Here is a 110,550-nt window from a genome sequence, read left to right on the forward strand (position 1 = left end):
GAGAAAGGGCACCCAATAATAAGATTTCAAAGAGAGGCGAAAGATACCAAAGGGACATTCAAACTCATAAGTCAATAATAAACTGACAACACCATGTCTAAGAAAGAAAAAGACCAACAGACAAACAACAGTACACAAAACAACATAGAAAACTAAAGACTGAGCAACATGAACCTCACCAAAAACTGGGGGTGATCCCAGGTGCTCCGGAAGGGTAATGACATCCGTCGTGTTGTTCATGTTATTACAAACCCGGTAACAAGTCAAAGGAGCATAGAAATCAAAACTAACAAAATTAGGAACCGGTAAGAAAAGCCGGTTTGTCATAATTTTTGGTATGAAGCAAGTTTGTCATACACTTTAGTATGAAGGTTGTCGTAGGCAATTCTATTGCCTAGAACTAGGTCTTTATAAAGACAGCAATAACGTTTAACATTCTAAATGCCAGTAATTTGTATTACTAATATAAATATCGTCTCAATATCTGTAGTGGATTTTGATTTTAGCCGAGAAGTTTGATTTCTTAAAATATAAAATATACAGCTTTAAAAGCTACAAAATAGGCACATTTTATCGTCTTTTAAATACCATGTAATTTTTTTGGTTTATTATTTCCTTGTTAAAGTTTATTTGTCATCCAGTTGGAAGCTGCATTGTACAGGTTCGAACATAACAGTTATCAGGCAAAAAAACCCTGAATCATTGGAATATAAATGTATGCTTTATATAGGTATATGTAATTTCGACAATCTTTGATTGATTAATCATCGAATGATTGTTGGTGTTTAACGCCACTTTCAGACTTCTTGGCTATATCGTTGTGGTCAGTTTTTATTGGTTGAGTAAGTAGTGATACAGTAGATGAACTACTCATACCACTCGGTCTCCTCTTTGGAGCAAAGCGGAAATGAATAGCGCTGATTAATGTACACAGCAATATGGAATTTTTTGTTCTTGAGGTATATATTACCATATTGTCTTATCTAAAATATGTCATTATTCGGGACTGCTTTACCAAATTATAAGCCTGGTACCTTTGATAACTATTTACATCACTGGGTCGATGCCACTGCTGGTGGACGTTTCGTCCCTGAGGGTATCACCAGCCCAGTAGTTATCACTTCGGTGTCGACATGAATATTATTGTTTATATGGTCATTTTTATAAATTTACTGTTTGCAAAAGTGGGAATTATTCGAAATACTAAGGCATAGATCACCTTAGCCGTATATGGCACAACTTTTGGGAATTTTGGGTCCTCAATGCTCTTCAACTTTGTACTTGTTTGGCTTTCTAAGTATTTTGATCTGAGCGTCACTGATGAGTCTTATGTAGACGAAACGCGCGTCTGGCGTATCAAATTATAAGCCTGGTACCTTTGATAACTATTTTCAACTCGTATCAATATTTTTTTTCATTAAGGAGGTTGACATGCTTTTTTGGGATGTGGCATATAAGGGATGAAAAAGTGGTAATGTGGGATATAGGGGGTAAAAAAGTGGGATATGGGGAAAAAGTGGGAGTAGTAAAAATAAAGTGGATTTATCATTAAACTCTTTGAAAAATGTCTTTTTCAATAGTCTTAAGTTATAATATTTTGTAACAAGAAAATATACCTTACCTTCACGAATAAATACTATCCTGACATAGAACGACCTATGTAAGCTAAAAGGATGTTTATCACTAATTATTAGTTCTGCCGTCCACGGGCTGTGTAACTTATCCTTGATACTGCCTATCACAGTTATTGATACAATATTCTGGTCGCATTCTGGCTTTCGGTGATTGCAGCAGAACAACTATTGATTCGTATGCAGAATTTCCTGCAAGGAAAGCAAATGTGAATTCAAATATAGACATCTTTTTTTTGAAAATTGTATTAAATAATAATGTTGACAAATTCCTATTTTATTTAAAGATTGAACTAATACTAAAATCATAAGCCCGCAAAATCGACCCTTTCCGTTTTGAATAACACCCGACGAATGCGAATATGCACCGTTGTTGGCACATGGATGGAAATTTTGCATTTTTGTTTTTCTTTCTTCAATTATTGATCGAATAAGTCTTTTGATTGTTTTTTAAATGCATATTATCTAAATATCTCAATGTCTCATGATAAATATAATAATTAGAAGATGTGGTTTAATTGCCAATGAGATAACTCTCTACCAAATGATATAGAAGTTTACAACTATAGGTCACCGTACAGCATTCAACAATGAGCAAAACTTATACCGCATAGTACAGTGGATTCATTATTATTCGTTGGATACCAATTTTCGTGGATTTCGTGGTTATAGGTTAACCACGAAATTAAATGTTCAACGAATGGCAAATTTACTATAGGCTTGTATACAGACATTGTCAAAAACCACGAAATTAAATATCCACGAACATGTAAGTTTTCCTTAATCCCCGAAAATTGGTACCCACGAAAATAAATGAATCCACTGTAAGCTATAAAAGGCCCCGACATGACATATATAAAACAATTCTAAAACTAACGGCCTGATTCTTATACAAAACAATAAACGAAAAACAAATATGATATACAGCAACAAACGACAATCACTGGTTTACAGGCTCCTGACTTGGGACAGGCAAAATACATAATTCTATGCGACTGTCATACAATTGAGAGGTTTGACAAGCTGTTAAACCCGGTTTAATCCACCATTTTCTACATAAGGAAATGCCTGTACCCAGTCAGGAATATGACAGCTGTTTTCCATTCGTTTGATGTATTTGAGCTTTTTTGATTTTGCTATTTGATAAAGGACTTTTTGAATTTCCCTTGGAGTTCGGTATTTTTTTTTTTTTTTTTTACTTTATACAGAATATGGCGGTGTTAAACATGTTTTCTGGCGCCTAACTCTCCCTCTAACTTGGTGCATTTTCCCATTTTTTATACCGTTTATTTCGACATTTGAAAACAAAATCCGTCTTCTTTTTTTCCTTTTCCAAACCTTTAAGACGTTTTTAATATGACTATTAAACTGGTAGTACAAAAGACATAATTTCGCAACATTCGCGAGAAGAAACATAACACCAATAATAATCATCGCAAATATGTCAAACGTGATCTTCCCTTATTTAAAATACATCAAGTAAATTTGGAAAGCAAATGTGTAAGGAAAATTAGATTGCCGCAAAATGGGCTAGAAAGGGCTAAACGCGTAATAAAGTATCCGCGAAAATGAGTTAGTTTACAGTAATACATAGATGGCATAAGCAATTTTCAGGTCTAATATTGAAGCAGTAGTGATTTGGGAATAAAATTTTAAGAGATACACCTTGATGACTATGATATATCATGAACCGTCCGTCAAAAGAATGGTATATGCTGTATCATAAATTTCAAAATGCATTTAAAATAAAACGTTAGTATATGGCGTATAATATTTATTTTGGCCATGTCTATCAAACGCTCATTAATGTAATACTTGTAAATAAACTCATCATAGATACCAGGATTAAAGTTTTGTACGCCAGAAGCGTTTTTCGTCTTCAAAAGACTCACCAGTGAAGCTCGAATTAAAAAATGTAAAAAAGGCCAAATAAAGAACGATGTTGAAGAGCATTGAGGACCCCAAATTCCGAAAGATTTTGCCAAATACAGCTAAGAAAATCTATTCTGGGATAGAAAATCCTCAGTATTTTGAAAAATTCATAGTATTTTGAAAAATTCAATTTCTTATTAACAGTTAATTTATTATTAGGACCATATCAATGATAACTCATCTCAACACATAAGTGCCGACGGCTGGGCTGGTGATACACTTAAGAAAGAAACCACCACCATCAGTGACATCGACCCTGTAGCTTATATCTTAACTGGTTGATGAAAAGGGATGATGTTTGCTATTGATACTTATTGAAAAAATTATAGAAACAATTTTAACAAAAGATCATGTCACAAACAATAAAAATCTTACATTGAACCGCTACATCTTTCCATTTAGACTTAAAACTTAGAACAGAACTCCGGGCAATTCAAATATTCTAAAATTGAAGATTATAAAATTTGAAATACATACCGACTTCCTTGCACGTTCTCCAGGCATACAGCAGTGCGTGATCGTGTCCGTCAGGTTTTAAAGACGGTTGTACGACATTATTGTTTCAAACAATTCTGTTTGAAATTTCAAAAATCTTGACAATTACAATATAGTTCATTTTTTCGACAAAATTAATCATGTCCAAAAGCTTTTGGTCGGCGGGTCTCTCATAAAATAATGGTCAGAGTCAAGACAAACAACACCATCCGAGACAATCCGAAAACTACTGTAAAGAAAAGTTTTCTTCAGAAATAAAGTTTCAATCAAAAAGTATCTTTTTATAATGGGTTTGCCAGAGCGTTAAGTTACAACTTCTAAATGGATGATACAATTTATCTTTAGTAGTGCATTGGAGTCGACAAATGCTTGCAATCAAAATTTTCTTTCTATTGTGGGCATGAGGCCATATGTTTCAATGTTAATTTAAAAGAATCACTTGTGGCAAAAAATGAAGTTCTTTTAAACGGATCATTAAAGAACAGTCGAAGCTTACTAATTCAAATGTATAAGATCATACCTATGAGGGTCTGGGTGGTGTTTACAGAATAGAGAATAATGGACCAAAACTGCAGAAAAATTGGCTACAAAAATTTAGAATTGAGAAAAATAGGCAAAAAAAAAAAGGATAGAAAATAATTGGGTGCTAAAATATAAAGAATAGAGAATAATGGACAAAAATGTAAAGAATAGAGAAAAATGACCTAAAAAAATATAGAATACAGAAATGAACGACTCACCACACAGATCCCTACCTGTGGTTATTAAAGTTAGCATAGAAAGAGAAGATAAATGGATAAGAAAGTAACTATTATGTCCGTTCCAGTGAAACAAAAATCGATAATTTCACATGTGAAATAAATCTGATAATTTCACACCTCTAACGTCATATAACAATGTGTGTTATCTAGACGTTGTCGATGACGTTGCATTAAAATGAATTGAGAATGCTTTGAGAAAGGTATAGTTCCTTGTATTTTATACTTTATTCCCATTAAAAGCGCATGGTAAATAAATGCATATGACTATGTGAATTAATGTGTTGTTCGGTCATCCGTTGAAAAATTTTCTATATTTGAATAGTAGTCTATGAATAGTACATTTTTTTTAAATGATCGTGTTTTGAAATTAAAAAAAATGCAGATTTTTTTACGTGACACCCGTTGGCTCTTGGTCTATATAATAATACATTTGATGTAAAAAGAATGTCTTGTAATACTAGTAATCGGATGTTATGGTACTGCTAGTGTTATTTGTTTCTGTTACTTCTAGGAAAGAAATCCTCCGTTTTATTATTATTATTTTTTTTAATTTCATTTAACAATATATTTCGTTCTATTCAGAAACGTAAGTTCTTTGTATTTTGTTTATGTGATCGTTACTCCCAAATCATAAGGTCAAATTCAGTAAGAAAATCTTTTTCAATATCAAATTTAGGCTCACAGTTTTAAAAAAAACAAACATCTTGCCCTCAATTTGCTCATCTGAATCAAGATACAACCTTTTAAGATTAAAGATGCACTTTAAAAAAAATGATAAATAACGATGACGATATTTTATAAATTTTCAACAGTTCATAATAAATTAAATTGATAACATCTTTAAAAGCGGCGGATGCATATTTGCACATAATTTGCGACATGGGTGTCAACTGAAAAAGTAATAAACTCTCATTACCGGATACAAAAATGTGTTTTAAGCATTTCTAACCGATTTATCAATTCTAGTTGAAAAAGGTAATATAAAAGAAATAAAAAAAAATCATTTGCGTAGTTGTAATTCATTAATGTTATATTTTGTAAATTTATTCGATAAGTATGTGCATCTAATCAAACCGTTACAAGTTAGAACACATAACAAAATCAGTCTTTCACTAAGTATTAAATGTCCTTTTCACTATTTTTATATCCGTTACTTTTGAATAGTTCACCTACATTATTACACTTCAAATGATATTATTTTACTAACAGTTTACAGTTTACTAAAAATATTAGCAAACACAATTTTTTTTAAATGTAAATATATTTTTTTTAATAATTCATTTACATAATTATATTTCAACAGTTAGCATGAAGCGGTTTATCTAAGAATTAGCAAACAAAACTGTTTAATGTGAACAGTGTTGAACTAAAGGGGCTGTGACACAAAAGGTTAACGATTATGGTTTGCCACAAGTGGTTTTCGGCATTGTATGCTTGTTTTGGCTTCAAAATTTTAGTGTTGATCATGTCTAAGAAAAATGGTGTACACTAAAGTATCAAAATAACTTATCAATTCAGATTGTAGCTCCCTCTCGTCAAATTGACCGGGAACATTGCTGTCATTTCCTCTCGGTGATCATGCTCGATTTATCGACAACTTTTGTTCTTGATTGTACATGCTAGGTTATTCCAGAAGGAATGGATTTTAAAGGCTTTGGTTTGACCCGGCCGAGGTTTCAAACACACGATCTTACGCACTAGAGACAAACACGCTACTACCTTACCACCGAGGCGTTATATATTCCGAAGGGAGTTTTGATCGAACATAAGTCGATATCGTACATTTGTATGATATAAGTTTTCATTGCAATTGCAAATTTGTCGGTATTTTAATAGAACTTGACATCTTAAAACCGTATAAACGTATGATACCAGCGCCCTTAAAATGTGTTTTAGATTGAAATCACCATCATAAGGTAAACGCAGGTAAAATTAATTGAAAATCAATAATTAAATAAGATCCTCAAGACATAACAGTCCTAAACAGATCAGCTAAAGTAGTCTTTGGTCCTCATTAAAGAATTACAACTGTTTTCTATTTACTTGATTTTTCTGTTGCGTTGTCGTTATTTTTTTAGCGAAATGAAAAACGGGGATTTCAAAAAGCCTTTTCAATTTAAAGTGAAAAATAAGTGTAAATTGAAATCTTTCAAAAGCAATTTGTGCATTTATGGATATTATTTGCAACTTTTGGGCGCCAAGTGCACATGAAGCCTCGACCATAATTCCCGAATACAAAACATTTTCAGTTTCTGCATTTATGATATGATTTGAAACTTTTGGGCGCCAAGTGCACATGAAGCCTCGACCATCATTTCCGAATACAAAACATTTTCAGTTTCTGCATTTGTGATATGATTTGCAACTTTTGGGCGGCAAGTGGACATGAAGCCTCGACCATCATTCCCGAATACAAAACATTTTCAGTTTCTGCATTTGTGATATGATTTGCAACTGTTGGGTGTTAAGTGGACATGAAGCCTCGACCATCATTCCCGAATACAAAACATTTTCAGTTTCTGCATTTGTGATATGATTTGCAACTTTTGGGCGGCAAGTGGACATGAAGCCTCGACCATCATTCCCGAATACAAAACATTTTCAGTTTCTGCATTTGTGATATGATTTGCAACTTTTGGGCGGCAAGTGGACATGAAGCCTCGACCATCATTCCCGAATACAAAACATTTTCAGTTTCTGCATTTGTGATATGATTTGCAACTTTTGGGCGGCAAGTGGACATGAAGCCTCGACCATCATTCCCGAATACAAAACATTTTCAGTTTCTGCATTTGTGATATGATTTGCAACTTTTGGGCGGCAAGTGGACATGAAGCCTCGACCATCATTCCCGAATACAAAACATTTTCAGTTTCTGCATTTGTGATATGATTTGCAACTGTTGGGTGGCAAGTGGACATGAAGCCTCGACCATCATTCCCGAATACAAAACATTTTCAGTTTCTGCATTTGTGATATGATTTGCAACTTTTGGGCGGCAAGTGGACATGAAGCCTCGACCATCATTCCCGAATACAAAACATTTTCAGTTTCTGCATTTGTGATATGATTTGCAACTTTTGGGCGGCAAGTGGACATGAAGCCTCGACCATCATTCCCGAATACAAAACATTTTCAGTTTCTGCATTTGTGATATGATTTGCAACTTTTGGGCGGCAAGTGGACATGAAGCCTCGACCATCATTCCCGAATACAAAACATTTTCAGTTTCTGCATTTGTGATATGATTTGCAACTTTTGGGCGGCAAGTGGACATGAAGCCTCGATCATCATTCCCGAATACAAAACATTTTCAGTTTGTGCATTTATGATATGATTTGCAACTTTTGGGCGCCAAGTGGACATGAAGCCTCGACCATCATTCCCGAATACAAAACATTTTCAGTTTCTGCATTTATGATATGATTTGCAACTTTTGGGCGCCAAGTGCGCATGAAGCCTCGACCATCATTCCCGAATACAAAACATTTTCAGTTTCTGCATTTTTAATATACTTCTCATTTCCATTTTAAAGTTGATCGAAAATAAAAAAAAAGGTTATAGATACTATTGTGTCTGTTTGTTTTGTTCACACATCGTTGTCAATATAATGGAATTTGATCCGACTGTCATACAAGTGAGAGGTTTAGCTAGCTATAAAACCAGGTTTAATCCACCATTTTCTACATAAGAAAATGCCTGTACCAAGTCAGGAATATGACAGTTGTTATCCATTCGTTTGATGTGTTTGTTTTTTTTTATTTTGCCATTTCATTGGGGACTTTCTTTTTTGAATTTTCCTCGGAGTTCAGTATTTTTGTAATTTTACTTTTTATATTGCGGTGACGTAATTTAATAAAGTTGTCAAACCCTAGGACTACGGCGACATGTTTCGGTGTTTTTCTATTCGATAAACGTCTTGCTTCAAGTTAGAACTGATTTGTTTTGCACTTTGTTTTAAATGTTCACTACAAACTAATTATTGATTTTATATTTTTAACGCTTAAATAGATCTCCTACCGTATTACATTTCGACAGCGAGTAAAGGATTCATTATAATATTAGCAATCAAAAATATCTAATGTGAACGTTTCTGATCTAAAGGAGTTGGAGCATAGATAATAAACATTTGCGACTTGTATATGTAACCATTAGTTTTCAGTAGTGAATGCTTTTTTGGATTTCTGTATTGATGTTTCAAACTTTTATTAGTTGTGCACTAGTGTATCAAAATTACGTATAGTCTGAAACTCCCTCTTGCCAAGTTGGTCATGGACATTTCTGTCATTTTCGATCGGTTGTGATGCTACCTATCATTGAGAAAATTTTCTTCCAAAGCTTTTGTCCTTGATCATACCTGCTACCGGTAATTACGGGAGCACGTGTCAATTCCGCTAAAATTAGTATCATATGTTTGATTTTGTAAAATTTCATTCCTATTGCTAATTTTCAGTTTATAAATCAAACGTGCCATCTTAAACCCTGATAAGCGAGTGATACCCGTGTGCTTCAAATGTGTTTCTAGATTAGAAGGTGAAGCAGGTTAGGTTAAGGAAAAACAATACAAAAATTGAAAAGGAAAAGGGATCATCATGACCAAACAGTCATAAAGTGCACAGCCAAAATAGTCATTGATCACCATTGCTGAAGAGAGATACAACTAGCTCATATTCTTTTATTTATTCATTATATTTTTGCGTTGTGGGTTTTTAAAACGGAAATGAAAAATGGTGATAAAGAAAGGCCTTTTTCATTTTAAAATGTTGAAATATGAGAGCAAAATTTAAAAATCTAAAAACTGTGTGTGCATGTCTTCACATAATTTGCAACAGGGGGCGACAAGTGTAAACCAAACAATCATTGCCGGATACAAACAAAAATATTTTATGCATTTTTAAACTATTTCTCATTTCCACTTAAAGTTAATAAAAGGAAAGCTTAATAAATGTATTCATTTGCGGTTAAGTAACCGGTAATTTTGTCTAACCTTAGATCTATTGCAACATGATTATGGATGTATTTTATTTCGATAAACCTCTTGCTACAAGTCAGAACAGTCAACTGATAAAAACGGATTTAATTAAAATGATATTATCAAACAAAATTAGTCACTGCTTAAGAAGTCGGAGCATAGATGATATGCAGCTACTGCTTGCAACACGTAGTTTCCTGTATTATGTGCTAGTTTTTGCTTTCGGTTTTGAGGTTTTAAATATTTTATTTGTTTGGTTTTACAAAAAAAAAGTGACGTTAAGCTACCAAAATCTTTCGTTTCGATCATATCTAATAAATGGTGTTTACGCAGATAGATGTGCAATGAATTATAAGAACTATTAAGTTAGAAACCGCCTCTGACCATATTGTTGTCCATGTATATTTCCGTTATTTCCCCTTGGTTATCATATTTCCTAACATTTAAAAATTTTACTTCAAAACCCTTTGGTTTTGATCACACATATACCTGCTCTTATTTCAGAAGGACGTATCGATCGCACTGAGTTTTTTTTATCATACGTAATAGAGTAGTTTTCAAAGTTGTAGTCAATTTCCCCTGAATTTATTGGTCCTTAACAGAACATCAAAACAGCCGTTTGTCATACTTACTGAAGAGAGGTACAACCGACTTGTGTTTACTTCATACTTTGGTTGTGTTGCATGTGTTTTTGTGTTACTTTTTACTCGAACTGACTTCACAACATAATACAAATATTTTGAATGAGTGTCTTTAAAAATTTTTAAATAAATGCATGTTCCCTCCAAAATCTAAATTTATATAAATATTTGTTGAACAAATGACTTAATGATAATAAAATTGATAGTTCAAATTTTGGTAAAGAGTCATGCATGAGTCTGTTTCATTTTGGTTTGAATTTTCCAATATAGTCGTTAAACTCTATTTGGATATAGGGTGGCTAAACCTAATCAGACGATTTCTTCTATTTATCACAATGAAATTGTACACACATCAATGTATATGTACTTTTTGTTTTTTGTACTAGTATAAAGGCACATTAAACGAACACATAAACAAATAAAATGTAAGGATGCTAAGAAGATTTGAACTTTTTGTTATATAATTTGTCCTTTAAAAATTATTTCAGTTATACCTATATAAAAATAAGAAGACTTACTTCTTACGTTTCCTCTTAATCTCGAATTTGATATATTTGATTTGATTTTGATTTTTTTGTGTTTTAACGCCACTTTTAAGCACCGCTTTTGGGCTATTTCGTAGCGGCCAGTTTTTATTGGTGGAGGAAGCCGGAGTGCCCGGAGAAAACCACTGACCTTCGATAGGAAAACTGACAGTCCTAGTCAATTAAGATTGGAGTCGAGTGCACCCGCACGAGCGAGGTTCGAACTCACAACCTCAGTGTTGACTGGCTAGTGATTACAGTAGTAACTACTTAGACCACTCGGCCACCGAGGCCCCCGAATTGGATATAAGGCTACCACAAGCGTCTTCTTTTCTTTTCGGCTACTCACCAAATGCTGCATTTGTCTCCAGGCATAGTCAATTTATTGCAAGTTGGTTGCAACAGTCCTCTGCTGATAAGAGATCGGTCTGATTTTCCCTTTCCAAATGGTATCCTGTTGAGAGCTACTTTCTGCGTTATGCCAACTACCATTATCAGAACGTTATTGCTTTCTCTCATCTGTGATGTTCTTACTTTCAATTCTTCCCACTTGATTTTTATGACCTGTCTACGATAGAGGGTATTATGTTTTCTGGTCTGTTCTTTCCGGTAGTTTTACTGTGCGTCAGTTATTCCGTCCGTATTGGTTTAAGGTAGACTAGTTTACCATGAAGTTGTAATCTCCTCAACTTGAAACTTACTACATAAGCTCATTATGAGGTGAAGTTTCTACAATAGGGATTTATATTTTACGGTTGTCTGACCCGGTTAAAGTCTTTGTTTATGGTAGTTTATCATGAACTTGTAGTCACGTGAACTTGAAACTTAGTACACAAATTCATTATAATGTGAACATTTTGAAATATATGCCAAGTTAGAGTTTGAACCCATATTCCGTGGTTCACTTATAAATTCGATAGTGCAAACCGAGCATGATGTTCTATGATAAGATATTAATACTATTGTTGATCTTATTTTGCAAACACATTTTGTGAATTTGAATTATATTCAGTGCTGTACAAATCTTCACATTTAAAATTAAAAAGTAGAGTGGATAAACATGACATCTTTTAGATTTAATCATACTTTAGGGAAGCAGAGGGAAGATAAATTAAATTCATTTTACCTCCTAGAATTTAAAAAAAAATAAAAATAAACATTTACATATCATGTAAAGAATTTAGAAATTGAATAGATATAAGAAGATGTGGTATGAGTGCCAATGAGACAACTCTCCATCCAAGTCACAATTTGTAAAAGTAAACCATTATAGGTCAAAGTACGGCCTTCAACACGGAGCCTTGGTTCACACCAAACAGCAAGCTATAAAGGGTCCCAAAAAATGACTAGTGTAAAACCATTCACACAGGAAAACCAACGGTCTAATCTATATAAAAAACGAGAAACGAGACACACTTATGCACCACATCAACAAACGACAACCACTGAACATCAGGTTCCTGACTTAGGACAGGTGCAAACAAATGCAGCGGGTTTAAACGTTTTAATAGGCGCCAACCTTCACCCTACCTGAAACAATAGTGTAACATCACAAATGAATGATACAACGTCAGAACGTCGGTATCATTTTACCTTTAAGATTCATTTAATTAGACAATATTCACAGTTATATCTGACAAAACACAACGAGTTCGCCCTTTCAAAACTGCACGGAAGGTAAAATCTATAGGCAATAGATTTTAAAACAATAATCAAGAACAACACAGACATATCATCCTCATCTAAGCCTTTTCTTTCTTATCTGTTTTTGTTCATTGTATTGCTGTTTCAATTTTCTGCATTAGTTCTACTTAAGATCACTTAAATGTGTTTATGGACTAATATAAGAGTAATTGTCTTAGTCTGTTTGTTGACACATGTGGAGCAGGATCTGCTTACACTTTCGAGCAAATGGAATCACTTCCAATTGTTTGATGGGTTCATGTTACTCAGTCTAGTTTTTCTTTGATGTGTTTTGTAGGATTGTTCGTCTTAATGTGTTTTATTTATTTTTCGTCGTGGGATCTCAGTTTGTCTTCAATTAAAAAAGTGGATTATCCCTTCCACCACTCTATTGTAATGTTTGGAATATGTTGCAGAAATAGTTTTCAACGTTTCCCTTTTGTTGTATTTATAAGAATGTGATTAATCCTGTATTGAGTTTTCTGCCTTCACTGTTGTTTTATTGATTAGTAGAACAAATTGTATCAGTAACTATACGTTTCAGAAGAAGTTGAAATTTGTTTTTCCAGTCTTGTTGTTTCGACAGAGCTAGAGTTATACTCTTCTGGTAACACGTTGTAAAAACGTTTTATTACATTTGTATTGTTTGGACTACATTCATACTCTTTGGAAATAGTTTGATTATGTCCTTTGAATATTCTCTCGGACATGGCGGATGATGAACGCATGGCAGGAGACGCTTACCTTGTTTCGCTCCTTTTAGATTTCATGCGATTCCATCAGGTGTTTTTTATACTCTTGATATGTCTCTTTCTAATCGATTTATGAGATTTAATCATTGGTAAACTACTGTACCCTTAAACCTGATAATGTGTAAGGTTATGCTTAATTTAGAATCTGTCTTCAAAAGCTTGACGTATTGGTGTGAATAACCTGATAATGTGCAAGGTTATGCTTAATTTAGAATCTGTCTTCAAAAGCTTGACGTTTTGGTGTGATAAACCTGATAATGTGCAAGGTTATGCTTAATTTAGAATCCGTCTTCAAAAGCTTGACGTATTGGTGTGATAAACCTGATAATGTGCAAGGTTATGCTTAATTTAGAATCTGTCTTCAAAAGCTTGACGTATTGGTGTGATAAACCTGATAATGTGCAAGGTTATGCTTAATTTAGAATCTGTCTTCAAAAGCTTGATGTATTGGTGTGATAAACCTGATAATGTGCAAGGTTATGCTTAATTTAGAATCTGTCTTCAAAAGCTTGACGTATTGGTGTGATAAACCTGATAATGTGCAAGGTTATGCTTAATTTAGAATCTGTCTTCAAAAGCTTGATGCATTGGTGTGATAAACCTGATAATGTGCAAGGTTATGCTTAATTTAGAATCTGTCTTCAAATCTTGGCGTATTGGTGTGATAAACCTGATAATGTGCAAGGTTATGCTTAATTTAGAATCTGTCTTCAAAAGCTTGACGTATTGGTGTGATAAACCTGATAATGTGCAAGGTTATGCTTAATTTAGAATCTGTCTTCAAAAGCTTGACGTATTGGTGTGAATAACCTGATAATGTGCAAGGTTATGCTTAATTTAGAATCTGTCTTCAAAAGCTTGACGTATTGGTGTGATAAACCTGATAATGTGCAAGGTTATGCTTAATTTAGAATCTGTCTTCAAAAGCTTGATGTATTGGTGTGATAAACCTGATAATGTGCAAGGTTATGCTTAATTTAGAATCTGTCTTCAAATCTTGGCGTATTGGTGTGATAAACAGAAACCAATTACAAAACAATGGTAAAATTGCCAAAATCGTCAATCTTACCAAATACGTATCAAAGATACCAGCCTAAAGAAACGGGCAGACACCTGACTCAAAAACTTTTTCTATAAACTAACTAGAGGCTCTAAAGAGCCTGTGTCGCTCACCTTGGTCTATGTGCATATTAAACAAAGGACATAGATGGATTCATGACAAAATTGTGTTTTGGTGATGGTGATGTGTTTGTAGATCTTCCTTTACTGAACATTCTTGCTGCTTACAATTATCTCTATCTATAATGAACTTGGCCCAGTAGTTATAGTGGAAAATATTTTGTAAAAATTTACAAAAATTTACAAAATTTATGAAAATTGTAAAAAATTGAATATAAAGGGCAATAACTCCTTAAGGGGTCAATTGACAATTTTCGTCATGTTGACTCATTTGTAGATCTTACTTAGCTGTACATTATTGCTGTTTACAGTTTATCTCTATCTATAATAATATTCAAGATAATAACCAAAAGCTGCAAAATTTTCTTAAAATTACCAATTCAGGGGCAGCAACCCAACAACGTGTTGCCTGATTGGTATGAAAATTTCAGGGCAGATAGATCTTGACCTAATGATCAATTTTATCCCCGTCAGATTTGCTCTAAATGCTTTGGTTTCAGAGATATGAGCCAAAAACTGCATTTTACCCTATGTACTATTTTTTAGCCATGTCGGCCATCTTGGTTCGCGGGCGGGGTCATCGGACACATTTTTTAAACTAGATACCGTAATGATGATTGTGGACAAGTTTGGTTAGATTTGTTTTAGTAGTTTCAGAGGAGAAGATTTTTGTAAAAGATTACAAAAATTTACGAAAAATGGTTAAAAATTGACAATAAAGGGCAATAACTCCTTAAGGGGTCAACTGACCATTTTGGTCAATTGACTTATTTGTAGATCTTACTTTGCTGAACATTATTGCTGTTTACAGTTTATCTCTATCTATAATAATATTCAAGATAATAACCAAAAACAGCAAAATTTCCTTTAAATTCGAATTCAAGGGCAGCAACCCAACAACGCGTTGTCCGATTCATCTGAAAATTTCAGGGCAGATAGATCTTGACCTGATAAACAATTTTAATCACGTCAGATTTGCTCTAAATGCTTTGGTTTCAGAGATATAAGCCAAAATCTACATTTTACCCCTATGTTCTATTTTTAGCCATGGCGGCCATCTTGGTTGGTTGGCTGGGTCATCGGACACATTTTTTAAACTAGATACCCTAATGATGATTGTGGCCAAGTTTGGTTAGATTTGGCCAAGTAGTTTCAGAGGAGAAGATTTTTGTAAAAGATTACAAAAATTTATGAAAAATGGTTAAAAATTGACTATAAAGGGCAATAACTCCTTAAGGGGTCAACTGACCATTTTGGTCAAGTTGACTTATTTGTAGATCTTACTTTGCTGAACATTATTGCTGTTTACAGTTTATCTCTATCTATAATAATATTTAAGATAATAACCAAAAACGGCAAAATTTCCATTAAATTACCAATTCAGGGGCAGCAACCCAACAAAGGGTTGTCCGATTCATCTGAAAATTTCAGGGCAGATAGATCTCGACCTGATGAACAATTTTACCCCTGTCAGATTTGCTCTAAATGCTTTGGTTTCAGAGATATAAGCCAAAATCTACATTTTACCCCTATGGTCTATTTTTAGCCATGGCGGCCATCTTGGTTGGTTGGCTGGGTCATCGGACACATTTTTTAAACTAGATACCCCAATGATGATTGTGGCCAAGTTTGGTTAGATTTGGCCAAGTAGTTTCAGAGGAGAAGATTTTTGTAAAAGATTACAAAAAATTATGAAAAATGGTTAAAAATTGACTATAAAGGGCAATAACTCCTTAAGGGGTCAACTGACCATTTTGGTCAAGTTGACTTATTTGTAGATCTTACTTTGCTGAACATTATTGCTGTTTACAGTTTATCTCTATCTATAATAATATTCAAGATAATAACCAAAAACGGCAAAATTTCCATTAAAATACCAATTCAGGGGCAGCAACCCAACAAAGGGTTGTCCGATTCATCTGAAAATTTCAGGGCAGATAGATCTTGACCTGATAAACAATTTTACCCCATGTCAGATTTGCTCTAAATGCTTTGGTTTCAGAGATATAAGCCAAAATCTACATTTTACCCCTATGTTCTATTTTTAGCCATGGCGGCCATCTTGGTTGGTTGGCCGGGTCACCGGACATATTTTTTAAACTAGATACCCCAATAATGATTGTGGCCAAGTTTGGTTAAATTTGGCCAAGTAGTTTCAGAGGAGAAGATTTTTGTAAAAGTTTACGGACGACGGACGACGGACGCAGGACGACGGACGCAGGACGACGGACGACGGACGCAAAGTGATGAGAAAAGCTCACTTGACCTTTCAGGTCAGGTGAGCTAAAAAGGAAAAATCATAAAACATACTCCAATTTGTAATGAACAGAACACTTATTGTCTTTTTCAGGCTTTACAAGAGAGGCCAAATATACCAAGGGGACATTCAAACTCATAAATCGAAAAAAAACTGACAACGCCATGACAAAAAAAAAAACAACGACCAAAGACAAACAACAGTACACAAAACACAACATAGAAAACTAAAGACAGAGCAACTCGAACCCAACCAAAAACCGGGGATGATCTCAGGTGATCGGGAAGGGTAAGGAGATCCTACTCAACATGTGGCACCCTTCGTGTTCCTCGCGTAAGTGCAATGCCAGTGATAAGTCTTGTCATTTAGTTTTATAAACCATTGTCATTTAGTTTTATAAAACATTAGGTGTAAAATTTTGGTTAAGAAAATTTTGGCTCTTTTTTGGAGTCCTTTTTCAACTTATGCTCTAAATATTTCATTTTCATCACATAATCAAAATCTCTGAAAATGAACATAACTGATAAATGATAAAAAAAAACCTTATGGCAACTCTAAGGTATCCACCAGTGTAACAGACTCAAGACTCCCTCCAGCAAACCTGATTTTATTATTTACACACTCATTTAACATTATCTGTCAATTGACCTTTTATTAAATGTTGAATTATTCAAATTACTCAGGTTTTTCTACATATGCATAGATGGCCTAGATATATATTTGACAGAACTTTTTTGAAGATTTGGTTTTTCAAAATAGTATTTGATTTGATCTGCCAACTGTTTCAATTTGATTGCCACTGATTTCCCACATACCAAATAATAAGTCTAATCATTATGATCTGTTTTTGTTTGTCATTGTGAGCTCCTCTTTCTTTTTCTTTTGTAGGTTTCTAATTTTAATGACAAACGGCGTCACTCCCATTCCAATTAAAGTTTGAAACAAGGAAAATTTGAAAACTAATTTTCTGAAGATGATTTTTCTGACTTAATAACTTTTTTCATAAAGCTAAAATGGCAAAATCATACAAAAATACTCCAATTTGTACCAAACAGAACACTTACTGTCTTATTCAGGCTTTACAAGAGAGGCCAAATATACCAAAGGGGACATTCAAACGCATAAGTCGAAGATAAACTAGCAATGCCATGGCAAAAAAAGGAAAAACAACAGTATACATAACACAACATACAATACAAAAGACTGAGCAACATGAACCACACCAAAAACTGGCGGTGATCTCAGGTGCTCCGGAAGGGAAAGCAGATCCTGCTCTACATGTTGCATCCGATGTGTTGCCCATGTAAGTACAAACCGAGTGATAAGTCTTGTCATTTAGTTTTATAAAACTTTTTAGGTGTAAAATCTGGTTTAAGAACATGTTTGCTCTTTGTCCGAGTCCCTTTTTTCAACTTATGCTCTAAATATTTCATTTTCATCAAATAATCAAAATCTCTGAAAATGAACATAACTGATAAAAGTGAAAACAAAAAACTTATTCAAATGTTTTGTGTTATGTATATGTGATTTTTATTTACTAACATTAGTCTAATAAATGGAGAATGGATGATGCCAAGGCTTGCATATTATGTTATAAAGGTGATTAACAGTAAAAGTGATGCCACCTTAATTCGAACTTGATCTGTGTTTTGTGGTAATAAGCATTGTGTAAAAGTTTCATAACATTTGGTTGCGGCAAACAAAAGTGAGAGAACAGAAATCAATTTCGGGACGTACGTACAGATGGACGGATGGACAAGGGTAACACTTAATGCCCCCTCTGATAAAAACCACTTATGGCATCTCAAAAAGGGTAAGCAGATCCTGCTCCACATGTGGTATCTGTTGTATAAGTCGAGTACTAAATTTTGTGGTCAAAGGTGAACTAGGAATTAAATTAACAAAAATTTTCCTATTGTCTGGAGAATCTGTCAAATCAATATTATTTTTCAATAAAAATACAATTTTTCCTCAATCAGCAAAGTTTGATTACAACGAAAATATAAACCACAGTAACAGACAACTACAAAGAATAATATTGCTACACAATTAAACCACTGTTGGAAAAAACTATTTTGGTTAAAGGAGAGGCGAAGGATACAAAAGGGACATTCACACTCATAAGTCGAAAATAAACTGACAACGCCATAGCTAAAAAAGATAAAAGAAGAATGTGTCTGAGGACACGAATGCCCCACTCAAGCTTTAAATAAACAAAAATTGGACAGATGGAAAGACAGAAGGACGGAAAGTCAACTATGACGGGGGCATAAAAAAAGATAAACAGACAAACAACAGTACACAAAACACAACACAGAAAACCAAAGACAGAGCTACACGAACCCCACCAAAAACTGGGGCTGATCACAGGTGCTGCAGAAGAGTAAACAGATCCTGCTCCACATGTCATAAAAATAATATATATATTGACAGATGATACAATAAAACCACAATATTTTGTAAACAGTAGTTGTGTTTGTTATATTTGTTTTGAGATTAATCATATAAATTAAAATTCAAATATAAGCTATCCTTTATAAAAAAATTCACAATGAACATAATTTAATACAGCTATTTGAGCATTAAATTAAAAAAAAATTTCATGTGAACCATGAAATTTTTTTTTGGTTTTCATAGATAAATGGTCTTGAAATTATCATTTTCTTACAGCAGTTTAATAGAATGTACAATGTAATAAAACCATCTTAACTGATCCACTTTTTTATAAAGGCAAAATTTACAAACTTTGAATTTACAATTTAACATTTAGCATGTTTGCTTCCCTATTTAAAATAACAAGCTTTTTAAAAGACTGTTATAAATTGTTCACACATCGTTGTAAATATAACGGAATTTGATAAGACTGTCGTACAAGTGAGAGGTTTAGCGCTATAAAACCAGGTTCAATCCACCATTTTCTACATTTGAAAATGTCTGTACCAAGACAGGAATATGACAGTTGTTGTCCATTCGTTTGATGTGTTTTGTCATTTGATTTTGCCATGTGATTAGGGACTTTCCGATTGAATTTTCCTCGGAGTTCAGTATTTTTGTGATTTTACTTTTTGATAGTCTATAAAAAAAAAAAGTATGATGGGTCAGTGTCATTCTTTTTGTGATATAATCAATTGAAAATTTGGCGGGAAATGATTCTCTCTAGATATTTCATACATTTTACATTTGGCACCATTTTTTTCAAAAACTATGAAATAATAACAAGGATTTTATAATATTTTCAAAAATGGCTTTTTAAACTGTATGTAATAAAATTATGATAAGAAATGTATGCGGTTAGCAGTCAAAATGTTTATTGGCACTACATGGATAAAACTAGAAGATTCCGAATATGTGACAGAAAGTCAAAAACAAGAGTAGCGAGAAAAAACACTCAACATGGATAAAACTAGAGGATACCGAAAATATGACAGAAAGTCAAAAACAAGAGTAGGGAACATATGCGAACAAAAAATTTACCCCATCTTATTTTTAATGATGATTACCCTGTCAACAAAATGTGGTCTCACTGTGTTTTGACTTCATGTCATTCCAACTGGTACACTCTCTTGTTTGTCTGTTTACACCTACACTTATGAATCAGACCTGGCCTTTCAGTTATAAAGTTTGTTTACTCAGTACCAGTAGTACAGAAATTTGGCTCCAAATACCAAATCCAGTATTTTGATTGGTTGATTTCTGAGTCTAATCATCCCAGAAAGTTTTATGACTGCAAGCCCAGGACATATAACATTAGATCTGGATTCATGATATCAAACATGATTTTGGATTTGCCATATATATATCTCAAATGTATTTCAGTTAAAAAAATCTATTTAATGGCATTTTGTAATTATATTTGAAACACGAAATGCAAACGTAACAACCATCATCATTATCATTACCTCATATACAGATAGCACAAAACAACTAATCATACGAATTAAAAAATCAGCAAGCAGAATGCATTAACATTCAGAGTTAAAATATATACCCTTTCTTTTTTGTGACCATACTAAGAAGCATATCAGGAAAACATGTAAGTCTATACTGTTTAAAGAAAGACAACTTTTAAATATATAATATCAACATAAAAAATTTGCTTTTGCTTGTTGTTCCACAGTAATTTATCTTATGGACCTCTACTCCACAATTTTTGCATTATAATATTACAATATGTGAGACTATAACTATTAATCTTCACAAAGATCACATATTCCTTTCAGATTAAAACTTCATATTGGAGGCATTTTCTAAATTTATGTATCTTTGAAAAAAGCCAGAATTCTTAGGAATTTATAAAAGCCTAAAAACTTCATGAAAAATTTCCTTTTTTGCCACAGATTTAAAAAAAATTTGCAGTAGAAAAATGTTGTCACAGTTACTGACCAACAACAAAATAAAAGTTACAAAAATCATGATATTTTCTATATACATTTGTACTACAACATATGCAGATGATTCACACATTAGGTAACAGTCTAAAAAATATATGCATGAAAATTATTCAAAAAATAAACAAGCTCGTGATCTCTATAAATCATGTGATCTTAACAATGACATATGAAATTATTTTTTCTTAAAAAAAAACTTTTTCACATTTTTATGCAAATATGTTGATGAATTATTTCCAATTACAATTCAGATATGGGAACTTATCATATAATTTTTGTCATATTTTGGGCAAAATATAAATGTCCTATCCCATATGAATTGTCCTTTAACATAATATTGTAGATTTTATAATGTAAAAAAAGTAATAAAAACCTTTACATTTTGGTCAAATTTTTTTTTATAAATTTATTTTATTGTCAAAATAACAAATATAAAAAGAATCAAGCACAATATATAACTTAAAATTGTTGTCTTCTTACAAATATAACATGAACATTTTTTATGGTAATGAAAAGCTAACAAATAAACAGTAACATACAATTAATCTGAAACTGGCCTCTATAACAGAACACTCAAAAAAGCACAACTACAAATCTTCAGCAGACAGCACCAGGAAGAAAGAAGGGAAAAATTTGGAAAAATCAATTCTTAAATTAGTAATGCATTTTTGAAAACAAACAATTTCTTTAACTTAGATTGTATTTGAAGAGGTTTTAAACTGTCTGATAAATTTTTGATAACTTATATGTTGATGAAACTGCAGTGTTTCTTTTAAAAAAATTATGCTTTGAGTTTTTTAATTGTCCCATTAAAACATTTTTTTTACCATTTTACTGCATTTATCATGAAATGCATCCTATAATAAAGATTGAATTCTAAAATTTATTCTTCAAGATGGTATCCTTAATACAACCCATTTGGATCATGAATTAAAGTAAATAAAATCATAAAAACTGCTAGGCTTATAAATGTGGGTATACATTATTGAGACAACAACCAGAATGGCACATTAAATTCCTAAAAATATATTTTCACATTCAGTGTTCTGACAAAGCGACCTCATCACAAAAACTAAACATTCGTCATGGAACAATGAAAATGTCATTCAAGTTAAATGAGTCCTTTCAGATGGACATTTACACCTTACAATGCTTCCATAAACGAAAAATAGTAGACCTGGTACATATACTATAGTGACAAACTAACCTTAGCACAAAAACTTAACATTGGTCATGGAACAACAAAGAGGTGATAAAGGTCATATTTTCCATTCGTTTGATGTGTTTGAGCTTTTGATTTTGCCATTTGATAACAAGTTTCAATGAACCTATTATAGAAGTCCTGCTACATACAGTAATAAACAAACTGACCTTTAATAGCACAAAAACTGAACATATGAAAATGAGGTAGAGATAAATGGACGTGTACACATTATAATAATTAATTCTAAAGCACATATGACATATAGTTACTGCAAACCCTTGAGTATAAAGCATCAAAACTTAACACTGGTTACTGTACTATGAAACGAGTGTTATTTTATAAAACTAAATTATCTGAACTAGCATTCCTTATAGTGTTAAATTTTTCTTAATCAAATCAATTGAAAATATTGTTTATATTAAGACAATTATTACCATTACCATATCAAAGATGAAATCACATAAATTTCTTAATTTTAAAAAAGAGGCCAAATATAAATTGCATTTCTGCTTCCAAATTTGCAAATTTCAATAAAAAATCCCAGACTGATCATTTGCAATCATTTGTGATCCAAGTTAATTCTCCCATACTACCTTAATATGGAAAAGAGACAGAAATTGTGCCAAAAAAAATCATCTCCAATGAAAGATGTCAAACAAATTAGCGAAAATTCACATTTAAATATATTTTTCTTATTTTCAATCTAATTTTCTGACAATGCATATCACACATCCATGCTCCTTAAAATGAAAAATATCATGATTTAAAATGGCAATTATTTTAAGTACTAAAGAAATTAAATATTGAGATCAAAACAATTATATTTATACAAAACTAATTTTCTAGTGGAGAAAATATATATATCACTATAAACCATCCAGAAAGCAACACATGTTCTACATAAGACATATCTTACCTAAGAACTAGACTAACCAGACATTCTTCTCATGTATTTGTACTACTGTAGATTTATTATTCATTATTTGTGGGATATCATTTTTTGTGGATTTCATAGGTATAGGTGAACCATGAATTTAAATGTTCAACGAAGAACAAATTTTTTATAGGTTTGCATGCAGACTCTGGCATGAAACCATGAAATCAAATATCCATGAAATGCAATGTTTCCTCTTTCCATGAAAATTGGTCCCAAAAGAAAATAAAAAAATCCACAGTAGGCCATGGAACATGGTCCACATTTGGAGTTGTCTCCCATTTAGCAGAAAAAACTTGAACTACAAAATATTTTCAATCCCCCATTATCATTGCAATATAAGCAAGCCTGATTAAGTTTGATTCTCAAGTAAAATTTTACTTATGTTGTTTTACTAGATGTCTCTAGTAGACATTGTTGCATAGAAACTACTGACACTATATTTCAATAAAATGCTCTGCTGGGCGCAGCTTGATACGACCGCAGAGGTCGAACCCTGAACAGTTGGGGCAAGTATGGACACAACATTCAAGCTTGATACAGCACTGAATTTGGATTGTGATTAAATATTTGACACAGAATGAATGTGGTCTAAGAATTTAAAAAATTTTAATTTACCTATTCAAACCATATCATTATTATTTGCTTTTATATATAAATCAGAAAAAACCAATTTAAAATGGAAAATTTTAAAGAAAAAAAAAGGAAAAAAAGGAAAAAAAAATCCCTCCCCTTAAGTTTTTGAACCCCCTTAGGATTCATCACCCCCAAACTCAATCCCAGCATTCCCTTTGTGGTATGGTACCTTGCAGTACAATTTCAGAGAGATCCATACACTTGAACACAAGTTATTGTCTGGAAACTAGAAAAATGCTTATTTTTGGCCCCTTTTTGGCCCCTTATTCCTAAACATTTTGGGCAATTACCCCAAACTCAATTCCAGCTTTCCCTTTGTGATATGGAACCTTGTAGTACAATTTCAGAAAGATCCATACACTTACACACAAGTTATTGTCATGAAACTAGAAAAATGATGGTTTTTTGCCCCTTTTTTGGCCCCTAATTCCTAAAATTTTGAGGCAATTACCCCCAAAATCAGTCCCAGCATTCCCTTTGTGATATGGAACCTTGTGGTACGGTGTCAGAGAGATCCATAAACTAACACATAAGTTATGTCTGGAAGTTACAAAAATGCTTATTTTTGGCCCCTTTTTGGCCCCTAATTCCTTAACTGTTGGTACCATAACCCCCAAAATCAATCCCAACCTTCCTTTTGTGTTATTGAACCTTATGGTAAAATTTCATAGAGATCCATTCACTTCAACTAAAGTTAGAGTGCGAAAACCAATGTGTCTTCAGACGACGACAACGAAGCCAACATCATACTAATATACGACCGCAAAATTTTTTTGCGGTCGTATAAAAACCATAAAAAAAAATTGCATTCACATATGATATATTGCACAGCTACAAAGTATTTCTCTATCTTACATATAACAAATATTTCAAGATATAGAAAACTTTTTTAAAATCAAGAATAAAAAACTCACAAATTTTTTGACCATTTCTTTAAATGTAATGAATATTATTTCTAAAAATTAAAAAAAAAAATTTGGTGAAAAAGATGTGGCCAAAATTTAATTTCCATTTTATATCGAATGAATTCATATTTCTCTCAAGCCCCAACAACTTTAAAACATAAAAAAATTAAAAAAGACAAACAAGTGATAATATTGACAATTTAATATACTAGTACTGTGGAGTGTGGATTCATTACAATTTTTGTTGTTTTCATAGGCAAAGGTCGACCACAAATTTAAATGTTCCATGATGTCAACATTTTCTAAAGGCTTGTATGCTGACTTTGGAAAAACCAGCAAGAAAATACAATTTAACCTCGATCCATGAAAAACTTTATCAATGAAAATCAATGAATCCACAGTTTGTACATATAACTTGTAAAACTAAAAGGTTATAGTTTGAAAAGATGAAGTGTTTGTGAGATTTCACAAAAACTAACTCTTTTCAACAATCTTTTAATTTTGTGAAAAATTCATACAAAATAGAAATCCTGTTTACATTTTTCCACTTAATTACATGTAAAATGACTACCTTACCCTCACTGTAACCACTAAGACTAGGTTAAATATAAATGGCAAATATTTCCATTCATTTTATGAACGTTGGACCATTTTGTAAAAGTTCAACCTGAAGGAATGTATACAAATTTATGGCACCAATGGAGAATAACTTAAATGTTTGATACAACAATAAGAAATTTGTAAAGAGTTCTGCAGAACCCTGTGTCTCAACAGTCATTGTTGCTGTGAATGATTGAAATATATGGCACAAAAGAGTAAGATTGATAAGGCTTCAAAATGGCCCCTCTATTTTTGCTAAAATTTCAATTTCTTTTTTAATGGCTAATTATCACAATGAAATATAGTTTAAACAATGACTAGATAGAAAATGTGATTATTTTTTCTTATTTATGTATCATTGTTCTTTTTTCAAGGTCACAATTAGCCTCACTTCCACAATTCAAATGAAAACGGGGCCAATTTCCATTGGTTTTTAGGACTGGAAACATGTAGCACATGTGCAAAAAAATCTTGTTACATTGTTTTTTTTTGAAATAAATAACATATCTGACTTGAATAATAAGTGTGTCAAACCATGCACTCTATCTTTCCTAGGCCTAAATTTAGATGAAATCCTGGAGATTTTGTCAAATTTTTACTAATTCTCTATTATTGGCCTATTTGGGTTGTAAATGCAAACTTTTATTTAAAAAGTTCAACCGGAATCATTCAAATTTCACCTTCTCAAATGTTTATTCCTCTTAAAATAGGAAGCAAAAAAAGGCCCTTACCGAACCTACCCCTTTTTAAACTGATTTGGATGTCTAATTGCCTAAAATTCATGTCCAGCAAAACTTTTGAATTTTTGGTCATAACTATTAAATATAAGGACTTCAAAACTGATACCTATCACAGTATTAAAACACATTATTATGTCACTCTGTCATAAGTTATAAGATATTCTGGATAACATTGTTCACTTCTGTAAACTATAAATTCTCTGAACAACCATTTTCCATCAGCCACTACTGAATCAAATGGAGTATGATGGCTTTTTACACAGTCTGGTTTCAGACAATTTGCACATGGTGGTGTTACGAACTTCTCAGGCTTACCTGTGACATACATATCTCCAAGCAAAAGTCTCATCAGTAACATTTTTCTATCTTTAGATTGCCTGTTTGAAGGATTATCTGAAAAAAAAACATAAAGAATAAACAAGAGATCAAATAAAAAAGTCTTTCTTGTATAATTAATTACTAGTCTTCCCTGAGCCACTGTTGCTATGCTCACCACTTAAAAAAAATTAATGTGAGGACTTAATTAGTGATGTGTCTCCAAATGTATTGGACCTTGCCTTAATAAATATGACCGAGATCTTCTTTTGGTTGGCTGGTAAAACAAAAAAAGCTGTTGTTTCTATCATGAAACTAACAAATAAAACCTACATACATCAGTTATCAATTATTAAATTGGCTGCAATGAAATACCATGATTTCAGAATCAAATAAAAACTGATAATTTCAAAAGTGAAAGAAATCGTGTAATTTACCCCCTCTGACATCATACAACAATGGGTGTTGTAAAGGCGTAATATGTTGTTGCCAAACAAAGTGAGAACACATACAAAAATATCTTATCAGTTTTATAAAAATTCTCATTAGACTATTTTTATATTACCGACTTTTGACTCCGGATTTAAAAAAATTTCGACAGGTTACCTACTCTGTGGTAGGACACTGGTATTCTGTCAGGTGAGAGCAACCAAACGAAGTAAAATCAAACATATAATTGGTGCAATTTAGGGAGAAAGTTAGCTGTATTCCGATGATTTTGTCGTGCTCAGAAAACATGTACTAGTTAATTTTCCCCCCATATTGTAATTATAATGATTGTAAGCTTGATTTTACTTCTTTAAGTTACTCTTACTTGATCGAAGACCAGAATGTCCTACTGCAGAGTAGATAACCTGTCGAAAAAATATTAAACTCCGGAGTCAAAAGTCGGTGATATGAAAATAGTCTATTGAAAATGATGACAAAGTCTTAACTGAAAAAGATAGGAAACTTGAAAAACAGGTCCTTTAACTTATACTCTGGGTTACATAGTGAGGCCAGAAGGTAGCTGAATAACAGATAGTGATTTGGCAATGTGTAACCTCCAAAAATAAGAGTCATTTGACAGATAAACATGACGCAATAATTCTTTTTGGATATGGGAAACCCTTCGAAATTAATTATTCATGTATCAACAGATAAACTAGATAGTTCAATACTATATACAGTGTCTTTGTAAGACAATTGTCAAGTGGCACTGACTTCTGCTTGGTAGTTAAAGAGGAGAAGATTAAAAAAAACATGAGACAAAAACAATTATGATGCAAGGTGATAGATTGTTATGATAAGAGATTCCTTATTTTACACCCTGCTAAGCAGGCAACAACAAAAATGACATATTTATAAAATATGCTTCAAGTCAAATAAATAAAGTATGTGTACTTTGATTTTACTGTAATCAAAAGAAAGATTTACCTGCATACTGATCAGCCTTAGTTGATGATTCAGCAGCATAAATTCCACGTCCAAACATAGCTTTATCTCCTCCTAGTCTGTCATCCAGTCCTTTGTTTATAATATTGTCAACAACCTTATCAGAAGTTCCATGGAAAAAATAACATTCATTTGCATGAGAAGCTAAGTCTAGATCAGATGTCATGGAACGATGAGCTGTTTTAATTGGTCCGTTAGATAATTGTTTCCCTCCATGAGATACATGTTCAAGAGAAGTAAATTTCTTTCCATGAGCAAGTTGTCTATAAAATTTCTTTTTTGTTGTAAGATATTTGTCAAACAGTCCATAGTTTTCAATTCTTTCAATCTTTGTAACTTTGATACTAGAATGATTTAGATTTTTAGCATCAGCCCCATGTCCAGCTTTAGTTGCATCCCAGGTCTTCATAACAAGTTGAACAATGTTCTTAAACATGTGATCTTCACTTCCTAGAGAGACTTTTTTTGCTTTGTCACCTGTAAAAAAACCCTTAACATTTTCCGCAGCTTGTCGTAGATTACCTTGGAAATTTTTCCAATATGGGGGTACGTTAGCATCATCGCATTTTGAATACCAATAATCATGAGGTCCTCCTGCCTTATGATCATTTTGATGATTACTGTTTCTTCCTGAAGGACTGTCTGTTTTATCATCCAGCAAAATTTGCAATATTTCAGTTTTGGTTCCACTTACACCATCCTTCTCACCTTTAATTGTAAGTCTGTCACGGTCTAAAATGAAAATTACAATTGGTTTAAGGTATGAGAACTATATTAGTAATATTGAACAAATGATAAATAGCACTGAGGGCTATAACACATTTTTTGGGCTGAGTGATCATCTTACAAAAAGTATTGGATCATTGTAATAAAATAAAAGAAAATGCTCCGCCGGACACAGCTTGATACAACCGCAGAAGTCCAACCCTGAACAGTTGGGGCAAGTATGGACACTACATTCAAACTTGTAACAGCTCTGAATTTGGATTGTGATTAAATAATTGACACATCATAGGTTTCTGACACAGAAAAAATGTGGTCAAAGAACATAAAATTTTGAAATTGGACTTATACCTATTATGGTCCAATATCTAAAATCTAAATCCAGGGTTAGACTCAGCATATCATATAACCCCAAGTATTTAAATTTTTGATGAAATCAAACAAGTTTAATTTCTGGCCTTTTGGACCTCAATGTAGACCAATTTGATAACAGGGCCCAAAATCCAAAATCTAAATACACGGTTAGATTTGGGATATCAAAGAACCCCATATGTTCAATTTTTGAAGATATGTCGTCCGAAGACATTTGAAATCAAACAAAATTTAATTTTGGACCCTGATTTGGACCAACTTGAAGGATGGGCCCAAAATCAAAAATCTAAATACAATATTAGATTCAAAGAACCTCATGTATTCAAGTTTGATTAAAATCAAACAAAGTTAATTTTGGACCCCAATTTGGACTAAATTGAAAACTGGGCCCAAAATCAAAAATCTTAACACATGTTTAGATGTTTAGATTCAGTATATCAAAGAACCCCTTGAATTCAGTTTTTGTTGAAATCAAGCAAAGTTTAATTTTGGACCCGAATTTGGACAAAATTGGAAACTGGGCCCAAAATCAAAATTCTTAATACATGTTTAGATTCAGCATATGAAAGAACCCCTTGAATTCAATTTTTGTTAAAATCAAACAAAGTTTTATTTTGGACCCTTTAGACCTTTTAAAATATGGACCAATTCAAAAACAGGTCCCAAAATCCAAAATTCTAAATATATGGTTAGATTCAGTATATTAAAGAACCCCAAGAATTTAAAACTTTGAATATAAAACACCATTGAAATTGGTCAAGAAATACTCAATTTATACAAAGTATTACAAAAGTATTGTTTTTCAACCCCTTTTACCTAAATTGTTAGGGTCATAACCCCCAAAATTAATCCCAACCTTCCTTTTATGGTATGGAACCTTGAGGTACAATTTCATAGTGATCAATAGACTTATACTCAAGTTATTGTCCAGAAACTAGAAAATCATAGTTTTTTGGCCCCTTTTCTGCCCCTTATTCTTAAATGGTTTGGGCCATGACCCCCGAAATCAAGCCCAACATTCCTTTTGAGGTAAAGAACCTTGTGGTAAAATTTCATAGAGATCCATACACTTATACACAAGAAATTGTCCTGAAACAAGACTAGAGGCTCTCAAGAGCCTGTGTCGCTCACCTGTATTTACTGATGCTTTGGAAATCATGTAAAATAAGGTTAAAACCATAATTACAGCCGATTTCAATGAGTGTGTAGCTAAAGGTAATATCTTTGGTTAGCTTGCTTGCTAGCTGAACCGTGAAGTCATTGTTAGGTTAGGTAAACTACCCTCCTATAAGAGTAGACTACTCCGACAGATAACCAACCTATCTGTCTGTAGGACTAGACTACTTCAAACGGAGGGTAGTATACCTTACCTAACAATGACTTCATGGTTCAGCGAGCACGCAAGCTAACCAAAGATATTACCTTTAGTTACACACTCATTGAAAACTGCTGTAATAGTATTAGATATTCGATATTGTAATGATATCTAAGATAATAACAAAAAACTGCAAAATTTTTGTAAAATTACTAACTCAGGGGCAGCAACCCAACAACGGGTTGTCGGATTAGTCTGAAAATTTCAGGGCAGATAAATCTAAATCTGATGAACATTTTTGTCACCTGTCAGATTTGCTCTAAATGCTTTAGTTTCAGAGATATAAACCAATAAAATGCTTCGCTGGGCGCAGCTTGATACGACCGCAGAGGTCGAACCCTGAACAGTTGGGGCAAGTATGGACACAACATTCAAGCTTGATACAGCTCTGAATTTGGATTGTGATTAAATATTTGACACAGCATAGGTTTCTGACACAGAAAGAATGTGGTCTAAGAACTTCAATTTTTTTAATTTACCTATTATGGTCCAATGTCCAAAATCAAAATACATGGTTAGATTCAGCATATCAAAGAACCCCATATATTCAATTTTTGTTGAAATCAAACAAAGTTTAATTTTGGACCCCAACTTGGACAAACTTGAAAACTGGTCCCATAATCAAAAATCTAAACACATGTTTAGATTCAGCATATCAAAGTACCCGAAGAATTCAATTTTTGTTAAAATCAAACTAAGTTTAATTTTGGACCCTTTGGACCTTAATGTAGACAAATTTAAAAAACGGGACCCAAAATTAAAAATCTAAAAACACGGTTAGATTTGGCATATCAAAGAACCCCAATAATTCAATTTTTGATGAAATCAAACAAAGTTTAATTTTGGACCCTTTTGACCTCAATATGAACCAATTTGATAGCGGGCCCACAAATAAAAAATCTAAATACATGGTAAGATTCAGCATATCAAAGAACCCCATATATTCAATTTTTGTTGAAATCAAACAAAGTTTAATTTTGGACCCCAACTTGGACCAACTTGAAAACTGGTCCCATAATCAAAAATCTAAACACATGTTTAGATTCAGCATATCAAAGAACCCCATATATTCAATTTTTGTTGAAATCAAACAAAGTTTAATTTTGGACCCCAACTTGGACCAACTTGAAAACTGGTCCCATAATCAAAAATCTAAACACATGTTTAGATTCAGCATATCAAAGAACCCCAAAAATTCAATTTTTGTTAAAATCAAACTAAGTTTAATTTTGGACCCTTTGGACCTTAATGTAGACCAATTTAAAAAAACAGGACCCAAAATTAAAAATCTAAATACACGGTTAGATTTGGCATATCAAAGAACCCCAATAATTCAATTTTTGATGAAATCAAACAAAGTTTAATTGTGGACCCTTTTGACCTCAATATGAACCAATTTGATAGCGGGCCCACAAATAAAAAATCTAAATACATGGTAAGATTCAGCATATCAAAGAACCCCATATATTCATTTTTTGTTGAAATCAAACAAAGTTTAATTTTGGACCCCAATTTGGACCAACTTGAAAACTGGGCCAAAAATCTAAAATCTAAATACATATTTAGATTCAGCATATCAAAGAACCCCATATATTCAATTTTTGTTGAAATCAAACAAAGTTTAATTTTGGACCCCAACTTGGACCAACCTGAAAACTGGGCCCATAATCAAAAATCTAAACACATGTTTAGATTCAGCATATCAAAGAACCCTAAGAATTCAATTTTTGTTAAAATCAAACTAAGTTTAATTTTGGACCCTTTGGACCTTAATGTAGACCAATTTAAAAAACGGGACCCAAAATTAAAAATCTAAATACACGGTTAGATTCGGCATATCAAAGAACCCCAATAATTCAATTTTTGATGAAATCAAACAAAGTTAAATTTTGGACCCTTTGGACCTCAATGTGGACCAATTTAAAAACGGGGCCCAAAATCCAAAAACTTAATACATGGTTAGATTCAGCATATTAAAGAACCCCAAGAATTCAAGAATAAAACCCCATTGAAATTGATCAAGAAATAAGCAATTTATACGAAGTATCTTCTTTTGCACAATACTGTGCAATTGAATATTTATTGCTATTGCGCAATACTGTACAATTGACAATTTCTTGCTATTGCGCAATATTGTGCTATTGGATATTTCTTGCTATTGCGCAATACTGTTAAATTGAAGATTTCTTGCTATTGCGCAATACTGTGCAATTGAAGATTTCTTGCTATTGTGCAATACTGTGCAATTGAAAATTTCTTGCTATTGCACAATACTTATTATATAATAATTTACACATCCTGTTTGGTGTGTATCTCCTACCATATCATTATTATTTGCTTTTAAATATAAATCAGAAATAACCAACTTAAAATGGAAAATTTTAAAAGAAAAAAAAAAGGAATAAAAAGAAAAAAAAAAAAAAAAAAAATCCCCCCCCCAATTTTTTGAACCCCCTTATGATTCATCACCCCCAAACTCAATCCCAGCCTTCCCTTTGTGGTATGGTACCTTGCAGTACAATTTCAGAGAGATCCATACACTTGAACACAAGTTATTGTCTGGAAACTAGAAAAATGCTTATTTTTGGCCCCTTTTTGGCCCCCAATTCCTAAACGTTTCGGGCAATTACCCCCAAACTCAATTCCAGCTTTCCCTTTGTGATATGAAACCTTGTAGTACAATTTCAGAAATATCCAAACACTTACACACAAGTTATTGTCATGAAACTAGAAAAATGCTTGTTTTTTGCCCCTTTTTTGGCCCCTAATTCCTAAAATTTTGAGGCAAATACCCCCAAAATCAATTACAGCCTTCCCTTTGTGATATGGAACCTTGTGGTACAATGTCAGAGAGATCCATACACTTACACACAAGTTATTGTCTGAAAGTTACAAAAATGCTTATTTTTGGCCCCTTTTTGGCCCCTAATTCCTTAACTGTTGGTACCATAACCCCCAAAATCAATCCCAACCTTCCTTTCGTGGTATTGAACCTTATGGTGAAATTTCATGGAGATCCATTCACTTAAACTAAAGTTAGAGTGCGAAAATCAATGTGTCTTCGGACAACGCTGGACGACGACGACGACGACGCCAACGTCATACCAATATACGACCAAAAAATTTTTAATTTTTGCGGTCGTATAAAAACTGCATTTTACCCCTATGTTCTATTTTTAACCAAGTCGGCAATGATGGTTGGAAGGCGGGGTCATCAGACACATTTTTTAAACTAGATACCCTAATAATGATTATGGCCAAGTATGGTTAAATTTGTCTCAGTAGTTTTAGAGAAAAAGATATTTGTAAAAGATTACAAAAACTTACGAAAAATTGTTAAAAATTGACTATTAAGGGCAATAACTCCTAAAGGGGTCGACTGACAATTTTGGTCATTTGACTTATTTGTAGATCTTACTTTGCTGAACATTATTGCTGTTTACAGTTTATCTCTATCTATAATAATATTCAAGATAATAACCAAAAATTTAAAAATTTCCTTAAAATAACCAATTCAGGGGCAGCAACCCAACAACAGGTTGTCAGATTTGTCTGAAAATTTCAGAGCAGATAGATCTTGACTTGATAATCAGTTTTACCTGTGTCAGATTTACTCTAAATGCTTTGGTTTCAGAGATCTAAGCCAAAATCTACATTTTACCCCTATGTTCTATTTTTAGCCATGGCGGCCATCTTGGTTGGTTGGCGGGGTCATTGGACACATTTTTTAAACTAGATACCCTAATGCTGATTGTGGCAAAGTTTGGTTAAATTTGGCCCAGTGGTTTCAGAGGAGAAGATTTTTGTAAAAAGCTAACAACGACGACAACAGACGACGGACGACGGACGACGGACCCCAAGTGATGAGAAAAGCTCACTTGGCCCTTCTAAAAAATGCTTGTTTTTGGCCCCTTTTTAGCCCCTAATTTCTAAACAGCTAGAACAATAACACTCAAAATCAATCCCAACCTTGCTATTGTGGTATGGTACCTTGTGCTACAATTTCAAAGAGATCCTTACACTTAAACTCAAGTTATTGTCTGGAAACCAAAATGTCTTCAAAAGAAGTTAGCAATATCCTTTAAAACTTTACTTTCCGCTATATAGATGATGTTCTCTCACTAAATAATTCAAAATTTGGTGACTATGTTGAACGCATCTATCCCATCGAACTAGAGATAAAGGATACAACAGATACAGTTAAGTCTGCCTCATATCTTGACTTACATCTAGAAATTGACAATGAGGGTCGGTTGAAAACAAAACTTTACGACAAAAGAGATGATTTCAGCTTCCCAATTGTGAACTTTCCATTTCTATGTAGCAACATTCCAGCAGCGCCTGCATACGGAGTATATGTCTCCCAATTGATATGATATTCCCGGGCTTGTGTTTCCTATCATGATTTCCGTGATAGAGGGTTGCTGCTCACAAGGAAGCTATTAAACCAAGAGTTCCAAATGGTGAATTTGAAATCATCCCTTCGTAAATTTTACGGACGCCATCACGAGTTGGTTGACAGTTATGGAATAACCATTTCACAGATGATATCGGATATGTTCCTTATGTCGTAATTACAATCCACTTCCTTTTTCACCACGAATATGACCTACCGAATTAGACTATTTACCGTATTTGTAATAACATGAGCAACACGACGGGGCCACATGTGGAGCAAGATCTGCTTACCCTTCCGGAGCACCTGAGATCACCCCCAGTTTTTGGTGGGGTTCGTGTTGCTTAGTCTTTAGTTTTCTATGCCATGGTGTTGTCAGTTTATTTTCGATCTATGAGTTTGACTGTCCCTCTAGTTTCTTTTGCCCCTCTTTCAGACGACAAATGTCTTCGGACAATGACGCAGACAATGCCATAACATGATACAAACACAAAAATTTTGCGATCGTATAAAAACTATTTGGGTTGTATCGATTCTTATTGTGAATCAGAACTTATTTATACCACAAACATTGGTTTCAACTCTCTCGATCTTGGCGGGAGACTCCCCATATTTTTACAAATTTCTGGATTCTCCCTCTGTGTGTTTGTCTCCCTTGCAAAAGTTAAAATTGTCCACTAGCATAAAAAGTCACCCACTCATTTTGAACTATAATTTAACTTTCATTAAGCTGTTAACAAAATTAAGAAAATGTGCTTATTTTCAATATTTTTACTTATTTCCTAGAACTTAATATGGTTGGATTCCAGGAAATTTTGTCAAATTTCACCAATATCTACTTTTGACCTATTTGGGTTGTAAATTTTAACTCTTTATAAGAACCCCTTGACAAAAAAAGTTCTACTTTTCTTTTTCTTACATGTCTTTTCATCAACTTGTTACAATTATTATCTTCAAACAATGGACTTAATATTCGGGGCCAAATATGGCCCTTATCAAACTGATTTTTATAGTTTTTTCTTATGTTGTACTGTAACACCACTGTCCCAGGTTGAGTGCTCTAAAACATGTTTAACCCCACCATATTCTTTATGTGCCTGTCCCAAGTCAGGAGTCTTTAGTTCAATGATTGTCGTTGGTTCACGTCTGTCATATTTGTTTTTCATTAATTGTTTTGTTATAAATTAGGCCGTTTGTTTTCTCAATTGAATTGCTTCATATTTTTCATGTCTGGGCCTTTTATAGCCGACTATTAGGTATGGGTTTTTCTCATTGTTGAAGGCCGCAAGGTTGCTTATAATTGCTTACATCCACTTCATTTGAACTTTGTTGGATAGTTGTCTTATTGGCAATCATACCACATCTTCATATTTTTATATTACTCCTAAAACAAAAAATGTGACGTTATGTTTATTTTGATGTACAAACAATGTAATTATTCATAATCCTTTAGATTCTGAAATAATGAATTGTTGCTGCAGTCACCTACCTTTTTCAATCCAGACATGGTCTTTCTTAGCAGCTGAAATCATTTTTTTCCATGTATTGCTGGACAATGACTTTATCTTATCATTCTTAACACTATCCTCATACAAGAATGTATCTTTTATTTCTGTAGATAGAGTTTTGCGTATCTTTTCTCCCTCTACTTTTGAAACAGCATACAACTCAACTGAAATGGCTTGTACAGTCACTTTGTGTTTATCTGCTCCATCTTTAGATTCAAAAGCTAAAAATATTTGAAAAGTTTACACTAACATTTAATAGTGCTTTTTTAATGCAAAATAATTTAAACAATTCAAACGAAAAGGCCAGATTAATGTACAAAACAATAAACCAAAAACAAATATGATATACAGCAACAAACAACATTAGCCCCTTTTTTCTCTCAAAAACTATGAAAAAATAACAAGGTTTTTATAAGATTTTCAAAAATGGCTTTTTAAACAATATGTAATGAAATTATGAAAAGAAAAGTAGGGGCAAGTGAGCAAAATTTTTAACGGCACTACATGGATAAAACTAGAGGATTCCGAATATCTGACAAAAAGACAAAAACAAGAGTAGCTTGATCTTAAAGTACTACTTACCCTCTTTACCATCTGATGGTGAGCTGTCATGTCTATGTCGATCATATATAACAGTTCCTGACATACTTTCTAACCTTTTTTTGAATTCACCAACAGTTGCAGAATCAAAAATTACAAACTTAATTTTCTGAAAATATAAGCAATAAAATCTATCATTTCTCTGAAGATATATTTTTTTCTACTGTTTTTGTTTCAGGTGTGCAGTGAAAGATAATTGAAGTTAATATAAATATCACTTTTTCATGATAAGAAAATTGCTGTGTTTTTAAGCCATAGAAAAGCCCCAATCTCTTGAAACAGATCTATAATGAAGTATATTTAGCATTCTTAATTGAAGCTCAAATTCTGCCCTTTATGACTTTTATAACTTGTCTTAAGGATGTTCGCTCTTCTTTTTCAAAATAACAAGCTTTTAAAAAGGCTGTTATAAATTAAAAGTATACAAATAAAGGAACTTAAAAAGCAGAAAAAATTGAAGGGTCCGTGTGCTTGTTTTCCAGATATAAGCCATTGAAAATTTGGCGAGAAGTGATTCTCTCTAGATTTTTCATATATTTAACATTGGCCCCTTTTTTGTTCAAAAACTATGAAAAAATAACAAGGATTTTATAAGATTTTCAAAAATGGCTTTTTAAACTATATATAATAAAATTATGAAAAGAAAAGTAGGAGTTTGTGGGCAAAATTTTCAATGCTACTACATGGATAAAACCAGAGGATTCCGAATATCTGGCAAAATTTCAAAAACAAGAGGAGCAAACATCCTAAATTGTAGATCTCAGATTAGGAAACTTTTTGGAAAATTTTTTAATTGTTATTTTTTTGGAAAATTTAACAATATTTTATTTTGAGAAAAGTTGTATATAAACAAACCAATTTTTTTTACCTGAAGCAATACACTATTTATAGCACTGCTAATTATGTCATAAGCAAATATCACTAGGAATAGGTAACTTTAAGTAGTAAAACTGAAACATTACTTAAGGAGAGTAACAGATAAGTTTGGCTCTTGAAATCAAGAACATCATAAAACTACCAAATAGTATTCTTCAGATGTTCACAAGACATTAATTTGCCATACAAATATCTTCAATCAAAATCGAAATTGTTATAGAAAGATGCAAATGGCTAAATTACGGAAAAAAACCAAACCCAAAATTATATGATTTCGAATATCTTTACACACAAACAATATTTCTGGAATTACTTTCATCAAGTACCCTAGTTAAAGGGGTTGGAAATAGGAGGTGGTGTCATTCCGAATTCCTGGAAAATAAGTGCTGAATCCAAAATCCCTAAAAAATATAGCATTCTTTCCGGGATCCCCAAAAATCTTCAATTCCAGAGTCCCGATAAGTGTAAATCCTAAACTCCCACAATGAATAAAGGCCCAATCCCTAAATCTCAAAAAAAAGTCCTTCTGCCCGTCTAGTTACCATAAGTTTGGAAAAGCCAAATTTATAAAACTTGAGAGCATAAAAACTAAAATGGCCTAAATTGATCAGTGGTCACTTTTGCCATTGCAAATATAATTTTAGCATAATTACAACTTGTATTAGGGTCAATATAAAACATTTGCTAACCTACTTCTTTAACACATCAGTTTAATTGCAAGATATAAGTAAATATTTGTGTAAATCAAAATTACGTTTTTCATCTGTGTGTGTGTTAAAATGAGAGGTTAGATAGAGTAAAGCATGCTTTCCATTATTTTCACCCCAAAACATCTGTACTAAATCAGGAACATGTCTTTCTTTTCTTTCATCTGCTCCTTCTGTTCTGGTGAAATGGTATCTGGGTTTAAATTAAGTTAAATGTATAAAAAAAAATATTTAAATAATTTTTACCTCTTAAAAATACAGATGTTGAAAAAATGTCTGAAACTTACCTTAATACATTTTGATCTCTGAGCTGTGACCTTGGCCTCAGAAACAAGACAATTTACAACTTCATGAACAGGATATTTAAGAAGCTGTCCAGTTCCTACAGCAGAAAAGGCAACACAATCGTGGTTTCTAATGCTACACTGCCTCAAACAATCTCTTACTGCTTTATGCAAAATCTGTAAAATTCAGAAGAGATAATTATAAGGAGGTACACCAATTCATAGGTCTAGAAGTAAACAGACCAACAAAGAAGTAACAAGAGTGCACACACTGAAATGTCTTGCCTGCATTACTGACCATTGGTTTTATGTTGAAAGTCTTAAAGATAAAGGTTTTACTAAAAGTATCACATAAACTTAACATTTTTAAATATCCATGAAATTGAGGTCAAGGTCAGATTATATCTACCAGACAGACATGTTCATCTTGCAATCATTCCATACACCAAATATAGTTGACCAACTGCTTATAGTATTTAAATAAATAATGCCCCCATTTGCATATAACTTTATACAGGGACATTATTAAACTCAAGAACAGTAAAAGTGGCGCAGCCCAAATTCAAACTTGATTTCTGTTTTGTGGTAATAAGCATTGTGTGTAAGTTTCATAACATTTGGTTGAGGCACACTAAAGTTAGAGAACAAAAACTAAATTTGGGATGTACGGACAGGCAAGGGTAACACTAAATGCCCCCTCCACTGCAGTGGGGGTATAAAAACAGAACAAAACACAAAATCTTAATTTGACCAATGAACAATGAAAATGAGGTCAAGGTAAGATAATACTTGCCAGACAGACATGTACACTTTACAGTCATTCCATACACCAAATATAGTTGATCTATTGCTTATAGTTCTTGAAAAATAGACCAAAACACAAAAACTTAACATTGAACAATAAACCATGAAAATGAGGTCAAGGTCAGATGAAACTTGCCAGACTGATATGTACCACTAACAATTCCATACACCACATATAGTTGACCTACTGTTTTTAGTATTTGAGAAACGGACCTAATCATGTAACTTTAACATTGATCACTGATCTATGAAATGAGGTTGAGGTCAGGTGAACTCTGTCTGATGGACATGTAGACCTTGCAAGGAACCCATAAACCAAATATAGTTATCCTTTTACTCATACTAAAAGAGAAATTCACATGGCCAAAATAATTTTTGTTCAAGCAGTCGCTGAACCATGAAAATGAGGTCAAGGGCAATGGACATATGACAGACAGAAACTTTGTAAAATAAGGTATCTGCGTACAAGGTATGAAGCATCCAGGTCTTCTACCTTCTGAAATATAAAGCTTTATACAAAAAGTTTACTCAGCCACCGACACCGCCAGATACTAATCGCAGGCGAGACAAAAACAGTCTGAATGGCATTGAAAGAGTAACACATAGTGCTTCAACAGAGAAAATAACTCCTATTATTGTGGTTTCATTTATTTTCCTGGATACCAATTTTCATGGATTAAGGAATTAAATTTGTATTTTCATAGATACTTTATGTCATGGTTTCAAACGAAGTCTGCATACAAGAATATAGATAATCTGTACTTCAGTGAACATTCAAATTCGTGGTTTACTCTACTGGCAAAATCTACGAAAAATTGATATCCCATGAATAATAATGAAATCAAAGTATGCCTGAAAATCTCGACATGATTCAAAAGTTATATGCAGTCACAAATATTATGGTCTGTTAGAAACATGAAATAAAATGCTCCCTGGGGCGCAGCTTAATACGACCGCAGAGGTCGAACCCTGAACAGTTGGGGCAAGTATGGACACAACATTCAAGCTTGATACAGCACTGAATTTGGATTGTAATTAAATATTTGACACGGCATAGGTTTCTGACACAGAATGAATGTGGTCTAAGAACTTAAATTTTTTTAATTTACCTATTCAAACCATATCATTATTATTTGCTTTTATATATAAATCAGAAATAACCAATTTAAATTGGAAAATTTTAAAGAAAAAAAAAGGAAAAAAAAATCCCCCCCCCCAAATTTTTTGAACCCCCTTATGATTCATCACCCCCAAACTCAATCCCAGCCTTCCCTTTGTGGTATGGTACCTTGCATTACAATTTCAGAGAGATCCATACACTTGAACACAAGTTATTGTCTGGAAACTTGAAAAATGCTTGTTTTTTGGCCCCAAATTCCTAAACATTAAGGGCAATTACCCCCAAACTCAAAAACAGCTTTCCCTTTGTGATATGGAACCTTGTAGTACAATTTCATAAAGATCCATACACTTACACACAAGTTATTGTCCTGAAACTAGAAAAATGCTTGTTTTTTGCCCCTTTTTGGCCCCTAATTCCTAAAATTTTGAGGCAATTACCCACAAAATCAAACCCAGCCTTCCTTTTGTGGTATGGTACCTTGCAGTACAATTTCAGAGAGATCCATACACTTGAACACAAGTTATTGTCTGGAAACTAGAAAAATGCTTATTTTTGGCCCCTTATTCCTAAACTTTTTGGGCAATTACCCCCAAACTCAATTCCAGCTTTCCCTTTGTGATATGGAACCTTGTAGTACAATTTCACAAAGATCCATATACTTACACACAAGTTATTGTCATGAAACTAGAAAAATGCTTGTTTTTTGCCCCTTTTTGGCCCTTAATTCCGAAAATTTGGAGGCAATTACCCCCAAAATCAATCCCAGCATTCCCTTTGTGATATGGAACCTTGTGGTACAATGTCAGAGAGATCCATACACTTACACACAAGTTATTGTCATGAAACTAGAAAAATGCTTGTTTTTTGCCCCTTTTTGGCCCTAATTCTTAAAATTCTGAGGCAATTACCCCCAAAATCAATCCCAGCATTCCCTTTGTGATATGGAACCTTGTGGTACAATGTCAGAGAGATCCATACACTAACACACAAGTTATGTCTGAAAGTTACAAAAATGCTTATTTTTGGCCCCTTTTTGGCCCCTAATTCCTTAACTGTTGGTACCATAACCCCCAAAATCAATCCCAACCTTCCTTTTGTGGTATTGAACCTTATGGTAAAATTTCATAGAGATCCATTCACTTAAACTAAAGTTAGAGTGCGAAAACCAATGTGTCATCTGACAACGAAGACGACGACGACGCCAACGTCATACCAATATACGACCGCAAAATTTTTTTGCGGTCATAGAAAAATCATGTGATAATGTCAGAATAAAGACTGCAGAAATTAGGGAGCAGTGAAAGAATACAAATGTCTCGAGCAAATTGAAACACCTTCCATTTCTTTGTAATGGCAACCATAAAACTTAAAAAGTAAAACTTTTAATTTCTTTCTTCTCATACCCATGTACTTGAAGCTTATGAGTTAAAAGTGAATTTTCATTTGTAAATACACCATATATAAGAGCAACTCTAGCAAATAGTATCAACTTATATAATTTATTGCCATAAGCATAAGTTATGATAATTTATTACACATCATTTTTCATAATAGTAACAATATGAGATGAAAAGATAAGATGGTGTTCATACAGAAACACTTACATCCAAACTCCTACCTGGACCAAGAACACAGTTATTTGGTAGTGCATTTATCTTAAACAATAAATGCAAATTTAAACAAGAATTAGTCCATAGTACACAGTTGCCCCACTCCCACTATCATTTTCTATGTTCAGTGAACCGTGAAATTGGGGTCAAAACTCTAATTTGGCATTAAAATTAGAAAGATCATATCATAGGGAACATGTGTACTAAGTTTCAAGTTGATTGGACTTCAACTTCATCAAAAACTTTAACCTGAAGCGGGGCAGACGGATGAACGGACGAACGGACACAGATACCGAAAAAACATAAAGCCCCTAGGTGGGGCATAAAAAAGTGCACCTGCTCCATCTCAATGAGATTTTTACAGTGTAGTGTTCTACTTTAGGAGCAAATTAAATCAAAATTATAAAAAAAAGTCTATCAGATCTTACTCAAAATATGGACAATTTTATGATAAGGGGGTCTATAATTCAGTACGAACGCTTCAGACATACTTATTTTTGAACTTTTTCAACTGGACAAATCACTACATTACCTAAAAATTCATGACCCGAATTTTCTTTATATGTAATTTCATCCACCCTTCTTACTATTTTATACACTGTCCATACTAGGAACTATATATATAAATTCAAAGGATGATAACTGTATACCCAAGTACCACCTTCTGAAGTAGAGGATATTATAATTACTACAAGTTAACGATCAATCGTTTGTTGTTTGCTGTCAAATATTTCATGCATTTTTAGGACGAGCAGAATAAAGATGGATAACAGTGTATTATTACCGATTTGTCACCAGTCCATTTTGGTATTTCAAGATGGCAGACTTCTCTGCAAGCTAGACCACCTGACTTTTGAGTGAATGTAATACTACTGGTATCAGTGGTTTCTTGTCCATTTCTTGCTTGAATATATTTCTACAATGAAATAATTACATAACATGTACTTTTCATTAGAATCTGTACTTTTCATTGGCTGAAAGCATTCGCTAGGGTTTTAATATCAATTTCTATTTCTCAATAAAATCAACATTCATGACAGTACGTGCTTCAAAGTCACAACACTGCAAAGGAAAACAAAATGGAAAACTTGGAATAATGTCTAGTAATTTCATGGTTGTAGCATAAAAATGTAACTATAAGAATTGAATGCTTCTTTTTGTAATTCTATAGGGTTGTAAAAACGTTGGTAGTGTGCACATTTTTAGTATGAAGTGCTTCCGCTATAATAATATCTATAACTTCTTTTAACCCTGTAAAATAAACTATGTTGCAAGCTATCTGCCATATTTTTTTTCATTGTTTCTTATACCGTATTTGGTCGTGTATAATCCACACTTTTAACCCAAAATATGTAGTTGGTACAGGGGGTGTGGATTATACACAACTATAGACGGTTTTCGATTTTTATAAAAAAAAAATTTTCATAATATCGTTTTTTCTTCATTATCATTTATGGGAGATTTTTGACTTCATTTTATTTATTTATTCTTATTTTTTTAATAATTTTTTTCTTCATTAAAGAACCTTAGTGAGCGCGCTCACATACCCCACGTCCCCACATTGTCATTGGAGAAATAAAATATGTGTAAGAAAAAAAAATTGTATAAGAAAATAAAATTGAATCATAATTTCCTGTCAATATGCCCATCTACATAGTATGTCCTTATTATCTGAAAAGGTTTCATGAAATTCTGTTGTGTGGTATCAGAGGAGTTGTGATGACAAACTGTTGCAGTAGTACATTGAAGCAAATAAGTTCAAAGGGGCGTAACTCCAAGAAAAAAAATTGAACCATAATTTCCTGTCGATATGCACATCTACATAGTATGTCCTTATTATCTAAATAGGTTTCATGAAATTCTGTTGTGTGGTATCAGAGGAGTTGCGATGACAAACTGTTGCAGTAGTACATTAAAGTAAATAAGTTCAAAGGGGCGTAACTCCTAGAAAAAAAATTGAATCGCAATTTCCTGTCGATATGCACAACTACATAGTATGTCCTTATTATCTAATAAGGTTTCGTGAAATTCTGTTGTGTGGTTTGAGAGGAGTTGCGATGACAAGAAACAGGACTGATGGCATGACGGACTGACGGACTGACGGACGGACAGACGGATGGGTCAAAAACATTATACCCTCCGCAACTCGTTGCGTGGGGTATAATAATTGAATATTCAAAGTAAAGGTGTGACATCCTGCCTGAGTAATTTAAAGGGGGTAATTAAGGATTAAGTATGGGTGTGTAGCAACTGAATAACAATCATGTCAACTTTTGACAGGTGTTCAATATTATAATCCCAAGCTCAAAATCAACATGATCAATGAAAAGATTATATAGGATTAAAGAGTTTTAAATTTTTAATTACTGCTAATTAATTAAGATAATAAATGTTTGATCTCTATTTTCTTTTGTTCCATAATATTCCAATTATTTCTTTTATATTATTTGAACAGTGCATCAGCTTGGTCATGCTTACACAAATGTTGATATTAGGAGGCATCTTTGATGAATAACTTTACTTTTATAAAATAATAAATGTTAATTACATGATGAAAGCTCTACCATTTCATTTTTTATGACTTTATAACTTATTTAATTAAACAAAAAATATTACACAAAAAAAAAAATTGATTGAACAAACAATTTTCTGAATTATTTGTATCTTATATAAATAGACTTAAAAAAAGATTAAATGCATGGATTAAAAGATCCTAATCAAAGGATTTTTACAGTGAACTAGAATTTTTAATTTTATTAATCTTTTCTTTTGAACTTTTTTTTCAACTTGTTTTCACGATTTTGGGGGTATGAAAAGGGGGTGCGGACTATACATAACTGCGTACTATACACAGCCGAATACGGTAGTATAAATCAGGTACTTTTCTGATTGTTAGCAGTTGTACATTGACCTGTCATTGTTCATAGAGGGGCGTAAAGGTGGGGTATCTGCACGGAAGAACGCGAAATAAAATTGCCATTTCATGATGAACGAACAATTAAAAATTTCTTGCACCTTGATCTTTTTACCGATTTCACGAAACACGGTGAATAACGAACCTTTTTCACTGCTGCACGTGAAATAAAAATGGCAAAACACGTTGCACGAAAATAACCCTTTACCACCCTCTTCATAATTTTGTTTTTTGTACTTAATGGATAGTTGTCTCATTGGTAATCCTTCATATTTCCTTTTTTCTAATGTAGTCAAGTGTTTAAATATGAATCATGATGACTGTACTCAGACTTGAGGTTCAGTTTTAATTGTTCCATGAGCTATTTCTAAAACTTTTGATTACTTAAATGTTTAATTACCTGTTCAAACTCTGGACCACATTTTTTCATAAAACTCTGTGTTATTCTACTCTTATTAAAATTATTGTATCCTGCTGCCACAACATTCACAAGAACACTAGACTAATAAATAAAAAATAAATATAGAAGTATCTAAAAATTGTGATCAACAAATATCCTACTGTGGATTCGTTATTATTCGTGGAATACCAATACTTGTGGATTTCGTGGATAAAGGTGAAAGATAAATTTAAATGTTCAACAAAGTTGAAATTTTCTATATAAGTTTGTATGCAAAACCAAGAAATCAAATATCAACAAAAGTACTATTTTTCTGCAATCCATGAAAATTGGTACTCATAAAAATTGGTACCCAACAAAAATGAATGAATCCACAGTATTTGGAGAATAAAGTTATGATTGGTTAATGATTTTTTGCTCGCTCAATATCCATTTGCAAAAAAAAACAAGTATATTTGGGACAAGAAAGAACAAGTTGAACTAGAAAACTGACATATCAGCAATCCCCCTCCCCCTTTGCACATTTTTGTGTGGGCACAGAGACTGATGAATTTTGACACTAGCAATTAATTCAGGATGTGTATATAAGTTTTATTATAATCCACGCATTATGTATTTTGGTGGGGATTTTTGTAAATGGAAGACAACCAATAATTTTTTACATAGAGAATAATTTTTTGAAAAACAAATAATACCTACATCTTGATTTTCAATGAAAGAAGTAGGGGCAATAAGGCCCTTATTTTGCCCAATTTAACGAGTTACCATGGCAACAACCCAAGATGAGATTTGTATATTGTGTAAAATTTCTTGATTTTCCTTTGATTTTCCTTGTTTTTCATCAAATTTTAAGTATATTTTAGATTGACAAACTATTTGCACACCCAAGAAACAACTTTATATTTAGTGAGATTATGTCAAAACTTATGATAAAGCATCTCTTTAACTATGTAGTTGTTTCTTGGCTGGGCACGACGTATCCATAAATTGAAATAACGATGGAAAAATGCATTAATTCTGTATTTTTCATTGTTTTCATGAAAACAGTACATATTATGACGTAATAGTGACGTCATCAGATAAAAAATCTTATGTTTTCATTTATATTTCTTGACTCTATGCCTTTCCAACCATTTTGTGCCAATTTGAAATAGTTTTCCAACTTTCTATTTTCATGGGCCAAAACCAGGCAATACTCCCTTAAGTAAAAAAAAATGTTTCTCCAGAATGTTGATTATTTTCTTTAATAATGGAGGTATGGTTTGTTCCTCTCATTGGTCAAAATTCAATTAGAATGCACATTTCATTGCTTTATCTCTGCTCTTGCTATTAATTTGTGACCTCATGAAAAAACGTAACCATTTCTGATGAGGTTGCACAGAAAAATCATTCTGCAGATCAAAGAAAAAGGATTTCAAAGATAAAATTTTGTTACTTATAAAAACAAAAAAAAAAGAAACAGATTCCTCCATACCATATTTCTCCACTCGGGCAAGTCTTGTCTTTAAAATTTTGATGACTCAACTCTCCAAAGAAGAAATATTGTGACAGTGGTAAAACTTATATAAATTGATAACTGTTAACTCACTCTTTCATGAACAATATTTCCTTCTTTGAGAATTATTTCCAGCTGATCCATGTGATAACTACTAAAGTTGCCATGACCACCTTGCTGTGGAGAATATTGTTTAGGTCTTGCACCACGTCCAAAATCTGGAGAAGTGTTTCTTCTATGTAATTCAGGTTTCTCAGCTCTTTTGTGAATAAGAAAAAAATAGAAAATTACATTAATGAACATACTGATTAGTAGTTATATAATAAGACCAAAAATACATGTACGACTTCTCTGAATTTTACTTTATTGTTCTGGAGAAAAAAAATTTACTGCAAAGATTATTTCCGCCAAACTCATCGGTGGCTCTTCTATCAAAAAATCAAACAATTAAAACTGGTTGTTAGCATTACTTAAATGTTCATGACTTGGTATTTTTACCGTTCGATTTTTTATAGGCATTTCATGATTGTGTCTTGCAATTTTGTGTTTTAAACAAACTATGATTATATCCATTGATCATTTAAGCAGCTAAAAGTAACCATACAGCCTTCAACAAGAGCATAAAAATCAGCTACAGAAGGCTCTTTGGTCGTAAAAAAAAATTAAAACAAAATAAAAATAAAATGCTCCGCTGGGCGCAGCTTGATATGACCGCAGAGGTCGAACCTTGAACAGTTGGGGAAAGTATGGACACAACATTCAAGCTTGATACAGCACTGAATTTGGATTGTGATTAAATATTTGACACAGCATAGGTTTCTGACACACAATGAATGTGGTCTAAGAACTTAAAAAATTTTAATTTACCTATTCAAACCATATCATTATTATTTGCTTTTATATATAAATCAGAAATAACCAATTTAAAAAGGAAAATTTTAAAGAAAAAAAAAGGAAAAAAAGGGAAAAAAAATTCCTTCTCCAAATTTTTTGAGCCCCTTATGATTCATCACCCCCAAACTCAATCCCAGCCTTCCCTTTGTGGTATGGTACCTTGCAGTAAACTCAATCCCAGCCTTCCCTTTGTGGTATGGTATCTTGCAGTACAATTTCAGAGAGATTCATACACTTGAACACAAGTTATTGTCTGGAAACTAGAAAAATGCTTGTTTTTAGGCCCCTTTTTGGCCCCAAATTCCTAAACATTTAGGGCAATTACCCCCAAACTCAAACCCAACTTTCTCTTTGTGATATGGAACCTTGTAGTACAATTTCATAAAGATCCATACACTTACACACAAGTTATTGTCCTGAAACTAGAAAAATGCTTGGTTTTTTTGCCCCTTTTTGGCCCCTAATTCCTCAAATTTTGAGGAATTACCCCAAAAAATCAATCCCAGCCTTCCCTTTGTGGTATGGTACCTTGCAGTACAATTTCAGAGTGATACATACACTTGAACACAAGTTATTGTCTGGAAACTAGAAAAATGCTTATTTTAAGCCCCTTTTTTGCCCCTAATTCCTAAACGTTTTGGGCAATTACCCCCAAACTCAATTCCAGCTTTCCCTTTGTGATATGGAACCTTGTAGTACAATTTCAGAAAGATCCATACACTTACACACAAGTTATTGTCATGAAACTAGAAAAATGCTTGTTTTTGGCCCCTTTTTTGGCCCCTAATTCCTAAAATTTTGAGGCAATTACCCCCAAAATCAATCCCAGCATTCCCTTTGTGATATGGAACCTTGTGGTACAATGTCAGAGAGATCCATACACTAACACACAAGTTATGTCTGGAAGTTACAAAAATGCTTATTTTTGTCCCCTTTTTGGCCCCTAATTCCTTAACTGTTGGTACCATAACCCCCAAAATCAATCCAAACCTTCCTTTTGTGGTATTAAACCTTATGGTAAAATTTCATAGAGATCCATTCACTTAAACTAAAGTTAGAGTGCGAAAACCAATGTGTCTTCGGACGACGACGACGACGACACCAACGTCATACCAATATACGACCGCAATATTTTTTTGCGGTTGTATAACAAGAGTGAATACGCTGAAATGTCTCGCCTGCTTTACTGATCATTGATTTTATGTTTAAAGTCCTTAATATAAAGCAAACTATCACATAAACTTAACATGATCCAGGAATGAGGTCAAGGTCAGGTAAACCAAACCGAAAATACCTTAGTCATTCCATACACCAAATATAGTTGACCTTTTGCTTATAGTTTCTAAGAAACAAACTTAACCAGGACAATTTAACATTAACCAATGAACCATGAAAATGAGGTCAAGGTCAGATGAAGCATGCCAGACAGACATGTGCACCTTACAATCAATCTATGCATTAAATTTAGATGACCTATTGCTTATAGTATTTAAGAAACAAACTTAACTATGAAAATTTAACATTCACTCATGAACTATGAAAATGAGGTCAAGGTCAGATGATACATGCCAGACGTCCATTAACCAGGACACCCTTGTTTTTTCTCACTTTTTTGCCCCTAATTCCTCAACGGTTTGAGCCATAACCCCTCAAAACCAATCCTAACCATCCCTTTGTGGTATGGAAACTTGTGGTATAATTTCAGAGAGATCCATACACTGTTCCACAAGTTATTGTCATGAAACTAGAAAAATGCTTATTTGGGCCCCTTTTTTGCCCCTAATTCCTAAACTGTTGGGACCATAACGCCCAAAATCTATCCCAACCTTCCTTTTGTGGTTATAAACCTTATGTTTAAATTTCATAGATTTCTATTTACTAATACTAAAGTTATTGTCTGGAAACAAAATGTCTTTGGACGACTACGACGACGTGATACCATTATACGACCGCAAAATATAAAAACTTAACGCTGAGTAATGAACCGTGGAAATGAGGTCAAGGTCAAATAAAATCTGCCAGACTTTGCAGTGTTGTAAAAGCACAACATTGTTAAACAAGAGTGCACACGCTGAAATGTCTCGCCTGTTTTACTGACCATTGATTTCATGTTGAAAATCTTAAAGATAAAGGTTTTACTACAAATATCACATAAACTTAACATTTTTAAAGATCCATGACAATGAGGTCAAGGTCAGATAAAAACTGTCACACAAAAGTTGACTCATTGCTTATGGTAATTGAAAAACAGACCAAAACACATAAACTTAATGTAAACCAATGAACCATGGAAATGAGGTGAAGGTCAGACATGTACACCTTACAATCATTCCATACACCAATTATAGTTGACCTATTGCTATTAGTATTTGAAAAACAGACCAAAACACAAAAACTTAAACTTGACCTATGAACCATGAACATGAGGTCAAGGTCAGATGACAACAGTTAGACAGACATGTACACCTTACAATCATTCCATAAACCAAATAAAGTTGACCTATTGCTTATAGTTCTTGAAAAACAGACCGAAACACAAAAACATAACATTGACCAATGAACAATGAAAATGAGGTCAAGGTTAGATGAAACCTGCCAGTCTGACATGTACCCCTTACAATCATTCCATACACCACATATAGTTGACCTGCTGCTTGTAGTATCTGAGAAACGGACCTAATCACATAACTTTAACCTTAATCACTGATCCATGAATTGAGGTCAAGGTCAGGTTAACCCTGTCTGATGGACATGTAGACATTGCAAGGAACCCATATACCAAATATAGTTATCCTATTACTCATAATAAGTGAGAAATTCACATGACAAAAAAACTGTAATTTTTTTTCAAGCAGTCACTGAACCATGAAAACGAGGTCAAGGACAATGGGCATATGACAGACAGAAACTTCGCAACATAAGGTATCTGCATACAAGGTATGAAGCATCCAGGTCTTCTACCATCTGAAATACAAAGCTTTATACAAAAAGTTGACGCTGCCGCCGCCGGTTAGTAATACCTATGTCTCGCATACTGTGACTTTCGTCAAAGGCGAGACAAAAACAAACTGTTAAAATAAGCTGGAAATGGCTTGACCCATCTGATTGGAACTAAGCACAACAAAATAACTTACATAACGACAAAAGACACAAACTAGTCTGATCCTAAGGTGTGTTTACACTGTACAATTTTCCATCTGATCCCAGGTAAATTGTACAGCAATCTGTTCACACAATACAATTTTCCATTTGATTAATCAAAGGAGATCCGATTTAAGTGTTCACACGGTTCCTTTTTTTGTAAAGACATCACAGGTAAAAAATCAGATGGAAAATTGTACCAAATGTAAACTCACCTGAAGAGTACTTGATCTTTAGTTTATTATTACCTATACTTTCTTGTCTTTGCTATGAACTTACTTGTGATCTGCTGGCAAAGATTTAACGGGATGTAAATCATGTGTTTCTTTCTTCCTCTCTATTTCAAATCCACATTTGTGTTTCTCTTCAAAAGTTGACAAAAATTTTCTCCCACTACCCGAGTCCAAAGATCTGGTCATTACGGCAACATCATTGTCTGAAAAGTAACATAAATCATAAAATAAATATTTAAACAAAGAGTCAAAAAATTGTTTATGTTATCTCACAACTTCTAGTTGTCGGCTCTCTGAACTTTCACAAAGTCCTGCGTCTAATAGTTGAATACTGAATTTATGAGCTTCGGTCCTTGCTTCATTTGAAATCTGGCCTCAAAAATCACCTTTATGTCTAAAAATAAAACATATATTCCATCCAAATTAATTCTTACCTTTGTTACTTATCTTTTGAAGATCAACTGGACCTTGCCAAATTGAAGTTACCAACTGTGAAATCTCTGCTTTTTTATCTTCCACAATAGCAGAATCTCCCTTCAGTTCAATAACTGTTGTCCGCTTGCGATTATCATGCTTGTACTGAAGACTACCATTTCTTTTACTGTAAAGACATGCATGTTATGTTATTTCAGAATTTTTCTACATACTGTAGATATATATATATTCAAGGGAATTCAGTTTTTCTAGATAATTTATTTCCTGGTTTTGACAAATTTTGTCTTTAAGCCTATAAAAGAGATGTGAAAGATACCAAAGGGACATTCAAACTCGTAAGTCGAAAATAAACTGCAACGCCATGGCTAAACTAGAGGCTCTCAAGAGCCTGTGTCGCTCACCTAATTCTACTTTGATTTTTGAAATCATGTAAAAATAGATTAAAATCATAACATTGTTTATGATACCCTAATAATGAGTGAGGCCAAATTTGGTTTAATATTGGTCCTGTAATATAATAAAAAAATCCTGGTGGCCATCTTTAACAAGTAAATCGGCAACAAAGTAGCAACACTTCATCAGCACCTCATAAGAAACATTTATGCCATGTTTGGTTTCATTCCATTCAGTGCACCTCTAGAAGAAGCATTTGTATGTATTTCCCATAGGGTCTTATGTTAAAGGAAATCCCCCCGCTGGCGGCCATCGTGGATGAAAGATCAGCTTCAAAGTAACAACACTTAGTCAGCACCTCATAAGGAACATTCATGCCATGTTTGGGTTCAATATATTCAGTACGTGGCTCTCTAAAAGAAGACATTTGTATGTATTGTCCATAGGGTCCTTTGTTAAACATTGTCCCCCACTGGCGGCCATCTTGGATGATGGATTGGCTTCAAAGTAACAACACTTGGTCAGCACTTCAAAAGAAACATTCATGCCATGTTTGGTTTCATTCCATTCAGTGGTTCTCTAAAAGAAGACATTTATATGTATTTCCCTTAGGGTCCTATGTTAAACTAAGTCCCCTGCTGGCGACCATCTTGGATGATGGATCGGCTTCAAAGTAACAACACTTGGTCAGCACCTCATAAGGAACATTCATGCCATGTTTGGTTTCATTTCATTCAGTGGTTCTCTAAAAGAAGACATTTGTATGTATTTCCCGTACGGTCCTATGTTAAACTAAGTCCCCCGCTGGCGGCCATCTTGGATGATGGATCAGCTTCAAAGTAACAACACTTGGTCAGCACCTCATAAGGAACATTCATGTCATGTTTGGTTTCATTCCATTTAGTGGTTCTCTAAAAGAAGACATTTGTAAATATTTCCCATAGGGTCCTATGTTAAACTAAGTCCTCCACTGGCGGCCATCTTGGATGATAGATCGGCTTCAAAGTAACAACACTTGGTCAGCACCTCATAAGGAACATTCATGCAATGTTTGGTTTCATTCCATTCAGTGGTTCTCTAAAAGAAGACATTTGTATGTATTTCCCGTAGGGTCCTATGTTAAACTAAGTCCCCCGCTGGCGGCCATCTTGGATGATCGATCGGCTTCAAAGTAACAACACTTGGTCAGCACCTCATAAGGAACATTCATGTCATGTTTGGTTTCATTCCATTTAGTGGTTCTCTAAAAGAAGACATTTGTAAATATTTCCCATAGGGTCCTATGTTAAACTAAGTCCTCCACTGGCGGCCATCTTGGATGATAGATCGGCTTCAAAGTAACAACACTTGGTCAGCACCTCATAAGGAACATTCATGCAATGTTTGGTTTCATTCCATTCAGTGGTTCTCTAAAAGAAGACATTTGTATGTATTTCCCGTAGGGTCCTATGTTAAACTAAGTCCCCCGCTGGCGGCCATCTTGGATGATCGATCGGCTTCAAAGTAACAACACTTGGTCAGCACCTCATAAGGAACATTCATGCCATGTTTGGTTTCATTCCATTCAGTGGTTCTCTAAAAGAAGACATTTGTATGTATTTCCCATAGGGTCCTATGTTAAACTAAGTCCCCTGCTGGCGGCCATCTTGGATGATGGATCGGCTTCAAAGTAACAACACTTGGTCAGCACCTCATAAGGAACATCCATGCCATGTTTAGTTTCATTCCATTCAGTGGTTCTCTAAAAGAAGACATTTGTATGTATTTCCCATAGGGTCCTATGTTAAACTAAGTCCCCCTCGCTGGTGGCCATCTTGGATGATGGATCGGCTTCAAAGTAACAACACTTGGTCACCACCTCATAAGGAACATTCATGCCATGTTTGGTTTCATTCCATTCAGTGGTTCTCTAGAAGAAGTTCAAAATGTAAAAAGTTAACGACGACGACGGACGACGACGGACGACGGATGACCGACGCCAACTGATGAGAAAAGCTCACTTGGCCCATCGGGCCAGGTGAGCTAAAAAGAAAAAGACCAACAGAAAAACAACAGTACACAAAACACAACATAGAAAACTAAAGACTGCGCAACACAAACCCTAACAAAAACTGAGGGTGATCTCAGGTACTCCGGAAGGGTAAGCAGATCCTGCTCCATATGTGGCACCGGTCGTGTTGCAACTTTTGTATGAACCTGGTAATAAGTCCAATTCTGTAGGCCAGATATACAAAACAAACATTTCAGTTATGATTAAAGGTTAATATTGGAGTCACACATCAGTGAGACAACAACCCAAAGACACAATAAACAAGGCCATCGGTAGAGGACAAATCCATAAACTAAGGTGCAGTCTCAAAAATATGGATACATTCTACTGTATCCACACAGAACTAGTCCATCTGTGTAATAAATTTTGTTTGATTGGATTCATCATTTTCTTTATAAACGTATGTTTTTATACCTGTCAATTTTATCATTTGTTTATTTACATTTTTTATTTTTTCCATAAATATTTAGGAAATTTCTGCCCTTTAATCATAACTGAAAAGTTTGTTTTATATATCTGGTCATGTAGTGTTCAAGAAAAAAAGATGTAATTTTATATAGGGCTTGATAAAACATATGAAATACTGTGGATTCATTTATTTTCTTGTATTGATGAAAAATTGTATTTTTGTGGTTATTCAATTTCGTGGTTTTGCGAACATTTTCATACAAGTCTATAAGAAACAAATTTAGCAATCTCACCTTATATCAGACTTTATTTTTTCTAATTTGTCCTTCATTCCATGATCAAAACACACAGATTTACTTCCCTTTATTTCAATCTTCTCTGATTTGGCTTCTGTATGTTTATTCAATTCTTTTTTTATCAAATCTTTAGCAGGCTGAAAATCACTTTTTTTGCCAGTGACTACAATAAGTTTCTTATCCTTAATCATTTCAACTTCAACTTTATAATGATTTTTAACTTTTGTAACTAAATCATTCCACTCTTTTGAGTTCACATATTTAAAATGTCCCTCATTGTAAGGAAGTTCAACCTTTTCTAAGTTTGACATGATTGTCTTAATCCCTTTCTCTGCCAAAGGTTTAGAAAATGCTTGACAGCAGAGCAAGTTGCCATCCTTTAAAGTACAGTAAGCATGAATTTTCTCTTTCTTTAGTGTGTCTTTTATCCAAGATGATTTTTCCTTTAAAATGGCAGCAAAACCTTTTGAAACATATTTTGTCTCTTCAACAGCTTCCTCTAAACATTCATACATGAATAATTTTGCAGCCATCACTGTGTCTTGTGAACCAATAAAAGTAATTTCATCATCAACAGAATTCAAGTCTATTTTGCATGCCGGGCATTCTTTGCTAAATCCTCTGATTTTTAACAATATTATTTTGCCCTTGTCCATATTTATTTTTTCTTTGTATTCATTTGCATTCTCGGACCTTTTTACCGATGGTCGAGGGGTTGCTGGAACAGGAGGCAAATTATCATCACTTATTTCTGAATAGATATGCTCTGATCGTGTAGTTTCTGTGAACTTTTTTTGTTTCAGTTTTTCAAAATATTTCCTTTCATCACCTCCTCCAGAGGCCACTGGAATTTGATAACCTTCACCATCTTCATAGTCTGTCATGTCTGCTGACAAAATTCTTATGGAACTGTTACTTGTTCTAATTCCTACATTATCCTTCCTTTTTTCAACTTTTTCTTCATCTTTTCTGACAGACTCATTTTCATATTTTCTGTCTATCATAGTCAAATACAGACCATTTGATTCCATTTCCTTCAGTGCCTCTATTACTTCTCTGTGAAATTCATGGTAGTATGGTTCAACTGTCAAAACTGTGCCTCTTATTTTGTGTGGACTTTTGAATACGTTTTGAAGAGCTACAATGAAAATAAATACATGTATTGAAATGCACACCGAAGACGATTTTTGTTGAAAATAGATGTTCAGATAAAATTTAAAGTATCTATTACTACACAGGAACTAACACTCATTTAAATTTCCATGTTGATTATTGAAAAAACATTGATTAGTAAAAATTTCCTTCTTCTGTCTTCTGTTATAAGTTATTGCTTCCTAGTGAAACTTTATATGGTACTTTAGTTAAATATATATATAAATTTGATCAAGACATTCCCTTTATGAATTGCCCATAGGATGATAGAGGAATTTAAATTATTAAGTAATTTTTTTTCAGTATTAACAATTAGTTTTCAATTAAAAATTTTAATGGAGATCTTGACTTCTTTTGAGGAACAAACTGTATTCACCAAATGTCTCTTTCTCCTATGAAGGAGGGTCTGGATGGGGTCTTCATTTCTTTAATATTTAATTTTTTATACCATTTTTCTGTATTCTTTATATGTTTTGCCTATTAACCTCTATTCGATATATTTTAGCACCCCATTTATCTCTTTTCTTTATTTTTGGCCTATTTTTCCCTATTTTAGTCCATTTTGATGTAGTCAAGGTCAATTCGAACATAAATTAACCCATACAAATCATCAAAAGACATTTCATATACTTTATATTCACCTGTGATAAGAAAATTTACTCAAAAAACAAGCATTCTGAGAGTATTGCATAGCAATACATAGTCCCCTACCGGTTAAGAATTCATTGTCCTGGAACAAAAGCTAACTTGATTTATAACTTGTCATGGTGTAAAATATATAACAAATATAAAGTCAATATCTTCAAACATGACAAAAAAAGTGTGGAAAACTGATTATTTGAGTGAATTTCCTAAGTTCAAGGACCATTACTATGCACAAAATCATCAGACCAGAACAAAATCGAACTTGATCTGTAACGTGCCATGATAAAACTATATACAAATTATCAAATCAATATCTTCATGCATGTCGAAAAAAAGAAGTGTGGAAAACTGATTATTTGAGTGAATTTTCTAAGTCCAAGGACCATAACTCTGCACAAAATCATCAGACCGAAACAAAATTTGAACTTGATCTGTAACTTGTCATGATGAAACTATATACCAAATATCATATCAATATCAACTGATTTGCCGGACTGATGGTTGGACAGAGAGACAGACAGACGGAGTACAAACCTTAAGTCCCCTTCGACTTCGTCGGCAGGGGACTAATAAGTTTGGTTGCATATATCCTTTGTTAGAAAATTCATCAACATCAAGAAAAATTCTTGGATATCCAGGATACCAATCAGGAACAAACCAGCACTGTCTGAGGGGATGGTTATATAAACCTGGAAGTGTTAGGTTTTTATTCATATAGAAGTACCTCTTAGGAATAAAGATTGATTTGAAAATTAACTTTTGTGAATACTTTGTGGGTTAAGAGTAGAGAATTAGTTTTTTCTGCCATTCATCACATATTCATAAAATCAGCATATTTGTTCATCTTTTTAACTTTTCAAAGTTAGAACTTTTTTTGTTTAAAGTACATTTTTTGAAAGACAGGCAGAAAAAAAGGAAACAACTAATATCTACATCCTCCTCTGTTTTCCCATTATTCAAACAGTTTCTAATATAGGAATAACTTAATCTGTCTGTCTGCGCTGTCATGGTCATTATGAACTAAAATGCCACAAAGGATAGTAATCACTCTTTGAAATTTGCTCAAAATAAGTGCAATTCAAATTTGATCTGATGAATCTGTTCTTCGTATTTTATTTCTTTTGCAAGCTTAATATCATCCTTTATTTCCCAGTAAATTTAGGCCAGGAATTTGACATATGAAAATTGGTTGATTGAATGGTTGCTTAACATCCAATGACAATGTAACACTTAGGTGATCGAGTGACCATAGATACCCCACATAACTTTTGTAAAAAAATGTCCACTCTGTCAAAATCAAACTTGTATATAATATAGTCAATGATATTTTTTTTATATTTAAAAAGATTTTGTCGAGTGGAACATTCACTTTTATCCAGACAGTATGATAAGACCAAATTTTGGCCCCTTAAAAAATCAAAAATCAAAAAGCGTTAAAAATCTATCAAATGACATCTTTCAGATGTTCATAAAACATAAGTTAGTTTGTTGTACAACAGCATTTACATTTTTCAATTTGTCCTACATGTAGGCATTAGGGCTTCAAACATCATATATTTAGTGCAAAACAGTCAACACTGCCAAAATAGCCTCATTTTGAGATGTTGTCATACTGATATTTACATATGTCAAGCAACAGCTTTATCGAAAAAGATGCAAAATACATTTACAAAAGATGTTAATAAATCCGAACTATAAAAAGACAACAACATCCTAGTTACAGCAAGGAAATTATTTATTGTGTCAACATATTTCACTACTTAGAATGGCCTCTTCAGAACACTACAAATATAGGAAACAAACACTGATTACATTTAATGTGGGTCATGTGGGATGATTAATTTCATTATTTCCAAGCAGCTGTCTTTTTATATTTTGGATTTAAAAGGTTTTCAGACAACTGCAACATACTGTGGATTCATTATTATTCGTTGGATACCACTTTTCGTGAGTTTCGTGGGTACAGGTGAACCATGAATTCAAATGTTCAACTAATTACAAATTTTCTATAGGCTTTGTATTTATTGATTGTCGAAATCACAAAATGAAATATCCACCAAAATGCGAGATTTTTTCAATCAACGAAAATTGATACCCATGAGTCAACAAAAAGTACTTTGGTATCTATCCTGATTACTCTACCAGCTTGTATCGCCAGATTTAAAGATGTTAATAAGTGTGAAATATCTTTTTGGGGTAAAGCTGTTTGCTCATATATATTTTGACCAAAACAAATCCAACAAATGGCTTTTTTAGGTCAAAAACCTTATGATGTCAAAGTGTATCCAAAACTGTAACCTTTCTGCACTGAAGTGTCCAGATCATATCAACCTGTTCATTATTTTGAAAGGCTTGAAAAGGTGTACTATTTTAACAATTTCAGGGGAAAAATAACGGGTCTTATCATACCTCCTTCTTTGTTTTAAAGAAAATTAAGGCGCATAAATCTTAATCAGTGAATGTCAAGTGGTACCTTAGTTATCATCCTGAAACCAAATAAATCCCTATGTTTAAGATAATTGAATGTAAAATATCACCTTTATTTTATGGACCATGATGTTGTGTTCAAAATGTTCAAATTTAAAAAGATTCTATCAAATTGTGCTTAAGTTATCATGTTAAAACAAAAACAAAAACTCAATTTTTGAAAATAATTCAGGGGCATTACTTGTCAAGATTGAACTTGACCTTTTTTTTTATTGCTTAAATTAAAAATAAAGGATGATATTAAACTTGCTGAAGAAATAAAAAATATGAAGAACAGTATATCAGTACAAATTTTTAAAAATTTTGAGAACTGTTACTTTGATAATGATCAACCAGAAACAACAACAAAATTAAAAAAAATGGATTACAATGAAACTATACATGTGAAATACATTTTCCTTAAACTTTTAATGCATCTCTTTCCAATAATATATCATTATAAAACTGTTTTTATTTTCCCTGAATTAATGTCTTAAATAAGGAAAAGAGTGTATACATTGTTGAAATACAGTCAGAAATATTGCTACAGATCTAGAGGTAAATACAAGTTTTCAGAGACAATTCAAATCAAATCAAATCATTTTATTTCCCAATTAAAGGGACCTTATGTTCCTATCAATTACAAATAAATGGAGTATGTGTCCATGAGACACTGATTATGCCCCTGCTTGCATATAACGTTATAAAGGGACATTATTCAAGAACAGTAAAGGTGACCCTACCCAAAGTTGAACTTGATCTGAGTTTTGTGGTAATAAGCATTGTATATAAGTTTCATAACATATGGTTGAGGCACTTCAATACTTAATTGATAAGGGGTGTTGCTGGGGTTCTGTTACCCCACCCTTTTCATATAATTTAGATTTTAAAAATGTATTCATTTTCATATATTGTATAGGTCAAAATGTAATCTTTTCCCATATTTTAATTATGAGTCCAGGAGCGGATGATAATCACATTCTGGCATAATAGAGAAAAATATCACCTTTGCTCAGAGCTTGGATCTGAGGCTCAGACTCCTTATGTGATGTTTACTTACGGCCAGACTTTCAGCTGTGAAAAAATTACAGAGCTTTTCATATAACAAGTAATGGGAACTTTATTGACCTTATCATATATTTCAGATAGTTTTTCCTACCTATTCAAATATTTTCAAGCTGGAAAACATGACCTATTCCAGCAGCATGTTATATCAACTTGTATATAGGAAGTAGACCCCCCTAGTATTTAATAAATAGACTATCAAATAAAACTTTTCTTGATGCAGCATATAAAGGACATTCCAATACAAAATGGAGCTCGTCCTCAATCACGTTCAAATTACAATATTTACAAAGTCTTTCACATCTTGAAATATATTCCAGTTTACTTGAAGAGTTCAACCTGCATTCATGACAACCAGTTTCAATTCTTAATTTAAGATTACTCAATCTCAATTTTGTTAGAATTTTACAATCATCAGTATGTGTATAGGATAAATAGTTCTCTCTAACAAAGGAGAATTTGAATTTAAAATATGTACTTAATTTGCCTTCATCATGTGAATAAGAAGACCTTACTTCCTTCCAGGTCTCAAGGAAGCTGTTTCTGAGGCAAATTTAAACTTAAATTTATGTTTTCTCCAGTTTTTACAATAGGTCAGATGAATGTTTAAATTTTCACCATAAAAGAATAGGTTCGTGAAACAAGCGTTATGACCTTTGTTTATGCTGTGCAAATGACTATAATCCTTGTATGCATTTTTTGAGTAAGTTTAATGGTGAATTTTGTAGTCTATGCCAATACATGAAGATTTGTTTTAACATTTCTAAGTAAAGAGGATGTCTTCAGAGTTCTGTTATAACTCCAATGTTTGTCCAAGTATGTATTTGCAAAACTTGAAATGGAGTTTTTCAGTCTCCCAGTCTTTGAATATATTAATATAAGAGTTAATGATTTTCTCTTTGGAATAATATTTATTACTACCCAATTCTCACAAAGTTGAAATTCTGGATAACTCGAACAGGGTGTTTGGACCCTAAACAGTAATAAGTATACATATTTACTCCTTATATCTCAAATTTTCGCTTGATTCAAACTGATTTCTCTGGTCCCAAGCAATTTGACATAACAAGAGTAGACTGTAGTTGCTTTCTAGCCTCATTAAATTTCCCAGTATTCTCAATAATAAGGCCCAAGTATGTATATTGCTTTACATAATTTACCTGAATCCAAAGACTTATAAAATAACACTGCTATCTGCACTTTCTCGTGCCTTGTACAGCGTACTACTTCTGCCCCCAAACCAGCAACTTGAGGACGCTCAAAATATAGCTCTAACTCATCCTGAGTAGCCTCCCTTGGTATATCAAATACAATAATACCACTAGGATTATTCAGTAACTCTATATGGACCACTTGTTTTTCTAGTGATTTCTTGGTGGTGTTCTCTTGAACAGGTCTGATATCTGAAAAAGGTGAAGTTCATTGAGAGATAAAACTCAGATAACAAATTACATGAAGTTGGATTTCTATTATTATTATCATATATTCATTCAAATACGTTATATCTTTTGTCTGATACACTTTTGTAGACCAAATGGTCTGAGATATTTTTAACAATGTCATGAAGCATAAAATTTCAGACATTCAGGGTAGTCAGGGATACCAGAAGAAATGAGGATGTAAACTTGTGTGAAAATAAGATAGAAAGAAAGAGGAAATGGAAGCAAGAACTGCATGAAGAACTAACTCATGTAACCTAATCCTAAAAGAGGTATGTTATATATAAATGGATCAACTGAAAGTGCTTACAACAAGGAATTGTATATGTTTAAAAGGAATGGAAACGCGGCTTGAGATCAATCGGGACTCAAGTGGATCTATAATCCATGTCTGACTCGGTCGGAAGTATGATGAATAATATAAAGGATCATGACGGAGGTTCATTCCCTGTCATATATGTCGGTCATCTAACTTCACTGGGTCGTCTTGCTTGAGAAGATATAAAGGAGAGAAAAAACCCAAGTCAAGTATAAACTACTATTACATGTAAAAGCTAAGGCCTTAGGTATCCTTTTGATCACTTTTTGGACATACGTTTGCAATGAATTCTTATGAAAAGTATTATTAAAATAGACCTTGGTTTTGAAATTTGTGAGAGTTTCATCCCGATTACAAAACAAAAAATACAGTGTTTTGATTTTTTTCTAAAGGCTCTACAACCATGAAAGGCAAAACAAAATAGTTGATATCATTATGAAGCTGAAACTTTATTCTAGAACTTTGGCTATTTTTTATGTTTCTGGTAAAATTTCTAAATTTTCTACCATTTTCCAAAACTTTAGTTTGGAATTTCATTATTCTGTCAAAACGTGTCTTTCAATCTGGCAGCGTAATACGATTGTTTTTCAAATGTTGAAAAGTAGAAAGAACAAAGTGACAACATGAAATACCATTTTAAAGAAGAAACATTTTCCTACAATTTGGTCTAAATTACGAATGCTAAATGTTATTTGTGTATTGTAAATGATTTTATTTCGAAACATACTGAAAATTTTAAGTAGTGCATCAAAAAAATACACCAACACACTATATTCTGGTAAGGGTTAAATAACTCCCTGAAATAGACATGGCAATGAAATACAATTCAAAAGCTTAACCTTTTTTCTATAACATGGTGTTGGTTTTATGAAAATGGTCTAGAAACAAATTTTCTATGATTTTTCAAAATCCCTTGTTTATAGTTTACATTGACGCCATTTTGTTCAGTCAAGTTCCAGACCGAACAAAGTCTGAAAATACAGACAAAAAATGTATAGACTTCCACTTTGAAATCGACTGTGTCGTTTTCTACACGATTTAATTCATTTATTTTTTTTCAAATACAACTTTATATTTGATATTGCAGTTTGCCATAACTGAGCGTTGTCGCAAATTACCATTAAACAGCATAACAGTTCTTTCCTTTTTTCTCACAGAGCAGTATAGTCTAGAGGTCGCAAAATATGCTTAAGTGTTAAAAATACCAACAAATATATGGATGTTGGAAAGTTTTAACTGTTTCCATTTGAAAATTTAATTGCACTGCGGCATCATTTGGCATTAATTAACAGGTGTGCTCGGCGTGAATCGTTGTTGACATCTTAAATATATATGACAAAAAAGAGCGTATCATGATACATAATAGATTACTAGTATACCTGCAAATAGGATATCCCATACCGGTGTATATTATAACACCTTTAATCTAAGTTCTTGTATCTATATAAAATACTACATCTGTTCACATACTTCTTCCTTTATACTTTTCTACACCAGTCATATTCCAAAATTGAAAAGTTATTTTTTCACTTTTTGCATTACTTTTCTTTTTAAAAACTCGTATAATGTCGGATTTCATCTAATTGTTGCATACCTTCATGAAAAATCAAGACCAGGAACAAGAATAAAAATGTTTTTCAGAAGTAACTTTGTATAAGGTTGTATTGTTATATTGTTGTATTTTTTTTTAGTTATTTCATTTAAGGAATTGTATATTTAAATATACAATTCCTTGTTTCATTTCATGATTAAATGACCAAGTTCGATAACTACTGCCAGATAAATAATGAGCCAGTTAGGGCGATGGGATGTAATTAACGCACCGCCCAAGACAGAGATGTATCATAAAATTTTCTTTGAAGTCAGGAGCGTTTCCATTCCTTATAAATATACAATTCCTGGTTTACAATGAAACTTTTATAAAATATAAATTTCAAAGAGGAATAACTCCTACACAGATAATTGCTCTGCGCTGATTTCAAACATATCCCAGACATTCCTGATATAAACCTTTGATATAAATTTCATAAAAATCTAGCATAAATTGTAATTTCAAAATGCTTACGATGCAATTATCCAAAGAATTTTATTTTGGAGGGGCATTTATTAAGCCCTTTCTCATTTTGTTGAAAAACAAGTGTTTCCAAAAGGCCTGTCTCCCCTCACCTGGTATCTATACATATTGGCTAGTGTTACTGCAAGATGATGAAAAGAGTGTGGTGCATTGGCAGTTAAAAGCGCCATTAAAAAATGTAAAATAGCTCCTTTAAAACTTTGTTACTAAGTAATTGTTCTATAATCAAAGCACAAGCCGGGTTGAATCAGAATATCTTATATAATTAGTAGTAACACTGAAAATATTGAAATCTTACATAAATAAAAAACCTATTTTCATATAAATGAAAGTTTTTTAAAAGTGCATTTAACTTTTTCTAATACCGTCTCTTAAGAATATATATTTTGTAAATTAAGAAATTATTGTGTTCATCTATAGCTATCAATACCAGTGTTGAATCACAGACAGGTTTTTCTCATTGTTGAAGGCTGTACGGTTGCCTATAATTGCTTACATCCACTTCATTTGAATATTTGGTGGATAGCTGTCTCATTAGCAATCATACCACATCTTATCTTTATATAAATGTGAAATAAAATTGAGAATGGAAACGGGGAATTTGTCAAAGAGACAACAACTCAACCAAAGAGCAGAAAACAGGCCATATGCCACCAATGGGTCTTCAACACAGTGAGAAAATCCCACACCCAGAGGCGGTCTTCAGCTGGCCCCTAAACAATAATGTATACTAGTTCAGTGAAAATGGACATAACACTTAACTCTGAAACATATTAATGAACCAAAATTAAAAAAAACATACAAGACTAACAAAGGCCAGAGGTTCCTGACTTGGGACAGACGCAAAAATGCGGCGGGGTTAAACATGTTTATATAAAAAATATGAAATCCATTAATGTGATTTCAGAATTTACAGCATGCAACTAATACTTACAGAATTTGAAATATGAGGTCTAATAATTGCTATATAAAAATAAGGAGTTAAAGTATGATTGCCAATGAGACAACTATCCATTAGATGCCAAAGGACGAGGATGTAATCAACTATAGGTCACTGTTTGATCTTCAACAACGAGCAAAACCCATATTGTATAGTAAGCCCTGGGATGACAAATGGTCCTATCTCATCAATTTTTTTATATTTACAAAAACATTACAAATCTAAAGTAGCCCAATTTAATCCTATTTCAGACACTCACACAAAGAACAAAAGGTAAAACTCCTTTGTAAATTCAAATATCAAAGCAAGATGATATTTAGACTCTAAAGTTCTGTAAATAAATTAATGAAAGCAAGCCATGGTAAAAAAGGTCTTACAAGATGCTTCTGTTATCACTTTACAAAACTATTCATCTTTAGTTCATAACCAATTAACAATTTAAAACTGCTTTTGTGACCGTCAAATCCCTAATTGACTGTGGTTACACTTCAAAAGATACTGTTAATCCTGCTCAAATGCAATACAAGTCAAATTTTCAGAACGTTAAATTTGAAATATCCTGGCTAGTTAAAGGTTCAAAATTAATCTTTTGAATTTTTGAAATATCCGTGGAGAACATATAGAACACGATTCACAATGTTGTTGATAATGACTGACTTTCAGTCAACCTTGGATTTGATGGAAGACACCATTCAATCAAATGCATTGTTACAAATTATATTGCATAAGAATATATTTTTAAAAATTCAAATGGCATAAAAATGGCAGAAATTGTGCAAAAAAAAACCTGATGATGAAGCCCTAAAATATAGGAATACAAACCTGTGATCTTTTCTTTAAGGTACATAAGAGCCACTTGTCGGACTTTTTCGCCATTTGTTGGCAAATGGAAATAAAGATGATCAACATCCACTTTGGAAATTACTTCTATGTAATTGCGTAGCGTTTCATCAGTAACTTTCAGAGGGATGTCCTGAAAAATATAAAAAAATGAACTCTTAGAAATTTAAGTTTACAATTAACAAAGAGTTTTGAATCTCCACTGTCTTGTAACAAATATTACAGTATTTGTTCCAAACAGAATAAAGGGTATAGAATATTTGTTCCAACAGAAACACATATTATGGCACTGTTTATAACAAAGTTTCCAGGGGAACTTCTTTTAGACATTACAAATATTTGACAGATTCATTATAAAGGCATTACACTTGACACATATACTGTACTTGGTTTAAGTAATACAAATTTTAGCCTTATAAAATATAAAAATAATGGAATCCAAAGCAACATGATATATCATTTGTTTTTGTTTTACATGTTTTAAGGACAATTCAGTGAACAGGCCTAAATGTAAACGGTGTATTGTTCTCTTTACCAAACGTTTATTACTCTTTTGTGTAGTTTCTACAAAATACTGTTGTAAGGGGCAAGGATGCAAACTAATGCTTTAAACAGTTCATTTGTTTATCTTTCTAATTTTTTTTTTATTCAAAATTATGAATATGCATCTTCAAGTTCCAAAATAATTTGCACCTACCAAATTAGTTGTTCAGTGATTATTTGACTTTAATTAAAATGATGCATTTTATCTTTTAGCTCCATACTATAATTTGTGTATAAATAATTATATAAAATAAATAAATGGAGAATGTGTCCATGGGACACAGATGATGTCCCCGCTTGCATATAACGTTATAAAGGGACATAATTCAAGAATGATAAAAGTGACGCTACCAACTGCAAATTCGTACTTGATCTAAGTTTTGTGGTAATAAGAATTGTGTATAAATTTCATAATATTTGGTTGAGGCTAACTTAAGTTAAAGAACTGAAACTAAAATTCAGCAATTTTTCCATATGTAAAAGGGCATATCTCTAGAAAGGTAAAAGGGAGTTCACCCAAATTCAAACTTGATCTGTGTTCTTGTGGTAATAAGCATTATGTATAAGAGTCATAACATTTGGTTGTAGACAAATTTAAGTAAGAGAACTGAAATGAATAATAAAGGGGCATAACTCTAGAAAGGAAAAAGTGACGCCACCCAAATTGAAACTTGATCTGTGTTTCATAGTAATAAGCATTTTGTATAAGATTCATAACATTTAGTTGAGGCAAACTTAAGTAAGAGAACAGAAACGAAATTCAGCAATTTTTCCATTTGTAAAGGGGCATAACTCTAGAACATAAAAGTGACACCACAAAAATTCAAACTTGATCTGTGTTTTATAGTAATAAGCATTGTGTATAAGAGTCATAACATCTGGTGGAGGCAAACTTAAGTTAGAGAACAGAAACGAAAAATTCAGCAATTTTTCCATTTGTAAAGGGACCTAACTCTAGAACGGTAAAAGAAATGCTGCCAAAATTCAAACGTAATCTGTGTTTTGTGGTTATAAGCATTGTGTATAAGTTTCATAACATTTGGTTCAGGCAAACTAAAGTAAGAGAACGGAAACCAATTACGGGACGTACGGACATACAGACTGACAAGGGTAAAACTTAATGACCCTCTGCCATGGCAACGGCATACAAAATTTGTAAATTATACAGTTGCATTAAACTTTTAATTGCCATTGGAGCAGATGAATAAACATTCCAAATATGCAAAATTTATCATTTTTTTATCTTCTTTAATAAAGAGTTCCATTTGTTTTTTTTTTTAATTTCAACTGGATATCTGCCTGTGTGGTCATATAAAAAACTGTTACCCTAATAATGAAACTGCCTTTTTTTAAATTACCTTAATGACCAAAATATACTTTTCTCTGTGAGACAACCATAGCTTTGTTAGTTCTTGATCTTCCATCTGTCAATTCAAGTATCTACAAAAATGGATAACAACATATAATAAGTAATACTAGGTTTAATCTGATTTATAATAAATAAATGGAGAATGTGTCCCCATCATGGGGACAAGATGATGCCCCTGCTTGCATACAACATTATAAAGGGACATAACTCAAGAACGATAAAAGTGGCGCTACCCAAATTTGTACTTGATCTGAGTTTTAAGGTAATAAGTATTGTGTATTGGTTTCAAAATGTTTGGTTGGGGGAAACTTAAGTTACAGAACGGAAACTAAACATTTTGTAATTTTTCCATTTATAAAGGGGCATAACTCGATGATTAAAGTGACGCTACCAAAATTCAACTTGATCTGTGTTTTGCGGTAAAAAGCATTATGTATAAGTATCATAACATTTGGTTGAGGCAACTTAAGTTAGAGAACGGAAACTAAAAATTTTGCATTTTTTCCATTTATGAAGGGGCATAACTCTAGAACAGTTAGAATGACTCTACCAAAATTCAATCTTGATCTGTATTTTGTGGTAATAAGCATTGTGTATAAGTTTCATAACATTTGGTTGAGGCAAACTTAAGTTGGAGAACAGAAACTAAAAATTTTGCAATTTTTCCATTTATAAAGGGGCATAACTCTAGAACGGTTAAAGTGACGCCACCAAAATTCAAACTTGATCTGTGTTTTGTTTTAATAAGCATTGTTTATATGTTTCAAATACATTTGGTTGAGGCAAACTTAAGTAAGAGAACGGAAACTAAACATTTTGTAATTTTTCCATTTATAAAGGGCATAACTCTAGAACAGTTAGAGTGACGTCACCAAAATTCAACTTGATCTGTGTTTTGCGGTAAAAAGCATTGTGTATAAGTTTCATAACATTTGGTTGAGGCAAACTTAAGTTAGAGAACGGAAACTAAAAATTTTGAAATTTTTCCATTTGTAAAGGGGCATAACTCTAGAATTTGAACTAATTGAGGTATGATGCATTGATCAATATGACCTGCATGGCGAACAGCAAGAAACCATGCAACAAAGTATTGCTAAATATTTTAGAAAGGGCACTCCATTAACTTTGTCTGTTACTAGGGACTATATTTGACACCCACTTTGCATTAAGTAGCAAACACTGAACTTGTAAAGCATACTCAGGCTAGCAGGTCTATTTTGCTGGGCTAACAATTATTCCAACAAACAGAACAAGAGGCTGTCAGAGTGACAGCAAACCGGATTTTCCTGCAAAAGTCAAACCCTGAACAGTTGAGCAAGTATGGACACTTCATTTAAGCTTAAAACTGATCTGAATTTGGATTGTGGTTGAATATTTGACACAGCATAGGTTTGTGACACAAAATGAATGTGGTCAAAGAACTGAAATATTTGAAATTGGACATTTATTTAATTACCTACTATGGTCCAATATCCAAAATCTAAGTACATTGTCAGAATCAGCATATCAAAGAACTCCAAAAATTCATTTTTCAATGAAATCAAACAAAAGTTTAATTTAGGACCCTTTGGACCACAATGTAGACCAATTTGATAAAGGAGCTCACAATCCAAAATCTCTCAATACATGGTAAGATTCAGCATTTCAAGGAACCACATAAATTCAATTTTTGTGAATCAAACAAAGTTTAATTTTGGACCCTGATTTGGACCAACTTGAAAACTTGGCCCAAAAATCTAATACTTATATACAGGTTTAGATTCAGCATTTGAAAGAACCCTATATATATTTAATTTAAGTTGAAAACTTGAAATGAAACACAATTTAATTTTATCCATATATATATCAACAACCAGTGATGACTAAGTTCTCTTAAATTAGATATGATTTAACACTCAAACATTGTTAAAATCAGCATATCAAAGAACCCAAGAATTCAATTGTTGATTAAACAAAAGTTTACTTTAGGACCCTTAGTACCTCGATGTGGTATTAACTAACTAATAATGAAAATAAATACAGGTTTAGATTCAGCATTTCAAAGAATCCTATATATATTCAATTTATGTTGAAATCAAACACAGTTTAATTTTGGACCCTAATTTGGACCAACTTGAAAACTGGGCCAAAAATCAGAAATCTAAATATATGTTTATTAATAGACAATCAAAGCTAAGTTTTAAAAGGAGTTCACCTAATCCAAAAAATATATATAGCATTCAGAAAATTAGTTTTTACAGAATAACAAACAATTTACAATTTACCAAAGTAAAGAAAAAAAATTAAAAAATTTATTTATCATTAATACAATGTCTTTTAAAAATCTATAAAACTTATCTGTAATTATCTTCAAAATGTCTAATAATGAACTATATAGCTTTTAATCATCAACACTCAGAAAACAGAAAATTTTCAAATAAATCTGTCACTCAAGATAAGACATTAACCATATGTTTAGTAAACTGATTACAGGACTTATAAACAGGTGAAAATTATCTATAAAGGCTTAGTGTAATCAAACTTAATATATATAATTAACAATTTCTGTTCAAAGGAAAATAACTCAATCACAAAAAAGACCCCAGGGGACTCGACTTTTATTTCATTTGATTTGTTTTATTGTAATATACAAGAAGAAAAATGGTTTCAGGGTGGGGATCTTGACTGTTTACAAGTTTTCCAAAAAAAGGGGGTGGTGGTTACCCCAGGGGACTCACCTTTTATTTCATTTGATTTGATTTATTGTCCCATAAAGGATTATATATGGTTTAGGGGTGGGGATCTCAACCGTTTACAAGTTTTCAAAAAGAAGGGGGTGGGGTTTACCCCAATGGACTTCCCCTAAATTTCATTTGATTTGTTTAATTGTCCCATACAAGAATATATATGGTTTAGGGGAGGGGATCTCAACCGTTTACAATTTCTCAAGCAGAAGGGGGTGGGGGTTACCTCAATGGACTTCCCCTAAATTTCATTTGATTTGTTTAATTGTCCCATACAAGAATATATATGGTTTAGGGGAGGGAACTCAACCGTTTACAATTTCTCAAGCAGAGGGGGGTGGGGGTTACCTCAATGAACTTCCCCTATATTTCATTTGATTTGTTTTATTGTCCCATTCAAGAATATATATGGTTTAGGGGTGGGGATCTCAACCGTTTACAAGTTTTCAAAAAGAAGGGGGTGGGGTTTACCCTTGTGGACTTCCCCTAAATTTCATTTGATTTGTTTAATTGTACCATACAAGAATATATATGGTTTAGGGAAGGGGATCTCAACCGTTTACAATTTCTCAAGCAGAAGGGGGTGGGGGTTACCCCAATGGACTTCCCCTAAATTTCATTTGATTTGTTTAATTGTCCCATACAAGAATATATATGGTTTAGGGGAGGGGATCTCAACCGTTTACAATTTCTCAAGCAGAAGGGGGTGGGGGTTACCTCAATGGACTTCCCCTATATTTCATTTGATTTGTTTTATTGTCCCATTCAAGAATATATATGGTTTAGGGGAGGGGATCTAGACCGTTTACAAGTTACCAAAAAGAAGGGGGGTGGGGGTGACCCCTATGGACTTCCCCTATATTTCATTTGATTTGTTTTATTGCATACAAGAATATATATGGTTTAGGGGTGGGGATCTCGACCGTTTACAAGTTCTCAAACAGGAGGGGTGGGGATGAGCCCAGGGGACTTGCCTTTTATTTTTGATTTGATTTGTTTTATTGTCCCATACAAGAATATATATAGTTTCAGGGTGTGGATCTTGACTGTTTACAAGTTTTCAAAAAGAAAGGGGGTGGGGGTGACCCCCATGGACTTCCCCTATATTTCATTTGATTTGTGTTATTGTCCCATAAAAGATTATATATGGTTTAGGGGTGGGGATCTCTACCGTTTACAAGCTTTCAAAAAGAAGGGGGTAGGGTTTACCCTTGTGGACTTCCCCTAAATTTTATTTGATTTGTTTAATTGTCCCATACAAGAATATATATGGTTTAGGGGAGGGGATATCAACCGTTTACAATTTCTCAAGCAAAAGGGGGTGGGGGTTACCCCAATGGACTTCCCCTATATTTTATTTGATTTGTTTTATTGTCCCATTCAAGAATATATATGGTTTAGGGGAGGGGATCTAGACCATTTACAAGTTATCAAAAAGAAGGGGGGTGGGGGTGACCCCCATGGACTTCCCCTATATTTCATTTGATTTGTGTTATTGTCCCGTACAAGAATATATATGGTTTAGGGGTGGGGATCTCGACCGTTTACAAGTTCTCAAACAGGAGGGGATGGGGGTGACCCCAGGGGACTCACCTCTTATTTCATTTGATTTGTTTTATTGTCCCATACAAGAATATATATGGTTTAGGGGTTGGGATCTTGACTGTTTACAAGTTCTTTAACAGGAGGATGTGGGCCCGGTGGGGGTGACCCCAGGGGACTCGCCTTGTATTTCATTTGATTTGTTTTATTGTCCCATACAAGAATATAAATGGTGTCAGGGTGGAGATTTTGACCGTTTACAAGTTTTCCAAAAAACAGGGGGTGGGGGTGACCCCAGGGGACTCCCCCTATATATCATTTGATTTGTTTTATTGTCCGATTCAAGAATATATATGGTTTAGGGGTGGGGATCTCAACGGTTTACAAGTTCTTAAACAGGATGGGGTGGGGTGACCCCAGGGGACTCGCCTTTTATTTCATTAGATTTGTTTTATTGTCCCATACAACAATATATATGGTTTCGGGGTGGGGATCTTGACAGTTTACAAGTTTTCAAAAAGATAGGGGGTGGGGGTGACCCATGGACTTCCCCTATATTTCATCTGATTTGTGTTATTGTCCCGTACAAGAATATATATGGTTTAGGGGTGAGGATCTCGACTGTTTACAAGTTCTCAAACAGGAGGGGGTGGGGGTGACCCCAGGGGACTTGCCTTTTATTTAATTTGATTTGTTTTGTTGTCACATAGAAGAATATATATGGTTTCAGGGTTGGGATCTTGACTGTTTTCAAGTTATCAAAAAAAAGGGGGTGGTATTTACCCCAATGGACTTCCCCTATATTTCATTTGATTTGTTTTATTGTCCCATAGAGAACGAAAACCAATTTTGGGACATACAGCATACGTACTTACAGACAGACAAGTGTAAAACTTAATGCCCCTCAACTACAGCACAGGCATAAAAGTGTGGCAAACTGATTTGCCAAACTGAAGGACAAACAGACAGAGAGACAGACAGACAGACATACAGACACACAGCCTACCAAAAAAATTTCAAACAATTTACCAATGATATTTCGCCAATAACTCAAATTTATTTCCATGAACCAGTAACAAAACACCAAAATAATTCTCTAAAATTAGATATGACTTAACCACTCATAAATCTCTAAAATTAGATATGATTTTATATCTATCAATTAAACACATCACTTTTCAAAACAAATAACTCAAACTTATTTCCATACACCAGTAAAAAACAAGCAAAACACTTCATTAAAATCAGATATGATGTTATATCTATTTCCATATTATAATCAAATTTAATTAATAGTTGCTAATATTGTTTCTTTCATGTGTCAAAAAATAATACAGATCTGCAACTTATCTATCAATGTCAAAAACTTTATCTCATAATAAAAATAGATTTTTATATAATTAAAAACAAGTTTAGATTCAGCACTTAAAGAACCCTATATATATTTAATTTATGTTCAAATATAACACACACAAACTGATTAATTTTCCCAGGGGACCTGCCCTTTATTTCATATGATTTGTTTTTTTGTCCCATACAAGGATATATATGGTTTAGGGGCGGGGATCTCAACCATTTACAAGTTCTTAAACAGGAAGAAGGTGGGAATGACCCCAAGGAACTCACCTTTTATTTCATTTCATTTGTTTTATTGTAACATACAAGAATATATATGGTTTCGCCGTGGGGATCTTGACCATTTACAAGTTTTCAAAAAAAGGAGAGTAGGGGTTACCCCAGGGGACTTCCCCTAAATTTAATTTTCTTTAATTTATTGTCCCATACAAGTACATATATGGTTTAGGGGTAGGGATCTCAACCGTTTACAAGTTTTCAAAAGGAGGGGGTAGGGTTTACCCCCGTGGACTTCCCCTATATTTCATTTGATTTGATATATTGTCCCATACAAGAATATGTATGGTTTCTGGGTGGGAATCTTGACCGTTTACAAGTAATCAAAAAAAAGGGGGGTAGGGGTTACCCCAATGGACTTCCCCTATATTTCAATCAGAAAACAGTAAATTTTCAAATAAATCTGTCACTCCAATGATTATCATATGCTAAAATATTTCAAAGATCTAATTAATAATGAAAATAAATCATTATCATATGCTGAAATATTTATAATATCTAATTGAACAGAACTATGGTTGTTTAACATAGTACTCTAACATAATTAATAATGTAATAATCTTCAAAATGTCTAATGATATAGCTTATAATCATTACCACTTAGATAATTTTCAAATAAATCTGTCACTCCAATTTTTATTCTGAGATAAGACAAATCATAAAAAGATAACAACAGTAAAATATTTTAAAATTCTACTTTTGGATATTAAAAATGGCAATAACTCACAAAGGAGATATACTAAAATCTTGAAAATTAATAGAGACCTTCATTAAGTCCCATGAAACAACATAATTAAATTTGAAAAAAATTTGTTTAAGCGTTTTCATGTTATTGTGCGGACTATGTTTGGCAGCCGCCAGAGCCGCCCAGCTGCCCGCCGTATATAACCATTTTTATAACCGATATTTCCTTCGAAAATCCGGTTAAAAATCCTGCTAGGCTAGTGAGCTGTAACAAAAATGTTTAAACCCTGAAACTTGTAGGATGTGGGATGTGGGATATAGGGAGTAAAAAAAAGTAATTTGAGAAAATGAAGGAAAAAAGTCATTGAAAGTTGGTGGGAAAAAATTACAAATAAATGGGGAATGTGTCCATGGGACATACTAATTTGCTTTACACTTATCTAAAATTGTGAAGATTTATATTAATTATTTATCAAGTAAATTATTTCTTAAGCTAGTGCTAAATATCTTTAACTATACTGAAATATAACAATTCTTAGAATTTTACATATTAACTTCAATATTAGAACTAATAATGCTAGCTTCTCAAGAAGCTGCTAGCAGTTGTTCCATGACATAAATATTTTTTACATCTAACTTTAATTTCAGAACTAATTAAAACCTTATTAAAACTTATTAATAATGGCTAATATTTGAAAAACAAAATATACATTTTTCTTGTTAAAAAAATCAAATCAAATTAACTAAGGTCTTTAGTAATGATCCCCTGGGAAATTTGATAACCTAATTGCCATACAAGGGCTCTATCATTGACCCATTGGCAGCTTTAAGTGGCTCCCAAACCCAGGACTTTTATTCCTTGGTAATGGACAAGTTTAAGAAGAAAAATAATTTCTAGGGAAATAAGTTCAAAGTTAGAAAATATGTCTGGCAGGTCTATTAATTCCAAAATAGCCTCTTGAAGTCATAATTATTTGGACTAGCAGTTTGATGTGCAACTGAGCCTCCATTATGCATGCTACTTTGAAAACTTTTGAATTAAAGTTCTGTGATTTTAAAGTAAGACACTAAAGAAACCCTAATGATTTATTTTTTTATAACAGCTAGTAGCATAAAATAATAGGGGGAAATCCAGCATATTTAAAAGTATGTTATGAGCTTCACCCCTTAATCATAACAATATAAAACATAAATAGCTGTATTATAATGCAATGTTCTGTTGTTTCAAAAAAGGTATTTGACACATTTAGCTTCATTATATGTCAGTTAATCAGTTTAGCAAAAGAGTACCTGCATGTCTAACTGGATCAAGAGATGTCTGTGTCTTTTGGAAATTTCCAATGATATACAATGTCAATGGCTTATTTTTAGACACAATTAAGTGTTTCACTTTTGTTTCAAAGAACAAAGGTCAGGTGAGTTAGTTTAATCCAATTGAATATTCTATTTCGAAGAATATATATGAACAACTTCCTCTAAACTTGCTTAAAAAAAGTGACTTTCACATTGATTTTTCACTAATGGTGACGTTCCATACATTAAAAAAATCTGAAAGACTTCCTGAAAATCACTTTCTCTATTTGACCTATATATTAATCTTGAAATGGTCTGTTTGGTAAAATAAATACAATTTTTTTTAATTCTACTGTTTAATTTTAACATCATAACTGAAAAAGTAAAAATAATACAAACTTGATATGAAAGTGACTGCCATGATGCGACTTGCTTTCCAGTTGATCTGAACTTCTGTGTTTCCTACTTTCGTTTTCGTTTCCGATATGCGGAATTACATATTACCACGGCTTCGACTTGCGTTTAGTTTCTTTGTTTACAGGAAGTTGTCTTGTCAGCAATGCTATCCTAAATTGTCATTTTAGACCTCGATTTTATCAGTGTATTGTACTTCCTAATGTAGATTAATATTTCAGGTAAATATATGCAGGTTCAAGTAATGTTTAGTCTTCAAATAGTTCATGACAATTCAGGCAGTGGGAGTTTACACAGGAATTGCCCGTGAGCTTGCAAATAGTATTATAAAATGTGTCCATGTACATGTATGTTAGTGGTTTTGAAGAATTCCCCCCTCCCGCTATTATCAGGGACTGATGAATGATGACAAGAACACTGTTTTCAAGCATTAATTTGTGAACTTGTTTCTAATTTACTCAAAGCAAGCCTAATAAACTAAATAAAGGAATATAGTAGAACAGATTAGAATTTCGCTATAGCACATGTTTCATCAAAATCAATTATGGTCTTAAACAGCTTGTGCAATATAATTGTGTAGCGAATTTGACTACTTTTTCATGTTATCAGATTGTGTAGCGAATTTGACTACTTTTTCATGTTATCAGAAGCAGGTTTTACCTGTGAAAGAGGACAAAGTATTGGTATATAATTTGCACAGTTGTTTTCGCTGCAGGAAATTCAGGAATTCCAGAAAAATCTTTGTCACATGTTGTAAATGTCTTGTGTAACTCTGGTAATTTCAAGTCGTCTGTGGTATTTTCAAGAAAAACATTTTCTATCATCAAGTGGAAGTTGAAAAAATGTGTTAATGTTTTGAGAATTCTTCACAAGTCTTTGAATATAAAGCCAATATCAGAATTAAAAACAGTTGGAAAAGTTGTTTGTCATTCACATGAAAAAGAAAGAGAGCTTGTAAATCACAAGCAGTTAAGAGTTTGTGGAAATTCCTTAAAAGATATTGCAAAAAGAATACAACTTTGAAAGTTAAACATTGTCGTCCTTTCGTGAAATACTGTTTTATTTATTTATCACATTTATGTTTGAAACACATGCAGCAGTATGAAACACCAAATCTGAACAAATAACTGATTATGTTTTGTGGTTAATACATTGTTAGGCAAAGCTCAATCTGCAATTCTCAGGTGAATCCGTTACTCTCCTTTGATAGAGGAATGGAATTGAACAAGTTTACACAAGTAATGCAATGCTAGGAAAAGAAACAAGAAATTAGTAATAAAACATTTAATTTTGATATTTACATGTATCAGTAAATGTTGAATTTTAAATTAAAATTGTATATAAATATTGATTAGGTAAATTATTAGAGTATTTGAAAGAAACAGGTGTGCAATCTACGTACATGTACAGTTTGAAGAACAAACAAGGCGGAACGTAAACAAACACTGAGATATCAAGGTTTTCTCTTATTTTCTGCTTATAATACTCTATAGCTATAAACTGCACCCCTGTCTGGCAATTTTGATTTAGGAGTAAAAGACCGTGGGCAATACACGACCAATTTCGATAATGTATTATTACAATTCAAACTATCTAGAATCTACACTTAAAAGTACATGTATCACTTCATGTTATTATATTTTATTACACTTAAAAAATGCTGACTTAGATTTGGAAGTGAGAAAATTTCTGTCATTTGATGAGGTTCTTATCTTCCTAACTGTAAGGACAGTTCTAACTTGTATTTGCTTAATTTTAGTTATGCTGAATGTAGATGTATTGAGGTGATTGTGTATTTTAAAGTGTACAATGGTGAGTTACAATTCAAGTTGGTAGAACAATGTACCTTTTTGGATTACATACTTTTCCCAAGTCTGGAGCCTGAAGTTCAGTGGTTCTCATTGGTTCATGTCTGTCATATTTGTTTTTCGTAAATTATATTGTTATAAATTAGGTCGTTAGTTTTCTCTATTGAATTGTTTCATATTTTTCATGTCAGGGTCTTTTACAGCCGTCCATATAGTATGGGTTTTTCTCATTGTTGAAGGCGGTATGGTTGCCTAAAATTGCTTACATCCTCTTCATTTGAACTTTGGTGGATAGTTGTCTCATTGGCAATCATACCACATCTCCTTATTTTTATATTATTTTCATGGAGTTAAGGTCCTAACAATTCTTTGTTGGAACATATTTCATGAAAATTGTACTTGTCTGGTCTTATCCTTTGCCTGTCCTTTCACATAAATTGCAAGGAATTTGGTATGCTCAAAATTTAAAATAGCAAAGGCACTTATATATATCTTTAGACATATTAATAATTTTTGTAATATATATTTACAGTATGTAGAAGTTATAGATAGCCATGAATGAATTATTTGCACAAGTTTTACAAAAGAGGGACTTGTCAAAGGCTGGTGAATTGTTTTCACTTGCTGATGATGAAATCAAAGATGACCTCATTCCTGTGTTAGAAGCCATAAGTAAGATTCTGGATTGTACAGACTATCTACAGAATGATAATGATCAAAGTGTTGTGGAAATCTGTATCACCAGAGTCACCACAGCAATCAGGTAGGGCAAATAAAATTGTACATGTACAAATGTAGGATTGCCATTTGAAAAAAATAAATGCAATATATAGGTTTTGATTGACAGTATTTGAACAAGAGTTACTTCCCTCTTGACCATGTTGGAGGTCTATGTGCACAAATTCCTTCATAAATCAGCCATATTAAAATTTTTAAACTAAACATTAGAAAAAGATGTTTTCTGAACAATGATTTCTTTAAGCCTTGCTTTGATTTATCGCCACTATCAGTATGAATCTTTTCTAAGACTTGTTTGTACCGTGTGTTGCAATTTGGTAAGTCAAATAACAAAGTCAACCATTTACCCGCCCAAAATGACGGCCAAGGGGTATAACTCAAACTCAAATTAGGTCATATCAAAACCTATCTATATAGGTATTAGAAGATGTGGTATGAGTGCCAATGAGACAACTCTCCATCCTAGTCACAATTTATAAAAGTAAACCATTATAGGTCAAAGTAGGGTCTTCAACACAGAGCCTTGGATCACACCGCATAGCAAGCTATAAAGGGCCCCAAAAATTACTAGTGTAAAACCATTCAAACGGGAAAACCAACGGTCTAAATTATATAAAAAACGAGAAACACTTATGAACCACATCAACAATCGACAACTACTGAACATCAGATTCCTGACTTACATTGTAGGACAGGTGCAAACAATAGCAGCTGGTTTAAACGTTTTAATGGTACCAAACCTTCACCCTTATCTGAAACAATATATAGGGTATGTTTTACAGTTTATAGCATATTCAACTCCTTCAAGCGTATGTCAAAATAACACCAGTTTTACAGATTTTGTCATCTTTAAAATAGTTTGCACATTGTACATCTTCATTAATTGGTAAAAACAATAACGTATTATAATGAAACATACATCTAATGTAATTATTGTATCTGATTTGTAATGTTATATGCTAAGGTTTCACACCTAGTCCCAGCAGCTTGGAAACTAGCTGCCTATAAACTTTAAGATCCTTAAAAACCAAACTCTGTGTTTTGAGAGCTATACAAACCATTTAAGATTACATTTTTTTGTAGACCTAAGGGAGGGAAAAGTTGGACATAAGTTTTAGCAAAAAATTGTATACATATTATTGTCAGAGATTATTTTGATGTGATAAAATTAAATATAAAAATTTGATCAATGCATGAAAATTTTGTTTTATAGGGAGACAGGTTCCATTGAAGCACATTCCAAGTGTTTGGTATCGCTGCTGGAGGTTTGTCAGAAATATGACCTGAATCCTGCTGCCCCAGAGAAGGACCCGCCCCATGCTAAAATAGCCTCTGATATAATGAGCTGCCTTTTTATGGTAAGTTTTACTCTGCCTCTCTCCGACTTCTCATCTATTGAAAAAGTATCTTATCGGACATATCTGATTCATATCTGTGTTCCCAGGTTAGGGGAAGGTTGGCGCCTTCAAACTAGTTTAACCCCGCCACATTCTGTATGTGCCTGTCCCAAGTCAGGAGCCTGTAAATCAGTGGTTGTCGTTTGTTGTTGTACTACATATTTGTTTTTCGTTCATTATTTTGTACAAAAAACTGTTAGTTTTCTTGTTTGAATTGTTTTACATTTGTCATTTCGGAGCCTTTTATATGCTGACTATGCTATATGGGCTTTGCTCATTGTTGAAGGCTGTACGGTGACCTATAGTTGTAAATTTCTGTGTCATTTGGTCTCTTGTAGAGAGTTGTCTCATTGGCAATCATACAATGTACCACATCTTCTTTTTTATATTGATTGCAGAATGTAAATTGTGTTCACATCAGTGTTTTTGTATGCACTATATCTTACAGCTTATGGTTCCAATTGTATGTTATTGTGGGCAAAATTAAAAAATGTTTTTGTTGGCAATTGTTTAGAAAGCAAACTTATTTTCAATAAAATAATTTATTAATGGAAATTTTATTATAAATTCCTTTCCTCAGGATTCATATTTGACCCCTATTATACCCTCATTCTAGGAGTGGAGGCTATATCACATTAACATTGTTCTTGTGTTCAAAACAAATAATTTCGTCACATTATTCTCAGGTATGATTGAACAGAACCCCCTGATATTTGGTCAGCAGCTTGGCAGTTGAAATGTGTAAGAACTTTTGGGATCTGTCAGACGCCTTCTTCCTTCAACCCAGCTTTAAATTTTTCAATTTATTGAATGAACTTAAAACTTTAAATCACATTTTTCTCAAGCTGCTGTATAGAACAACCTCATATTTAGTCAGCACCTTAGTTGTAAGATGTAAGTGCTTTTTTGGATCTGCCAGACACCTACTTCCTGTTTTCCAATACTTTGAATTAAGAGTGGGGGTATGCTTAGCATGACAACAAATGCATTCTTGTTCTAAATAGCTAGCTCTAAAAGTTTATATGCATCAAGTGTATATTGTTGCCTTCCTAAGCTTTCTAAGTGAACAATGTATACAGAAAGAATACTTGAGAAGGTTGAGTTATACCAACACTAGATTGCTTGTAAAATCACAGAAACAAATTAGTCCTTCATTTTAAATGATTTGAATTTTTGTCAAATTTTTTTACAGCATTACAGCAAACCAAAAGTGATGTCTTTAGCCATTCCAGTTGTTGTGAATTTTCTACGTTGTAATAATAAAGAATTAACAAGAAATGTCTCCAGTTATTTGTCCTTGGCTGCCCTTGACAATGCAGACACTTTAGCAAAATATGTTGATCTGATAATCAGTACAATCCTTAGAGGTAGGTTTTACTTTAATTCCATACTTCCTTTCCTTTGTTCAAATAGCACAGTATTTATTCATGTATGGGTGACTCATGATTAATTCATGTACATGTGCCTCATAATTTATTCATGTACATATGCCTCATGATTTACTCATGTACATGTGACTCATGATTTATTCATGTACATATGACTCATGATTTATTCGTGTACATATGCCTCATGATTTATTCATGTACAAAAGTTATACATTTATACAGGTGACTAACATGCGTACCAATACAACCATTTATAAATGTGGAAATAAAGGTAATAGCTGGCTGGATGAAGAGTCCATTTTAATGTGATATGGTGTTTCTCTGTAAAATCTATCCTTCACTTAGCAGTGGTTGGTCAGATTGATTTATGAACAAGATGTTTTGATTAAAGTCATTTATGATTTTTTATGATTTTTAAAATTTCCAAATAATTTTGTACAAATTAAAGTAAAGGAGTTATTATTTTCCATATGAAAAAAGGACAGTAAGCCAACATTATTTATTGTAAGCAAACTATTTTTAAATGGAAATCTCTTAGAACTTTACCATTTTACTTAATATATCATTTGAGAAAGACTAGGTAGATGCATAGAAAATCTGTATCCAAAATAATTTTTTCAGGCAATTACTTTTTGAGTACAGTGTTACCTCAGATTTACTCGCAGAACAAACAACCAATCATAAATAGTATTGACAAGCTTACCGATATCATTAATGTATGTGACGTGTCTGAACGGGCAAGTCTGTTCCAAGTGTTTGGAATGATATCTAAACACGATCCAAACGTAAGTTACTTTACTGGTAATCCATAAGAAGTTTTTCATACGTTAACCCAAATAATTCAATCTTCAAATTCTGCTGCTTAACAATGCCTATATTAATGCCTGAAAGCATAGTCAATGAGAAATCTTCAATTAATCTTTCAGAATTTTATCGTATAAAGAATTCAGGACCTCGTGTTAGTCATACTTTTGTTTACTGAATACCAGATAATGTTATGAGTCGGTCATAGTGGAAGTTGACAATGACCTACATATAACAATCATGACCTCACTAAATGAATTATAGCTAATTAACAGAAAAATGTTAATAAAATGTGACACTAAATTCCATCAATAGTGAATACATTTAAACATGAAGAATGTGCATAACCAATCTAGAAGTGTTTGATAAATTAAGGATGTTCGCTCCTCTTGTTTTTGAAATTTTGCCAGATTTTCGGAATCCTCTGGTTTTATCCATGTTTTGCCATTAAATAATTTTGTCCACTAACCCCTACTTTTCTTTTCATAATTTTATTGCATATAGTTTTAAAAGCCATATTTGAAAATCTTATAAAATACTTATTATTTTTTCATAGTATTTAAAAGAGAAAAGCGGAAAATGTTAAAAGTATGAAAAATTTAAAGAGAATCATTTCTCGCCAAATTTTCAATGGCTTATATCTCAAAAGCAAGCACACAGACCCTTCATTTTTTTATGCTTTTTTGGTTTCCTTTATTTATATACTATAAATTTAGAACAGTCTTTTAAAAAGCTTGTTATTTTAAAAAAGAGTTGCGAACATCCTTAGATAAACAAACAAGAAGAATATACTTGTAGATTGTGGCACTAAACTCCATCAAATAAATAATCAGATAGAACTAAAATGTAATAGAAAATGATGTTAGACCAAATGAATTGAACAAGCAAACATAAATCATCAGGGCTGTTCCAGATTTAAACGCATGGGGGATCGGAGGCACTTTTTAGACTCCAAACACCCTTGAGGATGTAGGTTAAGGAATTTTTATACGACCGCAAAAAAATTTTTGTGGTCGTATATTGGTATGACGTTGGCGTAGTCGTCGTCCGGCATCGTCGTCCGAAGACGCATTAGTTTTCGCACTCTAACTTTAGTTTAAGTGAATGGATCTCTATGAAATTTTACCATAAGGTTCAATACCACAAAAGGAAGGTGGGGATTGATTTTGGGGGTTATGGTACCAACAGTTAAGGAATTAGGGGCCAAAAAGGGGCCAAAAATAAGCATTTTCTAGTTTCCAGACAATAACTGTGGAACGGTGTATGGATCTCTCTGAAATTATACTACAAGTTTCCATACCACAAAAGGATGGTTAGGATTTGCTTTGGGGGGTTATTGCTCAAACCGTTTAAGAATTAGGGGCAAAAAAGGGGAAAAAAAAAGGTTGTCCTCATTAATGGACAAATACTTTAGTACAAAACATAATTTAAAGCAGTGTAAGGGAGATAAATCAAATACATCATTGAAATTATCTCCCTTACACTGCTTTTAAATTATGTATAAAGTAATGGTTAATAAACAATTAAGATAATTTAAAACAGTGTAAGGGAGGTAATCCAAATACAACGTTTTGGTTACTTCCCTTACACTGCTTTTAAATTATGTTTAAAGAAATGCATATTTACAAAGGAAGACCAGAATGGCGCATTAGTAAAATCTTTGACCACATTTATTTATTTGTTATGCCGAATCTAACTGTGTATTTAGATTTTTAATTTCGGGTCCAGTTTTCAAATTGGTCTACATTAAGGTCCAAAGGGTCCAAAATTAAACTTTGTTTGATTTTAACAAAAATTGAATATACGGGGTTCTTTGATATGCTGAATCTAAACATGTATTTAGATTTTTGATTTCTGGCCCAGTTTTCAAGTTGGTCCAAATTGGGGTCCAAAATTAAACTTTGTTTGATTTCAACAAAAATTGTATATATGGGGTTCTTTGATATGCTGAATCTAACCATGTATTGAGATTTTTTATTTGTGGACCCCGCTGTCAAATTGGTTCATATTGAGGTCAAAAGGGTCCAAAATTAAACTTTGTTTGATTTCATCAAAAATTGAATTATTGGGGTTCTTTGATATGCCAAATCTAACCGTGTATTTAGATTTTTAATTTTGGGTCCCGTTTTTTAAATTGGTCTACATTAAGGTCCAAAGGGTCCAAAATTAAACTTAGTTTGATTTTAACAAAAGTTGAATTTTTGGGGTTCTTTGATATGCTGAATCTAAACATGTGTTTAGATTTTTGATTATGGGCCCAGTTTTCAAGTTGGTCCAAGTTGGGGTCCAAAATTAAACTTTGTTTGATTTCAACAAAAATTGAATATATGGGGTTCTTTGATATGCTGAATCTAAACATGTATCAAAATTTTAGATTTTTGGCCCAGTTTTCAAGTTGGTCCAAATTGGGGTCCAAAATTAAACTTTGTTTGATTTCAACAAAAATTGAATATATGGGGTTCTTTGATATGCTGAATCTTACCATGTATTTAGATTTTTTATTTGTGGGCCCGCTATCAAATTGGTTCATATTGAGGTCAAAAGGGTCCAAAATTAAACTTTGTTTGATTTCATCAAAAATTGAATTATTGGGGTTCTTTGATATGCCAAATCTAACCCTGTTTTTAGATTTTTAATTTTGGGTCCCGTTTTCAAGTTTGTCCAAGTTGGGGTCCAAAATTAAACTTTGTTTGATTTCAACAAAAATTGAATATATGGGGTTCTTTGATATGCTGAATCTAACCATGTATTTTGATTTTGGACATTGGACCATAATAGGTAAATTAAAAAAATTGAAGTTCTTAGACCACATTTTTTCTGTGTCAGAAACCTATGCTGTGTCAAATATTTAATCACAATCCAAATTCAGAGCTGTATCAAGCTTGAATGTTGTGTCCATACTTGCCCCAACTGTTCAGGGTTTGACCTCTGCGGTCGTATCAAGCTGCGCCCAGCGAAGCATTTTATTGTCAGATGTTCGGACTCCTTGGGTTTTTGCCTAACATACAGGGTAAAATATTTTCCCCTATATCACCCACTTTTCTTTTAATAGAAGACTTCAATAGCTCATAAAAAGGTCATTACCAAAATTTAAGCAGATTCTATATTTTTTTCTTACGATTTGAGACTCAAATAATGCCAATGTTAAATATAAGGTAAAAGTCTGAGTCAGCCTTTTCTCCCATTTGAAAAAAAATCAAATATCTTTAAAAGGGGTTCGATAACCTATCAATATTTTTAGCTTATTTTGTTCCTTAACTTATGCTCTTCTGACTTGTAGTATCAATTTTAAATTCTGGATTTTTTAAATCCTTAATATAGAATTTTCATATTACTTATAATTCTTATAAAATTCTAAAGAAAATGCAACCATCCATAATTTATTAATTTGAGTGCCTCCCATTTCTCCCATGGGTTTAGATCTGGAACAGCCCTCAGCAGAAAAAATATTAAAATCACATCAAACTAATCGAATAAACTTTTAAAATTACTTTGTCAATTTTTCCTTGTCTCTAGCATTTACAAAATTATATCGGTGCCTGTATTAATTTTGAGTTAAAGGAAATGTGGGGTAAACATCAACAAGACAGCAACCCAACAACAAAAACAAAAAAAGACTTTAAGAGGGCAACGTACAGTCTTTATCAATATAGACAGGTGTCTATATAATATGTCAAGCTCTTAATTGTACTGAGTCTATATAAGTTGTGAATAAATTTAACAGAAACAGGCAAAGATCACCCACAAAAATACCAAGTTCTCCAAATAACGTAATCATTTAAGGTATGACATACATTGTGCAACAACTACTAATGAGGTTCCTGATTTGGAGCAGGCACATGAAATAGTGGCAGGTTTAAACTAGTTCTTTGTAATCTTTATTCACCCCCTTTTTCAATCTCAATCAGTAGATTAACAGAATATAGATGAAAGAACATTAGATAAAAACCAGCACAGTAAAAGCACTTAAATCTAAAAAGATGGTATAATAGATAACACAAAATAAATAACAAATTGTATTGGGTTTAATCTATAATATAAAATAAAGTTTTTAAGCCAAGAAATATTGTTATGGATTTTTTACTACATTTTATTTTCTTTCATGGAAGCTAGTGTCCATGAAGTAAATCTTAAATTTGGCTTTGAATAATATCTTTTTCCAATAATCTTTTTGATTTTCATATTTCAGTTGTGGGAAGAAATCACTTGGAACAAAACAACAATTTTGTCTATAATTTTTTTTTTAAGTAATAAGGTTTTATACTGTATAATTATGTAATCACTTTTTTTATGAAAGCTTGTTTTTTTTTACAGATTTTAGAACCACACATAGATGAATTCTGCAAATATCTGTCCTCAAGTACTTTGGCAGCTTTGGTTCTCATGATGTTTGTTGACATGGCAACAGCCAATCCTAAAGCATTTGTGGATTATCTCCCTTCATTGAAGGATTTAGCAGAACAACAGCCAATGTATTTTATACAAGTTATACAAATTATTGGTGCAATAGGCAATATAGATCAGGTTTGTAGCTTATGAGAGTTTAATGGACTTGTTTCAAAACAATATATAAAAAAATGCAAGGATATATACATTTTAATGGTTGATGGTTGGAATATGTGTCATCTTTTTTCTATGAATCATCCATTGTAATAGTTTAGTACAATTTTTTTAAAAAGTGCATCATTATGTACAAATGTGAAAATTCTAAGCAAGACAGAGCTTACATTGTAAAAAAAGGAAATAAAAAGTGATTAAAAAAAAACATAATGCATATGATCAATAAAATGAAGAAAATAAGATAAAAAAAGACAATTTTCAAAATGACTTTTATCTTTCACTTTCATTGTAACCTTAACAGTACTTCAGTACTGGCATGAAAATACGGATATGGTTTGATGTAAATTTGCTGTTATAAAATTTTTGAAATCATTTTGAATTAAGATATATATTTTCCTTGGGGAAAGCTCTAATTCCGTGTCCAGATTTTGCTATCCTTCATGTCCTTTTTTGGTTTGATCAGCTCTTCAACATTTATATAAGTTTGGGTTTTTATACGACCGCAAAAAAATTTTTGTGGTCGTATATTGGTATGACGTCGTCGTCCGGCGTCGTCCGGCGTCGTCCGAAGACACATTGGTTTTCGCACTTTAACTTTAGTTTAAGTGAATGGATCTTTAGGAAATTTTACCACAAGGTTCAATACCACAAAAGGAAGGTTGGGATTGATTTTGGGGGTTATGGTAATAACAGTAAAGGAATTAGGGGCCAAAAAGGGGCCAAAAATAAGCATTTTTGTAACTTCCAGACATAACTTGTGTGTTAGTGTATGGATCTCTCTGACATTGTACCACAAGGTTCCATATCACTAAAGGAATGCTGGGATTGATTTTGGGGGTAATTGCCTCCAAATTTTAGGAATTAGGGGCCAAAAAAGGGGCAAAAAACAAGCATTTTTCTAGTTTCATGACAATAACTTGTGTGTAAGTGTATGGATCTTTCTGAAATTGTACTACAAGGTTCCATATCACAAAGGGAAAGCTGGGTTTGAGTTTGGGGGTAATTGCCCTAAACGTTTAGGAATTTGGGGCCAAAAAGGGGCCAAAAAACACATTTTTTTCTAGTTTCCAGACAATAACTTGTGTTCAAGTGTATGGATCTCTCTGAAATTGTACTGCAAGGTACCATACCACAAAGGGAAGGCTGGGATTGAGTTTGGGGGTGATGAATCATAATGGGGGTTCAAAAAATTTTGGGGGGGGGATTTATTTTTTTTTCCTTTTTTTTCTTTTTTTCCTTTTTTGTTTCTTTTAAAATTTTCCATTTTAAGTTGGTTATTTCTGATTTATATTTAAAATCAAATAATAATGATATGGTAGGAGATACACACCAAACAGGATGTGTAAATTATTATATAATAAGTATTGTGCAATAGCAAGAAATTTTCAATTGCACAGTATTGCACAATAGCAAGAAATCTTCAATTGCACAGTATTGCGCAATAGCAAGAAATCTTCAATTGCACAGTATTGCGCAATAGCAAGAAATATCCAATAGCACAATATTGCGCAATAGCAAGAAATTGTCAATTGTACAGTATTGCGCAATAGCAAGAAATATTTAATAGCACAGGATTGTGCAAAAGAAGATACTTCCTATAAATTGCTTATTTCTTGACCAATTTCAATAGGGTTTTATTCTTGATTTCATGGGGTTCTTTAATATGCTGAATCTAACCGTGTATTTAGTTTTTGGATTTTGGGCCCCGTTTTTAAATTGGTCCACATTGAGGTCCAAAGGGTCCAAAATTAAACTTTGTTTGATTTCATCAAAAATTGAATTATTGGGGTTCTTTGATATGCCGAATCTAACTGTGTATTTAGATTCTTAAATTTTGGTTCCGTTTTCAAATTGGTCTACATTAAGGTCCAAAGGGTCCAAAATTAAACTTAGTTTGATTTTAACAAAAATTGAATTCTTAGGGTTCTTTGATATGCTGAATCTAAACATGTATTTAGATTTTTGATTATGGGCCCAGTTTTCAAGTTGGTCCAAATCGAGGTCCAAAATTAAACTTTGTTTGATTTCAACAAAAATTGAATATATGGGGTTCTTTGATATGCTGAATCTAACCATGTATTTAGATTTTTGATTTTTGGGCCCCGTTATCAACTTTGTCCACATTGAGGTCAAAAGGGTCCAAAATTAAACTTTGTTTGATTTCATCAAAAATTGAATTATTGGGGTTCTTTGATATGCCGAATCTAACCGTGTATTTAGATTCTTAATTTTTGGTTCCGTTTTCAAATTGGTCTACATTAAGGTCCAAAGGGTCCAAAATTAAACTTAGTTTGATTTTAACAAAAATTGAATTCTTAGGGTTCTTTGATATGCTGAATCTAAACATGTATTTAGATTTTTGATTATGGGCCCAGTTTTCAAGTTGGTCCAAATCGAGGTCCAAAATTAAACTTTGTTTGATTTCAACAAAAATTGAATATATGGGGTTCTTTGATATGCTGAATCTAACCATGTATTTAGATTTTTGATTTTTGGGCCCCGTTATCAACTTTGTCCACATTGAGGTCAAAAGGGTCCAAAATTAAACTTTGTTTGATTTCATCAAAAATTGAATTATTGGGGTTCTTTGATATGCCGAATCTAACCGTGTATTTAGATTCTTAATTTTTGGTTCCGTTTTCAAATTGGTCTACATTAAGGTCCAAAGGGTCCAAAATTAAACTTAGTTTGATTTTAACAAAAATTGAATTCTTAGGGTTCTTTGATATGCTGAATCTAAACATGTATTTAGATTTTTGATTATGGGCCCAGTTTTCAAGTTGGTCCAAATCGAGGTCCAAAATTAAACTTTGTTTGATTTCAACAAAAATTGAATATATGGGGTTCTTTGATATGCTGAATCTAACCATGTATTTAGATTTTTGATTTTTGGGCCCCGTTATCAACTTTGTCCACATTGAGGTCAAAAGGGTCCAAAATTAAACTTTGTTTGATTTCATCAAAAATTGAATTATTGGGGTTCTTTGATATGCCGAATCTAACCGTGTATTTAGATTCTTAATTTTTGGTTCCGTTTTCAAATTGGTCTACATTAAGGTCCAAAAGGTCCAAAATTAAACTTAGTTTGATTTTAACAAAAATTGAAATCTTAGGGTTCTTTGATATGCTGAATCTAAACATGTATTTAGATTTTTGATTATGGGCCCAGTTTTCAAGTTGGTCCAAATCGGGGTCCAAAATTAAACTTTGTTTGATTTCAACAAAAATTGAATATATGGGGTTCTTTGATATGCTGAATCTAACCATGTATTTAGATTATTGATTTTTGGGCCCCGTTATCAACTTTGTCCACATTGAGGTCAAAAGGGTTCAAAATTAAACTTTGTTTGATTTCATCAAAAATTGAATTCTTGGGGTTCTTTGATATGCTGAATCTAACCATGTATTTAGATTTTGGATATTGGACCATAATAGGTGAATGTCCAATTTAAATTTTTTAAGTTCTTAGACCACATTCAATCTGTGTTAGAAACCTATGCTGTGTCAAATATTTAATCACAATCCAAATCCAAAGCTGTATCAAGCTTGAATGTTGTGTCCATACTTCCCCCAACTGTTCAGGGTTCGACCTCTGCGGTCGTATCAAGCTGCGCCCTGCGGAGCATTTTATTCCAATATTTCAGACTCAGGCATCACTTAAGAGACATTTCTCATCGAAATGTACATATGTTGCAGTAAAATTGGTAGCATTAATGTTATAACCAATATAAAATTATAGATTTCATATTATGTATTTCTTTTCAGGAAAATGCTAGAAGAAGTATGGTTTACTTTGTATCATGCTTAGGCATGAAGGACCAAACTGCCCTAGCGGTCATTTTACAAGAAATTAAAGCACTGAGTATCAACAATCACTCGTTACTGGAAGAAAACATTATAGAAATTAGTAAACTATCTCAGAGTGGATCTAGTGCTGTGAGACTGCTGGTTCAACAATTAAAAGACGACCTGAAAAAATAGTAAGAGACTGTTGTTCAAACTATATTCACAAGAAAATAAGATGTATTAGAGTTCCATCAATTAGGTGTTCCTTTTGAAATATTTTGCAATGTTTTATAGATTAGTTGTTGGGAGGAGGGTATTCATGTACATGTAGGTTTGATTTCACAATTTTGATTTATTGTTAATTGTTTGGCACTGGATTAAGAATATATAAGATATCGTCAAAATTATGCATTTTTTTCACTATTTTCACTGAGTGCTATTTTGATATAATTTAATTTTGGATGAAGCATGCTTCTGATTGGCTGAAAGTTTTTTGTCTATCAGCTCATAGACATGATTTTGTCGTGTGACCATGGCATCATCAACGTTTTTTCATGATTTACTCCTTAAAAATGGAATTTAGAATTTAATTATAGGGAACGACTGTAAAAAAAATTCTGTCGATTCTCAAAAATTTGGTGCACACTTTTAAATAACCCACTGTTCTGGTTATTCAGTGTGCACCACTTTTTCATGTTATTTCTTTACAGACAGAAAAAATATACTTATTCCTTAAAGAGAGAAAAAAAATCCATGAATAGTTTAAAACATTGTAAAGACACTTGTCTATTGTTGAGGTATTTATGTTTCCTTTGTTTTGGGTTCAAATAGTTGAAGTTTCAATGATAATATACTACGAAATTATTGTTTTCATTAGTGCAAATAATTTGTCTTGGTGAGTATTTCAATTATAAGAACTTGCATTATGATATCTAATACATATATTTATATGCAGCTTTTACTGAAATTGCAATAATTTATCTTATATTTTTGTCAATTCTTTAACAATGGCAATAATAAATGTACACAATAATTTCTTAATTTATAGAACGTAATTATGCAAAATGTTAACAGCACGATAAAAAATCATCACATTACAAAACATAATGCCACACTCTAATTTTGAAAAAAAGAAAAAAGAAGCGGTTTCCATTTTTTTCCCTTTCTGTTTAAGACATTTGTTTTTTAAAGACTGGTTGAAATGTATTACATGTTTTCACGGAACAGTCTCTTTTTGGGGGGAAACAAATGGAGCTGTAGCAGTATTAAAAGACATAAAATATATTGATAAATTTTGATACATTTACAATATTTTACTATTTTTTTAATTTATATTGTAATCAATTTAATATTTATTGTTTATGCTTTTTTTAAATTTTTATAGTATTTACTAGTCTTTTTTATGTGTTTTTTTTTGTCTCGCCTGCGACAATAGTCGCAGAAAGCGAGACATAGGGATTGCTTTTGCGACGGCGTCAACAATTGTTAAGTTTTCTGCTTAAGTTACTTTGATAGAAACTACTTGTCATAGTCATTGATATTTGATATCAAGTTGTATAACAATCAGTACATATCAGTTTGACGACTATTCAGAGGCCCTGCCCCCTAGGACATGGTCCAGTGACTTTGAATTAATTAGCAAATTTCAATGTTAATTTTTCTGTTTAAGTTAGTTTGATAGGATCTACTTCTACTTGTGATAGATCATTGATATTTTGTATGAAGCCGCATTATTATCAGTACATATCATTTTGACAACTATTTTGAGGCCCTGCCCTCTAGGACATGGTCCAGTAACTTTAAATTAATTAGCATTTTTTCAATGTTAAGTTTACTGCTTAAGTTAGTTTGATAGGATCTACTTGTGATAGTTCAATGCATTTTGTATGAAGTTGCATTACTACAGTACATATCAGTTTGACGACTATACTGAGGCCCTGCCCCCTAGGACATGGTCCAGTTACTTTGAATTAATTAGCAATTTTCAATGTTAACTTTTCTGCTTAAGTTAATTTGATAGGATCTACTTTTACTTGTGATAGATCATTGATATTTTGTATGAAGTCGCACTACTCAGTACATATCAGTTTGACGAATATTTTGAGGCCCTGCCCTCTAGGACATGGTCCAATGACTTTGAATTAATTAGCAATTTTCAATGTTAAGTTTTCTGCTTAAGTTAGTTTGATAGGATCTACTTGTGATAGATCAATGATATTTTGTATAACGTTGCATTACTATCAGTTTGACAACTATTTTGAGGCCCTGCCCTCTAGGACATGGTCCATTGACTGAATTAATAAGCGATGTTGCTTTTCGTCAGATTGTCTTGATCTGAATTTTAGGCTGACAGGCGAGACATATCTCTGTGTCAACAGTTTATTATTACATTATAATAGCTATAGGGGTAGAAATTCATTGCATACATATTTTTAACTGTATTCAATGACAGTTTAGATAGTGTCTTAATCTGAAGGATGTTTGTGATAGTACATGTACAAATTAAAAATAAGAGAAAAATAATTATGAACTGTATTGAATAGTGGGTTAATCTGAAGACTGTTTGTGATCATGTTGATTAAAACTAACTGATTTAAGGAGAAGTAAAATATTTATGAACAGTTGTGAATAACAGTTTAAATAGTGATTAAATCTGAAAGATCTGTAGTATTCACATTTTTAACTTATATTTTAAAACTAATTATTTTTCTTTGGCAGTGCATAAACAAAACTTTTCCCCAACAACACAACTATATTTTTATGTAAATTAAAAAAAACCAGACATTTTGAATACACTTTTCACAAAATATTTCAAATTCTTGTTATTGCTAGTACATGTTTCTTCTAGTACAATTAAAACAATTAATTTCAAATTTTACGAAAAATGCAGAAACATCCTTTTTGCAGGAAAATTCTAGTTTTAAATACTTCTATGTCAAAAACAAGCACACTGTCTAATATATATTTCCCATTAATTTACATTTTATGCACTTTCTAATGAAATATGCATCATTTATGTAATTGCTTTTTTGAATTATAGCAGCAGAAATCTTTAATTTAATTTATGTTGTTTTATTAGGAAGAAAAGTGTGATAATGTGTTTTGTTTGTTGAAAAGGTTGATTTGGTTAATTTTTATTATTTGTAATAACTAAGCATTCTTTTTATATTTTGATTTATTTTTTTCTAAATAAAAGACAATAATTTAATTCAAAGAGTTTATTTATATTTACTTAAAATGTTTTATACATACACTGCATTATAGGATTTGCCAAATGACCAAATCCTTTCTAGTATATGCAGTGAGATTTATTACACTTTTCTTCTCTTTTGCTTGCATTATACACATACTACACAATTATTTATGATCAGACTTTCTTCTGCAGCCACATATTTAGAGAGGTCATCTCCAACATGTTAATAAGATGATGTTAAATTTAAAGAGTGGGTAAAGCGCCGTGTGTTGAAATTTTTCAAGTATCAATATCATAGTAATGAGTAAAGAAAGATACACAGCTACCAAAATAATTGTCTGTATATTTACCTATAAAATGACACTTACCCATTCAACACACTGTCTTGCTCCATTCTGAGTACATGAGATTCCTCAGGTGTCTACAAAAGTCGCAGAATGCAAGACATAAGGATTACTATCGGTGGCGGCATAAACTTTTTGTATAAAGCTTTAAATTTCAAGAAGTAAGAGACCTGGATTTCAAAACTTGTATACAGATGGGTTACATTAACAAGTTTTAGACATTGACCTCATTTCATGGATCAGTGATGAGGTTAAGTTTTTATGGTCAAGTCTATATCTCATATGCAATAAGCCTTAGGTCTACTATATTTGGTGTACATAAAGATTGTAAGATGTACATGTCTGTTTGGAAGGTTTCATTTAACCTTGACCTCATTTTCATGTATCATTGGTTAATGTTATGTTTTCATGGTTAATTTTGTGTCTCAGATACTATTTGCAATAGGTTAACTATATTTGGTGTTTGGAATGATTGGAAGGTGAACATGTCTGTCTGGCAGAGATCATCAGACCTTGACCTCATTTTCATGGTTAATTGGTCAAAGTTTAGTTTTCTTGGTTAGGTCTGTTTCTCAGATACTAAAGGTAACATGTTCGTCTGACGGTGTTAATCTGACCTCTACTTCATGTTTGTCATGGATAAATAAACCATAACCCTTCTTTTTTAATTAAATACATATAAGGTTACAAAATATATTCTCTCCCTTAGCTCATCTCCTCCACAAGAGAAGGAAACCAGATCAGTATCCAGTCAAACAGAAGGTCAGGTGACTGTGATTACTGTTGGTAATCCCCACAATGCAGCATATCCTAGTGGTGCAGTATCTGTCAGACATACGGCTATGTCACAAAGTACAATCTCAAGTCAACAGAGCATTCCTAAATCTCTCAGGTATTTATTTATTTATTTATTTATTTACCATCTAAAAATGATTTAATGGCACTTGTATTTGACATTGTCTTAGAAATAAAGACTATATAATTTTGTTTTCTCATGGAAATTAAATGGCTGAAACAGCCTTTTTCTTGTTATCTTTGCAGTCAGTGGTGTAGTTTTCAGAGTTCTCTATTCCTGTAGTACATTTTTTTATCAACTTATAATCCTTTTAATCCATGATATTTTACACTACAAAACTATTGAAGCATGGCTTGAAAGATTCATGCAAAATTCTAGAAATAGCAATCCAACAACTTAATGTTTGGTTTACATCAATGAGAAATCAGCTCCTTTATTGACATATTATATGTTATTCATGTATAATTCAATGCAGTGTAATTTATCTTTTTATTTTACAGAAATAGTAGCTCTAATACCAGACATGAGAGACCAGTGAGTCCGGCATCAACAATTTTGTCAGACAGACTGTCACTTGGGAGCCTTCTGACTGTTGGTAGTACACAGACTGGGCCTCCTTTGCTAGTAAGTATTGTGGCTGTAGGTATTAAAAAGACTTGGCCTCCTCTCCCAGTAAGTGGTTTGGCTGTTGGTAAAGAAAAAAGGTTTTGATATTCAGTGAGTTTCATCTGCTGTTAAGTATTGAATTGGATTCTAGAGCCTACTTATTATTTGAAACAAAGAGATCTGCCATCTTTCCCAATAAATGGGTAATTTACCCATCAAGATTTGTTGAGTGTTGACCTGACTCTTGAAAACCTCAGAACAGGCACTCAAAGGAGTTAAAATAACAAAGAATAAATGGGGAATGTGTCCATGGGACACAGATGATGCCCCCACTTGCATATCATATAAAGTTATAAAGGTACATAACTGAAGATCGGTAAAAGTGACACTACCCAAATTTGTACTTGCTCTGAGTTTTGTGGTAATAAGTATTGTATATAAGTTTCATAACATTTGGTTGAGGCAAACTAAAGTAAGAGAACGGACACCAACTTTGGGATGTACAGGCGGACAAGGGTAAAACTTAATGCCCCCTCCGCTACGGCGGGGGCATAATTACATATTTACTCATTCAAAACCATAGTTTATTTTATTAAAAACACTAGTGACATGAGTGAGAGAGAGATGCATTAGGTCCATTTATGCTTAAAACATCCCATGGAGATGTTGAGAAGTTGAAAGGTATAAAAGAATCATACTAAGGGTGGAGTGTTTATTACACAGATTCATACTCTCAAAGTGTTGGTTTGTACACTAAACCATTGTTTAAACTTTGTTTCAGGCTGAGCCAATCAGAGATGGGATACAACATTTCTGTGAGAAACACATGACATCCATTAGGAATTTCATCTGTCAGTTTTCTGCCAGGATTCCTATACCAGCCAAGTGTGGGATTATAAGTATGTGTCATTGATTTGTATACTGTACTCATTAATTTTCATTGAAACCTTAATTATACCCTCTTTTTAGGATGCAGTCATATTTTGTCTGGTGAGTCTTACAATGAAATAAAATTACCGTTACTTCCTGTTTGACAAAAGTTTGAAATTTTACTTTAACCACTGAACATGAATTTTTTTAAATTGTTCTTAGCCTATATGAATAAGGATATATTTCCGTCTGTCTATGATTTTCGTAGAGAAATATTAGACTAAAGATATTATTTTCACCAAAATAACCAATATGTGTATTGAAGATGATTATCATATAAGAATAATGAGATGTTGTATTGTATGGCTGCCTATTAGACAACTATCCAACAAAGACTAGTAATGAAAAGGATGTACCTAAGATAAACAACTACAGGTCACTGTATGACCTTCAACAATGAGCAAAAACCATATAGCTATCAAATGTCCCAGATAACAAATTGTGAAACAATCCAACAGATTAAACTAATGGCCTGATTTATGCTAATACATGTAAAATAAAACAAATAATTATAACAATTATGACAGATGCTAACCAGGGCTTCCAAAATTATTTTTAGCCAGCCGGACATTTTATATATTATCCCGATTTTAATCCCTTAAGACTAAATAAACAAAAGGCAATTATGGTAATCAGTTGCCAAATTGGCCATCCCAATGATTGACATTAAAAAAAACGATATTAAACTTTCTTTGATTCAAATTCGAAGTTCTGACGTAAACTGTTAAATTGGCAGTGCATCATTCGAAGTGTGCAACATCAGCATACTTATATCTGCCTTAGACTCTTTATTTGTGCAAAATATTGTCAAAAATTTTACTTTCGTTTTTATACCGGATGTTATCTTGACAATGGTAAAACATGGACCAGAGACGGATACGTAAATTCTGTGTACGTTTGCAAAGCGTGAATGAGTGGAAGTAGCTCTTTCTACGTTATATCTTCAAGAAAATATTTGAAATAAACGTGAGATAAAGGTATCAATGACAATTTAAGCATTTTTTGAAGAAATTAGGATGCATTATTAAATTTCACACCTGCGCACATGCGCACACGTGTACTAGTTCAAACAACGGTTATGACGATTTTTCATTTTCACCTTTTTTAATTTTTTTATCAAATCTTATTTGTAAACGTATTTCTAATAATTTAAATCTTTTTGACTAAATTAATTAGATGCAAACTGCTGAAATGTAAGAAAATAACTTTGAATAGACCGATCAATGTCCGGTTCAAAATTGTTTACCTGTCACCTGAACAGGTAAATTTCAGCTGTTTGACAACTAATTAGCCTTGATTAAAATGAGAAGGTATTAAAGTAGGGGTTGTTTTGATAGTACTTAATGATCATGTCACTTTTATGACCGGAAATGTGTGGCTGTTAAAGCCAAAACGTTGGGTCAAAAAGATCGCGAATTATGTTAAAATGACCGTCTCTTAAAGCCTTGAAAACTAAAAAGTAGATGACCGTTTCATGCTTTGCTCAGCCGGACTTTTACCGGACATTATACAAATGTCCGGCATATATGACCGTTTTGGAAGCCTTGATGCTAACATCATATGTTCATATTACTCCTAATGGAAGAGGGTGTAGATGGGGGTTTACAGAATAGAAAATAATGGGCAAAAAACATACAGAATAAAGAAAAATGGCCAAAAAAATCAAGAATAGAGAATAATGGGCAAAAAGTATAAAGAATAGAGAAAAATTACCTAAAAAATTAAAGAATACAGAAATGAAGGACCCCCATCCAGACCCTCATGGAATATAAGTGACTATGTTTCTCTTATTTTAATATCTTGCAAATCAAAACAATATTTTTGTTTTGTAGATGGGAGACACAGGCAGTATATCCGTTTATTTTTCCTGTGTGGAGATCAGAAAGAAAGATGTATATATGGCAACAGTTATTTTACTTTGGATACCAAAGTTCCTAAAACTTGGATTCATCTCATGTTTTTAGCAATACAGGTAAAATGTATTTTCTTAATCTTAGCCAATTTATACTTTAGCAAAGGCCAGGTGAGCTTTTCTCATCACTTGGCAACTGTTGTCCGTTGTCGTTGTCCATTGTTAACTTTTACAAAAATCTTCTCCTCTAAAACTACTGGACTAATTTAACCAAACTTGGCCACAATCATCATTAGGGTATCTAGTTTAAAGAAATTTGTCTGATGACCCCGCCTGCCTACCAACATGGCAAAAAAATAGAACATAGGGTAAAATGCAAGTTTTGTCTATTATCTTGAAAACCACTATGAATAGAGAAAATCTAACAGGGTCAAAAATTTTCAGAATGATGAGATCTACATATTGACTATTTACTTCAAACTGTCAAAAGACTTCTTATATGAGTTATTGACCTTAAATGACAAATTTTACTGATTTTTGTCTTGCCTTGACGGAGTCAAAGAGCGAGCCTTAGATATGCTGTTTCCAGAGGCGGCGGCGTCAACAATGTATTAGTTTGTGATTAGGTCTAGTTTATGGTGAACCACTAGTGATAGGTCAATGATATTTGGTATGCAGTTGTATTAGCATTAACACATTTCCATGGAGATTATTTGGCCCTGCCCCCTCAGTCCTGGTCTATTGACTTTGAAAATTTTGCTTAGTTTTCATGTATTAGTTTGTGATTAGGTCAGTTTATGGGGAACCACTAGTGGTAGGTCAACAATATTTGTTATGCAGTTGTATAAGCATTGGCATATCTCATTTCCATGGAGATTATTTGGCTCTGCCCCCTTAGTCATGGTCTATTGACTTTGAAAATTTTGCTTAGTTTACATGTATTAGTTTGTGATTAGGTCAGTTCAAGGGGAACCATTAGTGGTAGGCCAATGTTAATTGGTATTCAGTTGTATAAGCATTAGCACATCTCATTTCCATGGAGAATATTTGCCCCCCCCCCCCCCCCCCCCCCCCCCCCTCAGTCATGGTCTATTGACTCTGAAACTTTTGCTTAGTTTACATGTATTAGTTTGTTATTAGATCAGTTTAGATGAACTGCTAATGTTAAGTCAATGATATTTAATTTATATGCAAATTTATTGGCATTTGCAAGTATCGTTTCCATGGATATTTTATAGCCCCACCCCCTCATCATGGTTCATTGACTTTGAAACTTTTACATAGTTTACAAGTTAATGTTTGTGGTTATGTTTAGTATAAAAAAGAAGATGTGGTATGATTGCCAATGAGACAACTCTCCACAAGAGACCAAATGACCAGGTTGTTTAAAGGGAACGACTTATAATAAGTCAATGGTATTTGGTATGCAGTTGTACTAGCATTGGCACATCTTATTTTCATGGATATTTTTTAGCCATGTACCTTCAGTCATGGTTCATCGACTTTGAATATTTGCATAACTTACATGTTAAAGTATTGCTATTTTAATTTCAACATTTGCATTATCAAAATTACAAAAAAGCGAGACATATCTCTATGATAATAGTTTATTTTCATGTTTGCCTTATATCTGAAAAACTATAATAGATGGGAGAAACTTTATATACGAAGAATGATCAACAAGACAAGATCTACAAATAAGTCCACATGGTCGAAATCATCAGACGACTCCTTATTGGAGTTATTGCCCTTTAAAGACGATTTTTAGCAATTTTTTGCGTTTTTGCCTAATATTTGAAAAACTATTATAGATAGAAAGATAGAAACTTAAATAAGTAAAAGTGATCAGCAAGACAAGATCTACAAATAAGTTAATAGTCTTGAAATCGACTGACTACCCCTAATTGGAGTTATTGCCCTTTGATAATGATTTTTCCATTTATTTGCATTTTTACCTAATATTTGAAAAACTATTAGATAGATTGAAACATAATTAAGTAAAAATGATCTGCAAGACTTGATCTACAAAAAAGTCAAATAGTGGAAATCATCAGTGGACCACTTGTAGGAGTACTTGCTCTTTAGTGACTAATTTTACCAATAGTTTACGTTTTTGCCTACTATCTTGAAAACTATGAAAGATAGATAGATACTTTAAATAGCAAAAATGATCAGCAAGACAAGATCTACAAATAAGTAAAATTTTGCCCAAAATTGTTGGTTTACTCTTTATAGGAGTGATTGCTTTAGGTGATAATTTTTTTACCTTTTTTTTGTGTTTTGGGCAAAAACTAAAGAAAATAGAGAGAAACTGTCAACAGAAAAAATTATCAGCAATACAAGATTAACAAAAAGAAAAGATTTTTTTCATGAATTCTATTCGAGTCCAAAATGTTGGAGAGTCCTTTATTGACGATGCTCATAGACCTAGGTGAGCGACATAGGCTCTTTAGAGCCTCTAGTTTTTTATAACCAACAAGAAAATTTGCGAAAGTTAAATGCTTGAAATAATTTGATGGTTTACAGTATTACTGACTACATGTATGCTAGATACTCACTAGATCTTTATGAGTAACTTACTGGATTTTACTAGCTATTGACCTGATTTAACTTGTAAGATTCAACATTTTTTCAGGCACAGTCAACCTCAGCATTAAGTCAGAATGATCCCAGTATTAGTTCATTAAAGACATGTTTAGAAGCAATCTCAGAGAAAGGACAGAATATATTCCTCACCATTGTAACATCATCATTTCCATCAGCCAAGGTAACGTCAACCTCTTTAAAATTGATGGTAGAAAAATCAACAAAATCATTTTCTTGCTTTTTGGTGATTTTCGGTTATTTTACACTTTCATTTTTATATGCCCGTTTACAGGACGTATTATGGTAAACTGTTGTTAGTCCGTCCATCCGTCGTCAACATGTCGGACAATAACTCAAAAATGCTTTAACCAAATTTTATGAAACTTTGGTGAATTGTTTATTTCTATTGACGTAAGCTCTCTTTCGATTTTTATAAATTTTTGAATCTACATTTCTAAGTTATGGGATTTTATTCATCAAAAAGGGGGGATTTGTCAGTTTTCGGACAATTCATTTTTTTTTCTAGACTCTTATCTTCCATCAATATCAAATTTATGTGCAGAAATGTTTTTGTGATTTAATGTTTTTTGGGTAATTAGTGAAAAATTAAACACTTTGGAAAATATTTCCAGTTTACAGTATTTTTTATGGCAGAGGAACATTGGTAGCATTTGTGAGAAGCCAGTGTATGCTTTAAATATTTTTTTCATTAGATGAAAGAGTAATTTCTATATCCAAGAAGGAAAAGTTCCTAAAGTCTTAAATTCTGAATATACTGTGTAGTAAATTAGTTTACAGTAACTTGATTGTAAGTGTTGGTCTCCACCTATTGCAGTTCATTCAAAATTCTGACCAATTTGCAATTTGTTTCATCAAACCAAACTGTTCAACTGATCAGGATTTTTATCCAGCTGCCGTAGAAGGACCATAGTCAAGTCATCAAAGTGCAAAGTGATAAATTAAAGCGTTCTCAACCAATAAATTATATAATCCCTCAAGCAGAGCTCCCGAGATTATATTGGTATCTAGGTATGATACAGATGTGATATTGAAAAAGCCATAAAATATTCTCTTTACTGTTTACAGGATCAAGATTTGTTGATACAAGAACTTAACAGAATCAGATTCTTTGATGTGTTTGAGTTTAATGCAGCAAAGAAACATTGGGCTTGTTTTGTGTGCAATCATCCAGAAAAAGTGGGAGATCTTTTACAGAATGGTGTCCCTGTTATAGCTGTAAGTATAGTTTTAGACAGTGTCTTAGTTGGTTAGTCTTTCAAAGGTGAAGGTAGGATAAGGCCCCCTGAATTTTGAAATAAATAATATTATAAATCTTCCAAATATACTTCAGCTGTTCCTAAGACATAAGACTGTCAATAATCAGTATTTGTATTTTTTAATTTTGTATTCTGGCTTCCAACTCTTTTTATATGGTGTATACTGCAGAAATGGTCAAAATAGCCCCACTGTTATATCTTATCAATGATATTTAGATATGAACCAAGGCTTCACCCAAAAAGATATTTTGCCACAAGATGTATTTTACAAAGATGTATTTATTTTGCCACAAGATGTATTTTACAAAGATGTATTTATTTTGCCACAAGATGTATTTTACAAAGATGTATTACCAATGTTATTTCAACTGATCGGGTGGAGCTTACATTTCAATTTGCATAAGGACAGTCTATTTGAAGATGTGTGCAATAAGGATGATTGCCGTTATATAAACAAGTACTGAGTGTATGATATGGGACGAATAGAGTTTAAAACTTATAGCATAAAAACATGGTTTAGAACGGAAGTTATTCTGATAATTCTCGTGGTGATTTATTTGCATTTGTTACTTAAACCCTTTAATTTCTTTTTGTTACATTTAATATGCATCAAGTAAAATCTTAAAGGAAAATCTTTAAAAGAAAATTCTTGTTGTTGTTCAATATAGGAAATCAATAAGGTCGAAAAACCATTTGCAACTTATGCCCCTGCCCTCTCCCCACCCTAACAGAAAAAAAATTATTCCGTATAAAAGGAAGAAATAAACTATATCAAAACGTTATTGAATTACAACATATGCATATTTTGCAATTGCCATCGTCATAGTTATACGTTCATATCCACAATTTCCAAAATGTGACAATTATTACATGTTTTTAAACTCCGTTTTACAAGAAAGTCAACGGCTGTGTCTCACTATTTACTTTGCGAATACACACATAGTGTTTACATATTCTATCCAGGTCAATGACGATAACTGGACACTTCATTGATGAGTTTATCACAAAACACCTATAGATGGACTGGTCTATGATAAGCACATTATTATGAACAAGTTGGAAAATTTTAAGACTTAATGACCCATCAAAAAATTTACCCAACAAAACATTCATATGTTCAACATAGAATAAAGAAAAAACTGACTTGATTGATGTTGATTTGGATGTTTCTTTCCACATTGATAAAATGCTTTTCTGTGTCATGACATTAAACCTCTTACCTGAGTGACATTTTGATTGGTACCTTTATTTTATAATTTGTTTACATATTGCTACGGCTAACTATCATTTTCAGGGTCAGTTAAAAGAAAAGAAAGGAAAATGGAAATTTCTGAAAAGATGGAAAACAAGATATTTCACATTGTCCGGAGCTCACATGACCTATAACAAAAGTGACCATGTAAGTTTGTATATTTTGTATCAATTTGTAGTGATTGCCAATGAGACAACTTTCCATCAGAGACCAAATGGCGTAAAATTAGCAACTAAAGGTCATCCTTATGGCCTTCAACAATCAGTTTGATTTACTAACATAAAATTACCAATATAATGCATCAAAAATAATATTTAAAAAATATCTATACACAAGTGAAAAATATAACCGCACCTACCACACCTACCACTAACAACTTATTCCTCAGAAAAAAAAATTAAAAAGACAAACAACAACAAAGAAGACAGGGACCACCCTGACTTAGTACAGGCACAAATATTACAGTAGCAAATATTTTTTTGCAGTTACAGCATTGTCTAATAATAAAAAAAGTTATTTTATCATTTTTGTAATCAAGTTATACCATATTCCTTAAATTGAATACTGTAAATTCAGAAATTATTTTATAACATTTTATTAATGTGAATAATGCGACTTGGTGATTATTGCAATAATAAGAACTCACATTCTTATATCTTATACACATATCTGTCTGCAGATTTTCTTTAAATCGCAATAACAAATCTATCATTTTTGTCCATTCTTCGAAAAATCGCAAAAATAAGTGCACGCAATAATTTCTGAATTTATAGTACTAGGTTTTATTATCTCAGCTTGTAAAATTTTGTGTAGTACAAATATGCTGATTTGCAGCATTAAATCTTGTAATTTGCATGTTGTAATTTATGAATTACTCTTTATAAACAAAGTGTGTAATTAGATCTTCCATATATTATTGCATAATTTGTAGAGAAAAGAGACTTTGCCTGTCAGCAAAATACAAAGTGTAAAAGCAGTAAGGAAAGGTATACGTGACATTCCGAAAGCATTTGAAATTTTTACTGGTGATGAGACATACACCTTCAAAGCTAAAGGCCAACAGAACATTGAACAATGGGTCCAATGTCTACACATTGCTGTAGCCCAGGTCCAGAACAAAGATGATGAGAAAAAGAGCACAAAGATGGTACCGATGCCCAGTCATGTGAATCCACTAAATCAAGAAAATGTTGTGATTGAACGACCTAGATCTGTAATGGATACAAAATTATAGCAATGAAATATAGTTCCATATAAATATCATCTGAATTAAGTTTTCAAAACCTTTCTTCTATGCCTCAACACATGAATGGGATAATTCAAAGGTTCTGGAATGAATCTGTACAAAAAATATTTTGTTCCATCAGTTGTAAAATCTTCCTGCAGGTATTTCCGCCATATGTCACAATGCTGTACAAATCACTGTTGTATCAGTTTTGAAAAACAATTTTTTTATTCATTTTTCCATAGAAGTCATCATTACACTTGTACTCTGACAGCAGCAATAGAAAATTAGACACATGGTTCTGTGGAACCCTTTACAAGTTTTTTGGGACTAATATTTGGGTGTAGAAAAATATTTCAATATTTTATCCACGAGATCTGCCTATTATTAGCAGCATTGTAAAGCAAGGGATTATGTTTTGAGGCATTATTATTTACTCTTTGCTACTGAATTAATATGCCCTTGAACTGTGTGTAGCAAAATCTTAAAGCATTGTTAAATGAATATACATTATAACAACTATTCACAATTTGATTTTGGACATTGAGGTTGATATTTGATTTTTATATGGAACTATGGTTTTTAAGATGACAATGTTTTGCTTTTTATAATCTGTAAATTCAAAAATTATTGCGTGCATTTATTATTGTGGTTTTGTCATTTTAGACCAAAATGTGATTATTATTTTTGCCATACTGAGAAAAATCCTGCTTCATTCGTATAAAAATATCCAAAATGAGAGTTTAAATTATTGAGATTACAACCCTGTCACATTTTTCGCAATAATTTCCGAATTTACAGTAAATGTATCAGTTGTTTCAACATTCCATATCTTTCTTCTAATGATATACTGTAAATTGTAAAAAGTATGCAATGTTTTTATTATTGGGAAAATTTAGAAAAATCAAAACTTACTTTTTAAATTTTGAAAGCATTATTGGTATATGGTATTTCTTAAAATAGCATTAACTACTCTCACATTTTTGTCCAATGTTCAACCATCTCAATAATAAAGACTAAAATTTCTGAATTTACAGTTATCAGTATTCTAATACTAATTGCATTATCAGCATTATAATATCATCATGTATTTTATTTAATCATAATATCATATAAATTAAGATACATATCTGAAATGTTGTAGTTACATAATTGATGTGTTAACCTATTTACAGCATAAATCATTTATGTGTTAACCTGTTTACTGCATAAATCATTGATGCGTTAACCTGGTTACAGTATAAATCATTGATGTGTTAACCTGTTTACAGCATAAAATATTGATGTGTTTACCTGTTTACAGCATAAATCATTGATGTGTTAACCTGTTTACAGCATAAATCATTGATGTGTTTACCTGTTTTTAGCATAAATCATTGATGTGTTAATCTATTTTCATGCAAGTGATCAATTTTATATCAGTATGTAATAGTCTAAATCTGACAACTTGCAGGCAAATAGATTGATACATGAATGTTTTATGCTGTACAGTGGTTTCATATTTTACATATCTAATATAAAAAAAGGAGATGTGGTATGTTTGCTTTTGAATAAAAGATAGGTCTTAGAAAATGTTATTTTGATAGAGCTCTACAAATTCCTGTATAAAGACATTTTTTCTGTTCGTAAAAGGTTAAACTTTTTCTACTTGAATATAATCACCCTCAGGGTAAACAATGTTCTAAAACTGATTCTCTTATTAAACTTTTTGTTGTTTTATAATACCAAACTAACATTGCAGACACTTTTTAGAGCTAATTTCCTTAATTAGAATTGACATCTGCAAACAATATAAAATAGGCAGAGTTAAACCTGTATACAATATACTTAAATTTGAATAGATGTTATCCTGGAGGTTAGGAACACCAAATTGTACATGTAAACTTTACAAGACAATATTAGTAAGGTTTAACTCCACCCAATTTTTATTGTATGCAGATGTCAATCTTAATTACAATGCTTGAGCAGACATTTTTTACAAACAGAGCAAGCAAGCCAACCAAAATCTTAATCTACAAGCATAAGAAATTAGCTCTAAAGAAGCGCATGCCTTACTGTAGTAACAGATTGTCAAAACACTTGTGTCAGAAAACTATTTTGTGTTAAAGAAACCCTTAATTGTACAAGGGTCGACTCTTTCTGTAAAAATTTGATGGCCCTGAAAGGGCTGTGTGTGAAGGCTATCCTTTGCACTAGATGAAATTCCAAATCCTGTTTCTTCGTCACTCACTGGACTTCTTACGTGGTGGTTCCATTAGTAGTGTCTTTTTGTTGGGAGACAATTCATGTACAAATTAAGAGGCTCAAAATGTTATTCACCGGTGAATAATAGTATTATCATTGCATATTGTTACTTTTGCTTTTCCTTGCATTTAAACAAAAACTAACCCAATTATTTCATGTCACAAGATAATGTTTTACCTAATAAAACTGTGTAATGTAGATGTAAGATGGGATAATATGAGAGGTTTGACCTTCTTAGAGCTTGTTATAACAGTTTTGAAATTACTATTTTCTTGATATTTTGTGTTTTAATGAATGAAAATTAAAATTTATGAATAAGAAATTAATGTTGGATTGTGCAAAAAAAATGTGCTTTTAATATTATTTGTACATAGTTTTTCACGTATACAGAAATATATATATATATAATTTTGTGCCAATTAATATCATTCTACAATTTTTACTCTTTTGCCTTTTTACATGCATTCCTGTTATTTTGTCTTGTTTAACTGTTTAAAAAATCTGTGACTCATTTCACAAAAAAAATCTTACGAGTAAAACTACTCCTAAGTCATGAACATTTCAGTATAACTTACGATCAATTTTAGTCACAAGATTTTTTGTGAAAAGAGCCCCTGCTGTATTGTTGGAAAAAATTGTACATTTTTATGAAGGTTATAAAATGTTCCTTGAGGGGCTGTAACAAAACATTTATCGGTTGTATATTTACATATTTTTTAACAGTTTTATCGCAATATATATCACTATACCTGCATTTGTACATACTGCTTAGGTATATTTCTGGTAAACATTTTAAAATATTTTATTTTTTAACAAAAATTTAAAAGTAAAAGAAATTCAAATACTTATTTAATCATTGACTGGTTAATTTGTATCTTTATATCAAGTACTGTTGTTTGGAAGGTTGTATATGTGTATATCATATTGATAGTTTTGTTTTTTGAAAATTTGTTCAGATAGAATTTGAAAATCAATACACCTTATCGCTATTTGTCTGCCATTACTGGACACCACAGAAGCTCCCGTAAAATTTTCGTCACAAGAGAAAATGTCTGACGCCACAAAGGAAAAGTGATTGTAGTATGACGTCAATAGTTCAAGCGTCGCAAATTCTTGGATCAAGTGGCACAGAACCCCAAAAAGGGATAAGGTCAATTGTAAAGTTTCCTGAATCAAGCTGCTTTACCATGACAATATTGATTTGAATTCCAGTAAATTTTGTGCTCCCAGAATTTTATTTTAAGCGAAACATAAATGTTACAGTTGTTACTATATCTGCCTACAATTCAACAGAAACACAGATTCTGGCTGAGAATTTAAATTTTATTTAAGAGTTTTTTCATCCTTGCAACTTATTATCTTCCATGAAATGAGGGTCAAATAGAAAATTCATTATTGCCGTAAGTACAGCTCTAGAGTAGAGTTATGCCCCTTGAATTGTCTAGAAAGGGTACAATTGATGGTTTCATTAAATCAAATTTGCAATTATATAATATCTGACTGTAAAGTGGATCAAGTGGCTTATTTTCCCTTATTTCGCCATTTTAGTTAAATTGTGAAAATATGCCTTTGCCTGAATATGTTCGTCAGAGATCAGTATCAAGGACAAGAACAACATGATATTAAAATGTTGCAAGCATGTTTCGTTCTAAGAAAATAAAACATTTTACAGTATATAAAAATAAGAAGATGTGGTATGAATGCCAATGAGACAGCTCTCCACCAGAGACCAAATGACATAGAAGTTAACAACTATAGGTCACCATACGCCCTTCAACAATGAGCAAAACCCATACCACATAGTCAGCTATTAAAGGCCCCGAAATGACAAATGTAAAACAATTCAAAAGAGAAAAATAACGGCCTTATTTATGTGATATATGATATACAGCAACAAATGACAACAACAGAAATACAGTCTCCTGACCTGGGATAGGCGCATACAGAATGTGGCAGTGTTAAACTAGTATAGGTTTAAATCTGTTAGTTTTTCTGTAAGTTTGTGGCTTGGGGGCATCTGCTCTGTCAACATTAAACTTGTTAAATCTCTCTTTACAAATTTAATTGAAACTGACCAATTGCTGGGGTATTGGTTAACATGTGTTGTGTACCGTATGTTGTAATTCATGTTAACCTATTCAACATCTATTCTTTTAAATTAAAGTCTTTCATGTTATAATATGCACAAATATTTTATTGCTTGTTAGCTATAAAAGGTAAAGGTTTAACCAGAGATATTATTTATATATATCAAATTTATGTATATGATATTAATATGTTTTTATATATTATGAATGTTGTCTACAAATATTTTTTGTTTGTTTTTATAGCCTTTATAGGCTTAAATATATATTGATCTGAAAGGTCTGTATCAAATAAAGCTGCAAGGAAAGAAAAACATCAGATTTGAGTTGATTAATACATTGTTTTGATAAGAACAACCAAAATCATTCAACTGTGAACAAGTTTTTTTGCAAGTTTTTTTTTTTATCGCTATTTTACGAAATTTCCCTTTGTTCCTACTGTCTGATAATTTTCTTTCTCAGCGGAGTCGAGTGATATGAAAATTATCGCTAGAAACTAAGGCAGCATGTGCCGTTGTCAATGAAATTAACATCAAATTTACAACGTCGTCATAGGTAAAATAGCAATAAACAGATTATCATTGGTCATCTCAACTCGATTGCTTTTCTCGCTTTCGCCGTACCGGCTATAAATCTATAAATATCAGATTTCACAAGTGTTTTATAAACACTAACATCCAAAGGATGCAAACATCAGTCATAAGGTGGTACCTATAAAAGCCCTCAAACACTTTGCAGAAAATTAAGGTGGTACCAAACACCTTGACTAAAATTAATTTGGCTCGTTTAATTTTCATAAAATTTTGACAAAATATTTACTTTGACCCCGTTGACAAAAATAAAAAAAAATAAAAAAACTTGAACCACACACTTATTGGAAAAATTTCATTGGATATATAGCAGTTTGGCAAACATTATTTTGATCATTGAGAAGCTTAATATTTCCTTAACAATAGAACGTGATTAAAACGTTCAGCTGATTTTTACCGAGTTATATCCCTGTAGTGTTATGTACCACCTTAATCAAACTGTCATCTTTGTATAACTGTTTGTAAGAAATCCAGCTCAGCTTATAATATGATTGATGCCCACTTGATGTCCGGCCATCAACATTTTGGTTTTTCCAGATTATGCATTACTGAATCAAGTGGTTCACTTAATAATTTGGTATAAAGCAATATAAGAAATTCAATAAAAGCATCTGCAATAAATAAAGTTGACGACTTGACTAATAAAATTTGGTTAACACATGAATGTTTGCTTTCCTGTAAGTGAATTTTAACTTATCAATTGAATTCAGCTCACAGTCTACAGACACATTTGCATTCCTCAGTATTTATGTGAAAAATCAAAATAAACCCTATAACTTCATGTTCTTTTATAATAGTTTTATGTGAGGGCTATTCCATTATTAAGTATGTGGAAGGGTAGGAGGTTTTATTTTTGGACATGGGTTGTTGGTCATTTTCAGTTGTATATTGCACAATTACCCAAAGAAAGTATGTTGGTTGTAGACTCAG

At 32.6% G+C, this 110,550-nt stretch overlaps 2 protein-coding genes across 4 annotated transcripts; one reads left to right on the top strand and one right to left on the bottom strand.

Annotated features, from left to right (window-relative positions):
* Positions 1-20,637: 20,637 nt before the first annotated feature.
* Positions 20,638-76,223, bottom strand: LOC127720101 (uncharacterized). Of its 2 annotated transcripts, none has more exons than XM_052226505.1 (15): positions 76,146-76,223; positions 67,862-67,943; positions 65,943-66,093; positions 61,509-61,751; positions 55,018-56,158; positions 51,873-52,039; positions 51,485-51,641; positions 47,264-47,429; positions 45,676-45,777; positions 43,146-43,277; positions 38,828-39,001; positions 36,940-37,066; positions 36,339-36,578; positions 27,966-28,715; positions 20,638-26,627 (listed from the first exon to the last, which is right to left on the bottom strand). In XM_052226505.1, exons 2-15 carry the CDS (start codon positions 67,925-67,927, stop codon positions 26,365-26,367), a joined length of 3,879 nt encoding a protein of 1,292 aa, XP_052082465.1. In that variant the 5' UTR covers positions 67,928-67,943; positions 76,146-76,223; the 3' UTR covers positions 20,638-26,364. The 2 variants fall into 2 exon arrangements, with proteins under 2 accessions (XP_052082465.1, XP_052082467.1); XM_052226507.1 differs by lacking the exon at positions 76,146-76,223 and adding an exon at positions 75,744-75,883.
* A 65-nt stretch (positions 76,224-76,288) lies between these two features.
* On the top strand, positions 76,289-104,711 carry LOC127720102 (ventricular zone-expressed PH domain-containing protein homolog 1-like). Of its 2 annotated transcripts, XM_052226508.1 has the most exons (16): positions 76,289-76,381; positions 78,501-78,731; positions 79,920-80,064; positions 81,296-81,470; positions 82,113-82,276; positions 86,610-86,819; positions 90,621-90,835; positions 91,519-91,536; positions 94,888-95,070; positions 95,475-95,598; positions 96,362-96,479; positions 98,343-98,482; positions 100,998-101,129; positions 102,035-102,184; positions 103,520-103,624; positions 104,409-104,711. In XM_052226508.1, exons 2-16 carry the CDS (start codon positions 78,523-78,525, stop codon positions 104,709-104,711), a joined length of 2,391 nt encoding a protein of 796 aa, XP_052082468.1. In that variant the 5' UTR covers positions 76,289-76,381; positions 78,501-78,522. The 2 variants fall into 2 exon arrangements, with proteins under 2 accessions (XP_052082468.1, XP_052082469.1); XM_052226509.1 differs by lacking the exon at positions 91,519-91,536.
* The last annotated feature ends 5,839 nt before the right edge of the window (positions 104,712-110,550 follow it).

The sequence above is a fragment of the Mytilus californianus genome, unplaced genomic scaffold (assembly GCF_021869535.1).
Source record: "Mytilus californianus isolate M0D057914Y unplaced genomic scaffold, xbMytCali1.0.p SCAF_11, whole genome shotgun sequence".
Taxonomy (NCBI): domain Eukaryota; kingdom Metazoa; phylum Mollusca; class Bivalvia; order Mytilida; family Mytilidae; genus Mytilus; species Mytilus californianus.

Bases quoted from the DNA above. Each gene is read 5' to 3' on its own strand.
- LOC127720101 (XM_052226505.1), bottom strand. From the start codon at position 67,927: ATGGAAGATCAAGAACTAACAAAGCTATGGTTGTCTCACAGAGAAAAG. The intron at 39,002-43,145 runs GTAATAATACAC...TGAATTTTACAG, and splicing joins AATGGACTGGTGACAAATCG to ATTTTGCATAAAGCAGTAAG. The intron at 36,579-36,939 runs GTAAGTAGTACT...AAATATTTTTAG, and splicing joins ACCATCAGATGGTAAAGAGG to CTTTTGAATCTAAAGATGGA.
- LOC127720102 (XM_052226508.1), top strand. From the start codon at position 78,523: ATGAATGAATTATTTGCACAAGTTTTACAAAAGAGGGACTTGTCAAAG. The intron at 95,599-96,361 runs GTAAGTATTGTG...ACTTTGTTTCAG, and splicing joins AGACTGGGCCTCCTTTGCTA to GCTGAGCCAATCAGAGATGG. The intron at 96,480-98,342 runs GTATGTGTCATT...TTTGTTTTGTAG, and splicing joins AGCCAAGTGTGGGATTATAA to ATGGGAGACACAGGCAGTAT.